General features: G+C 36.2%; 7 protein-coding genes across 9 annotated transcripts in view; all 7 read right to left on the reverse strand.

Annotated features, from left to right (window-relative positions):
* Positions 1 to 2860: 2860 nt before the first annotated feature.
* rab1ba (zRAB1B, member RAS oncogene family a) lies at positions 2861 to 15001 on the reverse strand. The gene is given in 7 exon segments (XM_073836373.1): positions 2861 to 5198; positions 5201 to 5282; positions 6208 to 6339; positions 7076 to 7171; positions 7391 to 7486; positions 7671 to 7743; positions 14686 to 15001. Coding segments are annotated over 7 exon segments (603 nt in total). The 5' UTR covers positions 14700 to 15001; the 3' UTR covers positions 2861 to 5088.
* Positions 15002 to 17062: 2061 nt separating this feature from the next.
* On the reverse strand, positions 17063 to 28898 carry LOC141331621 (tyrosine-protein kinase Mer). The gene is made up of 11 exons (XM_073836668.1): positions 28316 to 28898; positions 28064 to 28220; positions 27741 to 27835; positions 24528 to 24632; positions 23515 to 23595; positions 23285 to 23377; positions 21567 to 21688; positions 20082 to 20191; positions 19765 to 19927; positions 18673 to 18806; positions 17063 to 18007 (listed from the first exon to the last, which is right to left on the reverse strand). The coding sequence occupies exons 1-11, from the start codon at positions 28896 to 28898 to the stop codon at positions 17797 to 17799; spliced, it is 1854 nt and encodes a 617-aa protein (XP_073692769.1). The 3' UTR covers positions 17063 to 17796.
* A 3671-nt stretch (positions 28899 to 32569) lies between these two features.
* Positions 32570 to 80256, reverse strand: ehbp1l1a (EH domain binding protein 1-like 1a). 2 transcript variants are annotated; one of them, XM_073836375.1, is made up of 19 exons: positions 80025 to 80256; positions 72482 to 72539; positions 71813 to 71908; positions 69968 to 70021; positions 69444 to 69622; positions 67755 to 67894; positions 57014 to 57073; positions 56441 to 56600; positions 42651 to 42891; positions 42405 to 42559; positions 42239 to 42287; positions 41501 to 42031; positions 38304 to 38355; positions 38080 to 38123; positions 37773 to 37884; positions 34578 to 34677; positions 34383 to 34456; positions 34101 to 34215; positions 32570 to 33595 (listed from the first exon to the last, which is right to left on the reverse strand). In XM_073836375.1, the coding sequence occupies exons 1-19, from the start codon at positions 80126 to 80128 to the stop codon at positions 33505 to 33507; spliced, it is 2415 nt and encodes an 804-aa protein (XP_073692476.1). In that variant the 5' UTR covers positions 80129 to 80256; the 3' UTR covers positions 32570 to 33504. The 2 variants fall into 2 exon arrangements, with proteins under 2 accessions (XP_073692476.1, XP_073692475.1); XM_073836374.1 differs by lacking the exons at positions 56441 to 56600; positions 57014 to 57073; positions 67755 to 67894; ... (3 more) ...; positions 72482 to 72539; positions 80025 to 80256 and adding exons at positions 43250 to 46189; positions 46902 to 47381; positions 47608 to 47808; positions 48234 to 48282; positions 49309 to 51289.
* An 8826-nt stretch (positions 80257 to 89082) lies between these two features.
* On the reverse strand, positions 89083 to 93464 carry kcnk7 (potassium channel, subfamily K, member 7). The gene is made up of 3 exons (XM_073836669.1): positions 93128 to 93464; positions 89934 to 90329; positions 89083 to 89438 (listed from the first exon to the last, which is right to left on the reverse strand). Exons 1-3 carry the CDS (start codon positions 93462 to 93464, stop codon positions 89083 to 89085), a joined length of 1089 nt encoding a protein of 362 aa, XP_073692770.1.
* Positions 93465 to 94285: 821 nt separating this feature from the next.
* taf6l (TAF6-like RNA polymerase II, p300/CBP-associated factor (PCAF)-associated factor) lies at positions 94286 to 101970 on the reverse strand. Of its 2 annotated transcripts, XM_073837326.1 has the most exons (12): positions 101834 to 101966; positions 101524 to 101689; positions 100954 to 101040; positions 100688 to 100838; positions 100550 to 100600; positions 99571 to 99665; positions 98909 to 98983; positions 98523 to 98743; positions 97236 to 97368; positions 97018 to 97146; positions 96427 to 96923; positions 94286 to 95037 (listed from the first exon to the last, which is right to left on the reverse strand). In XM_073837326.1, exons 2-12 carry the CDS (start codon positions 101668 to 101670, stop codon positions 94698 to 94700), a joined length of 1926 nt encoding a protein of 641 aa, XP_073693427.1. In that variant the 5' UTR covers positions 101671 to 101689; positions 101834 to 101966; the 3' UTR covers positions 94286 to 94697. The 2 variants fall into 2 exon arrangements, with proteins under 2 accessions (XP_073693427.1, XP_073693426.1); XM_073837325.1 differs by having other exon boundaries at positions 101524 to 101970.
* Positions 101971 to 111709: 9739 nt separating this feature from the next.
* On the reverse strand, positions 111710 to 114207 carry cth1 (cysteine three histidine 1). Its single transcript, XM_073836670.1, is given in 2 exon segments — positions 111710 to 112684; positions 114199 to 114207. Coding segments are annotated over 2 exon segments (984 nt in total).
* A 2285-nt stretch (positions 114208 to 116492) lies between these two features.
* mta2 (metastasis associated 1 family, member 2) overlaps positions 116493 to 121894 on the reverse strand; it is a 26567-nt gene continuing 21165 nt past the window's right edge. Inside the window, exons 12-18 of the mRNA XM_073836379.1 lie at positions 120992 to 121118; positions 120762 to 120901; positions 120355 to 120583; positions 120162 to 120251; positions 118628 to 118746; positions 118405 to 118550; positions 116493 to 118328 (exon numbers count right to left, since the gene is read on the reverse strand). Coding sequence (XP_073692480.1) covers positions 118175 to 118328; positions 118405 to 118550; positions 118628 to 118746; positions 120162 to 120251; positions 120355 to 120583; positions 120762 to 120901; positions 120992 to 121118 — 1005 coding nt within the window. The 3' untranslated portion in view covers positions 116493 to 118174. The remainder of the gene's footprint in view (positions 118329 to 118404; positions 118551 to 118627; positions 118747 to 120161; positions 120252 to 120354; positions 120584 to 120761; positions 120902 to 120991; positions 121119 to 121894) is intronic.

Genomic DNA, 121894 nt, shown 5'->3' on the forward strand with positions numbered 1-121894 from the left:
CGCACTGCAGACGGAGTATGTGTGAAACAGGCGTAAACCACAGAAAAAAACGTGTGGAAGCTGCTAAATCATATAGAGAAGGACGTAGTAAGCAATAAAGGGCGCAATATTTTGACAAACTAAAGTTAATAGGTGGTAAAGATACATACGAGCAGTATTAATTAAGATATTAGCCATAATATTTCACCTACCTGACCAGTAATGATAAGAACAATCACTAATGTTGTCAAGATTTTTACCCTGAAAATCCTGGTTCAGTTTGGCCAACCACAAACGCCTTTTGTTCCTCAGACAGCTTTTTGCACTCTTCTCCTTTGTTTTGTTAAAACTTTTTGCAGTCTAGTACTCCAAATGTTTTTTTCCAGGTATGACCGATTAGTACAGCCTAAAACATGACAATAATTGACCATTTTCACCAGCAATAATCGGCAAAATATGCAAGTTTTGTTTGGTTCAGTGGCATTGTTTACATTGCTGCAAATTGACGACGCGTCCTGAAAATAAGGAGAATAACAACGTGCAGAAAACGGCAAATACTGTCTATCTGTGTATATAAAAATTATAATTATTTTTCTTATGAAATTGAGGTAATGTTCTTGCAAGTAATCTTAAAAATAACCGTATTGCTTTGCTTCGACTGTGTTGTGAAATCTGACCGAGACATATTTGACAGTAAGATTCACCTAATCAGCAATGCAAAATTCTGTGCTAGAGAGAAACTGCGAGAATAATGAAAAGGGAAAAAACGAAGGCAAAGCTACCAGCTCTCAGCCAGAAAAAACAACAACAGTTTAAATTTAGCATCCACGTGCGCGTGTGAGATGGTGCATGAAAGACACAGGAATGCTCAGATCTCTTTACATTCTCAGGGTCTCAGTTTAGTGATTGTGATGAGCTGGCACACTGAGAAATTAGAGAAAGAGAGATGCTGCATCCGCTCTTATCGCCCCTCCCTCTCTCTCTCTCTCTCTCTCTCTCTCTCTCTCTCTCTCTCTCAGGGGAGTCTGAGCAGAACGGTACAATCCTGCATACTGACTGCAGCTACTCTGACTGGCTATAAATAACTCAAGGTCATTGGCTCAGCCCTACTACACGTGCTGCACACGTTTCCGAATGTGTCGGTTCAGAGACAAAACAGGCACACAAGATGTAGTAGATCAACAGGTCAAATATGACACCAAACGGTTTCTATTTATAGTGTCTATATTCAGGCTGATAGGAGAAATTGAATAAAATAAGCAGATAAAAACAATATCTTGCAGTTTACTGCTGGACACAAATCACTGGTTTTTATACAAAATGGAGATTCGTTTATTACCTCACCTTACCCTAAATGTGAAATGTGTTATATAAATTTGCATTATCATTGGTTAGGACGCTAACAGGGCACTAGGTGGAGACGAATAGGCACACATGGAAAAGGAGGATTTGTCTGACCTTCACATTTCACTCTGCTATCACATGATACATGATGGCATACGGATGGTTTGTTTATATCTGAAGTTATATTAAGGATAAAATGGAGGTCATAATGTAGGTCTCTCTGAAACAGTGCTGCAATTGTTAATTAGAAATATAAAAAATATAATTTGCCAATTGAAGTAAATCTAAAATATATATATATATATATATATATATATATACACACACAAGTCAAAAGTTTACATACACCTTGCAGAATCTGCAAAATATGAATTATTTTACCAAAATAAGAGGAATCATACAAAATGCATGTTATTTTTATTTGTATGTTATTTAGTACTGACCTGAATAAGATATTTCACATAAAATAGCAAGAGAAATTGTTGAATTTATCATTTTTAATTAGAAGATCAGGGGAAATTTGAATTTATTTTATCTTCTGGGAAACATGCAAGTATCTTCTGTAGCATCTGGAGAGTAGTACTAAACGAAAAAATATATTTAGGCAAAATAAGAAAAATGTATATATCCTCATTCCGTTCAAAAGTTTTCACCCCTGGCTCTTAATGCATTGTTTTCTTCTGTAATAGTTGCATATGAGTCCCTCAGTGGGAAAATGCTGAAAAACCAAAGAATTTGTGGGACCTGAAGGATTTTTTTTTGAAGAACAGCAGGCAGTTTAACTGTTTAGGACAAAAAAAATGGATCATTCAGATAACAACACAGTATTACAAATCAAGTGTATGTAAACTTTTGAACAGGGTAATTTTTATAAATTCAACTATTATTTTTTCTTGTGGACTATATGTGAACATCTTTCATGTGAAATCTCTCTTATTCAGGTCAGTACTAAATAAAAAAATAACATACGTTTTTTTTTATGATCCCTCTTATTTTGGTAAAATAATTAACATTTTGCATATTCTGCAAGGTGTATGTAAACTTTGGACTTCAACTGTGTATTATAAAAAAATATTCAGTATAAAGAAGTATATAAACAACAAATAACACTAGTCTGGAAAGTCAGATTAGTTAGCTTGATGGGAAAATCTCAAAACTATGACACATGACTATATTTTGCAAAAAGAAAATGTTAATTGAATACTTATTTTGCATTACAACATTATTTTCATGACAACCAAGCAGATTTCCTCCACCAATTCTCATTACTATAATGCACCCAGATGTTTCACTGTTGAGAGTTTATCACTTTTCTACATTATACTGTTTTAGAGTACTTAGAATCATCAAGTCCAGACAAGAACATTATATTTTTACATATATTCTGTGGTTGCCACAGACATGTTCCTGACAGGTTTTATGCGTTTCAACTTTCAAAATGATCAGTCGTCAAATTTCCCTCTAACACAGGAAGTGATACTTACCTCCACCCACGCATTATTTCACTCGACGTGAGAAAAGCAAGCAGAAAAAGTCATTTTTAGGTCTCATGTTGATCATTTTATTATATATATTTATAATATGTACAGAGAAGAGAAAACAAGATCAAACCCAGCTATGAAACAGCACCGGGGTGAGCAAGCAAAGGGGGATAGAGAAAGAGCGTGTATATTAGACAGGGAAACTACTAAAGAGGTGCTTGCCATTTTACCATCGCCGTGTCTTAATTCAAAAAATGAGATGTGCAAATGACATGGGTAAAAAGTAAAAAGACGAAAAGCATAAGAACGCTCCATCACATTCATAAGTAACCACCCCCCTCCCCATACCCTTCATCTTTCCGATAACCCCACACACGACCGCAAAATTCATAGATCGAAAGAGAGCAGACGTTCTGAGAAAACAACAACCCTTCCGAACGCATCCCAAAAAAGCACTTGTTTAGTGTGTGAATGAGTGCAGGGTTTAAATGAGACTTTATTTTCACACAGACATAACGCGGGATCCACGACGGACCGGTTTTAAAATCAAAAGGAATGTTCCCAAACGCAGTTGCCCCTTGCCCGACCCTCCTTCCCAGCCATTGCACACGCACCCATATCCCTGCTACTGCTCCCTCCAACCCGACGCTCCCAGTTCACTTACGAAAGAGTACAAGCAAATCCAGCACACGATATTAGTGACGAAAATGTTAGCATTGGCAGATGTTAGTAGTGTAAAAACTAGATTACACTGGCTCAGTGAGCGAAGGTGATCTAATATCACAATGGTGAGACTAGTTAAGACGCACTAATACTAGTGAAGTTCACAAACTCTACATTTTCTAGATCCACGTTGTACATAATAAAACAGCCAGGTCAAAAACACTGTCATCAGACCAATCATTTGCAGTTTTTGTTTGAAAATGCGAATAAGATTGAGTTGAACCCGAGTGCAGGATTCATATAAACCTCTTTGATCAATGAAGGCAACATCTGAATGAGCTTCTAGAAGGTCCATCTGTAGGTAGATTTCGAAAGCTAGAATCTAAGTGTACGAATATTTTTTATTAAAGAACATGGGAGGTCATATCCGGTCTTCTATGCTGGACCAGTCAGTCCCAATATTCCTAGATGTAACACACAATATTCCCACACAAACACACGGCACACTAAACCGGATCCATGGAACTACCACGCTTTCATTGGTGGCGAAATTAAGGCCCTTCACAAAAATATTTACCGTATGTAAATAAATACAAAGCACACAATGCATGATAGACCGTTTTTTTGGCAGCAGCGTCGACTACGGATGAAAAGTCTGGCTCGATAAGATGGTAGAACGACACCAAATTATAGATCTGAGGTCTCAAACCAAAGCCACAAAACTGCTGGCCACAGAAAGAAACAACCTCAACATGTTAAGATGGTGTTCGTGCATTCATTTTAAACCTGCGATGGCCGAACACTCAAAAGTAGCAGAGGTCACTGAGGTAATAGAGGGAACAGTAGCTTTCATTGATCAGCCTAAAGACCCCCCAAATCCAGATTATGAGCAAAAAACCACCCTTTCCGTCCCTTCCCTTCCCTGACCAGACTACATCAATGACAGCAGTAAGCCTTTGTACAAGCCTTCATTAGAAAAACAAAAACTTACAGAAAAAAACTAAACAAATCAGTCTTAAAAATCACCATAATAACAATAACATACTAGTAGGATGAGAACAAGTATAGAATATTGCCGACTTTATGCAGTTGACTTCCTTTCAATTCAGCCTCAGAAGCCATGCTTTCGCCCACAAACCTCATTCAAGTGACGACGTGAGAGAATTAGAAATACTAGAGAGAGAGGTTAACATACTTAACCTCGCTAGTTGTTTAAAAGGAGGATTCGAGAATCGCTTCAAGATCTGCTCTCATTTTAGACATCTGTTTCTATACATGGACTTATGACTGTACCAAAGCTCCATTTTGGACTTTAAGTACAGAGAGTACAGGGTTATGGATGTGGGTGGGGTTATTAATGTGCACAGGGAGGAAAAAGGGGTGAGGTGTCTTACACAAAAGGAAAGGCTAAGGAGAATAAAAACAAGACTATGGTGTCATAAATGAAGCCGTAAGGCTGTTAGACGTTGGCTCTTAATGCAGTGGTTCCTCCCGTGAGAATGCTTTTCTTTTTGGTGTGTGAGAAAATGCAGTTTGAGAGGGAAAGGGATGGTTGTGTGTATATGTGTGTGTAAGTATAAGTATGTATGTGTGTGTGTGTGTGTGTGCACGCTCAGGCTCTTCAACAGCAGCCTCCGCCAGACTGCCGCACAGGAGTGCTCTCGATCTTCAGGTTGGGCTTGTCTCCTCCGGTTGTCGCTCCAGGGCCCATGCGCTTCTTGATCTCGGCAGCATAGTCATGAAGGCCTGCTCCACATTCGTGGCATTCTTAGCACTCGTCTCAAGGAAGGGGATTGCTAAAGAGTCAGCAAATTCCTTGAAGGTAAAAAGAAATCAGATTAAGATACTTCAAATGTTTTTTTTTTTTATTTTGCCCAAGCTTGTGTTTGGCACTTTCAGATGAGGTCAAAAGTTTACATCCCCCTTTCAGAATCTGCAAAATGATGATTATTTCACCAAAACAAGAGGCGTCATACAAAATGCATGTAATTGTTTATTTTGTACTGGCCTGAATAAGATATTTCACATAATATTCCACAAGATGTTTACATATAGTCCACAAGAGAAAATATGAGTTGAATTTATAAAAATTACCCTGTTCAAAAGTTTACATCCCCTTGATTCTTAATACTGTGTTGTTACCTGAATGATCCACAGCTGTTCATGAGTCCCTTGTTTGTCCTGAACAGTTAAACTGCCTGCTGTTCCTCAGAAAAACCTTCAGGTCGCACAAATTCTTTGGTTTTTCCAGCATTTAAAATTTTTTTCCATTTAACTATTAACAAACTATTGTTTGCTTAGGACTATTTGTATCACAAAAAAAACTTATTATAGTTATCCAATTACTCAATTAATGGGAAGAATAATCAACAGATTACTTGATTACCAAAATAATAGTAGTGACAGCTACAGTTGATTTGATCAATTACATACTGGCCAAAGTACAGTCTTAGAACCTTTATAATTTTCTGGTCACTTAGAACAAGCTGCACAATTTGATGTATCATGCATGCCCAGAAAACAAATGGTGCAAGACCGGTTCATAATTAGGTTGGGGTTTTATTCAAATCTCTAACCCTTAGCATGAGCAGCAGTAAACGTAAGGGTAAGTACATTATTATGCAACCAAAGTCACAAAAATGGGAAGCAATTGGGCCCACTAGTTTTGATAAAAAGGGAACAGAGATTTCAAATCAGAAACTAATACAGATTAGAAGTGCCTATTTTGCCACATCAATACCTTGGCTGTTGTGTAGTCCACTACTTTCTTGGTGGTGAGGTCACATTTGTTCCCCACCAGCAGCTTGTTGACGTTCTCGCTAGCGTAGCGGTCTATTTCCTGTAGCCACTGTTTCACATTGTTATATGATTCCTTGAGAGAGAGAAGGAAAGAGAAAATAATTTTTAATTTCAACTTTTAATGTGATAAATAAAGCTGTGTTATCCAGGATTGTCATTGCAAACTATAAAATAAAAAAAAAATAAAAAAATAAATAAATATATATATATATATATATATATATATATATATATATATATATATATATATATATATATATATTATATATATATATATATATATATATATATAAATATAACATAAAATATAAACAAATATTTATATTTTTTAATAATTAAATATAAATATTAGCTAGGAAAATGTAAAGGAAATTGAAAAAGTTTGCCATGGCAATTAATTTCAATTTCAATTTAATTTTAATACTAAAATTACTGAAACTAAAACTTAAAAATAAAGTTAAACACAAATACAAAAAAGACAAAATCAGATAAGAAGAAAAAATAAACTAAGAAAATGAAAACAGAAATACAAAAATAAATGTTAATATGCATTTCAATAACAATACTAAAATAACACTGGTGCATCAATACACTTGAAATAACGCAAATTTGACAAGCAGGTAATCAAGTAAGACAGGTTTTCTGAGGATGACATTAGCAAATTTTACACAGCATCAGAACTACAGAACAATGCTGTAAATGCCCTTCAGAATTTTTACTGACATGACATGAATGATTCATTATCAATTCAAGTGTGCCTTGTTAAATTTAGGCCAAACAAGGGAGGTGAATTTCTCCAGACATCTCACCTGATCTGTGACATCATAAACCACAATGATACCGTGAGCTCCTCGATAGTAACTGGAGGTGATGGTTCGAAATCTTTCTTGCCCCGCAGTGTCCCACTATGAGAAAGAAAGAAAGAAGAGAACTTTAAGTAATGTGACACTATGCATGTTTCTAATAAAGGTTTGGCCCCATTTTCACATGTACAATGTAATGAGTTACTGGATTCGTCTACTGACCCAAGAAAGCAGGTCATCGTCATGTCCTGCTGTTCATACTAGAAACTGTCATAGAGCTTGTGAAAAATCTGCGTTATGAGGGAGAATGTATAGACTTACAATCTGTAGCTTAATGGTTTTGCCATCAAGTTCAATGGTGCGGATCTTGAAGTCCACGCCTATGGTGCTGATGTAGCTCTCAGTGTATGTGTCATCCTGCAAGAGCAACAAAGAAGAATGAAAACTGACCTATGCAATTTACATTGTGGATCTTATAAGTAATGTACTATAAAATACATTCAGTCAATTCTATATTATTTGCAGACTGCATATTTTCAGATTTTTAATTCATGTTTGGCAGCGAAAGCTGACAAAACGACCCATCTGTGCCTGTACTCACAGCAAATCTCAACAGCAGACACGACTTCCCTACTCCGGAGTCACCGATGAGGAGCAGTTTGAACAGGTAATCACTAAAATAGAGAAACACAACAGTAATACATTGATATAAATATATTACATTTTTGAATATCAATTTAACCTTTTATATGACATTTACAAGCCAAAGGGGTAATTATAACTTTAGTAATACCTCAAGTCTTATCACTTCAAACTGTTGTTTTAGTATTATCTATACTATTATAGTATTTTAATATTTTAAATGACCTTTGTTATATTTTCAGTTTGTTTTCATAATTCTGTAATGCTTTTTTAATAAAATGGAGAAACATAGCCGTATATAGCAAAACATTAAAATTACAATAAACATGATCATATTTTAGTTTCAAATATAAATTCAACCTTTATATTTTAGGTAGGGCTGTCAAAATTAATGCATTAATAGCGCGTTAACGCAAATTCATTTTAACGGCACTAATTTTATTAACGTGCGATTAACGCAGCGCGCATTTTCTGTTAGACCCACTACCTAGCCCATAGTTAAAGAAATGGATGCACAATGTTGCCAACCTAGCGAAAAGTGTCTAGCAACAATACATAAACACATAATTGGACAAACCTAATATAGTTTCTGAGGCTCTTCGGTTTTGCTGAAAGTGCGTGAGGTCTCCCAATGCGCGCGCACCTCCCTCTCTTTATATCTGCGTCTGCTCTGTTCAGCGAGCGGCAGTGGAGCAGCGCTTTCAGTTAAACCAGATATTATGTTGCTTCCAGTGCTTGAAGTGGGCCGGTACGCAGGCACTTCTGTATTTTATCCTTTTGCGTACTTGGACTTTTTCGTGCGTACCGGCACTTCTGCCATATTTAATGAATGCAAGCGGAGTCGGTCTATGTTAGGATTGGTGCTGTGGGGTTGATGCGTAAAGCCACATACGAGTGTGCACGCAAAAACGGCGTATTATATGCACGCCAAAGTTAATTTCAGCTTATTAATAGCACGCCAAATAGAAACAGAAAGTCGTGCTAGTGCGCATTTTCATGAGACCGGGCTCTCCAATCAGTACATTAAAACCAAAACAATACATTAAAAAATAAAAGAAGCAGGTTTTTGGGATCACATAACTTTAAACGGGTAAACTCCTAAAAAGTCAAAGGATCCTGAAGGTATTCAAACAGGAAGTTAAAAACAACGATAATAATGCAGGGAATAGTGACTTATGTCTAGATGCCGGTAAATGATTCTTTTCAGTGATTGAATCATGATCATAATTCAGGATTTTTTTCAGTTATTATTTCATATTACTTTGGTTGTCTGATAACAGAAATATTAAATCAAAACAATGGAAACAGTTTTGTTGAGAACTTGGCTGCATTAAATGACAGTATGTGGGCACCGAGAAGCAAACAAATGTAATAATAAATGTAGATTTTGCATGTTCAGAAGAAGTGAGCTGTCCTGTCCTGCAAATAATGTAAACAGGCTTGTGTAAGTAAATTTCTCAGTGCAAAGAAAGAGAAGTAATGGGAACCTGGTGTTTCTATGTTCTTTTTTCATGTGTCTAATAGACATGAACAAGTTATTTGAAAAACATCTATGACATTTGAAACAAGTTAGTCTTCATGCTCTATGTCAAGTATGGTTTCACTGATAATAAACACATATGTGACCCTGGACCACAAAACCAGTCTTAAGTCGCTGGGGTATATTTGTAGCAACAGCCAAAAATACATTACATGGGTCAAAATGTTTGATTTTTCTTTTATGCCAAAAATCATTAGGAAATTAAGTAAAGATCACGTTCCATGAAGATTTTTTGTAAAATTCCTACTGTAAATATATCAAAATGTAATTTTTGATTTGTAATATGCATTGTTAAGAACCTAATTTGGACGACTTTAAAGGTGATTTTCTCAGTATTTTGATATTTTTGCACCCTCAGATTCCTGATTTTCAAATAGATGTGTCTCGGTCAAATATTGTCCTATCCTAACAAATCATACATCAATAGAAAGCTTATTTATTGAGCTTTCATATGATGTATACATCTCAGTTTTGTCAAATTTTACCTTATGACTGGTTTTGTGGTCCAGGGTCACATATTTGCTTAAAGCATCCATATTTGTCCATGCCAATGTTGATTAGAGTATTAAAAACTTTAAAAAGTATTAATTTAAGGTACATTTAGAACAGATAAAAATGTGCGATTAATCGCGAGTTAACTCATGACAACCATGCGATTAAAAAAAATTCATCGATTGACAGCCCTAATTTTAGGACATTTACAAGTCAAATGGGTTATTAAAACATTATGATACCTCAAGATTTATTTTACCATTCCAGTCTTAAGTTTTTATTATTTACAGTCCAACCCAATAATATTCAGACACCAGATATATTTTTTTGTTGTTATTTTTTTTACTAGTGGGTACAGCAGTGAGAATAGCAAATTAGAGTCAACTGTGACATATTATACAAAAAGTTTCTTCATACAGTGGACTGCCAGTAAAATAGATACAAATTTGGGACCAAAAATTTATTCAGCCACTTTGAACTGACCATGTTTTGCTTAAGTGTTTTTACTTTAAATTAGGGCTGGGCGATAAAACGATAACGATATATATCGCGATAGACAAGAGATCGATATCAATAAAAAATGTGTTCGATAAAACGTTCGATATTTTGTATTCTTCGTCGGCCGCCCAGCCCCCCTTTAACGTTCAGTTCATAGCGCCAGATCACAATAGAAGTTAAGGTTATCTTTCCTACAGAACGGGTCCATGTTGTTGTATTAAACAAACTAAATAGCCTTATGTTATTTATCTTATTTACACGACGGCATTTGATTTCTGTCTCTACATGATCGCGCGTTTACAATGTCTCCTCACAGACCGGATCGCGGACTCCATTCATAAAAACGGACTTTACTATAGGGCGGAATGCCGCGGAATTCGTCGATTTTTGGACCAATATATCAAAAGTTGGTCTGTTAATTAATTCAGATCGCGATATGGACTAGTGTCTGTGAAAACTGAAATGCTTCAATAAGAATCCTGCATGTTCCGTTTGCCTCTATATGAATGAATGGAGGAGACGCGTTTTATTTTCACTACACGCATACTGCACACGTGACGCTCCCGCTAATTTTTGGCCTTTGCATCTCACATGAACAGACAAACTCCAATAAATACATCTCCAAAGCTGCTGTGAGTGTCACTTTTTGTCAATTTTACCGTTTCATTAGTGAAACTAGCATCATTCATACTGTTTTACACACTGAAACTTCACGGCAACCTGTCAAAATAAAAGTACGGTTTAACATGTAACAGAACAATATTAGTCTTGTATTACTGTACAGTATAATGTAGGTGTTTATATGTTCACATTTAAATAATTTACATAAAACAATATATATATGATAAAAAATAAATACTATTATTATTAAACCTTTTTTTAACTGAATATAATTTTTCTTCTATGTATTAATTAATTTTAACAGTAAAGCTCCGTTTATTTTTATTTTTAAAAATAAATCTGTGATTTTGCTTTCATTTGATTATCAGAAAAAATAAAACAAGAATTTCTGAAAAAAAAAAAAAAAAAAAAAAAAGATTGTAAGGCCCTATTGTTCAAAATGTTGAAAGTTTTGGACTTATTTTTTCACTTAAATATTTTTGTTATTACACAAAGTATAGGCTAAAGTACCGGGAAAGAAGTAATGTTGGCTACTGGCAACCAGCAATCTGTGCAGAAAAAATATAATCAGCCAAGTACTTTGCAACAACCTCTGACCTGTGGTCAAGCCGTACTTCTGGGCCATACATTAGCTTGACCATTCACTTCATCGACAATGAATGGGGTTTGATTAAGAGATAATTAAGTGTATATTGTGACTTTAGACTTATGTTTACATTTTAATTATTTGAGTTTTCCATGGTTGTTGACATTTCTGTCTTAATAACTGAGGGGATTATGATCAGAGGCAGGTTAAGTTTAAAATAAAAATGCTTGTGTAATATATTTTTCTCCTGGTCCTTATTTTAAATGAGTCATAAAAATATCAATAATTATCGATATCGACCGATATGAAACACTGATATCGTGATATAGTTTTCAGCCATATCGCCCAGCCCTACTTTAAATGCTAATGCAACCTACACCACAGACTAAACAAAATTAAGCATTGCTTGGTAATTGGTCAACAGTACTGATTGTATTGATAGTTGTGTAAATATTGTTATACTAACAGAATTTTGGTTGATTGTAATCCATTACATACCTTTCTATCAAAGTTATCTGACATTATCAAGATGTATTTGTTCTGACACAGAGTTCTCGTCATATTTTCTAAATTATAGCAAATAATTTGTGACAATGTGAGAAATGTTGAAGGTGTCTGAATAAATTTTGGCTTGACTGTAAATACTATTACAATATTTATTAATATTTTGAGTTAGCATTTTTAGTTTTCATTTTAATTTTCATAATTTTGTTATGCTTGCTTTATTTATTAATTTTTTTAAACATTTCTATTTAGCTTTCATTTATTCTCATTACGTTTGTAGTTTCTATTTTAGTAATTCTGTTTCATTTCTAGTTTTTGTTTACTTTTTTAATTGCAAGTTTTCATGTTATAGTTATATTTATTTACGCTTTAATACTTTTAGGTTTTAATAACAATGAGAACACTGCTAGAGTAGTTACATTAATCATGATAATTACAGAATATGACTTATGAATATGATTAAGTTGTTTGTCTAAAGTGAACATTTCGAAAAATTCTCTTTTCATACACAGTAAGACCAAGAGCAAAGATGTTTGAACTGTAAAGAGCTTAGTGTGCGTATTGACCTTTAGGAATGGTGTTTGTCCCGTTATGCTAATGTATCAATGACATATAGTACTGAACGAATCACATAGCACATCACACCCATCAGAGGATGAACTGATCAAATAAAACGGTGCCATTAATATTGCTTAAATGATAATTGGTTTGGAAACAAGTTGCAAAACCAACTGCCACTTCCAACCAGCCGCCAGGAATCTGCTTTGCAGTGATGGTGAAGTAGGTTAAAAACAAAATCAGCATAAACAAAGTATCCTCTGCCACCAGCTCAAAATACAGCTGAGCCTTATCCCAGAAACGGCTGTCGCAATGAAGGACCTATTCTGGTTTCTGAATTCAAGCACTAACATTAGACAGGCTGAGAAATGTTGCATCACTCAACAGTTGTGAAGCAATCATGACTCTCAGCATGCTGGTGATGATACACAGCGTGCTCACATGTGTCAAGAGAAAAACAAGAGGTGGTAAACCCACAAACAATAAGAAAACTCAATCTCCACCAAGTAAAGCATTTAAGTATTCAGTTCTATATTTTAACAAATGAATGAGTCAAACACAAAAATGCAATAAAAACAACACTTTAAACTGGATATAAGTGGGTTTGTTAATAGCAAAGGCTAATCGATACATTTTAGTGATTTTATGAAGGATGTACACGTTAGAATTTCAGTTGTAAGTTTACATTTACAACAGAAATTAAGTGAAATTTGTTTGTTTAAAGGAGTAGTTCACTTTGTCCCTTGTCATCCAAGATGTTCATGTCTTTCTTTCTTCAGTCCTACAGAAATTTCTCTCCATATAACTTCTATGGTGCCCCTGAGTTTGAACTTCCAAAATGCAGTTTAAATGCAGCTTCAAAGGGCTCTAAATGACCCCAGCCGAGGAAGAAGGGCCGGTTATTTTCTAAAAACATTTACAATTTATATACTTTTTAATCTCTACACAGAGTACACACAGAGCTGGACAAGATGAGCATTTGAGGTTAAAAAGTATATAAATTGTAATTTTTTTTTAGAAAATAACCAATCGTTTTGGTAGATAAGACCTTTCTTTCCTCGGCTGTGATCGTTTAGAGCCCTTTGAAGCTGCATTTTGGAAGTTCAAACTCGGGGGCACCATAGAAGTCCATTATATGGAGAGAAATCCTGAAATGTTTTCCTCAAAAAAACTATTTTCTTACGACTGAAGAAAGAAAGACATGAACATCTTGGATGACAAGGGGGTGAGTACATTATCTGTAAATTTTTGTTCTGAAAGCGAACTACTCCTTTAAACTGGATATAAGTGGGTTTGTAAATAGCAAAGGCTAATAGATACATTTTAGTGACTTTATGAGGGGATGTACAGGTTATAATTTCAGTTGTAAGTTTACATTTACAACAGAAATGAAGTGAAATTTGTTTGTTTAAGCATCCTGACAAGATCCAACACTGGCTCAACCAATGGCACGAGTTCGGGGGTGGGACAACCTACTTAACTGACCAATAGCAAACAGGGGAGAGTTTGAAACATGTTTGTGCTCTTGTTGCCAGTGAAATAGGTGCATTTAAAATATCGCTGATGGATATGACATGAAATCAATTTTCCTACAGGATATTCATTAAGTAAGACGTCTGTATGTATACAGATTTGAAAGCTGCCAGCATGCTACTAGGAAAACACACAAAAAATACGAAACCTCTGCCCTTCGCGACCTCTTCTAGCTGTAACACTGACTTTCACTTCACAGGCCTAATAAAAACCACATGACACTTGAATGCCCCACAATGACAAGCTCGTATTCAGTTTCAAAACACCGTGTTTAAAGTGCATAATTATGCACTCATATGCAAGATGCATTTTGACAGCCCCGGTGTCAATAAACTAACAACGTCATTCCGTCGCAACGCAACACACAAAAATGAAGTCACGCAATACGGCAAACGTTAACATTCTGTGTTGAAAACACTAAATAACGACAGGTTTTCATTTTAAATGCTTAATGCTAAATAACGCTGTCAGTTAGAGTAAGAGCCCGTCTGAATAAAGGCCAACCGAGCAAATATCCTTTATATTCGCAGTTAGTTCCGGACGCTGTTAGCCGTTCAGGCTAGACAAAGCTACTCACACTGACGCTTCGTGACTATACTAACATTGACATCCGCAACGCAAGTCTGGCCGTCAAATACTCACTATTCTGGATTCATGATGTGTTTGGGTTTGTGTCGTTGTCGTTGGGTTCAGCAGGAGATCGGACTCTTTTTCTCTGCGAGCTGAGGCGATAATGATGAAGAGGATGACTTGTACGTCTTGAATCCCGAGGCACTGGGGCTGCTTGCTCTGATTTACCCCCTCCGATCACACCTCAGAACTTTCTTCTCGTTGGATTCGGTCACTTGACGGACATTACTGGTCATATAACGCAAAACACTGTTATTTTGTTCTGCTTTTCTTCCTTCCTTCCGATCTGTCCCTCGCTCGAAGTACAAGATGGCTGCGCAGGTGCGGCAGTGACATCAGATGACGTGGCATTACGGACTGATCTCACAGAAACAACCAGAGATTCAACTCATCAAATCAACTTATGAACTTACTTGATATAAACAATTATAAATCAAATAATGAGAAAAGTTTAAATTAAATGAGAAATAAAACTATAATTACATAAGATAGGCTGTATACATTGTGTTTTGTATAGCCTGTTCACATTTTTAATTACATATATTTCTTAATGTTTAAGAATAGTGATTCTTGAGACATGGGACAAAACATGTCCAGCAATTGTAACTGCTATTAATATAATGCATTTAACACAATTATCCTCTTAAATTTAATTTGATCATTTTCTCACTACATCTAGAACAGTGTGTCCACAGAGAAGAGTTCAATCACTCATATGCTATAAAATGGATACAAATCTTTTTTAATGATCAAAAAACTTGTTTTATCAAAGGCAACACTTAATATCTCATAAGAAAGCAAGGTTGTTTTTCAGTGACACATGCATGTTTCATAAGGTTTCAAAGTTGTGTTCCCACTTTTTGTCACAGTTCTCCTCTGCAGAGTACATCAGTGTCAGACAGGCTCTGTTCATTTGTATAGTTTTAGAATATTTTAAATCCTAATGTTAATAATTCCTGTGTCACAACCATATGTGACCCTGGACCACAAAACCAGTCATAAGGTTAAATTTTACAAAACTGAGATGTATACATCATATGTATACATCAAAGTTAAATAAATAAGCTTTCTATTGATATATGGTTTGTTAGGATAGGACAATATTTGGCCGAGATACATGTATTTGAAAATCTGGAATCTGAGGGTGCAAAAAAATCAAAATACTGAGAAAATCACCTTTAAAGTTCTCCAAATTAAGTTCTTAACAATGCATATTACTAATCAAAAATTACATTTTGATATATTTATAAAAGGAATTTTACAAAAAATCTTCATGTAACATGATCTTTACTTAATTTCCTAATGATTTTTGGCATAAAAGAAAAATCTATAATTTTGACCCATACTATGTATTTTTGGCTATTGCTACAAATATACCCCAGCGACTTAAGACTGGTTTTGTGGGCCAGGGTCACATATGTCAACACCATCTCCCAATTTCTGAGGAAATTATTAGAAATATTTAGATGACTTTATTCTCCTCAAGCAGGTTCCATTAGCATCTAGCATCAACAGATAAAAAAACTAAATGGCTACTACATGAAGTCCATTTGTTTTGTGAAAGAAATGCCAAATTTGTCACCACTATAAGATTTTGTGTTCCAATGATAAATCAAAATACTTAAATGTGACTCTTGAATAGAAGATTTATAAACAAACACCCTGTTTTGTCCCACTTCTCAAGAATGATAAGATTTGTGTGTATATACATATTTTATTTACTTATTTTTACATTTTACACACACATGATCCATATTTTATTGAAGGGCTTAGTTATTACAAAATCAAATAAAAGTATCAAAATGAAATATCTCACATTTCTAATTTCAAAATAATAAAAATGTTATTGGTCTTTTTTTTTTTTACCCTATTCACCTGTAGTATTTGAAAAATGTCTGAGCATTTTCCAAAGATGTATATCCATGATATACAAATTTACAGATGTACAAAGTAAAAAAAAAGTAAAAAAAAAAATATATATATATATATGAATAAAAAAAATCTTATGTACTTATGTACTAGCAATGGAAACACTGTATATGTGCCGTTTTACAGAATTGGTGCAAAATGTTGTCGCAAAAAAAAACATATACACATACAAAAAAGCATTCAAGTATTCAAGTCTTTAGCTGTTAACTAAGATAATTTTATTATCTATTGAAACACACAATAATATTCAAAATATTTGTAAGCTTAATAGATTTAAAAACATAATTTATTGGGTACTTTCAATTGGGCGGTGACTGTCCCCAAACCTAATCCCTAAATTTAAATTTACGAAAATTATATTAAATAAAAAAAAATTAAAAAAAATTCCATTGTTGTTTTTAAAATTATCTTTTTGATTCTTTCAAAAGGTTAAGTAATATATATATATATACATATATATATATAATTTTATATTTTCTTTGTAAATTAGGAAACTTTATGTAAAAAAAAAATGTCAGTATTTTAGTATGTTTTAGAAGTGTTTTAGTTTGCAAGTTAAAATTCTGTAATGTCATGTGGTTGCTACCGAAAATGTGCAGTCACTACTGAAACATGGGATGTTTTGTCAAAAATAAAGTATACAGAATTATCAACTAAGATGTTATGATATTTTTGGTTCAGTGTATGTTTAAACTAATAAATCCTTAACTTCAAAATCAGTATGATCAACTTTTTGCCTTTTACAAAGAAAATTTTAAATTTAAAATGCAACAAATCTCTTAAAATGCACTTAAATATTATCAAAAATGTAACTGTTACTGATTTAACTCTGAGAAAATGTTAATGAAATAGCAAAAATACATATTTACAATGTAGATGTAAGCTAAATCTTAATAGGTCAATATAACCCTTCTAATTAAATTATTAATACTGTGTTGCGGTAGTGATAACTTTGGGGAAAGGATGAATATTCCAAAACTTTCTGAATATTATACAATTTGCATACATATACATTATTTGAAAAAGACACTTTGTACTTTTATGTCATTGGTGGAACCGAAATCTCATCCTAATACTAAAACTATGAACTAATAAATGCCTAGTGTGGAGTATATTCTCACATTAAGTTTTAATGCACATCAGGTCTTCCTTCTCTTCCCTCACAGGTATAGAATAAGACAAGGAGTATGTAGTTTACAACATTCTCTCCACCTCAGGCTCCAGGGTCTCTGCGGTGTCCTGGTGATCACTGGATGCCTCCAGGCCCAGGTTGATGTAGAGGGCCTCCTTGCTGGCCTCCAGGGGTGGAAGCTCAGATAGAAGTGCTTTCAGGCTCTGGCCCAGCTCTCCAAAACCTGGCCTCTGAGAGGGATCTCTGTGCCAGCAGCTCAACATAAGCTCATATCTGACAGAGGAAATGCCAAAGGAAAATGAAGAAGGAGAGCAGCAAAACAAAAACACAAAATCGTCTTTCAGATCCATTTAAGCTTCTTGAGCATGCACAAAACAGTATTACATTCTATGATTTAATAATCAGCTGCACATTTACATCACTGCTGTGACTCATCATGAGGACTTTTAGAACAGACCTGAACTATTCTTGCTTCTAGACTTGATTTCATTAGTCTTGCAACAGACGGTTTTTTGTACAGGCTTAGTCACAGATTACTGATAAACAGAATTGTCTATTGATAATATGTTACGCTGGACCACAAAACCAGTCATAAGGGTCAATTTTCTGAAATTGAGATATAAACATCATCTGCAAGCTGATTAAATAAGCTTTCCATTTTATATGGATTGTTAGGATAGGTCAATATTTGGTCAATATTTAATATCCAAGTCACAACTATTTGAAACATGAATCTTGGATTCATTAATGATTCATGATTTTTTGGCATAAAAGAAAAATCGATCATTTTAAAGCACACAATGTATTGTTGGCTATTGCTATAAATATACCTGTGTGCCTTATGACTGGTTTTGTCGTCCAGAGTCACATGTTTTGAAATTTTACAAAACTTTTATAAAATGCTTTTTGTGATGATTTGATGAAAAATATATACTTACAATTTGCAATCATTGTCCCCTTGTTTGAGACGGTGTCCATTTTCCAGGAAGTCCAAGAGCTCATGAGCAGAGATACCTGGATAGGGTATTTTCCCTCTGGATGTGATCTCCCACATGGTTATTCCAAAAGACCACTGTGGGACAAGAAATAAATAAAACTGGTTTACGTTTCTTGGTGGGTAAATCTCAGAAAAGCATATTCGGGTCATATTTTTCCAACAGTCAAAAACAAAAAATACATTATGTTTTACTGGATGTTGCATGGCCGAAGCAGGCGGAGTAATTTGCCATATTACGGCAGCAAACATTCCTTGACTATTACACCGGAATGGGAGACAAATATCGAAACTTGTTGGTCATTTTTGATCATTGACCATTCAGTGATCTATGCTAAGCTATACTAAAAGTGATATCGCCAGAACAGGAGAACGACTGAATGGATTTCAAAACGGTAAAAATCAACTTATTAACTCGGGAAGAGTTGGAAAATGAGCCTATTTCCAAAAAAGTGGAATGTTCCTTTAAGACCCAATATTTAAAAGGGCATTAAGATGTCTTTACTATTTCTTGAGGCATGCACATTTTGGAGAAAAACTTGAAAAGCGCATTTTCCCCATTTTTGAATGGTCAAAATTGGCCCCTAATGCAAAATAGATTGCTAAAGTCAACCGATTTTACTAATAGACCTACCAATCTCTGTATAAAAATAACATTGCGATGCTGCCATCTTTCTAAAGTCATTTTAACCCCCCTGTAACTTGACTCAATCTCAGGTGAAAATTGCCATTTTGACCCACAAAACAGTGGATTACTCAGTAAATATTCATCCATGACATTTATTATTTTGGCTTTTATCACTATACATGTCTATAATCTTTCCTTAGAAAAAAATATTAGAAAATCAAAAATTTGAGCCAAGGAAGTTTTGGAAATTTGACTGATTTGAGACAGAATGACCCAGTAAGGGGTCAGTAACTGGGGCCAGAAATGTTCTATATGCAAAATTGTTTTTCTTTCAACAGAATTACTAAAAAATACTGTAAAAATAGAATACTGTAAAAATACTGTATTAGAAGCATACATAGGACTGACCACATCACTCTTGGTGGTGTATAAGAAGTCAGATAGACTCTCTATGGCCATCCACCGTACAGGCATGTTAACATCCATATTCTTCTGCCTATAGTAGGTACTGGAATAGATGTTCTTAGACAGGCCAAAGTCAGCCACACAGACACGCAGATCATCCCTCAACCTGTAAAAGTCAAACTATATGTGAGAGTCGAGTGGGCAAGTATGGAAAAAAAACATTTTGTTCATCATTAGGTGTGGCCTCTTCTCAAGACAATGCAAATATTAACAGGACATCATTGAGTAATGTGTTCTTTGTTGCCCTCCCGTGGACTCACATGCAATTGCGGGCAGCCAGGTCTCTGTGCAAGAAACCCTGAAAGCTGAGATACTCCATTCCTGCAGCAATGTCAATCATGAAGCGCAGAAGACTCTGATAAGGCACAAACTGGAGAGAAGAGACGACGCAATGTATATAATAAGATGTGTGTATGGCAAGCCGTTTTAGCATTAAATACTCTTTGCCATACTAGTCATAATTCTGTTTTGTCTAATCATAATTCCAATTCCAGATATCTATTCTGCATAATGATGAGTCAGAACATCTTTTACACCGTCCAGACTACTCTGGTAAACTTGGCATTGGCTGCTGAACTAAACAACAGTTTATGTTCTGCATATGTTGCATTATGTTCTGAAATGTGTACTTCATGAAATACGTGCTCTGTCTGAAGATAACGCACAAGACAAGGTTTAGCACATTATTGTTGGTAATTGTTCTTATTATTTTATTTTTGCTGTTCGATTATCATACAGGATACATCAATGAATAACGCATTTTTGGCTGTCGTGGGTGTGTGCATGAACGTAAATACCAGCTACATTAAATTTGTTTCTCATCACTTTATTGTGCACTTTTTGCACAGAAATTAGCATATTTTTACTGTGGACATTGAAAATGATGCATGTGTTTTTCCAAGGGTTAAAGTCATCGGTTCATTTCCACTTTGAAAAGATTTCTGGACATTGTAAGCATATTTTCGGACTGTTTTGATCCATATTCCTGTTAAATTGATTTATCTTTATTTTATTTTGTCATTATTCTTTTTTTAAGAGATAAAAATGGTCCTTATCAACCTTGACATGGCAATACAATTCTATCACATTATTTTGGTGAGCTTTTGGGCTGGAAATCGTCAACCCGATCTGGCAACACTGCTTAAAGATTAAGGCGGGGCTTAGCAAAGGGATGGTTTGAGTACACAATTAAGATATCTATAAAATAATTTTGACTAGTCAGAATGTTAATTCTAGATATCTACATTCAAATTCTTCCATGTCACAAAGCTGAATGCGGATATCTCCAAAGAAAGATCCTCCTAGTCGAAAATCTGATTGAGATATCCAGAATTAAATTCCAGATATCTTTAAATAAGTTTTGACTAGGAAGAATTCCAATTCAAGATATCTCTAATCAAGTTTTGCATAGTCAAAAATCCAATTCAAGATATCTACAACTGTAATTTGACTAGTAGTAAATTATTTACAGATATCTACAAATGTATTTGTGGATATCTTTAAAAATGACGAATTAAAGATATCTCCAATTGGATTATGACTAGTAAAAACCCAGTTAGAGATATCTTGAATTAGTATTAATTAGTATTAATCTAATTCTAGTATTGAATTAGATAGTCTGAACAAAGGTTTAAATGCGAAAAAGGCTTGCGACATGTGTGGTTATTTCAACCACTAAACCTTTATATAAAAACAAGATAAATATGATAAGTCCAAACAAGGTGTTGAAAATTTGTGAGACTGACCATGGGAACATCACCGTAGCGGGTCGCTTTAAGGAAACTGTGTAGGTCTCCATGTTTCATGAACGGAAGAATAACAAGCGGAACATGGATGGAGGACTCCGGATCCCGCTCTAGTGCGACCCCTGGTGGATATAAATAACCTTTAATGTGCGATTTATTAGGTAACTAGAAGAATACGTGTTTTTGTATGATTAATAATAGATTAAAATAATATGTTAACAAATACCATTGTGTAATATCAAGCAATATAGATAGACTGTTTTTGACCAGGTTAAATATTCAGCTTGAAAATGGCCGTGCCTGTTCTTATGTTACAAATGAGGTGAATATACAGTATGCACACTAAATCTACAGTAGATCAACCAAAAAAAAAAAATCTAAATTCATTTATTTACCATTTTCATTATGCTGGAAACCATTCCAACTATTTACAGATGAGGTCAAAAGTTTACATACACCTTGCAGAATCTGCTAAATGACTGAGATCCATATTTTCACACCGAGGGACTCATATGCAACTATTACAGAAGGTTCAAACGCTCACTGATGATTCAAAAGGAAACACAATGCATTAAGAGCAACTTTTGGAATTTGAAGATCAGGGTAAATTTAACTTTAATTTAACTTCTGGAAAACATGTAAGTATATTTTGTAGCTTTTGAAGGGCAGTACTAAATGAGAAAAATATCATATTTAGGCAAAATAAGAAAAATGTACACATTTATTCTGTTCATAAGTTTACACCCCTGGCTCTTAATGCATCGTTTCTCCTTCTGGAGCATCAGTGAGCGTTTGAACCTTCTGTAATAGTTGCATATGAGTCCCTCAGTTGTCCTCAGTGTGAAAAAGATGGATTTCAAAATCATACAGTCATTGTTGGAAAGGGTTCAAATACACAAAAATGCTGACAAACCAAAGAATTTGTGGGACCTGAAGGATTTTTTTTTTTGAAGAACAGTGGGCGGTTTAACTGTTCAGGACAAACAAGGGACAGATAAACAACTATCACTTAACAAAAAAGCATCAAGTGTATGTAACCTTTTAAACAGGGTAATTCTTTAAAAATGCAACTATTATTTTCTCTTGAAAAATATCTTATTCAGGTCAGTACTAAATAATAAATAGCATGCATTTTGTATAATCCCTCTCATTTTGATTAAATAATTAACATTGGTGTAAACTTTTGACCTAAACTGTATTTATTCTTTTGTTTGTTTGTTTTTCGTAGAACGCAAAAGAAGAATTTGAAGAAGAATTTTCTATGTAGTAGGCTATATAATGAATATATAATGAATAATTATATAAATACTGCTCCTTTACAGTGATCACTATGTACTGTGTGACCTTGACTGCTGAACATAATAGTATTGGACAGATGCCAATTACATTATTACACATTACAGTTGCTATGATCCATTTAATTCATACATTGGTACAATCTCCCCATAATTCTGCAGGTCAAAGGCAAGCAGGAGGTAAAAGTCAAGTGTATCCCACTGTTAATGTGAAGCTACAGGCATCACCAGGGGAACTTGTGGAAGTTCACAGTTTGCCCTTGGACGGGCCTAAAACAGGCCACGGGTGACCAGTTGCCATGGAAACGTCTGTGCCCTTTGAAATCAGGTTATTCAAAACATTCCACTCCAACTACATATGAATTATACATTTTAGCCTAGATTTCAAACATGAAATAGTAATTTAATTCAGTAGAGACATACCAAGTAATTTAACTACATTCGCATGATCAAAATGCTTCATAATTTCTGCCTCCTTGAGGAAGGACTCCAGATCTTCTTTACTGTGGACTGCACCTACAATTTGACAGAAAAGTTTAATGACATTACAGTGGAAAAGAGGTTGATTTAAATTACTAAATTGATCACATCTCTTAACTTATTAGAATGTCATATTTTACTGCCACTTGCTATCTGCATTACACACTAGTTACCTTTTAATGTTTTCACTGCCACTTTAATGTCTTGTCCTTTTTGAGGGGAAAACACACCCTCGTAGACAGCCCCAAATTCTCCTGCAGATGGAGAAATTCCAGTATAAGAATGCAGAATGCAAAATGACAATCAAATTATTCTTTATTAAATTATTCCTTTTAAAACAACAGTTATTAAATTATCATTTCATTTTATTTTCTATATGGGTAGCATATGCATAACATTTACAAATACCAATTAAGGTTAGGGTAAAATATTGAAATACTAAAATATAATAAAATAATCTAAAGATAAATATACATAATGCATATTTATATTTATTAGGGCTGTCAGTCGATTAAATATTTTAATCTAATTCATTACATAATGTGTCGATTAATTAATCTAATTAATCACAAATTAAATTTGGCCATGAAATTACTCACAAAAGATTATATAAAGCCATTATTGTGTTAAATGAGAAAGTATCAAGTAAACATTACTATGGCAAGCCGGTTTAGCCTAAAATATACTAAGCGTTGCTCGTCGTAATTGCATTTTTACTAGTAACAATTCAATTAGAGAGCTCTATAATTCAATTCCTGCTAATAACAATGCCAGTTAGAGAGCTCTCTAAATCAGTCTTTACTAGTTACAATTACAATTAGAAAGCTCTCTAATTCAATTCTTACTAGTAACTATTCCAATTAGAGAGCTCACTAAATCAATATTTACTAATAATAATTCCAATTAGAGAGCTCTCTAATTCAGTTTTTAAAAATTAAATTATAGAGCTCTGTAATTGCATTTTTACTATTTTTACTTCTTCAGAATTCGTTCTAATATGATAATTTACCGCTCAAAAAACATGTTATTATCTTATCAATGTTGATATTTTTGTGGAAACTGGATACATTTGTTTTCACAGCATTCTCCAATAAATAATCATTTGAATAATTTCAGTCTTTTTAAAAGTGTATTTTTATATCTGCGCAGACAAATTTGCAAGACGAATGTGAGAGTTTGTTTATACCTTTCCCAAGCTTTTGGCCCATTGTCAGCTTTGTACGTTCCACCATCACGTCTCTAAGATCACACAGCAGCCTATCACTCATCCCTTCCAATAACTCAGCTGAGCCTGACACAGAAAGACAAAGACAGAAACTAAAATATCATATTTCTGAAAAATGTCTTGCCAAGATACCCAAGTTTGCTATCAAAAATCAGAATAATTTTTACCAAATTATATGTTAATCTATTCCCATTCATTTTTAAAGATTTCTACTCTCACTGTATAAAATCGTGTAAAGATTCTGACATTTCAACCATTTAAATAAACAATAATTATCTGAAAGGAAGAAGATTTTCTAAATAAGCATAAGTATTTTGACACTGTTTTAATGCATGTACAGTATTTTTATTGTTGGTGACATACATGGTATGAGTCAGAATTGTCGGAAGTTTAAGTGTCTATATGGCAGGAATGAATTGCAATATTGACTTCTCACTTAAACATACTTGTGGATTCCAGCTGAGGTAGTTCAGTATGCAGCTGTTCATATCCACACACTTCCTGTCTGTGTGTTACACTTCTGGGAGGACAACGCCTACATTCACCACTATGATTACAGCTGCCATTCCTACAAGCTGAATGAAAACCATCATTATAGTTGTGTATACAGAACTGGACAGTGATCTCAAATTCTTTATGAGCTTTCATAGGGATTTACAAGACCTCAAATTATAAATTAATCTCCATTATTATATGGCTTTATCCACCTTATTTTCCCTGTAAGAGCCATTTGTAAATTTAACGTGTCTGACTTCTGGTTTCACCCACTTCCAGCTGTTTTTAGCTGTACACAACTCGCTGCTTGATATTGCAAATTGGCATGTCCTACTATATTACTTTAATGTATTACCTTAATAATGAACACACTGGTTTGTAGTGCAAACAGTTTTACTGTTTACTGCATTTTGTTATTCTTCTCGTTATTTCCCTATGGTGGCCTATAAACCAGAAGTCTCACACATTACCAGAAAGCATCTTCCACATTGAAAAATAAGGTGAATAGCTCTGTACTGTATGCCAAAATCTATTTTTGTAAATTGTTTCTATTCATATTTCTATAAGGACATTTAGGAGAAACTATAGAAGCCTGTTTCCGCCACAGGATAAAAAAGAAAAGAAAAAGGTAATATCACAATAAGTTTATATCTCATAATTCTGACTTTTTCCCGCAATTCTGAGATATATTCAAGATATAAACTTAAAAATTGTGAGAGTGTAACTCACAAGTGAGTTTATAACACATTTCAGAGAAGCCTGAACTATGAGATACAAACTCACAAATGCAAGAGAACTGTGGAGAAAAGGTTGCAATTACATTCTCTGAATTAACTTAAATAAACTCAGAATTCTAAGACAAAAGTCATAATTGTGAGATATAGACTTAGAATTATGAGGGGGAAAAAAATCATAATTGTGAGATAAATTTAGAATTATGAGGGAAAAAGTCATAATTGTGAGATATAAATTAAGAACTATGAAGAAAAAAGTCATAATTGTGAGATAGAAATTTAGAATTATGGGGAAAAAAGTGACAATTGTGAGATAGAAATTTAGAATTATGAGAAAAAAGTCATAATTGTGAGATATAAATTTAGAATTATAAAGAAAAAAGGCAGAATTGTTAGATAAATTTAAAATTATGAGGAAAATAGGCATAATTATGAGATATAAATTTAGAATTATGAGGGAAAAAGTCATTATTGTGAGATAAAAATTCAGAATTATGAAGAAAAAGTCAGAATTGTGAGGTATAAATGTAGAATTATGAAGAAAAATGGCATAATTGTGAGATAAAATTTGAATTATGAGGAAAAAAGTCATTATTGTGAGATAAACTTAGAATTATGAAGAAAAAAGGCAGAATTGTGAGATAAATTTAAAATTATGAGGAAAAAAGGCATAATTGTGAGATAGAAATTTAGAATTATGGGGGAAAAAGTGACAATTGTGAGATAGAAATTTAGAATTATGAGGAAAAAAGTCATAATTGTGAGATATAAATTTAGAATTATAAAGAAAAAATGCAGAATTGTGAGATAAATTTAGAATTATGAGGAAAAAGTCATAATTGTGAGGTATAATGTAGAATTATGAGGAAAAAAGTCAGAATTGTGAGATAAAAATTTAGAATTATGAAGAAAAAAGGCAGAAATGTGAGATAAATTTATAACTATGAAGAAAAAAGTCATAATTGTGAGATATAAATTTAGAATTATGAGGAAAAAAGTCATAATTGTGAGATAAACTTAGAATTATGAAGAAAAAAGGCAGAATTGTTAGATAAATTTAAAATTATGAGGAAAATAGGCATAATTATGAGATATAAATTTAGAATTATGAGGGAAAAAGTCATTATTGTGAGATAAAAATTCAGAATTATGAAGAAAAAGTCAGAATTGTGAGGTATAAATGTAGAATTATGAAGAAAAATGGCATAATTGTGAGATAAAATTTGAATTATGAGGAAAAAAGTCATTATTGTGAGATAAACTTAGAATTATGAAGAAAAAAGGCAGAATTGTGAGATAAATTTAAAATTATGAGGAAAAAAGGCATAATTGTGAGATATAAATTTAGAATTATGAGGAAAAAGTCATTATTGTGAGATAAACTTAGAATTATGAAGAAAAAAGTCAGAATTGTGAGATAAATTTATAACTATGAAGAAAAAAGTCAGAATTGTGAGATATAAATTTAGAATTATGAGGAAAAAAGTCATTATTGTGAGATAAACTTAGAATTATGAAGAAAAAAGGCAGAATTGTGAGATATAAATTTAGAATTATGAGGAAAAAAGTCATTATTGTGAGATAAAAATTCAGAATTATGAAGAAAAAAGTCAGAATTGTGAGATAAATGTATAACTATGAAGAAAAAAGTCAGAATTTTGAGATATAAATTGAGAATTATGAGGAAAAAAGTCATAATTGTGAGATAAATTTAGAATTATGAGGAAAAAAGTCATTGTGAGACAAACTTAGAATTATGAAGAAAAAAGGCAGAATTGTGAGATAAATTTAGAATTATGAAGAAAAATGTCAGAATTTTGAGATATAAATTTAGAATTATGAGGAAAAAAGTCATAATTGTGAGATATAAATGTAGAATTATAAAGAAAAATGCCAGAATTGTGAGATAAAAAGTTTCACATGGTAAAAACAGAATAAGACTTACTATTGACACTACTTAGCTCAGTGTATACGTGTTCTTGAGGACGTTGATATTGAGTCACAACAGATCTGGATATGAGCTCAGTTTCTTGACCTCCACTAAACACACAATACACACAAAGCAGTAAACAATATATTGTATGCAGTACAAATATATTCACTTGTCCTAAGCAGAAAAAAATATTGCCATGCTAAAATTTTATACAATTGAAATTTTGTTTACTGACCATTCCTCCAGAGATTTTGATGGATCAAGACTTGTTCATGTTGTATAAGCATGCAAATGCATAAACATCTGCATTTTCATATACAATATTATATGTTTACCTGAGCTTACGACGCCTTACAAAGATGATCACAACAGCAATGAGAATGAGGAGAACCAGAATGGAACACACTAGAGCAACAGTTAGTACAGGAGTGTGTTGTCGGCTGGGATCAGCTATGGAGGGAGGAGTGGACAACAGGTTGCCTGGAGGTCTTTCTGAAACACACACACAATGTACAATGTAAGATTTTATCACTGCGTACATCACTGTAAAAATAAAAAACACTACATTTCAATTAACGCTTCCTCACCTTCGGAATGGTTTCCATCTGTCTGGTTTCCTGTACCATAGACACATAACCCCTGCGGTGGACCCCACGTCCCATTTGACTGACACTGTATCTTTGGGGTACGAATCTCCTCAGAACCGTTCACACACACTCCTCTCCCCAACCCTCCAGCTGCTGTTTCCTCAAATTCCACTTGGTTCCATACAAATGTTGGACATTTCAGGAAGAACACCTGGATCGAAGCAATGAAAATGCACTTGCCGCTGTAGGAGAATCCCAGGTAAAAGCCCTTCTGAGAGATTTTTCCCAATTTAAGGCCCTTAGCATGGCTCAGGTCCTCATCCTCAGGAACATCACCTAAAGGAAACGGATGCTGGACTGTGATCTTGAGAACTGTTCTAACGTCCTGATTCAGCGTTTCATCCGATTCTCGCACATAGATATAAAGAGGCTGCTGGTCCACTTGGGCAAAACTCAGGTCCAGAAAAAGTTCACTGCCATCTTGTTTAGGGATCCAGTTGGTCCATAATGTTTTGGGATTCCTATTCAATTGTGGGTTACAAGCTTGGTAGACAGAGTGTGAATAGCCCTTTCCGAGCTGCATTCGTGTTTCCTTCCACTTACATTGATCAAAAGAGAAACAAATCATTATTTTGATTCACTATTCATTTTTTTTAATGTAAACATTTACCAGTTTTAAACAATACGATACATTCAAATCCATTTTATACAGTCAAACCAAAAATTATTGACACCACATATAATTTTTGATATTTTTTTTTTACTAGTGGGTGAAAGACACTATAGTTAATTTATGTAAGTGAGGATAGCAAAATAAAGTAAACTGTAAAAAACTTTAAAAATTTGGAACCAAAATTTATTTAGACACTTTGACCTGACCATGTTTGCTTAAGTGATTTTTTTTTTATTGCTATCTCAACCTTTTTACACCACAGATTGAACAAAATTAAGCATTGCTTGGTAATTGGTCAACAAAGTATTCAGTTGTGTAAATTTGGTTATACTAACAGATGTCTGAATTTTAAGTTGATTGTAATCCATTACATACCTTTCGATCAAAGTTAAAGTGGTGTGAAAGAGTGTTGGCCCCCTTAATGATTTTATTTTTTTTTTGCATATTTGTCACACAATGTTTCAGATCATCAAACAAATTTAAATATTAATCAAAGATAACACAAGTAAACACAACATGCAGTTTTTAAATGAAGGGTTTTTTTATTTGAAGGGGGAAAAATCCAAAGTTTTGCCACAGTCTGGAAAAGGTTATAAAGCCATTTCTTAAGCTTTGGGACTTCAGGGAACCACAGTAAGAGCCATTATCCACAAATGGCGAAAACATGAAAGTGGTGAACCTTCCCAGGAGTGGCCAGCCGACCAAAATTACCCCAAGAGCACAGCGACGACTCATCCAAGAGGTCACAAAAGACCCCACAACAACATTTAAAGAACTGCAGGCCTCTCTTTCCTCAGTTAAGGTCAGTGTTCATGACTCCACCATAAGAAAGAAACTGGGCAAAAATGGCCTGCATGGCAGAGTTCCAAGACGAAAACCGCTGCTGAGCAAAAAGAACATAAAGGCTTGTCTCAGTTTTCCCAGAACACATCTTGATGATCCCCAAGACTTTTGGGAAAATACTCTGTGGACTGACGAGACAAAAGTTGAACTTTTTGGAAGGTGTGTGTCCCATTACATCTGGCGTAAAAGTAAGCATTTCAGAAAAAGAAACATCATACCGACAGCAAAATATGGTGGTGGTAGTGTGATGGTCTGGGGCTGTTTTGCTGCTTCTGGACCTGGAAGACTTGCTGTGATAAATGGAACCATGAATTCTGCTGTCTACCAAAACAATTCTGAAGGACAATGTCCGGCCATCTGTTCGTGACCTCAAGCTGAAGCGAACTTGGGTTCTGCAGCAGGACAATGATCCAAAACACCAGCAAATCCACCTCTGAATGGCTGAAGAAAAACAAAATGAAGACTTTGAAGTGGCCTAGTCAAAGTCCTGACCTGAATCCTATTGAAATGCCGTGGCATGACCTTAAAAAGGTGGTTCATGTTTGAAAACCCTCCAATGTGGCTGAATTACAACAATTCTGCCAAGATGAGTGTGTCAAAATTCTTGCACAGTGCCGTAACAGATTCATTGCAAGTTATCGCAAACGCTTGATTACAGCTGTTGCTGCTAAGGGTGGCTCAACCAGTTATTAAGTTTAGGAGGCAAACACTTTTTCACACAGGGCCATGTGGGTTTGGATTTTGTTTCCCCTTCATAATAAAAAACTTAATTAAAAAACTGCATGTTGTGTTTACTTGTGTTATCTTTGATTAATATTTAAATTTGTTTGATGATCTAAACCATTAAAGTGTGACAAACATGCAAAAAAATGAAAAATCAGAAAGAGAGCCAACACTTTTTTACACCACTGTATATGACATTATCAAGATTAATTTGTTCTGACACAGTTTAACTCTGTATTCTTGTCATATTTTAGTGAATAAACTGTGATGTGAGAAATGTTGTAGGTGTCTGAATGAAATTTGGTTTGACTATGTTTATTATTTGTATGTATAATATTTTTTTAAGAATAGGCTATGCTTTTATTCAATAAGAAAGCATTACATTGATTAAAAGAATAACATTATTGGCATTTATAATGAAATAAAACATGTTACGTTATATATAAATGCTGTTAAAATCCTGAAAAATGTATCACGGTTTTCACAAATATATTAAGCAGCAGCACAACTGTTTACAACATTGATAATAATCAGAAATCAGCATAGTAGAATGATTTCTGAATGATCATGTGACACTGAAGACTGGAGTAAAGACCGCTAAAAATTCCGCTTTACCATCGCAGTACTAAAATACATTTTAAAATATTAATTTAAAAATGAATGAAAACAGAAACGAGATTTTTGTTTGTTTAGTTTTTCAAACAATATCACTATTTTACCGTATTTTGGAAGCATAGAGACTTCCTTCAAACCGTGTTAAGAAAACTAGCCTACTATAAAACATAAAAAACTTTAGGTAACGTTAACAGATTTGCTTCGTCAAAGTCATTGTTTATATATATTCATGAGGACAACCCAGACCTTTATGGAATTACCAAAATATGACGTAAAATAAAGAAACCACTTACAGCATTTGGTGGTGAGAATGTCCATTGTAGTCTGCGCTGTTTGCTTGAATCAAAGATTTCCTCTAAAATTGAACGCCTTTTTTTTTAGTTGTTTATTACATTTCAATAACATCCCATAATAGAATGTAAATCCTCAGTCTTACCTGTGATTGGTGGTAGCTGTGCGGACATATCAGCAGAGACAATCCATGAAATGAAAAATAAAAAATAAAACATGCTGAAAAACGGTTCCATTATACTGATAAAGATAAAGATTTGTATTTTTTTCACTATTACTTTCGAATAAAATTCAAACTAGTTAATGACTCCTTTTAAACGGGTTCTTTTTAACGATTCAAACGAACCGTTTCGCAAAGCGTTCGAGTCCTTACTTTAAACGCTCATAAAACTTACTATTACTAATAATGTTTAAAATTTCTATCTTTGATTGTAGTCCAGCTTCCAGAGGAATATCCAGCTCGAGGCCTTTTTCCGTGAGCACCAAATCCCTTTATAATATGAACTTTAAAATGTTTATTTCAGGTATTCAGTCAGCGACTGCCAAAAGAGACAAAAAAGAAAAAAATGCACACTTTAATGATTCAGTTCTTCCTTTACACTGTTGAGGTTGCTGATTAAGCAATGCTTCTTTTGTGGAAATATTGTGCAAGACTGTGATATATATGGAATTTTAGAGAATTATATTTGTGCTGATGATTCCTTTTAATAGGGAAGTGAACCATACAACCAATATACAAGCTAATATCTAATATCTAATCTTCAGCGTTTATCATGATCTGATTAAAACGTTTTACAACAGTTCACAAAAACTAAAAAAAACACTTCTATTAAAACCTATAGAGAGATGATAATGTTTAAATATGTCAGTGTATATCTGCATTTATGCTTGCTTAAGATACATGTCTTGGCGAACCGTTATATTTTGGTTGGAGAACAGGCCCTTAACCTTTTTTCTTAGAGCTCTTTCTTTCAGAGCACTTTCTATTACTGGAGTCCAGTGATGTTGGGACCCTTTGCACATACTGATGACCACCTATATCCTTTAAAACAAAACTGCAAAATACTTGTAAACACTACTGCATATGTTTCTGTTGAGCAACCACCACAGAATTTTAAAACAATTTTATTTCCCAAAGACGTGTCAGCTAAAAACAATCAATTCACTGTCAAGTAAAGACATTTCAAACTGTGTAAACAGGGCCAAAGATAATATCAAATCAAAGAGCCGAGTCTCTAAACAACCAGTCACTCAAAATAGCAATCACACACACTCTTTAAAGGAGAAATTCTTCTGAATTGCTGAGAGTACATTTGCTTCTGCATTCTGTACCATGGATGATAGACGATGTTATATAAATAAATTTTTTTCATTCAGATTTTTTAATACAAAATGCTAACACTCAAAAGTTCATGCACACACTCTCTTTCTTTCTAGGCATTTTCAATTTCCTGTGATATGTGAGAACAGACAACCATTGTAACAGTATTCGGAGAGGCATTATTGGGATCATATTGTGCAAATGATATCCATATCTAATAGGGTGTTTTAATGGAGAAATTTTGTGCAAAATGTTTATCTTCTCCCATGCTTTTGTGCTGTTTTTGCTTGTTAGGTTAGTTAAACATATGACTTGCACAACAGAATGTAATTTTCTTGTAACACAGCAATATCATTCAAAACTGAATGCTCCTTCTTTCATAATCTGAAAACTTGTACTCTTTTACATAGCTTTGAGAAACCTTAAAATCACTGCAGCATCCGACTTATACAAACAAGTTAAATAAGGTAATAACACTGCAAAGGCCACATGTATATTATTTTACTGAAGAAGTGCTGTCAGAAGACTATGGACCATTACAACTGTCTATTTCACTTATTCTGAGACTAAAAATGTCTCTAAAAGAAAACAACTTTTAATTCAACATGAGAACTGAGAATCTGTCTTGTGATATATTGTGATATGGTCCACACACACCTCACTAGTCCATCAGCACAGTGTTTAAAGGGACGGTCCTTTATAAAAGCAGGTGCGCAGGATCCCTCACTGTAACACACACTTCTCTTTCCGACTTCCGTATTTCCTGCGTCTCATTTCTAGTCCTCTTTCCAACCTCTCATCTTCTTCAAGAGCCCTTGAGAATGAGATGACAGAGAAAGAATAAGAATAAGTCACTGATGGCTTATCACACAAAAATAGCCACCACATTGCTACACTGCTGTTCAAACATTTGGGGATCCAAAATACAGTACGCTCTTAAAAATTAAGGTGCTTTAAAAGGTTCTTCAAGCGATGCCTTAGAAGAACCGTTTTTGGTTCTGCAAAGAACCATTAAGTCAAAGGTTTTTTAAAGAACCATCTCTTTCTTACCTTTTTATAATCTGAAGACCCTTTTTTCACCACAAAGAACCTTTTATGAAACAGAAAGGTTCTTAAGATGTTAAAGGTTCTTTATGGAACCATTTAGACAAAAAAGCTTCTTCTATGGCATCATGAAGCACCTTTATTTTTAAGAGTGTACAGTCATATTGTGTTCCCTCAGAAATCTTTCTCATATGCTGATTTGCTGCTCAGGAAACATTTAAATTTTGGTCTAAACAAAAGTATAGACCATATTTTGTTATGTGAATGAATCTCACCCTCTCTCTTTGGCGTCTATGTTGTGCACAAGCTCATCTCTCTGGTTGACTAAAGATACCAGCTCCTGCAACAACAGCTGCTCTCTGGTTTTATGGGCCTGGGTTTTCTTCCATTCTTCAGTTTTACAAAACAAGCAAGACAAAAATTGAGGATAATAAGAGATTGGCACATGCCACAGCTGATGATGCTACTTGATGAGTGTCAAAACACTCATACATGCACATTTCTTTCATTCTTAGTGATAAGTACTCCATTTCACATAGATTTATGTATAGTCGTACCTTCCACAGCCATTAAATCTTGAAGCTCTTTCTTCAGCAGCTCAAACCTTCTCTCCAAATCTTGCTCTTCTTGTCTGTCAAACAAAAGGAATGATAATTTGCAATGCATCAGCTTCTGTTTAAATGAAGCTTTAGAGAGTATAAATAAGTATAGTAAAGAGCACAAAGTAAGTGAGAAAGTGTGAAAAGACATACAGTGACTGTAGATGGTCTTGTCTCCTGATTAAAGCGTTCTTCTTGTTGACCAGGGTAAACCACTCCTGAATCAGTGTCTCTTCTTCTGCACGATCACTACCTGTAAGTGTACAATAAGAGCACAACGTCATCAAGACTAATCAACAGCAGTGGTGGGCCGTTATCGGCGTTAACGTGCTGCGTTAACGTGAGACTCTTATCGGGCGATAAAAAAAATATCGCCGTTAATCTATTCTCAAAGTTGGGTTGGGAGCTGGGTCTATACTACGCAAGCTATGATGACTTTCACCTTGATATTTTAGCGCGGATGTATACCTAGCCGAATTGCACTGTAGGGGGCGAGAACGAGTCTTTGAACCTGTGTGTATGCCTACTGTCAAATTACCACTTCAAACGAGACGTGCTAACATGGATGCAGCTATGAAGCCGCCGGGTTTGCTTCAGGGCAGGGGCGTTGCTAGACCCTTTTTACTGGGGCATGTGCGTGAGTTATAATTTACTTTGATAATCCCGAAATAAAGACATTAAACTATATGCAACAACTGAATTGACGCTTCTAAAAGCAACGCAGTTTAACCGAAGACTATGCACGCAGATATCCATGCCCGTGCGCTTCTGTGTATTTAACTGCAACGTGCACGTCGCACAGCCTTTTACGCAGAACTACATGCAGTGTAGGAATAGTTGGTTACACAATTGTGTTGTAAATGCAATTGTCAAGCAGTTTGTGATGCATTTTGGAAACAGGAGATGAGCCCCTGGTCTAATGCGCCACCTGGCTTGAGAAACCTGTTCTCAAAGACTTACTTTTTAGTCATTATTTGGGTAGCACACATCTTCTGAATGCCTTCGGCCGAATTCAAATTAGCCATTTTAATCTAGATTAAAAAAAAATAATCTATGCCCACCACTAATATATATATATATATATATATATATATATATATATATATACACAGTCAAGCCCAAAATTATTCATACCCCTGGCAATTCTGACTTAAAGTTACTTAAAGTAAATAAAATTACTTAAAGTTAGTTATTCAACCATCAAGTTCTTTTTTGATGACACAGGCTTCTCCCAAAAGATAATAAGACGATGTACAAGAGGCATCATTGTGGAAAAAAATATTTACATATGGCATGTCCAAAATTATTCATACCCTTTGCAAACTGTCTTAGTCTATGGGAAAATCCAAAGTTCTGTACCATTCCAAATAGTCCAAGCTGTTCTAAAGCATCATAATTACCCTGATTCATTGGGAACAGCTGTTTTAATCAACTCAACAGGTGAAAAAAGAAGCTCTCTGCTGTTGGTTTGTGGACAGTCATGGCTAAGACAAAGGAGCTCACTGAGGACCTGCGGCTGCGCATTGTTGCTGCTCACAAGTCAGGAAAGGGCTATAAGACCATATTTAAATGTTTTGAAGTTCCAGTGGCTACAGTGCAAAGTATTATTAAAAAATACAAGACGTTACGCACTGTGAAAAATCTCAGAGGACGTGGTCGGAAGCCAAAAGTGACACTGTGCTGGCCAGGAGGATAGTGAGAGAGGTAAAAAAGAGGAGGCCATCCTGATGAATCTGGGCTCTGCTGGTGGCAACATCTCAAGGCAGACAGTCCACAGACACTGCACACCGCTGGGTTCCACGGACGCAGACCAAGGAGGACACCACTTCTCCAGATAAGGCACACAAAAGCCCGCTTGGCCTTTGCAAATGCTCATCTGGACAAAGTAGAAGACTTCTGGTCTTCTGTTTTATGGTCAGATGAAACAAAAATTGAATTGATTGGCCACAATGATGTAGCCTTCATTTGGCGTAAAAAAGGAGAAGCCTTCAACCCCAAGAACACCCATCCCCACTGTCAAACATGGTGGTGGGAACCATTAACGTTTTGCAGTGGCCCAGCCAGAGTCCTGACTTAAATCCAATTGAGTATCTGTGGAGGGTGCTAAAGATCAGGGTGATGGCAAAGAGACCCTCCAACCTGAAAGAGTTGGAGCTCATCGCTAAAGATGAATGGGCAAAAATACCAGTGGAGACATGCAAAAAGCTGGTCAGCAATTATAGGAAGCGTTTGATTGCTGTAATAGCCAAAAAAAAACTTGCTGGTTGAATAAAGTAACTTTAAGTCAGAATTTGCCAGGGGTATGAATAATTTTGGGCTTGACTATATATATATATATATATATATATATATATATATATATATATATATATATATATATATATTAGGGGTGGGCATAGATTAATTTTTTTAAATCTAGATTAATATAGATTAAATCTTGAAATTAATCTAGATTAATCTAGATTAAAATGGCTAATTTAAATTCTGCTGAAGGCATTCAGAATATGTGTGCTACCCAAATAATGACTAAAAGTAAGTCTTTGAGAACGGGTTTCTCAAGCCAGGTGGCGCATTAGACGAGGCGCTCATCTCCTGTTTCCAAAATGCATTACAAACTGCTTGACAATTGCATTTACAACACAATTAACTATACAAACTTGTGTAACCAAGTATTTCTGCGCAAAAGGCTGTACGACGTGCGCGTTCCCGTAAAATACACAGGCGCGCGAGTATGGATAGCCTATCTGCGTGCATAGTCTTCCAATAAACTGCGTTGCTTTTAGAAGCGTCAATTCAGTTGTTGCATATAGTTTAATGTCTTTATTTCGGGATTATCAAAGTAAATTATAACTCAAACTTGAGATTTTACTGGGCCACAGCAGATTTTCACTGGGGCACGTGCCCCAGTAAAAAGGGTCTAGCAACGCACGCACCTGCCCTGAAGCGGCTTCATAGCTGCATCCATGTCTGCGCGTCTCATTTGATGTGGTAATTTCACAGAAGTTGAAGACTTGTTCTCGCCCCCTACAGTGCAATTCAACTAGATATATACGTCATCCGCGCTAAAATATCAAGGTGAAAGTCATCATATCTTGCGTAGTTTAGACCCAGCTCCCAACCCAACTTTGAGAATAGATTAACGGCGATATTTTTTTTATCGCGCGATATGAGTCTCACGTTAACGCAGCACGTTAACGCCGATAACGGCCCACCACTAATATATATATATATATAAAAAATTTTTTGATAGGATGAGATATCAAGAAAGGTAGTGTGTAACAGTTAAGCTGAAACTTTGATTTGTTGCTTGGTTAAAATAGGCCTTTAGGTCTTTAATCAGCGATTTACCAGATTCCATAAGTCTTCTCAGTTTCTTTTCCACAATGTCTGCTCTGCGATCTATCTGTTTCTGTTCAGCCTCCAGCGCCTGCATCTCACTGAGCACATATTGACTGACATCCTGCAAATACACAAACATACTATAAACACACATGCAAATACCCACACCCATGTATACTCATTTTACAACACTATGAGATATTGGTTTGGAGTTAGTTGACTAAAAATACTATTATGTATACGCCAAACTATAAATGACTTCTTAAATTTAGCCAATATTTCAAATGACTTTGCTGAATGAAAATAGTTGAATGACCTGATTCTCTCCTGCAGTGGCCTCTTCAACATTCTCTACATTTTCTACACATAAAAGACAGAAGGACAATACATCTTAACCAGTTCATTTAAATGCATGCAATAGTTAACATGTTACAACAGTATACAACTTCAAAAAACAGACAAATCATTTTCAGATTTTTTACATTCTGCAAAAAATATGTTCAGCATAAAGTCAAAGGTGTGTTTTGAGTAAAATCTTACGTGACTCTGAACTTCCTTTGGCTGCCTCGGTTTCTGCTTGGACTGATGCAGCCTGGATAAAAAACATTATAAAGTACAGCAGCTTAGTAATATACTACTGTTTATAAATAACTCGATTATAAGAAATGTAAAAATAATCACCCTCACAAAGGAGACAACAATACAGTGCAAAACATAATACAACCCAGCTTCAAAAACAGTATCTTTCATAACACAACATAAATCACACATTCAATAACATCCATTAAAAAGAGCGCACACTGTAAACAAGGGCCTTCACAACACACCTATATAGTGACACACACTGGGTCCCGAGGTTTATAGAATGATCTTGAATACTGTACATGTACAATTTTCTTTAAAAATGCGTGAAACTACAGAATACACAGACATTTCATATCACTTATCATATTCTTTTAAGGTTTGACAGCCCCGTGATCATATTAAAGGAGTAGTTCATTTTAAGTACAAAAATTTACAGATAATGTACTCACCCCCTTGTCATCCAAGATGTTCATGTCTTTCTTTCTTCAGTCGTAAAGAAATTATATTTTTTGATGAAAACATTTCAGGATTTCTCTCCATATAATGGACTTCTATGGTGCCCCCGAGTTTGAACTTCCAAAATGCAGCTTCAAAGGACTCTAAATGATCGCAGCCAAGGAAAGAAGGGTCTTATCTAGCAAACGATCGGTTATTTTCTAAAAATAAAAACAATTTATATACTTTTTAACCTCAAATGCTAGTCTTGTCTAGCTCTGTGTGTACTCTGTGTATTCCAGTTCAGACAGTTAGGGTATATCGAAAAACTCCCTTCTCATTTTCTCCTCCAACTGTAAAATTGTCCTACATCACTGTTTTACCTTTTTTTGTAAAGGGTGTTTGATCTTCTTTGCACGTTCACTTTGTAAACACTGGGTGCAGCAAGAGTTCACGCAGAGCTAGGCAACAGGCAGGGGGGGGGGGGGGGGGGTGATCACCTGCCCTTTTGGCCCCAGTGATCAAAGTGCCCTTTTGTAAAAATTATTATTTTTTTTTTTGGTAATAATATTTTTAAAAAATCGCTAGCCCGACGTCCCGATGCTACTGTGTTTTTCAGTCGGGCTACCAAAATAGTTAACTGGACTGCCCGACGGGCTGTCTTAATGTAGAGGGCTCCTACAGGTCCTTAAAAACTCCTCAATTAGGTTGTATCAAATTTAAGGCCATACAAAGTTTTATATATGTTAAATAGTACAAGAAAATACTTAATTATAATTTAGGAAGTCTTACATTTGGGGACGGAAAGGCGAGAATCGCGATAGGGCTGGATTAAACTTCAAAAGGCAATGATGTCACTGAATAAATATGCATGCTGCACATTTTAAAGTCAAAACGCGGCACGCATGTCTTTATATAAATGTATCTGAAGGGAACCGACTGTCCTCAGAATCGTGTCGTTGGCATTTTCATTTCAAGCCTGATAAAACAGCATTAATGCTGCTTTGTGTATAACCATTCCTATGGAAACCGTAGTTTTTCAGCGCTCCTAAAGCGCCCCCTCGTGACAGAGAATGAATTTATATTTCCACATTTTTTCTGCTCTTTATGGTCAAATTATTGCAATTATCAACCTACGTTTTTATGTAGCAAACACATAGAGCTGTAAATGTGAAAGAAGTTAATGTGCCTTCTAAAAATCAAAACAATTAAGACAGTTTATGTTTTAAATAAATATAATAAATGATAAACTCGATTTATCCCTTTTAATGGTATAAAGGCTGAAATTCAATTGTATAAGATATTTTGTTTTTGTGTGAACCTGAATTATAAATCATGCCATTTTATGCCTTAATATTCTACCGTCTACAATCTTACAATACAATACATCAGGGGCCACATATATTTTCAATAGTGACCACACAGAGTTTAATATAACAGCTGTTCTTTATTATTGTGTTTAACAGAAAGAAGAAAATCTTTAGGTTTGACAATTTAATACACAACAATTTCTAATCAAAATGAATAGGTCCAAAAAAATTTTTAATCTTTTAAACATTAAAATGGTCTTTTGTGTTCTGTTTCTTTCTCAAAACTGCTTCACAGCATAGAAGCCTCTGTAATAATACGTGGATCATCAAGGAATGTGTCACAATATACAGTACAGTATTGCTGTACTGATGTTTTGAGCACAGCCATATTTAGGGAGCCCCTTTTATAGTAATAAAAATATTACTAATTCTATTGTTTGAGTCCTGAACTAAACATAAATGCAATTAAAACTTCGAATAATACATTATTTGTCTTATTAATGACATTGTTACTTGTTACGTAAGTAACTGGATGCCTGCAATGAGGTGATGGACCCGAGGGGCTCTTTAATGCCTTATTCCAGGTGCCCTTTTTATACTTTGAGCACCTGCCCCTTTAAAGGTCTCTGCACGGCCCTGCTAGGCAAGAAGAGTGTTTGAGGTTAAAAAGTATATAAATTGCAAATGTTTTTAGAAAATAACCAATCGTTTCGCTAGATAAGACCCTTCTTCCTCGGCTGGGATCATTTAGAGTCCTTTGAAGCTGCATTTAAACTGCATTTTGGAAGTTCAAACTCAGGGGCACCATAGAAGACCATTATATGGAGAGAAATCCTGAAATATTTTCCTCAAAAAACATAATTTCTTTATGAGTAAAGAAAAAAAATGAACATTTTGGGATGACAAGGGGGTGAGTACATTATCTGTAAATTTTTGTTCTGAAAGTGAACTACTCCTTTAAAGGTACATTACAGACAGCTTTTATGCATTATATTAAAAATTTTGTGTATGTTTTTAAAACTAGTCTTCAAGCACTGACCATACAATTAAAATTTAAAACTAACAACATATCAATATAACATTACCGGTCAAAAGTTGGGAACAATTACAATTCTTAATGTTTTTAAAAGAAGTCTCTTGCTCACCAAGGCTACATTTATTCATTTATAAATACAGTAAAAATATTAATACTGTAAAATATTATTACAATACAAAAGAACAGTTTTCTATTTGAATATACAGTATTTTAAAATGTAGTTTATGAGTAAACATTTTGCCATCACAGGAATAAATTATCTATTAAAATATATTCAAATGTTCAATTAAATTCAGCCTTGGTAAGCAAAAGAGACTTCCAAAAAAAAAAAGGCTAAATAAATGTACTTGTACATGGTTGAAATATTTTACCTCTGTACCGCTCTGCTGTTCATGTGGTTCAGGCTCATCCAGTGACTCTCCCCGCAGCTTCGATCTGCGCTTTTTAACAAGATCTGCATCCTTGAGATGAGAAAATGCCTTTGTGGTGTGAGTTCTGGGTGGTGCCACCGGAGGCTGAACGGCCCCTGATCCTCCAGCCTGGCTTGGGCCCTGCGTTCGCTTCGTTCTTGGAGGTGGCACCAAAACACCAGCACCTCCCTTGACCTCTTTTTCAGGGAAGCTTCCATTGGTCTCTAAAGTAATGCCACTGCCCTGGAGCCTTTCTGCGCAGTAGCGAACAGCGGCTTCAGGGTCGGCTTCCTCCCTCTTCTCACCGACAGCATAACTGGACTCGCTGCTGTTCTTCTCGATCTGTATGACACTGAGCTCCTGGCCCGTGAAATAGGTGCGGATCTGGTTGAGATACGTCATCACGATGAGCCTGTCGGGCACTGCCAGCAGGACCATGTCTGAGGACTCTATCAACCTAGAGATGCCCAGTTCAGCAAAGCCATCAAAAGCCTGTGAATAAACAATCACAATCATCACAGTTATAATCATTAAGGAAAGTGCACAGCAAAAATGTTTTTTCATTTTTGTTTTACAGCAAAACTTGAACATACAGTTTAGACTTAAAATATAACAACCTTAAATAGGGTCAGTCAATTAGATCAGTTGAAGGAATTTAAAAAGAAAAAAATCTATATAATTTGAAAATGGGTGGATCACCTTCTTGTTGTTGCGTTTAATGTCATACGGATCAAGCATTTCATAATTCCTAAAGACAGAATAACACACAAAAATAAAATACTGAGTAAGACTAAGTTGATAAAATACAAAATACATAAACCATGAAATGACTTCAATGCCTTCTTCCACATAAAAAAACACCCACACTTTATCTGGATGGAAGTGATGTAGGATGGCACAGAAAGCAAGGCCATTTCTCCATGAGGTGCTGAAGTTTGTGATCCGGACGCCCTTGTAACCTTGTGTGACCTTTTGGCACCATTCCAACAGAGACTGACTTGAATTCACCAAGGTCGCAATCTAGAATTGAAGACAAAAACAAATTAACCACCTGCTCATTGATGTCACTATGGTATAATCAACATAATTAAAAAGCAGAAGATCCAACAACCTCTGTTTCGCTGGTTTGCGATGTATGAGCTGTGGAACTTCCCTGAAGGTCTATGGCATCTGCTCTTCGTTTATTACGAACAGGCACTGTTGGCTCTTTATTGGCCTTTTCCGAAACCTCACTTTGATTGGCTGATGAGGAACTGGAAACGCAGACGTCTTCTGGGAAAGAGGCACTTAAACGTTTCTTCACGCGAGGCATTGGCACAGGAAAATTGGAGGAATCTTCAGCTGCTTCTTGTCTAGATTAAAGAAAGAACAGAAATATTAAACAAAAGCCTAAAAAGAAATTCTGAATTAGTTTCACAGTGCATGGCAACAAAATTAAACACCAAAGTCTTCATGTTTATCATACAATCATTTATTTTTATTTACATTTTGCACATTTTTCATAAAGACAAACAGTGTAACCTAAACCTTAACCTTTAATGACCAAATTAACCATAAACTTCTGTTGTTTTTGAAAGCCCAAAATCAAAAGAGCAACATTATTGGTTGAAAGACAGTTAGAGCACCTCTAGTGACCAATTACTGAACTCATAAAAATAAAAATTGGCATGTGTCTACAAATATGACAACAGTTTATCCTACGAAACTTACCTAGACACATCTAAGATAACACCTGTGTCATCTACAGTGTCCGTGCTCAAATCAACCTCAGCATCTTCAGAATGTACAGCATCCTTTTCTTCCTCAACACTGTAATCTTTTTTAATTTGTTGGTCTGTCTCCTCTTTGTTCTCACAATGTCCACCAAGTGGAGTACCAGTCTTGGGTTTTTCACTAACTGTCACATCAACCACTATCTGCTCAACAGGTTCTAAACCAGACTCCTCCAGGCCTTTTCTGTTTAGCTCTACTTCATTGGCACTTGACGTTGAATCCTCAAGGCTCTCTACACCTGATTCTACCCTCACCTGCTTGTCCATTTCAACAGAGCATTGTTTGTTTTCTTCTGGGACTGCAGAGTTAGAATCTTGAGGTAAGCTTGGAAAGTTCTCAACTGAGAACTTGTCACTGAGTTTCTCTGAGTGGGGAATTGGGACAGGCATGCTTGTGTCACTTGGTCCTTCCTCAAGGACTCCAACATTAAGTAAATCTACAGGAGGTGGTGAACAACTCGAGGGAACAGTGAGATCATCTGGAAATGAGCCATTTAGACTTTTCTTCACAGGTGGCACTGGGACTGGCAGACTTGAATCTTGAAGGTCTTCTGTTTGGGAAGCAATGTTATCTGAACCTTCTTGAGATGGAAGGGGGGATGAAGGGTCTGGAAAATCATCTGTAAAAGAACCACTGAGACATTTTTTTGAACGTGGCACTGGGACAGGAAGACTTGAATCTTGATGGTCTTCTGTTTTGGGAGTAATGATATCTGAACCAGTTTGAGATGGAGGGGTTAGAAGATCATTTGGAAAAAAACCACTGAGGCGTTTCTTCACACGTGGGACTGGGACTGGTAGACTTGAATCCTGATGGTCTTCTGTTTGGGAAGCAATGTTATCCGAACCTGCTTGAGATAAAGGGACTGGAAGTTCATCTGGAAAAGAACCACTGAGACGTTTTTTTGAACGTGGCACTGGGACTGGTAGACTTGAATCTTGAGGGTCTTCTGTTTGGGATGAAATGTTATCCAAACCTGCTTGGGATGGAGGAATGGATGAAGGCATTGGAAGATCATCTGGAAATGAGCCACTTAGACGTTTCTTTACACGTGGCACTGGGACTGGCAGATTCGAATCTGGATGGTCTTCTGTTTGGGAAGCAATGTTATCTGAACCTGCTTGAGAAGGAAGAATGGATGAAGGGGTGGGAAGATCATCTGTAAAAGAACCACTGAGACGTTTCTTTATACGTGGGATTGGGACTGGTAGACTTGAATCTTGAGGGTCTTCTGTTTGGGAAGCAATGTTATCCAAACCTGCTTGGGATGGAGGGATGGATGAAGGCCTTGGAAGATCATCTGGAAATGAGCCACTTAGACGTTTCTTTACACGTGGCACTGGGAATGGCAGGTTTGAATCTGGATGGTCTTCTGTTTGGGAAGCAATGTTATCTGAACCTGCTTGAGATGGAAGAGTAGATGAAGGGGTGGGAAGATCATCTGTAAAAGTACCACTGAGACGTTTCTTTACACGTGGGATTGGGACTGGTAGACTTGAATCTTGATGCTCTTCTGTTTGGAGAACAATGTTGTATGAAGCTGCTGGAGATGGAAGGGTGGATGAAAGGGCTGGAAGATCATGATGGTCTTCAGTTTGGAGAACAATGTTGTTTGAATCTGGCTGAGATGCAACAGTGGATGATGGAGCTAAAAGATCATCTGGAAAGGAACCACTGAGACGTTTCTTTGCACGTGGCACTGGGACTGGCAGACTTGAATCTTGATGGTCTTCTGTTTGGAGATTAATGTTGTATGAATCTGCTTGAGATGGAAGGGAGGATGAAGGGGCTGGAAGATCATCCAGAAATGAGCCACTTAGACATTTCTTTACACGTGGCACTGGGACTGGCAGACTTGAATTTTGATGGTCTTCTGTTTGGGAAGCAATGTCATCCGAACCCACTTGGGATGGTGTAGATGGAGGAACTGGAAGCTCATCTGTATAAGAACCACTGAGATGTTTTTTTGAACGTGGCACTGGGATTGGCAGACTTGAATCTTGATGGTCTTCCGGTTGAAGAGCAATGCTATCTGGATCTGCTTCAGATAGAGGGGTGGATGAAGCTGAAGAAACATCATCTGTAAAAGAGCCACTGAGACGTTTCTTCACACGTGGCATTGGGACTGGAAAATCAGTGCATTTGATTCGCATTTTCACCACAGGAACATTCAAATCCAGCTGTACCTGATCTTTCACGTTTAATTCATCACCAGCTTGAGTCTTTCTTGTGTCGTCAGACTGAGACATATTGGTGATGATATCAGACAATGTGCTCTTTTCTTCAAACTCTCCACTGGTTTCATCAACATTGCCGGTTTGAGCTTTACTCTTCCGCCTCTGAGGAGCATGTAATTGCATGACTGTGTCTTTTGGAGGCACTAGGGAAACATTTTCTCCGCTGTTAATATGATATGATGCTGTAATTTCTTTGAATAAGGGCTTCTCTTTGGGTTCTGGTGAACAAATCTCAATTTGGGATAATTTTACCACATTTTCAGGAAAAGAAACACTTGTCAATGGAAGAGGGACATCCGTCAAGTGATCTTCCATATCTGAAGTGAGTGCTGTACCTGGCTGTACATTATGTGATGTACTCTGAGAATAATAATCAGTTTGTTTTATGACACAGATGTTGTCACTCTGAGCAGTCAGCTCAGCTGGATTGGAAACTGGTGTTGATAATAGAAATGTCTCTTGAAGAATGTCTTGCTTTTTAGTCCTTCTAGGTGGTACAGGTTCATTTGAACCTGAAACACTCTGTTCTGTGACAGTCTTTGGGTCATGAGATGGTAAGGACATAGATGGTTTCTCTTCATCCAACAACTCGTCCTTAGTCCGTTGGATGAAAAGAGAGACTTCTTGGACTAAATGATGCCTTAAGAACAAAAATACAGTATCACTACATTTATTTTCTGTTGAGATAATGAATGCACTGACTGTCCCACGACACACTTATAAACCACAGTCAAACAGTCTTTATTAGCAAGCAACTGTACCACTGCATAAAACGCTGTATTCCAAAAATTGCACATACCTTTGCAACATGCAAATTAAAGTCACAAAAACTGCGGATTTGGTAATAAAAGCACAGAAGATCTCAGTTAACAATCTTAACTAAACAAACAAATGTCTTTCAAGGTGAAGTGTGTAATTTTTTTGTTTTAAAACCATTTATTTTTCAAGTTTCAGTTGCAGATGCAACAGAAATAGCAGAACAATAAAAACAGTGTCATTTTCAAAATAGTCTTAGTCTACTTAAACGTTTCAACTCATGGCTTAACCAATGGCATGGTTTGGGGACAGGACAACCCCTCTGGCCAAACAATTTGTACACAATCAATATTTCTGCAATTCCATTTGGTGCCACTAGGGGCACTGAAATTACACACTGCACCTTATGGTAAAAGGCAAAATTAGACACAAGGACATAAATATTTAGAGAAAATTTTTTTTTAAAGCCATTTCAGTGCAAAATGTGTGCAATTGTGAGTTGGAAAACGCTAAAAGACAACAAAAAGAATTTAGCCGTGCTGCCATTTGCAGGACTTGCAGGTTGGGTTTGAATGCAACACTTGTGAAGAACTCACCCCTCCTCTGGAAACATTGTGGCTGACAACTCATCCTTCAACATTTTACTTTCTTTCACAATCTCATTAACAGCTTCTATCTGAACGGACGTTGTACATTCCTGTATCAATGAGCCAACATCTGTTTTGTCCTCCTCTTTGGTCATCTCATGAAGGTCAGCCTCGGTCAAAGGGGGCCATTTTCTCATTAGGCAAAATTCTTCATCTTCAACAAACCAGCTTTCAGTCTCTTTTGATGACAGTGATGTTTCTGAACAACCACCAACCAAACGCCACATGTAGGGTTCAGCAGCATCAAACACCTGAGACTCTGCTCCCTGTACGAGGGCCTCCAATGCATGATCACATCCAGTGGCCATGCCAGTGCCACTGTCCTCGGGATCCACGGAGGATGAAAGACTGTCTAGAGGGTCTAAAGTGTCCGTGTCTGTAACTGATCCAGAGCTAGACGGCTGCAATATAGCTGCAACTGTCTCATAACTAAAAGAAAGCAACACTTGGGATGTAAAAAGTAAAAAACTTCAGAGCAATAAACAGAAAATTAACTACTTTAACAAAAGAACACATTTTCTTGATATCTCAGGATATTTATATGAATCAAAACTATAAAACAAAACACTGACCTATACAGATTTCAAGTGTTTTTGAAATAAAATCCAAGCAAACACGCTCAATCATTTCACCCATTTATGCTATTTGATCTTACCCTCTGTGAAAGACATCAACTATAGTCCTAACAAGACCAGAAGATTCTTCTTTTTCATTGGAAGTATCATCTGCCTCCAAAACTTCCCATCCTAACGCTATAGCAGTCTCTCCAAGTTCTGCGGTCTCATGAGTTTTACTATCAGCCTGTTCCCCGACATGTTGCTCTTCCAGAAAAAACTTCTCCTCATGGTTTTCAATACTGATAAGGAATAGTTCGCTAGTTAAAAGGGAAGTCCATATGGTCTGTGATGCGATTCACATGCACCATGCGTATCTCTCATGTACATGCACCAAAAGTGTTTTAGGTAACATAGTGAGATGATGTAACAATGTTAGTGAAGAAAAAGTCAATTCATACAAATCATGTTGAGCCAAGTTTTATTAGATCATTTTGAATGACACACTGGGTGATGTCTTTACATGAACATGCTTGCATAAAGCTCCCATTAAGCTTCAACTATGTCTAAATAATATATATTATATGTAAAGTAACTAATGTAAACAAAAGTGGCCCCGATTAATGTACAAACAACTCAAACGAAGTCAAATCAATAAACTGGACATGCAACAAAAGAACGCCTATACAAAAAGCATGCTACCACATGCTACAAACAAGTAACTTACTCTTCAGCCAAGGACACCAACTGAAAACTTCCTATTTCTTTGGGATTATCTTTTTTTAAAAAGAAAGAAAAAAGAAAAAGTCTGTACATTTCTGAGAATACAAGCAGTTGAGGTCAAATGTTTACATACACTTTGCGGAATGCAAAATGTTAATTATTTTGACAAAATAAGAGGAAACATACAAGAGAAAATAATAGCTGAATTTATTAAAAATAATGCTGTTCAAAGGTTTACATACACTTAATTATTAATACTGTGTTGTGTCCTGAATGATCCACAGCTGTTTTTTCTGTTTTGTGATAGTTGTTCATGAGTCCCTCGTTCATCCTGAACAGATAAATTTCCTGCTGTTCTTCAGAAAAATCTTTCAGGTCCCAAATTTTTTTTGTTTTTTTAGCATTTTTGTGTATTTGAACCCTTTCCAACAATGACTGATTTTGAGATCCATCTTTTCACACTGAGAACAACTGAGGGACTCATGAGCAACTATTACAGAAGGTTCAAACGCTCACCTATTCTGTTCAAAAGTTTACACCACTGGCTCTTAATGCATAATTTTTCTTTCTGGAGCATCAGTGAGTGTTTAAACCTTCTGTAATAATTGCATATGAGTCCCTCAGTTGTTCTCAGTGTGAAAAGATGTATCTCAAAATCATACAGTCATTGTTGAAAAGGGCTCAAGTACACAAAAATGTAGAACAACCAAAGAATTTGTGGAACCTGAAGGATTTTTCTGAAGAACAGTGGCAAGTTTAAGCATTTGGGACAAACAAGGGACTATCACTAAACAAAAATAACAGCTGTGGATCATTCAGGTAACAACACAGTATTAAGAATCAAGTGTATGCAAACTTTTGAACAAAGTCATTTTCATCAATTAAACTATTATTTTCTCTTGTGGACTACATGTAAACATCTTTTATGTGAAATATCTTATTCAGGTTAGTACTAAATAAAAAAATAACAAGCATTTTGTATGATCCTTCTTATTTTGGTAAAATAATTAATTTTGCATATTTTGACCTCAACTGTATTGCTCAATGTTCAAGCCACACTCTAAAAATGGGTCTCTTACCAGGCCCTGTTGTATCCAGCATTTGATTTTGTTCTGATTCTATGTATTGGGTAAATCTGGCTTCAAGTTCAGTGTGTTCTTCAGTTGGACTTGATGGAGAAACTGCATATGTAGAAACATCTGGGAAATCAGGAAGCCTTGCTTCAGCTGGAGAGCATGGCACTTTAGTGACCCCTTCATCGGCTGCAGACAATGGAGCTTCTGGAGAAGCTGGAGGGACAGTCATCACTGTACACTCTTCTTTTTTAAGTCTTTCTGAGCATGGAAAACCATAATTTCTGGCCTTCTCAGGGCAGGTAGGGGCAAGCAAGTACATTGCTTTTGAATATTCTTCATTGTTCTTTGTATGACCTAAAGATAAATCCAGTCTCTCTTTAAGAGGTTTAACCCAAATGGGCTTCTGAGTGGACCATATGCTTTCTTGAGACTCTTCTATGGGCACAGATTTTACTGTAGGAACACCTACAGTTAAAGAAACCATCGGGCAAGAATGCAAAAGGCTGACTATGTCTGGTTCTTTACTGAGATAGAAACCTTCCACTTTAATCTGAGGTAGAGAGGGGAAACCAGGTATGCAAGCTTCTCTCGGGCAGGTGGGTACTAGTGCAAACATCCTGTGCAAAATATTTTTGTCTATTTCTTCATACGGAGTTGTGAAATTAAACTGGACAAACAGTTCTGATCTTGTTCTAAGCGGCCTCTCCAACAGGGATGTTTCATCTGCAAACCACGTCCCTGCGTTTATTCCCTCACTTGATGAGAATCCCATGATTCTTGATGTTTTTGGAACACACTGATAAAGAGCAACCATATTAGGAGGATGTTTAGCTTTGCGCTTAGGTGCATATGGGAATCCTGGTATTCTTGCCTCTGATGGACAGGTTGGAGCCAATGCAAACACTAATTCAGATAATTCGTCTTCTCTGTCAACAAGAACAACAGGTTGCTTTTCAAAAGATACTTTGCACAATGTTTTCTTATCAACAGACCAATCTAAATGCTCTCTTTTTGAAGAGAATCCAATAATATTAGACTTCTCCGGGCAAGTGGGAAGCATGCGTAGCATTATAGGTTCGGGCACAACTGAAAAACCTGGAACACAGACCACTGTTGGACACGTAGGTGCCAAAGCAAACATTCTATGAGTGTTTTCTTTGCTTATCTTGTCTGTTTCCAAAACAACAAGGGGTTTCTTTAATGGATTTGACCACAAAATGACTGTACTCAAAGGCCAACTGGACATCTTAGGGGTATGGATGCTGGGACAACCAGCTATATTTGAATTCTTTGGGCAAGAGGGACAAAAGTTTTGCATGTTCGGCTCCATCTGTGATTTACGATGTGGTTTAGATGGAAAGCCTGGAATACATGATGCTTTTGGGCATGTTGGTGCCAAAGCTATAATCTGTGAGTCTATTTCATCTTTAATGGGGTCAAAAATACTAGTCTGTCTATCTTTGAATAAACTGCAAAAGATTACTGTTTGATCACTAATGTGCTCCATGTCTTCATAGGCCCCTAAAGAAGGACATCCAGGGATTCTAGAAAGCACCGGACAGGATGGAAGGAGCTCCAACATATTTGGCTCTACTTGGGTGTCAGGTATAAAATCTGGCATTTGTGCAGCGTTCTCAGATACAAAGGTTAATATCTCGTTTGCAGGCTTGGAATCATCCCTCAGTTCTGACTCAGCAATTGCAGACTTTTGAAGAATTAATTCCTCACACGATTGAATAAGTATGTTTTCACTCTTTGGTGCAGATGTGAAATCAGGAAGAAGTTTTGAAGTTGGAACTATGGCCTCCATCATTACAGGGGTCTTTGAATATCCAACTTGGGTTTCAAGGATACAATCTGGCATTTGTGGAGCATTCTCAGATACAAAGGTTAATATCTCGTTTGCAGGCTTGGCATCATCTCTCAGTTCTGACTCATCAATTGTAGACTCTTGAAGACTTAATACTTCACATGATTGAATAAATATTTCTTCGCTCTTTGGTGCAGATGTGAAATCAGGAATAAGTTTTGAAGATGGAACTGTGGCCTCTCTCACTACAGGGGTCTTTGAATACTCAGCTGGACTTTCGATGACTAAAACTGGCTTTGCTTTAGGACGTTCTTCCAGTAATGATGTTTCCATGCTCAGCCAGTCCTCATGATATTTTTGCTCTGGAACGGAGGTCTGTAAACAAGTGTCAACAACAATGGATGTTTCTGGAAAAGACATACACCACGCTGTGGGTCTCTTAGCAGATGGAAGGCCAGGAATTCTTGATTCGTTTGGACATGTGCATGTCAGGGACACCATATTTGCCTCATAGGGGGATTTTTCCAAGTTTGGCATTATCAGTGGCAATCTTGTAGATTCACATGGCTCATTCCAAATGACACTTAAATCAGTAGGCCAGTTGATGATGTCTGTTTTGCATACGGTAGACAGCGCTGTTGATGGACATCCGAAAACTCTTGAGAATAGTGGGCATGATGGAAGAAGGTCTACCATGTTTGGGATACACTCTTGTTGCAGTCCTATAGGCTGATTTTCTGTTAAAGGGATCAGACCATTGAGATCTTCTGTAGTCTCTTCTTCTTTCCTAAAACCATCAGCAAACTCTTTTGGTTTGTCTTGTGATGCCCACAATACACCTTGATCCACTTCTTCGTTTTCAAACAGAGAAATATCTCTGTAATTCTCAGAAGGTGGAATCGAAGCACTTATGCTTTGACATCTGAGAAAAATAAGTATAAAATCAGATGTCAGATGACAATTCAAGATGATTTGACTGCATGCATCATGCCGTTTAATGGCAGCCATTTAACTGATTCTATATACTTGATGCAGGCCTAAGAGAAATGCACACAAGTTTGGAACAACATAAAGGTGAGTTTCATTTTGGGTTGAACTATGACTTTAAAAAAACAGAGGATTTAAATGTCATATGCAGGCGAAAAAAAATCTGATGCAGTTGCAGCAAGGCAAAGCAATGAACTAATATGTTTCCTTGCAAAACTCACCTTTCCTGAACAGTCAGTAATAGTGGCATGTCTGGTATGGAGTGCCACATTCTGCAATGCATTTTCCTAAAAACAATTGTTAAAGTACTTCATGCACTAGCCACTGACTGCAGGATGTGCAAATCAAATTTTCTTTTGAGTTAAAAAAAACACTTGGGCAATTCTGAACTTACCCCCTCTCCAGAATTCCCTTTTGTCCTTCCTCACATCTTGCCCTAAAGTTCACATTCTCCTTGGTCTTCTCTAATGCAAAACTATTGTCAGAATTGTTTGCACTGGATGTGTATATCTCAGTGTCTATCTCAAGCACAGTTGAAGTGTCTTGTTTATGGCCATCATCTTCTGGTGATACTTGGCTATTATTTGCATTATAAAGCATATGTGAAGTTTCTGAATGTGTGGATGGAAAGCCAGGGACACGGGATTGCTTTGCACAGGATGGCATCATCATAGCCATGTCTGCTATGTGAAAATTCAGATATGTTTGATTCAACTTCATTAAGGAAGAACACACCAAATCGGACTCATCATTTGAGGTCTTCTTATACAGTTGTTTAGCATCCAGAGGCCATGCACTTGAACCTATTACTTCATTTCCCAAGAAAATAGATGGCATACCCAATAGCTTTGTAAAAAGTGGACAAGATGGCACAAGGGAGACCATATCTGGTGCTTTCCCCTCAGTTTTCTTTCTCGGAGCAGATGGGAAGCCAGGTAATTTAGCATTAATTGCACAAGTTGGGCGCAAAGCTACCATATCCCTAATAAAGGCTTTATCCTTTATTTCTCTGTACTGAGGTGGAACAGCTTGTATAGACTGATACTTTCTGGTTAATTGTTTAACCCATAGTGGCATTTTATTTACAGGCCACTGTAAGTTCACTTCAGATATTGTGTTCGATAGCATCCCAGGTATATTTGATGCTGTTGGGCAGGAATGGAAAAGATAAACCACTGATGTGGGCTTCTGTGCAGATGGAAAACCAGGAACACCTGCTTTCACTGGACAACTTGGCAAAATAGCATACATGCCTTTAAAACGCTCTTCGTCCTGATACACAATGTCTAAATTGTCAGGTGTGTACATTGGCGGACACCTCATACAAAAAGCTTTCTCCTTAAAAAGCCAATTGTTTACCAAAGCCTTATCAGCTTCGCTTTGGACTAAAGAAGGAAAGCCTGGTGTTTTAGCTGTCTGTGGGCATGTTGATAGAGTACCAGACGTTATTTGTGTTTCAGGGATGAGCCACGGCGCAGAAGGAAATCCAGGTGTTCTTGCTTTTCTTGGGCATGAAGGTATCAATGACAACATATTGTTTTCTGTAACTTCATACAAAGCTGGACATGGACAGATTAAATGACATGGCTGAGATGCTAGCGTCTTCATCCATAATGGTTTAATGTCCTCTGGCCATTCCTTAAGTGAGTCTGATGTGCTTTGTATAGCTGATATTCCAATGACACAACAGGTTGTTGGACATAGAGGTAGGAGTTTTGTCATACAGAATTCAATGTCTTGTTTTCGTTTTGGTGCAGATGGGAAACCAGGAGTCCTTGCTTTTCTTGGGCAGGATGATACTAAGTTCACCATCTCTGTTATCTGGTCATCTTTCAGTGTGTTTACAACTTGAGGCAAACTGGACAGGTTCCTTTGTGCTATTATCAAAGATGATTGATTGTTGGATGGCCACTGTTGAAAGATATTGTGATCGTCAAATTCTTTTGCAGATGGAAATCCAGCAATGCAGGAAACTTTTGGACAACATGGTGAAATCTTCACCACACTTGGCTCAACTGGTTTTGGAGCAGAGGGAAATCCTGAAGTCTTGGGTGCTGCTGAGCAAGATGACCTCAATGCAACCATCTTTCTTGCAGATTCAAAATCTATCTTTGTTGAGGGCATTGGCAAAATCTGTGGCTTGTTTTTTCTAAAATAAAATACTAACTTTTCGTCAGGCCATATTTCATCTGTGCAAATGATTGGGCATCTTGAAGGTAAACCTGGAACTACAGAGACGTCTGGACATAATGGAAGGAGATTGACCATACAGAACGGCAAAGATGGGAATCCTGAGATGCTGGAAGTTTTTGGACAAGTTAACTTTAAGGATGCCATGTTTTCTACTCTGCTTTGGTTATACAATGAGCAATCCATATCTTCAATAAGTTTTGCTGGTTTCTCCTTTCGAATGTACATTTTCAGTATCTTCACAGATTCATCCCAAGGCCACTTAGTGTCTTGAAATCTTATAGATGGCATCCCAGGTGCAACAGCAGTTTTTGGACAGGTTGGAAGAAGATATACCATGCTAGGAACAGATGGAGAACTGTCAACATTGGGCTCTTCTCCTTCGCTGACTTCCTGGTTCAACCTAGGTAGTTGGTCTACAAACAAGTCTCCTATTTGATTCTCAGCTAATATGGATGGTGACCAAGGAGAATGGGACTCTTTTGGGCAAGAAGGCAGCAAAGCGGCCATGCTTTTGGTGCTGAGGGACAGGGACAGAGATCAGAGGGAGGATGTCAACTGGGATTTATGAATAATAATAAGCAAATGGACCGCGATACATACAGTATATGCATTTTATATTAATATAGCATTACAAGCTTCAAATATAACACCATAACTATATGCTACCAAATTTCACGTGCACCATTCCACACTTACCCTTCATCATTGTGATCTGACTGGGACATTTCTGTATTTGAGAACAGCTGTGGCACAGATTCTGGGCTGGCCTCTTGTGCTTGTATTTCTGCTGGTTGAACGCTACTTTGAAAGGGCTCTCTTTTGTCTTTATGAGGAATCGTCTCATCTTCTGTCTGCTCATGTGCAGCTGAGTGTAAAACGGCCAGCTCAGCGGAGCTCTGTAAATTCTCTGATTGATTGATCTGGACCTCAGTTAATGGGGTGACGAATGTAGGGGCCACAGCGGGTTCTGCGACAGTTTCGAGGGCTGCGTGGGTAGGTGCTTTATCTGTATCAGACAGCTCTGATTTTCGCAGCTCAAAATATGTGACATCAGTCACAGAAGGTGACTTTTGGTCACTGGGCAGCAGAGAGGTCATACTCTCTGGTCTAGGAAAAAAAGTTCTGGGATTAGACCAAGAACGAACAACTAAATTATCCACCCTTTTCTTCCCGTAAGAATGGGCGAGACCATTTATAAATTTTATCGGTCTGGCTTCCGGTCTCATTCGTGTCCATCTATTTTTACTTGTACAAAACAGCTCATTTAGCTTGTTCTGCTTGATATTGCAAATTGGTATGCCTTACCATATTATTTTAATGTATTATGTTAATTATGAACACACTGGTTTGTAGTGCAAACTGTTTTACCGTTTACTGCACGTTGTTATTCTTCATGTTATTTCCCTATAGCGGCTAATGAACAGCAAGTCTCACCCAAAGGCTTACTTCTGCGTTAAAGAATAAGGTGGATATGGCCTTGAAACAATGTAAATGACATTTCTTTGAAATGAATAAAGTGTTAATGAAACACCATGCTGAAATGCAAAATAATTTTAAACAAAGTCTAAACAATTGTTTTATGTTCCTGGCATTTGCATGAACATAAATGCTCATTTATTTTTTTATTCATTCATTACAATGTGCCAACGTGCGATTTAACATGCAAAGTAATACGAAAATGGCAATTACGTGACTTCAACTCTGAATTTAAACCAAAGAAACCCAATAGCCTCATAATGTCAGTAACCATTTCTAAATTCAAAACTCTTTTTGCCTGTTACCTTTTGATTTTTGAAGAGCAGGGTTTAAGTGTTCAGTTATCTTCAACATTTTATGATAAACACACCAAACAATATTCAGATTGATTCCACGTAATACAATACAATTCAATACAACACAATAAAAACCCATCAGGCTGTTAGTGTTTCATCCAAAACTCAAAAATAAATAAATAAATGAAAGAGCCAATAGTTTTGTGTTCACATCAAAGTCACCCATAGTAGTAAATACAACACTCATATGTTAAAACCAGACGTTGAAACCAAAGTGTCAGTGCTTTGCAACCAACTCTTTTTCACCCCAATCAATGCACAATTATTGACATTAACCAATCAGCAACACTCAGTTTTTCAACATATCACTCACCCTTTTGCAGGCCGCACAACCTCAAGTCCAAAAACAGGCCGTTGCTTGTCCATACTGCTGTTTGGTTTTTGGTTGGCTATACTGATGACTCCGGCTTTGCGAGGGTGAGGTTCATGGTTTTGATGAACGTCTGTGTGTTTAGCGTCTTCATCCTCATCAGCTGTAGAAATATACCCAGAGATCACATTAGAATTACTAATATGTCAAAGTAAGCATTCAGATGTATTTACAATGAATGGCTGGCTGTTAAAGGGTTAGTTCATTCAAAAATGAAAATTCTGTCAATAATTACTCACCATCATGTCGTTCCAAACGTCTTCAACAAAAAACACAAATTAAGATTTTTGAAATTGAGAAATCTTACTACCTTTCTGGGCCTTGAATGTGGAAGGACACTTGATGTCTATGGAGGGTCAGAAAGCTTTTGTATTTCATAAAAAAAATCTTAATTTGTGTTCTGAAGATGAACAAAGGTCTTACAAGTTTGGAACAGCATGAGGGTGAGTAATGTCAGAATTTTAACTTTTGGGTGAACCAATGCTCTAAAGTGTAAAGTGTATAGTGAATGCTCACCAGAAGACATGGTATTGGGACATTCCTCCTCTGCTAATACACTTAACTGTCTGTGTTTCTCTGAAATAAAAAATATATAATATGTCACATTATATAATGTGATAATGTGATATAGCATAATATATCTATAACAAAATATTAAGCACAAATGCAGCATTTCAGCATTCTATTGAGGCATTATTAAAAATCTTTTCAATCTGTTAGTTAACACATAACACAATATGAAATTGAGGAAGCTCAAGCCTCATACGTGTTTGTTAAGGTACAGATTTGCTTGTAAGATCAGTATTTCATAAAATTCATGCAATTCATACAAGCTACATGTACCTAACTAGTAAAATAAATCAATACAATCTTACCAACCTCAATCGTTTAAACAGTAGTATATATTATATTAACAGTTTGTTTTTACCAAGTAGTTTCATTCATGTGTCCTCCAGGGGGCATAACATCATATAGTAAAAGATTCACTCAACTTACTGTTGTTGATAATCTCCAATTCTGTTCTATTTTACAAAAGCTTGTCTTGTTGAAACTTAAATGTGTTTATGGAAAAAGTAACAATTCAAAACACTATAATAAAACTTAAATATTCTTTAAAGTCTTAGTTCACTCCAGAAATGAATGTTTTTTGAGGAAAACATTCCAGGATTTTTTTTCCACACAGTGGACTTCAATGGGGAATAAGTGGGTTTAAGGTCCAAACTGCAGTTTCAATGCAGCTTCAAAGGGCTCTACACGATCCCAGCTGAGGAATAAGGATCTTATCTAGCCAAACGATCGGCTGTTTTCTTAAAAAAAAAGAAAAAGAAAAAAAAGATATATTTTTTTAACCACAAACGCTTGTCTTGCACTAGCTTGATCATGTTGGAAAGGTCACACATGATGTAGGTGGACGTACCGACACAATGTTTAGAAACTAAACGTGCGAAAAAAGTCAAGCACCATTTACAAATAAAAAGTAAAACATTGATGCCGGACGATTTTGATGTTTGATGTTAATAGTTTTTTGCTCTACCCTACCCTTTTTGAACCAAAGTACACAGACTAAGAACTAAATATCCGTTACCTTTCCATCATGATTACGTAATGTGTGCATTACACACGTGCATTGCAGAGCTAGTGCTTTTTTAATTTTTTAGAAAATTACCAATTGTGCCACTAGATAAGACCCTTATTCCTCGGCTAGAATCGTTTAGAGCCTTTTGAAGCTGCACTGAAACTGCAACTTGGACCTTCAACCCATTGGCCAATATTGAAGTCCACTAAATGGAGAAAAATCCAGAAATGTTTTCCTCAAAAGGAAAATTATCAGGAAATTTTAATTCAGGAGTGAACTAAACCTTTAACGTAATGCTGTCCTAAGACAGTGTTTTAAAAAAAGTGAGTCAGTGTAACAGTTTTATAGTTATGATGGATAAATTCAATCCACTGGGAAGAATGGAATGTTTGGCCTTCCGACACTCTACTGTTATGCAAGAAATGTTGAAGTATAATCTAAAACAGATCTCGCTAGCTCAAGACATGCTTTAAATCCATTCTCTGTTATCCACTCAACATACAACACATATTTACAGCAATGACAGTACAAACACAGAGAATGAGAAGGAACCACAGATAAAGGTTCAGGCCAGCATATGTACCTGTGAGTGAGTCAGTGGAAAGGACTGAAACAGAGGCAATAACAGGGGCTACAGTGGACGTTTGAGCATAAATGTGGGTGGAAGGGGGAAAAGGAAGAATGAAAGGAGAGGAAGACAAAGGAGAGGTAGGTGCATTTACAGGAAGAGAGGCTATCGGCCTGCGCACATTAGGTCTAACCACTGTGGGGACAACCTGATGTCTCCATTCGGACGTCTGGACCTCTAGGAGAGGCTCTGAGGTTGACATTGACCAGATGAGAAAGAAAGATGACAGAAAAATGACAGATGATTACAAAAGAAGAATGAAGGATGAGATGAGTGCAGAGAGGAAACAGTTTAAGGGGTTTATGTTCAACCAAAAATAAAAATTATTTTATATTTCAGGCTTGTATGGAAGTAAAATAATGACGTTTCTTTAAAAGAAAAACTACTGGCATTTTTTTCAAATAAAATTTTGGAAACGAACTTTGGAATGTGAATACTGATTGCTGATTTTTCTGTTCAAAATATGTTCACAGCTTGACGGAATAGTTCACCTGAAAAAAATAAAATTGTAGGCAAGTTTGTTTCTTCATTGGAACAGATTTAGAGAAATTTAGCATTGCTTGCTCACCAGTGGATCCTCTGCAGTAAATGGGTGCCGTCAGAATGAGAGTCTAAATAGCTGATAAAAACATCACAATAATCCAAAAGTAAAGCCATATTATGGATAGATATATTTTAGCCAGAAATAACACTTTAAAAGTTAAAAAAAACTTCTTGATGATGGATTTGTTTCTCGCAAACACAGATTTTTGGTTAACAATACATTAATTGATGGACTGTAGTCATGTGGATTGTTTGTGGATTATTGTGATGTTTCTATCAGCTGTTTGGACTCTCATTCTGACGGCACCCATTCACTTCAGAGGATCAATATGAGCAATTCATGTAATGATACAATTCTCCAAATCTGTTCTGATGAAGAAACAAACTCATCTTCATCTTGGATGGCCTGAGGGTGAGTAAATATTCAACAAATGTTCATTTTTAGGTAAACTATTCCTTTAAAATGTATTTAAATATATGAAATTACATGTATTTATTTAGTGCTTTATACAATACATATTTTAAAGCAGGTCCGTGTTAATTAACAGGACAATAACAGTGTTTATGTTGTAAAGTTATGAAATTATTCAATTTTAGCTGGAAAGCAACTCTACCGGACACAACAGTCTCATCATTCAGCTCAGTTCAGTGTCGCTTTAATTCTGTTCAGTAAGTTGATGTTGCAAAGCTAGAACTTAAAGATATTCACAATTTTTTTTTTACTTCCAAAGGCTCTTTTCAAAAGCCATCATTAAACATCATGACAGTGAGTAAATGATGGCAATTTTCATTTTTGGATGAACTTTCCCTTTAAAAAAAAAAAACAAGAAATGGCTGATTCAGACAAGTATTAGAAATTTCACAATATCCAAAACCCTTCAAACCAGATGATTTTTTCATTTGAAACTCAACCGATGAAAACTAATCATTCCATTAGTTTAACACATGCAAACAGGTTTAAAATAGTTATCCTGAAGTGTCTGCTCTCTACCTGACTCGCCAACAACAGATGCAGTGACCACAGGACCAACATCAGGAGTGGAACTTAGAGGAGCATCAGAAACAGGAGGATGAGGAGATGACAGGACAGTAGAAACAAATGGATAAGGGGTGGATGAAGAACTAGATGAAGCAGCAGGAGCATTAGAGGGAGAAACCAGTGATGTTGGAGCAGGAGAGAGGACGGCAGCTGATGGGGTTTGAGAGCAAGAAGTAGAGACTATCGCAACACTGGGCTTCTCAGAGGAAGGAGCCATACTGGGAGATGTTACAGCAGGATTGGGAGTAACAGTAGAGGAGTTCATTGGTTGAGGAGGAACATTGGATGAAGACAGTGTTGAAAGGGGGATGTACATTTGATGAGGGTTTTGTGTAGGAGGAGAGGAGGTAATAGAGGCTGGTTGACACTGCTGGTTAATATGATCTGGAGAGGTGAGGGGTTTCAGCTTGGGGGACCTCCACTCTTTTTGCCAAGATGCTGGAGTTTAATAATGACAGAGTGCATGTATGATATGTAGAACAGATACAGAGGGAAGAAGAAGAAAAAAGAATATGATTAGCACAGATTTGCAAATGTTAACAATGTTTGGGAAAAAGTACAGTTGAAGTCAAAAGTTTACATACACCTTGCAGAATCTGCATAATGTTAATTATTTTACCAAAATAAGAAGGATAATACAAAATGCATGTTATTTTTTATTTAGTACCGACCTGAATAAGATATTTAAAAGACGTTTATATATAGTCCACGAGAGAAAATAATAGTTGAATTTATAAAAATGACCCCGTTCATTAGTTTACATACACTTGATTTTTAATACACTTGTTACATGACTGAAACACGATTTATTAAGTTCAAAAACTTTTTGAATTTAAAAATCAGGGTAAATTTAACTTATTTTGTCTTCTGGTAAACATGTAAGTATCTTCTGTAGCTTCTAAAAGGCAGTACTGAATGAAAAAAATATATGATATTTTGGCAAAATAAGAAAAATGTACACATCTCCATTCTGTTGAAAGGTTTACACCCCTGGCTCTTAATGCATTGTGTTTCCTTCTGTTCCTTCCTTCTTCATAACCGTTTGAACCTTCTGCAGTAGCTGCATATGAGTCCCTCAGTTGTCCTCAGTGTAAAAAGATGGATCTTAAAATCACACAGTCATTGTTGGAAAGGGTTCAAATACACAAAAATGCTGAAAAACCAAAGAATTTGTGGGACCTGAACGATTTTTTGAAGGACAAACAAGGGACTTATAAACAACTATCACTAAACAAAAAAAAAAAAACAGCTGTGGATCATTTAGGTAACAACATAGTATTAAGAATCAAGTGATCCATCTTAGTTTGGTAAAGTAATTAACATTTTGCAGATTCTGCAAGGTGTATGTAAACCTTTGACTTCAACTGTAAGAAGAGATTCTTCTAATTTTTAGAAAAAAATTAAGAAACAGTTATCTTAAAATTTTTATAAATATTAACATTGTTCTTAAATACCCAATAGCTTTAAATTTATGCCACAGCCATTTGCTACTTGCTACTGTTAATTAAAGGAAGGTGGCATCCATAATTTAGGGTAGGGGACACTGATTTTCTAGATAGTCTCCAGTATTTTAATAATCTTTCTATATTTTTAATTCATCTTTTTTTAAAAGAAATTAATACTTTTATTCAGCAAGGAAGCATGAAATTGATCAAAAGTGACAGTAAACTCTTTTATAATGTTACATATTTCAAGTAAATGCTGCTCTTTTAAACTTTCAATTCATTAAAGAGTCTTGGAGGGGAAATGTATCACAATTTCCACAAAAAATAAGCACCATAATAGTTTCAAAATTGATAATAATAATAAATGTTTCTTGAGCAATAAACCAGCATATTAGAATGATTTCTAAAGGATCGTGTGGCAATAAAGATTGGAGTAATGTTGCTAAAAATTCAGCTTTGTTATCACAGGAATAAATGACATTTTAAAATATATTAAAATTGAAAACTGCAATATTATTTCACAATATTACTGTTATTACTTTACCTTATTTTTAATTAAATAAATACAGCCTTGCGATAAAAATAGACTTCTTCAAAAAAAAAACGAAAAAATCTTATCAACCTTAAACTTTTAAACATTATTGTATCTAGTAAAATTTTATAAACTTTTAATAGTACACAAGTATGTGGGGTCATTCACAGTGACTTTGCATCTCTTAATGACCTCCAAATCATTTTCAGAAAGCTAGATACAGAATATGAAAAATGTGGTTCAAATTATTGTTTAAAATAAAATAGCATCAGATTTAAAAATGTGCTAAATATGAACATCTGCTCCATGTACCTGTCTCAGTAGCAGAGGGCATGCTTGTAGGCTTTGTAAGGGCGGAGCCTGGCTCAGCCAATGAGGCGCGATAGATTTTTGAGGGGCGTGGTGCAGGTACAGTCATTGGGGCCTGAGGGGAGGAGCCAAACTCAAAGGAGGAGGGGTCAAAGTCAGATAGGGAGGAGTGTGAAGAAGGAAAACTGTGAGGTCTCCAGGTCTTGCTACGAGTGGCAGAATGGGTGGCTAAGTCAGGGGAGAAAACCATGAAACAGAAAAGAAAAGAATGAAAAAGACAACAGAATGAAAGCAAGGTGAAGCAGCAACAGTACAGGTAAAAATGAAACATGCAAATATCAAATAAGCAAAAATACATTACAAAGTTAACGCAAGCTACAAGAAAACTATTTACGAGCTATATCTTTTCTGACTAACTCATTACCTTTCTGAGTTGTATCAGGTAGAGGAGTCTGCTGAGAGGACGTGGAGGATTGAGCAGAGGAAAGAGAAAAGGGTGTGCTAATCCCAGGAAGAAAAGAGAAAGGCCTCTGGGGAGGAACTGCACTGCTCTCAGCAGAGCGACTGCTCTCCGATAACTCAGCCCTAGCAAGACCTCCAGACTGCCTTTGAGTGACAGATACAGCGACTTAAAGGGAGAAGGAAAAATTATAGCATGATGAGAGGTGAAGAGGGAGAAAATAACAGAAGATAGAAAGTAAAGCAACAGCTTTTTTGTAAATCTATTGATGTGTGTGTTTTAAAAGAGGCAAAAACACTCATCAGACTGAGGTAAATAAGGTTCATTAGATCAAGTTGTGACAAGGCAAGAATGGTAAAAGTCAAGGGCTGGATATATAGCTATTTTGATGAACAAATTCACAGGGTGCTACGGCAGTTACTATGGGGATCAGGCTTCCCTTGTCTTTAATTGGCAGTTTTCCAAAAGTCAATTAAAATTCCTTTTAATGAATCTAGAAGTGTAGAATGTTCAAAGAAAAAAATATTCTACTAATGTTCCACAAAAATACATTACCAGTCAAAAGTTTTTAAACAGAAAGATTTTAAATGTTTTTAAAGAATTCCTTTTTGCTCACCAAGCCAGCATTTATTTGATCCAAAATACAGCAAAAGCGGTAATATTGTGAAATGTTTAATATTTAAAATAATTGCTTTCTATTTAATATGTAATTTACTCCTGTGATCAAAGCAAAATTTTCTGCATCATGACTCCAGTCTTTAGTGTCACATGATTCCTAGGAAATCATTCTAATATGCTGATTTACCGCTAAAGAAAAGTTTTTATTAGTATTATCAATATTTAAAAGAGTTGAGTACATTTTTTAGGACTCTTTGATGAATAGAAAGATAAAAAAATCAGCATTTATCAGAAATAAAAAGCTTTTGTAACATTATACACTATATTGGAGGGGGGGGGTTAATACTTTTATTTAGGAAGGATGCTTTAAAATGATCAAAAGTGATGATAAAGACATTTATAAAGTTACAAAAGATTTCTATTTTTTCAACTTTCTATTCATAAAAAAATTAAAAAATTCTACTTGGCTGTTTTCAACATAATAATAATAATAATAAATATTTTTTGAGCAGCAAATCAGAATATTAAAATGATTTTTGAAGTATTATGTGACCCGAGTAATGATGCTAAAAAAACAGCTGAAAACACAGGAATAAATTACATTTTAAAATATATTCAAACAGAAAACAGTTATTTTAAATAGTAAAAATATTTCAAAATTGTACTGTTTTGCTGTATTTTGAATCAAATAAATGCAGGCTTGGTGAGCTGAAGAGACTTCTTTAAAAAACATTAAAAATCTTACTGTTCAAAAACTTTTGACTGGTAGTGTACCTCTGCAGACCTTATTGCCAGAAACAACTTTTAATTTTCTCTTAAACTACTTTATTTTAAAACAGATGTCTCAAAATTGTATGCAGATATTCATGCGGTAATTTCATGCAGATATTCATGAATATAACAAATTAAGTTTAAAATAGTCAGACATTCAAACTGTGAGATAGCTGCAATCGCAAAATATATAATCAAAGGTTTGGGGTCAGCAAGTTGTTTTTGTTTTGTCAGGAAGAAATGTATCATTTTATTCAGCAAGGGCATTATATTGATCGAAAGTGACATGATATTTCAAAAATCATAATATGCGGATTTGGTGCTCATTAAAAAACATTTATTTTTATTATAATTATGCCAGAAATCTTTTGTAGTATTATAAATATATTTACTGAATGTGAATACATTTATAATGTTACAAAAGATTTCTGTTTTTAAAAAATGCTGTTATTTAAAACTTTCTATCATCAAAAAAGCTTGAATGCATAAATATACAATATTACGAAATGTTTCATGAGCAGCAAATTAGCATATTACAATGATTTCTGAAATATCATGCAATATTAAAGTCTGAAATCTATCTATATATATATCTATATCTAAATTGGAATTCCATAGTATTATTCATTTCTTTAGGTCTAGACCTTACTTACTTCACCTTAAAAACACACCTAAACTTCTAAAATATAAATGATGAAAATATGTACTGTAAGTAGTAACAGAAGAGTGAGTTTGTGGATGATGTATGAGGTATGGACATGTACACAGTGCAGTGGATGGAGACCAGCACAACTCTGTGGTGGTCTGCTGCATTGCACTGGGTGGATGAGTATTTGTACCTGAGCCGGTTGGGGGCTGGAAGATTTTGGGCAGGGCGGGTGGATGAGCACGCGCAAATGCAGGTACAGTGAAGGCGTACGGGGAGGGGCGTGTCTGCGGGACATTGGCGGCAGTACGGTAGGGTTGGATACAGGAAGTGGAGAAGGGTGGGGCAGAAGGGTCAAGAGCGGTGTATGACAGGGGGCGGTACTGGAGAGGAACATTAGGCGTAATGAAGGAACAGCTCATCTGCTCTGGTTCAGATTGAGCTGAGAGAAATGATGATGATCATGGAGAGGAACAGACAAAAACAGAGGAAGTTAGAGTAGATGCATATGTACTAAAGAAGAGTTGACATGAAATGCAGAGACAAAGAAGAACTCAATTGAGCAGGGAATAATTCAGAAGAGATGAAAATGAACGAAACCAGGAAGAGATGCAGATCTCAGATAAACTCTCACACACACACACACACATAAACTTATGACCACTGGTATGCTGAGGTCATGGGAATGCATTATGCAATTTCACCCACTTTCTGACAGATACAAAACATTCCAGAGAATCCAGTCTATCCAAATACAGTGTAGCAACACAAGTTAATAAGTGCATTACTTCACATAACATATTTCTGACCTTATTTTTAGTATATGATATGACATGAAGAAATGATTTTTGGGGTTTTAGATGTTTCCACAAGTTTAAGTTGTAACATTATATATACATTATATATAACATACAAGTAATTATACTTGAGTGCATAACAATAATAATATTCTGTACAGGGGTGAAATGGTTTCTACAAAATATAGTTCATGTATAAAATAATAGAAATATTAAATATAAACAATAATAAATATCTAAATAAATTTGTACACATTTAAGTTTGTACACTATCAGTCAAAAGTTTTTCAACAGCTTTTATTTGAACAGCTGCATGTATTTGATCCAAATTACAGCAAAAACAGTAAATTTTTAAATATGTTTACTATTTAAAATAACTGGTTTCTATTTGAATATATTTTAAAATGGAATTTATTCCTGTGATTTCAAAGCTGCATTTTAGCATCATTACTCCAGTCACATGATCCTTCAGAAATCATTCTAATATTCTGATTTGCTGCTCAAAAAACATGTATTATTATTATTATTATTATTATTATTATGTTGAAAACAGCTGAGTAGAATTTTGTGGTTCCTTGGATAAATAGAAATTTCAAAAGAACATCATTTATCTGAAATAGAAATATTTTGTAACATTATAAATGTCTTTAACATCATTTTTGATCAATTTAAAGCATCCTTGCTAAATAAAAGTATTAATTTCTATAATTTCTTTCCCCCAAAAAAAAAAAATTATACTGACTCCAAGCTTTTGAATGATATAGTGTATGATGTTATAAAATTTCAGATAAATTCTGAACTTTGGATCTTTCTATTCATCATAGAATTCTGAAAAAAATTACTCAGCTTTTAAATACTGATAATAATAAGAAGAAGAAGAAGAAGAAGAAGAAAATTCTGAAGGATCATGTGAGACTGAAGACTGGATGCTAAAAATTTAGTTTTGATCACAGGAATAAACTATATTTTAAAATATATTCAAATAGAAAGCAATTATTTTAAATAGTAAAAATATTTCACGATATTACTGCTTTTGCTGTATTTTGGATCAATTAAATGCAGGCTTAATGAGCAGAAGAGACTTCTTTAAAAAACAAAAAAAATCTTACTTTTTTAAGTATATCTATCTATACATACTTTTTATATTACATTATTATATTACATTTATATTATTTAAATTATACATTAATTTAATACAGATATTTGCATATCTATATACATAAAATAATATAATCATACATATTAAATCTTACTGAACTAAGTTGTACAAGCGCATTATTTCTACATTGGTGCGTTTTGCTATGGCATAAGACTTAATAAGAATTAAAAGCAGTATTAAAAATGTAACACCCCATAATACCTAATTTGAATATTATCATACAAAAAATAAAATGTTAATTCCAGTGTAAAGTAAAGAAAGAGAGTAGAAAAAGATGGCAGAGCAGTCCGTAGTCTACCTGTGTCAGAGGGACCTGTGTCTACAGCAGGTCTCCAGGCCTTGTCATGTATTCTCCTATCTGGAGGAAGAGGAGCTGACCACAGACAGGAAGAATAGAGCGACAGACAAATAATGAAAAGGAATGAAAAGAGATCATCTGAGAAAAGAATGACCGTGACCGAGAGACAATATTTTCACATGGCCAATTGCATGGAAGCATTTTTAAATCTGAAAACAGCATTAAACTGCGGCAAACAATAAAACAACTCAATACAACCAAACAACTAAAAACCGCAACTACATCTACACAAATTTTCATAAACCTGGAAACAACACCAACGCCAGGAAAAAAAACTGCAAATAACCTTTTCAGAACAGGAAATGCCTGTTTCTAAACTTGTTTCCAAACTTCAGGTTTGCAGTATGTGTACTTAAGACTGAGAGTATGTCAGTACCTATTACTGCTGTGGCCATTTTCACTGCTGCACTCATTCTTTTGTCCTCCTCTTCATCGCTGTCATTGAAGTCATCCAGGTTTCCAATATCAGACTGCTTCAAACTCATCAGACTCGCCAGACTTTGCATGTCTTCATCACTGAATACACAACACAGAATACAGCACTATTGAAGACAACTGAAGGCCTACTAAAACAGTCTACAGATCAGGAAAGTAAACAAAATGTAGGGATGCACTGAAATAAAAATTCTTGGCTGAAGCCAAACAAAATTAAACCGAACACGATTTTTCATGTTTTTCCCCCATGTATTTTGCCATTTTTTTCACCATTGCATAAATTAAATAGCCAAAATGTGTTTTTTACAGTTTTGTCTTGCTTTTCAAAAAAATAAATAAAATCAATTACAAAACAACAATTTTTTAAAAAAAGCACAATTTAACTTAAAATTAATAAGTTAGTAAAACAATATTCTTTGGTCATTTTAAGACCCCCTTCTTGAATCAGGCATGTGCTTTTTAATGTACATATAAATGTTATGATAAATGTATGAATAGAGCTGTTGTAATGATTGTTATCATTAGGGGCCGTTCACATGTAGCGTCTTTTGCGCGCTCAAGTTCGTTATTTCAAATGTAGACGCGCGGCTTGCGCGCGCATAATGGAAGCGACGCGCACGTGGTGCGACGCGCTCGTTTTTTGCAGGCGCGTCCGCGCCGCATCGAGATAAAAACATCTCAACTTTTCAGAATGCCGCAAGCGCACCGCAGGTCATGTGACATGAACCAACCAATCAACTTCCCCACGTTTTTCCGTTACATTGAAATCTCAGCAGAAACATGGAGGAGCAGCTCATCATTGTGGTCCAGGGATTTCCTGAACTTTATGATTTGTCAAGCCCCCATTATTTTGACGCTAATAGAAGAAACAATGCATGGAGACGCATAGCCTTGGAGCTAGAGCGCAGCTGATGGTTGCTTAGAAACGGCAGACGCTTCCGGAGCGCAAGCGCCCGAGCGCTTTGTTGATAAGGAAGAAAACGGCGCGCCTAGAGTTTTCCACACGTTTTTAGGCGCGACATGTGAACGGCCCCTTATTTTAGTCTTACTTTTTTATTTTATTTCACAGACCTTAGTGCTACTTTTTCTGACAGCAGCAGATTTGTGAATGATTCTCATCATTTCAGCGTAGATTTCTCTCGCGCTTTGGACTTTGAACCCTGGCTAACACACTCGTGCAGCACTGTCAGAATAAATATAATTTGTGCATGTGTTAGACATAATGTTCTGTAGTTTATTTACTAATGGTTAAAGGCCATATTGCGATTTCAGTCATCATAAAGTAACCAGCAACAACCACCCCTTTCTCTTCTCATAGAATACATGCGATGCAATACTAAACAGTCTCTCGCTGTCGGTGCTTGTAATGATTTTTGTCTTTCTCGGAGAGATATAAATGCGTCCACACTGCCGACATTTTTGCTGCATTATTGTGCACCTCTATTTGATCGTCACGTCATTGTTTGGTATAATTTATTTGGCCTTTTCACTTATTTTCGCATACTTTTGGTTGCCGAACATTCGGTGCATCCCTAATGAAATGAAGTTGATACTGTTGCTTCTACATCATTACATAGATCTAGGAACAGAAACACACCTTACTACTGGAACATTGAAAACATATACTCACGTAGCTTTGCCCTCCTTCAGGAAGACACAGGACAGGGTGAGTTTGAGCGTGGCATCCAACACTTTCACAGACAGAGGCTTTAATGTAAGCGCCAGGTCAAACTGAGCCGGGGTCGCGCTCGCATACTTCTTCATATTCACATCCACTGATGCTAAAACTTTTCGGTGACCCTTTGTTTCCTGTGGATATTGGAATGAGATTGTGTTAGAGCACAGTACTTTCAAACCAGTGTATTGCCAAATCAATGAAGCCATCACAACATAATCCAAGACATGCTTTTTCAAACATTCTGCTTTTTGATAACAAAATATTGCAAAAGAGCAATAAACACATAATATATTCCGACATCCTGACCTGTTTCTGTCAAAGGCCAAAGTTTATTAAACAGAGAAAAAGAGTCAGGGAGTGGCCCATACTTTCTAACCAAAACAGAAATGCTTTTGAGGCTGAGGTTAGCAAAATAGCTAAAATTGCTAGCAGCACCTTTAATAAACAGGGTGAGATTACAGAGTAGAAAGACTCACATTCTCTATGATGAAGGTCCAGTCTTTGTCCTCAAATTCATCTGCATTTGGATCCTAAAGAGAACGTGAAATTGCTGATGTGGATATCGATTACAGGTATTTAAATAACATTCATGTAACATAAGGACAAAATTCATGTTTACAACTTTTTGTTAGTTTATTATTTGCATATCTAAACACCGTCACATCACAAATGTGACCATGGACCACAAAACCAGTCATAAGGTTAAATTTTACAAAACTGAGATGTATATATAATATGAAAGCTCAGTAAATAAGCTTTCTATTGATGTATGGTTTGTTAGGATAGGACAATATTTGGCCGAGATACATCTATTTGAAGATCTGGAATCTGAGGGTGCAAAAAAATCGAAATCCTGAGAAAATCACCTTTAAAGTTGTCCAAATTAGGGTCTTAACAATGCATATTACTAATCAAAAATTACATTTTGATACATTTACAGTAGGAATTTTACAAAAAATCTTCATGGAACATGATCTTTACTTAATTTCCTAATGATTTTTGGCATAAAAGAAAAATCAATAATGTTGACCCATGCAATGTATTTTTGGCTATTGCTACAAATATACCCCAGCGACTTAAGACTGGTTTTGTGGTCCAGGGTCACAAATGATCTCAGTTTCCTATTGTTCAAAAGAGGGTTAAGATTTTGTAATCTTTTTGAAAGAAGTTATTTAAGCTTGTCGAGGCTGCATTTATTTGATCAAAAATACAGTAAATGCAGTAATACTGTAAATATTATTACAATTTAAAATAATAATTTTCTATTTGAATATTAGGTTTTTGAACAGTAAGATGTTTAATGTTTTTAAAGAAGTCTAAGAAAGTTTTAGAGAAAGTCTTCTCACCAAGCCTGCATTTATTTCATCCAAAGTACAGCAAAACAGTAAAATTTTGAAAAATTTTTACTATTTAAAATAACTGTTTTCTATTTGAATATATTTTTAAACTTAATGTATTCCTGTGATTTCCAAGCTGAATTTTTAGCATCATTACTCCAGTCACATCATGATCCTTCAGAAATCATTCTAATATTCTGATTTGCTGCTCAAAAACATTATTTATTATTATTGTTGAAAACAGCCGAGTTAAATCTTTTCAGGTTTCTTTGATGAATAGAAACTTCAGAACAGCATTTATCTAAAATAGAAATCTTTTGTAACATTATGCCATTATAATCACTTTTGATCAATTTAAAGCATCCTTGTTAAATAAAAGTATTAATTTCTATAATACCAATTGTTAATTAATATAATACTTTTGAATAGTAGCCTATAGTGTATATGTAACTAATGTTACATAAGTTTTTTATTACAGATAAATTCTGATCTTTGGATCTTTCTATTCATCAAAGGATCCTGAAAAAAATGTACTCAACTGTTTTAAATATTGATAATAATGATAATAAAAATGTTACTTAAAAATTTCTTAAAAAAAATAATAATTTTACTGTTTTTGCTGCACTTTAAATCAAATAAATGCAGGCTTGGTGAGCAGAAAAGAAAAATCTAAAATAAATTTCTGTAATGCAAAGCTGAATTTTCAGTATAACATGATCCTTCAGAAATCATTCTAAAATGTTGATTTTGGTGGTTAATGTTGAAAAAGTTGTGCTGTGTACATTTTTGTGAAAAAACATGATTTTTTCCAAGATTGTGTGATGAAAATAAAATGTAAAAGAACAGCATTTATTTTAAAAATGTTTTTTTGGAACATTATAAATAATTAATCATTCAAATCATGAATAAAATTATTCATTTCTTTCAAAAATAAAACTTTTAAATAGTAGTGTACATGGAATTCTTTCTGTTTCGTATTTTCACCTTAAAAAGAGTGACAGTGATGTCCACGCTCTCAGGAACCTGCCAAACCACAGTCCCCCTGTATGGGTTCTTGATTCCTGGTTGCCAGCCATGGAGCTGATAAAGACAATGAGAATACTGCTATAAACACAGCTTCTGATACCCAGTCAGTCAAACACATATGATGTCCACACATCGAAGTCTTAACATTAAAACGGCCTGGACAATGATTATGCATGTTCTTTCATAAAAAGATTAGGCTTTATCTATATTAATGCAATCATCCCACTGTATTTGTGTGTTGAAATTATTATTACATCACAATGCCACCAACTGATTTATGTGCTTGGAGGAAGTATTTGTTCTTTCTGTTTGGCTTTCTGTGCGGTTACTGATGACACTAATACGCTGAGATTTATTTTTCTCTTCTCTAAAATTTGTAAAGATCTAATTTAGATAACATGTCCTGGCTTTAACAGCAAAATGCTATCTAATGATAATCTTAAACAAGATGTATGAAAAATTTCATGTGCTGTTCTTTAACTTTACTATTCCAGTAGCTACTAAAGCATTAGCAATTCTAGATGAATAAACATCAAGGGTACTGTAACCACATCCGTATTTACATATAGTACTTGAAAGCTATAAATGTGGGAACAGTAACGATATAAACCCACATCCTCCTTTTACCTTGCTGCAGATGCGTCTGTTTCGTCTGGTCCAAACCACTCGCAGTTTGTCTGGCTGCCTGTAAATGACAAATAACACACAAGAACACATTACAATGCAGAAACATAATAAACACTGACGTACATATCACTCACTGTTATTTAGTTTGTTTAGTGTTTGCATAAAGCTGTATTGCTCTTAAAAAAGAATTTTGAAATTACTCATTAAACTCATGTGCAAATATAACTAGGATTTTCAATCACAGTCCTAAAATTCCTTAGGGAACTGCTTTAAGGAGGTTAGCCTCCATTAGCATGAAGAAGGGGACTACTATCATGTGCACTCAGTTTGGTTATTAGGTTACTCATCTGACCCACATACAGCAAAGCATTAGCTGGCTTCATTGGGTGGAATGCTGGAGCTTCTTTAAAATCAGGTGAAATTATTTGTTCCTGTTCTAACAAGCTAACACTGTGCATGGTGTGAGTAATCTAACACTGTGCATGGTGTGAGTAATCGCAGAACAAAATATGTTTCTGCTCTTTAAAAAAGTAACTGAGAGACTCATCATGTACTCACCCCTTTGACATCCAAGATGTTCATGTCTTTCTTTCTTCAGTCGTAAAGAAATTGTGTTTTTTGAGTAAAACATTTAAGGATTTTTCTCCATATAGTGGACTTCTATGGTGATCAGAGTTTGAACTACCAATATGTAGTTTAAATGCGGCTTCAAAAGATCCTAAATGCAGTTGTAAACGATCCCAGCCGAGGAAGAAGGGTCTTATCAAGCGAAACGATCGGTTATTTTTATTTTTTTTTCAGAATTTATATACTTTTTAACCTTAAATGCTCGTCTTGTCTTGCTCTGCCTGAACTGTTTTTTTCACGGTTCAAGACAGTTAGGGTATGTCGAAAAACTCCTATCTTATTTTCTCCCTCAACTCCCTTAACCTACATCGCTGCAGAAGTAACAACCCAGCAATTGCAAAGTGAACAGGCAAAAACGACCAAACACCCTTTACATATACATTTTATACATTTTACGGGTCAAAATGATAGATTTTTCTATTATGCCAAAAATCATTAGGATATTAAGTAAAGATCATGTTCCATGAAGATATAGTATTTGGTAAAATAAGGGGATTTTCTCAGTATTTAGGGTTCAGCGGATGCCCATTTTCCACAAGTTGATATGATTCTTTAGGGTCCTAATGAGAAGTCTATAACATACTTGGTTAAAATTTCTCAATGGTAGATATTCTGTTACATGTTCCTTTAAATGCTAATGAGCTCTGCTTGCCCCGCCCCTCTCTGTCGTGGGATGATGAGCCGTAATGTTTACTTTAGCCGCATTTAGCAGTGAAACTTGTTATTAAGAAAGGCCATTTGCAAAGATGCATAAAAAACCCTTATACTCACTTCTGCTGTGGGTGAAGCTGCATCACAAATGATTCACACGAACATAGACGCATTTGTAGATCGGGATTGGCGGTTTTATTTTAAAAAATTAAGTAACGTTAATCCTCTGCATCTTCAGCGGCTCAGATGTCAGGAGTAAATGAGATTGCTATGTTCATTATTACATCCAACAACAGAACACCTCTATCGCTCAATCTGAGACATTCATGTCTTTCCCTGCACCTGAGTCGACACAATGGCGATCGGAGTCAGACAGTTTGAGCTCGGGGAGGGCGGGTCATGTATTAAGTAAGGAACTCATATCAGTCAACTTTTATGGAAGCAGCTTCAGTCTGTGTGCCGTCACACAGACAAGAAGCTGAGAATGACCTGATTTTAAAAAGGGGATGTTACTTTTAAAGATTGAAAAAAAAAAATACCACTGGGTGGATTTTTATCATTGTAGGGTGGTTGTGTACACAAACTGCCAACACACATTAATGTGCAAACAACATGAAAAAGTGAGTTTTGCATCCTATGACCCCTTGTTGAGGGAGACAATAAGATTGGGAGTTTTTTTTTCGACATTGAACTGGAAAAAAATTTCAGGCAGAGCAAGACAAGACGAGTGTTTGAGGTTAGAAAGCATATAAATTGTAAAAAAAAAAATAATAATAATAATTGTTTCGCTAGATAAGAACCTTCTTCCTCGGCTGGGATTGTTTACATCCGCATTTGGAATCGTTTGAAGCCGCATTTAAACTGCATTTTGAAAGTTCAAACTCAGGGCACTATAGAAGTCCACTATATGGAGAAAAATCCTGAAATATTTTCCACAAAGACATAATTTCTTCACGACTGAATAAGGAAAGACGTAAACATCTTGGATGACAAAGGGGTGAGTAAATTATTTGTACATTTTTGTTCTGGAAGTGAACTTTAATTGTAAGTTAAAGTGACTGAGTATTAACAGAGATGGGTGTGACTAGGGTTTCCCTAAGTGTGCTTGTGGGAAATATAACCTGAGACTTGCTCTAGTTTTCCCCAGTGTGTTTACGTCAAACTGATCTCTCTTCTCTCAATGGAGGGTGTGGTCTCTCCTTACACTAGCATTATCAGATCAGCTGTTTAACTTACACACACTATGCCACTTCCTCATGGAAGTGTTTTTGGTTCAAATGTCTCATAACCACTCTTTCTGTTCTTTTGAATCATTTTCACATGCATGTAATATTGTGGTACTCTCATGAAATCACGTTAAAAAGACTGACATGAAAGAGAAGAAATTGTTGAATAAAGTTGTTATTTTTGTTTTCTTTGCACACAAAAAGTATTCTCGTAGCTTCATAAAATTACAGTTGAACCACTGATGTCACATGGACAATTTTAACAACGTCCTACTACCTTTCTGGAGCCTTGAATGTGGTGGTTGCATTGCTGTCTATGCAGGATCAGAAAGCTATAAATTTCATCAAAAAATATCTTAATTTGTGTTGCGAAGATGAACGAAGGTCTTATAGGTGTGGAACGACATGAGGGTGAGTAATTAATGGCAGAATTTCTATCCCTTTAAGTAAATCAGTAAAGCCTAAAATGTTACTTCTGTATTTGTGGTATTTCTGGCAACCACAGCTGCCATTTCTTACTGTAAATTTCACTAATTACTGTGTAATAACATAAAAATACAAGCTATGACCAACCACACACTATTTATGTTTGCAGAAGGCTATGCTATCACGCATGCGTTTCTATAATTTTAGGATATAAGCTACATGCCTTGCCTTTCCAAGCATCCCATGCAACCCACTTCACCTGTAACCTTTATCACTCAGTAGTACACCTGGAAAAGTGCTGATCATTCAAATAAATGGGACATGAAGTGCTTCTATAAAGTAATTTCCTCAAACTGATGAAAAGCCAAATGACGGCAGTTGATTACATCTACGCATGTTAATGTGGCATTTGAAGTCATAATAGAGGAAAGGAAAGGTGGAGAGAGAGAATCGTGGGCCTCTGGGTCTCGTATTGCAGGTCAGTGTCAGCAGCAGCTGCGTGAATGGATGCAAGAGGCCAAGCGACGTGGTGACAGAGTCATGGGACCCACAGAAATAGATTGGGAAATGGCACACGCATTGATGTAAAGCGGCTGAAGCACAGTGCTATATCTATTAAAGTGCATAAGACGAGAATCAAGTTTAATAGAAGCCAAACAACTATTTAGAATTGAGGTACTGGATGGTGCAATGTTCAAACTTAATTAAATATACGTATTCTTTTTAAATTAGTATGTAAAGTAATAACCTACTTGAAACACTAAGATTAGAGATGCTAAATGCTTCAATTGCAGACAGTCTTGTAACACTGACAACATTTCACATTCAAAAACTAGCCGAGTCATTCAACTGACAGAATCAAACAGCTGTTCTGAGGTCAGACATTGTTCAAGTCATGTGACTACACAAGAAACACTGTCAATGGATCACAGAGGGCTTCAGCGACCATAGTAGTCAGATGACCGAATTGTCATATTACCGAATGTTCCCTGAAATACACTACAGTTCAAAGGTTTGGGGTCAGTGATTTTTTTTTTAAGTAAACTAATACTTGCTTTCAGCATGGGTACATTTATAATGAATTAACAATTTCTATTCTAAAAAAATTGTGTCATGGTTTCTACAAACTTATTTAGCAGCACAACTGTTTCAAACATTAATAATAATAATAATAATAATAATAATAATAAATGTTTCCTAAAGGGATAGTTCACCCAAAAATGAAAATTTGATGTTTATCTGCTTACCCCCAGGGCATCCAAGATGTAGGTGACTTTGTTTCCTCAACAGAACACAAACGAAGATTTTTAACAAAAACCGGTGCAGTCTGCCAGTAAAATCATGGAAGTGGATGGGCACCAGACCTTTAAAAGTAAAAAGTATACGCAAACGCCAGAAGCGATCTGGCGCATGTATACAACACTCATTGTTTACACAGTGCACACAGACTGTGGGTATAGCGGCTATTCAAAATGGTATTTACTTGCGCTTATCCTGATTGTTCAAACCGTTTTAAAGCTAAAAGATTATGTTTGCTTGCGCAAACTCATCCAGAACTTTTCACCGATTTCCCTTTACGGTGTTTGCGTATACTACGCCAGAAAGTGTACACATGTAACGAGCCGGATGAAAAGCTTGTGCTCATGACAGATGGACGTGGCTGTGCATCAAAGGTAAAAAAATATAAATATTGTTCAGTTTCTTGCAAAAAATGATCGTTTCGTGTCTTAGGACATCAATGTATCGTCACAAGCCGCAGGGTGTAATTTGGATTTGTCTGTGCATGTTTTTTTTTTTACTTTTAAAGGTTTGGTGCCTATCCACTGCCATTATTTGGCTGGCAGACTGCACCGGTTTTTGTTAAAAATCTTCGTTTGTGTTCTGCTGAAAAAATAAAGTCGCCTACATCTTGGATGCCCTGGGGGTAAGCAGATGAACAACAAATTTTCATTTTTGGGCGAACTATCCCTTTAAGCAGTAAATCGACATATTAAAATGATTTCTGAAGAATTGTCTGAAACTGAAGACTGGAGTAATGATGCTAAAAGTTATAACAGGAATAAACAACAGGCATTTTAAATTGCAATACTATTTCACATTATTACTGTTTTATTGCATTTTGATTAAATAAATGCACCCCTGCTGAGCAAGAGAGTTCAAAAACTAAATCTTACCAACTCTAAACTTTTAAACAATAGTGTATAAAAGGCCAAACATGCAGTGTTGTCAAAGTGTCTCAAAGTAAACACATTTCAGCCTGTAATAAAGGCATGTCTACATCATATGATGTAATATCTCAGACGTGCTCTTTAATCTTTCTAGCCATTCCACATACTACAAATTCTTCTAAGTTAGCCATGTTTCTCTTTACACAAACTCCACAAAAAAAAGTCAAAACTATGGACTTGCACTTGTTTGTGTAGAAAGTAAAAAAATGGTTGCTTGGAAAATGATCAGTTACGGAAAACAGGAACATATATGTGACCCTGGACCACAAAACCAGTCTTAAGTCGCTGGGGTATATTTGTAGCAATAGCCCAAAATACATTGTTTGGGTCAAAATTATTGATTTTTCTTTTATGTCAAAAATCATTAGGAAATTAAGTAAAGATCATGTTCCATGAAGATTTTTTGTAAAATTCCTACTGTAAACCTATCAAAATGTAATTTTTGATTAGTAATATGCATTGCTAAGAACTTAATTTGGACAACTTTAAAGGTGATTTTCTCAGTATTTTGATTTTTTGCACCCTTAGATTCCAGATTTTCATATGATGTATATATCTCAGTTTTGTAAAATTTGACCTTATGACTGGTTTTGTGGTCCAGGGTCACATATTAATAAATAATTCATGTGACTTCTTTACTTATGGCCTTTAACTGAATAAAAGGCGATTTCCTGTCTTCGTTGGAGGATCGCTATCACAACAACATTTCATAAATATGATTATCCCTCTACAATCGTTGTTTTGATGGAATATTGATTACAGAAATAGTGTCACATGATGCTAATGCAGATTTAAATTATGTTAATTGTCAGAATAATATATTTTAAGTTTGGAGATAGGTTGCAACGCAGAAGTATTCATTTGTTTGAAAGGGCTTACTAAATTGTTTCAGATTTAGAATATTGAACATAATTAATAGCCAACACTGTATATATAACAAATTCTCAACATATTAAGACATAAGTGTCTAATCCAAGTTCCAACTGAACTTGCCACACTGTCAAATAAGTCTGGCACACCTGACTGAATTGTTTCTTGTGATATTAAAATGATTTTGATCTAAATGCTTCCATGCTGGAATTTTAATTGTGCTTTTAATCAGTGAGTTGGACAGTAAAGGAAAAGCAGCCAATAAGTGCTCAAAAAGTATAAAAGCATCCCAGGATGCACCTCATCCATTTTTGAAAATGAGTGTGCAGAGTTATAATGTAGATTGATTGAACTTAAATATGTGACCCTGGACCACAAAACCATTCATATAGGTAGCATGGGTATATTTTGTAGCAATAGCCAACAATACATTTTACGGGTCAAAATGATATATTTTTCTATTATGCCAAAAATCATTAGAATATTAAGTAAAGATCATGTTCCATGAAGATATATTTGGTAAAATAAGGGGATTTTCTCAATATTTAGATTTTTTGCACCCTCAGATTCCAGATTTTCAAATAGTTGTATCTCGACCAAATACTATCCTAACAAACCATACATCAATGGAAAGCCTATTTATTCAACTTTCAGATGATGTACAGTATAAATCTCAATTTCAGAAAACTGACCCTTATGACCGGGTATATTAGTAGCAATAGTCAAAAATACATTGTATGGGTCAAAATGATCAATTTTTCTTTTATGCCAAAAACCATTAGGATATTAAGTAATGTTCCATGTTCCATGAAGATATTTTGTAAATTTCCTACCATAAACAGATCAAAACTTAATTTTTAATTAGTAGTATGCATTGCTAAGAACTTCATTTGAACAACTTCTTGAACAATTTTCTCAATGTTTTGATTTTTTTTGCACCCTCATCTCCTAGCAAACCATACATCAATGGAAAGGTTATTTATTCAGCTTCCAGATTATGTAAATCTCAATTAAAAACAAACTGACCCTTATGGCTGGTTTTGTGGTCCAGGGTCAAATATATGATATTTTTATAACATAAAAAGTGCCTAATGAAGTTGCTCTGTAACTGCTAGTGAAAGTGTCCTTGAAGATGCGCCACAAGTGGAACCATTAAGATGACTGTGTTTGGGAGAACTGAAAGTAAAACGGAAGTATAAACGTACTAACAACAAAACTCACTAGTACTACTACACAAAGAAATGTGCTTGCCAGAGTAAACAAGCCTTCAGGTACTGTCCGTTCTTGAACTATAAAGAGCCACAATACACTCACAATAAACTACACTATCACTACCCTGCAACCACACGAGCTGCGTTGTTTATAATGGGAGCGTTGCGTTCTAATTTTATAGCGTCGTGTCGCACTCTACCCTAGTGTTATTGTAGCTAGGTCAAACTTAAAAGAAAGGTTAAACATATATTGTAGTGTATAACAAGAATATATGACAACGAAAAGAGAAATCGTATTTCTTACCACTTCTTAGTGCACTCTACGGTGAGCTCTTGAAAGGACGCGGCAAACTGAAACTTCGACGCTCTTTTGCCAGTGCGCTGAAGTCTCTTCCAAACCGATGTCATGATGACTGAAGTTACATTAGACAATTCCTCACAGAAGAGACTGACGAATTCAAATACATCAGGGGAATCGCTGTGTCACTTCGCCTACTCCCGATGTTTCAGGGAAGGCAGCTCCGCACGCCGCCGTCTCATTCACACATGCTCCAAATGTCAAAGTGAAGGCTGCAGAAGATAAGCGCAGACAGATCAGAGGAAACATACAACCAACCACTTTAGTTGAACTGACACATCCTGCACCCCCTTGGAATGGTCTGGAATGGTCGGGAAAAGAGAAATGCTGGGTCACCAATGTATTTAGCCAATGTAATAATCCAATAAAGTGTTATGTTAATAAATATAGCCTTATTTCCCACTTTTACATTATTATTGTAGCCATTTTGATTCACTATTATTCATATTCATGTAATAGTGACTAGGTTTCAATAAGCTTTCAAACACCACGCTTATGCGAAAACGAAAGTTTTTGTGTAAAAAATATGTGTGTACTGTGTATATTTATTATGTATATATAATTACACACATGCATTTATGAAAAATATGTTTATGTTCAATGTTTATGCAATGAAAATATTTATATATAATAATAATTATATGAATATAAATTAGTGCTGAGCAACGATTCATTGTGATTAATGTCTTCCAAAATAAAAGTGTTTTAAATGTGTGTGTACTTTTTTATGTGTGTGTTTTCTGTGTATATTTATTATGTATGTATAAATACACACACATGCATGTATATATTTAAGAAAAATGTTGTTTATATATTAAACATATTTATATATAATATAAATTATATAAATGACATGTTAATATTTTCAAAATATATACAGCATGTGTCTTTATATATAAACACATGTAAATATTTTGAAAATATATACTGAATGTCTATGTCTTTATATATACATAATAAACATAGATCGTACACACCCACCTATATATATATATATATATATATATATATATATACACATACATACATACAAACAAAAACTTTTATTTTGGATGTGATTAATCACAATTAATCATTGCCCAGCACTAATATAAATATACACATGTAAACACATGTAAATATTTTTTTATTTATTTACGTGTGTCTTTATATATACATAATAAATATACATAGCACACACACATACATAAACAAAAACTTTTATTTTGGATGCGATTAATAGCGATTAATCACAATTAATCGTTGGCCAGAACTAATATAAATATATACATGTAAATATTTTCTAAATATATACTGTATTGTGTGTCTATATATATATATACATAATAAATATAGATATTACACAAACATATATGAACAAAAACCTTTATTTTAGATGAAATTAATCATGATTAATTGCTGCCCAGCACTAATGTAAATATATACATGTAAATATTTTCAAAATATATACTGTTTATGTGTGTGTCTTTATATATACATAATAAATATAAATAGTACACATATATAAACAAATACTTTTATTTTGGATGCGATTAATCACGATTATTCATTGACCGGCACTAATATATATATATATATATATATATATATATATATATATATATATATATAATATATATTTATATGTAAATATTTTTTTTAAATACACTGTATGTGTGTGTATTTCTATATATGTGATAATTATACACAGTATACACATGTTAACAAAAACTTTTGGATGCGATTAATTGCGATTAATCGTTTGACAGCACTTTAATACATTTAATAATGCATACATTTCAGTATTTGTCTGCTAAATTGTTTAATATTTCTCCTGTTGATAAATTCATGTTCATTAATCATTTTGTGCTCAACGATTTTTTTTTACCGTTTAACAGTCTAAAAAGACAAAGGCTGTTTATTAACAGATTACAATGTGACAACATGCCCCTTCATTGTCAGCATATAAAATAAACTGTAAAAATGTACACATGAGCAAAGAAGATGTAATATATAGCACAATCTTCCCCACTGGGTAAGGTGAGGTAATATTTCACTGTGCTTTCTTACCTTTCCATGGGGAACGGTTTGTCTTGTTGAAGTGAATGGAGGTTGGCAGGGCTATTCAAAGCACTCTGTGAAAGGTTAAAGGTCACCATTACCTCATTTGCACACATTTGTTTTCACTGTGCTTTAAACAACAGAATGAATGATGTGTGTCAACAAGAGTGGGTTATTTGCATTACTTCTATAAATGATACAGTCGACTGTTAGCTCTCGCTCAGTACAGTCATACTGTTTGAACTAGGTTTAGGTGTGGCTAAAATAGCAGGTAGCTTGTGCAGCAGGTAGCCAGATGTTGTTATGACCTGAGACCAGTTTTGCAGACATCATAGCATCATTTTGCTCATGATATGGGCACCTGGAGCTGAATCTAGATCAGTATAAGTGGGGCAGGCTGAGACTTGCCCCAGGTGATCAGAGTTTAGATTAGCTTTTATAGGTGTGGCAAGTCCAAAACCAAAGAAGTTCTGCATGCAAAGCAAGATTAAAATCTCTGAAGCTCTGCTTTGTCGCAGGCTTTAAAAAGAAAGACCAGATCCAAAATAAATCCACTGAGATCCTCTAATAAAATACGCCTAATCGAACACATGCCAAAAAGGTCACGTTTTGGTGCGGTTGACTTGTTTTAAGCTGGTCCTGTGTCTTATAACAGCAGTTTCTCTCTGATTAGTTAGAATAATTTAACTATTTGAGTCATAGTAGCACGGGTATATTTGTAGTAACCAAAAATACACTGTATGGGTCAAAATTATTGATTTTTCTTATACTCCAAAAATCATTAGGATATCAAGTAAAGATCACGTTCCATGAAGATATTTTGTAAATTTTCTGCTGTAAATATTTTCAAACTTTATTTTTGATTTGTAATATGCATTGCTATTTCATTTGGACAACTTTAAAGGTGATTTTCTCAGAATTTTAGGAAAAAAAAATGTCCTATCCTAACAAACCAAACATCAATAGAAAGTTTATTTATTCAGCTTTCATGATGTATAAATCTCAATTTAAGGCTGGTTTTGTGGCCTAGGGTCACAATTTGTTTATGAAGGCAAGAATAAAAGAACATTAATAGAGGGACTGTGAAAGGGAAGAGAGAGAGAGACGTAATATACACTTACGGATCACGAATAAGGTTCCTGCTCACAGCCATACACTTCCTGTTAGTTGAGCTTGTCGTGTTCTCAGTACTTCCTGTTTTCCTGTGGCATTGACCTCCTCATGCCCAAGTACCAACTGCAGGAAATGTTCTAAAAGAAGACAAGCCTAAACAAATCGGAGTGCCTTGTGACTTGTGCACACTCGATGTTGTAGGCTCATTTATACATATGTATTGGGATTGCCCCAGTGTGTCTGCTTTTTGGAAACAAATCTCTACTACATTGAGTGACATACTTGAGGTCAGGATCCCATTATCACCTTCCCTTTTCCTGCTCAATGACAATTCCAATTTGGAACTTTCTCTTCAACAAAGGCGCATATTGTGGGCTGGACTCACTGCAGCTAAGAAAATGTTGGCATTGAGATGGCAGCCACCTCATAATTTGTCATGGCAACAATGGGCCAACTCCTTTTTAGACATTGTTATGATGGAGAGATCAGTAGCCCGGTTGCATGCAGCCAGTCAGAAAACAATTAATGCATGGGATGTAGCTTATAATTTGGTTAAAGAAAGAGTGCAGCATAATTATCCATAAGGTGCCAGACGATTTATGTTTGTGTTTTATTCTTTCACTTTTATACATTTATTTTCTTGATGTGTATTATATCTTGAGATCCGGGGTGGGATGGTTTAGGGGGTCGCCATAGGGTTGGGATGGGGGGGGGGGTTAACTGTGTGAGTTTTTATTTTTGTTTCTATTCTGTGTTTCATGTATATCTTGTGTTGTATGTCTCTGAAGATACACAATAAAAAACATTTGATCAAAAAAAAAAAAACAAATCGGAGTGCCACTGGTGCATTTCTTAAAATATACCACAGTTTCATCTCTAAACCATTTCAGAAAGTGACAGTTCCACTTTGTTTTAAAAACTTTATATTCATCGAAGAATCCTGAAAAAAAGTCATGGCTTCCACAAAAAGATTAAGCAGCACACAGCTGTTTTCAACATTGGTAATAAGAAATGAGCAGCAAATCAGCATTATTAGAATGATTTCTGAAAAAATCATGTGACACAGACTAGAGTAATGATGCTGAAAATTCAGCTTTGAATCACAGAAATAAATTACATTTTATAAAATATTCAAATAGAAAACAGCTATTTTAAATGGTAATACTTTTTCATAATATTACTGTTTTTACTGTATTTAATGCTACCTTGGTGAGCATAAGAGACTTCTTTAACATTTTTAAAATCGGTAGTGTATGTACAAATTACATTATCTGCAGAACAACTGAAGTAAACTAAATGGAAAAAAAAAATCTTAGTTTCTCAGCAGGTTTGTCCCCTTCTAAATAATGAAATTACCTTTAATGTAAGCACCAGCTGAACTGACATGGACTTGAACAAACATTTAATAAGACCTGATGATCATGTTCTCTAGTATGATTTGAGAAAGATCCAAAGAGCATCTAGTGCTTCAATGGAAGCAAGAACATCTGACCATCTGAACAACGAAATTCATGATCAGTGGTACAGTTACTTACATTTGACTAGTTACCCAGTACAGAATTGCAATTTTTTTTTTAAAGAATAAATAATTACATTTTGCTAAGATTTAAACTGATTTTCAGGGTGGGACCCTGGACCACAAAACCAGTCTTAAGTAGCATAGGTATATTTGTAGCAATAGCCAAAAATACATTGCATGGGTCAAAATTATTGATTTTCTTTTATGCCAAAAATCATTAGGATATTAAGTAAAGATCATGTTCCATGAATATATTTTGTAAATTTCCTACCATAAATATATCCAAACTTAATTTTTGATTAGTAATATGCATTGCTTAGAACTTTGGACAACTTTAAAGGCGACTTTCTCAATATTTCGATTTTTTTGCACCCTCAGATTTTTAAATAGTTGTATCTTGGTCAAATATTGTCCTATTCTACCGAACCATACATCAATGGAAAGCTATGTATTCAGCTTTCAAATGATAAATAAATCTTAATTTTAGATCAACCCTTATGACAATTTTTGTAAGTGGACAGATTAAACAAAGTATGTAATTAAGTAAGTATGACCAATAAGAAACATCAACAGACATTTGAGAGTTGCTTCAACCCCAGAATCCAGATGTCTAATCTATCATCTATCTATATAATGTTCTGTAAGAGTGAAGGTTCCATTTGTTAATGTTAGTTAATGTATTAATAATGTTCACTTCCAGAACAAAAATTTACAGATAATGTACTCACCCCCTTATCATCCAAGATGTTCATGTCTTTCTTTTATCAGTCGTAAAGAAATTATGTTTTTTGTGGAAAACATTTCAGGGTTTCTCTAAATATAATGGATATCTATGGTGCCCCTGAGTTTGAATTTGTAAAGTTTAGTTTAAATGCAGCTTCAAAGTGCTCTAAATGTTCCCAGCCAAGAAGGAAGGGTCTTATCTAGCAAAACGATCAGCTATTTTTAAACAATTACAATTTATATACTTTTTAACCACAAACACTCATCTTGGACTAGCTCTGTGTGAACTGTGTGTATTCCTGTTTATGACAGTTACGGTATGTCGAAAAACTCCCATTTCATTTTCTCCTCCAACTTAACCTCCAAAATAACCAATCGTTTTGCTAGATAAGAGTCTTCTTCCTCTTTGAAGCTGCATTTAAACTGCATTTTGGACGTTTAAACTCGGGGGCACCATAGAAGTCCATTATATGCATGGAGAGAAATCCTGAAATGTTTTCTTTGACTGAAGAAAGAAAGACATGAACATCTTGGATGACAAGAGGGTAAGTACATTATTTATACATTTTTGTTCTGGAAGTGAACTACTCCTTCAACTAAAGTAGTTAACTAATGAACTTTATTGTAAAATGTTTTCACAGGAAGATAACATTTCATGACCTTTGAACACGCATCTTTTAGCGTGGAAACTACATTGTGTTAATGTTACCCCATCTGTTCTCGATCAGAGATAGCATTTAAACCAGCGTGACAAATATAGACATGCATGTGACACCTGCTAACTGTCAATCTGAATGAAAGAGCAGTTGACAGTGTGAAAGCATTAAGCACTATGGTAACAAGGTCATATGAATATACCACATACATCTGTGTCAAACATGGTTTTAAAATGCTATTTAAAATGTTGAAGGCATTGAAATGTTAAAAGTTTGATCTAATGAGCGCTGTTTTGACCTGCTGAGGATTTAGAAAGTTTAAGGCCGGTAGGTTTTGGAAAAATGTTGTTTATGCTTCATGGTCCTCAGAGTAAACAAGCGGGGAACCCCCTATGATTTCCTCAACTCCTCTGGGAAGTTCACATCATGCCTCTTTCGGTCAAGGACTCATGTCCTGTGTTTGTTAACAGTTGTCAACAGTTCTGCCATTAGGATAATTTAAGGAGAAACAATGTTACTTATTTCCTATTTTTATCCTATGCGTTTGCTATTTTTAATCCTGGAGCTTTTTTGTGGCAGCTTATTAAACTACTGTTTAATTGAAGTGGCTAAAAATGGGTTGAGGTTTCGTTACCCAGCACTGCACCAGCTTTTGGGGTCTAACTTTACTTCAGTCCTGACCTACATACAGCGCCTGTAACCACATCAACAGATCTCAGAAGCAACTGTTTTAACATACACATAATTCGTTTTTAAGTGATGTGATGAAAAAAATTCCTTAGTGGAAATTTAGAAAGTTTATGTCAAACAGTATACATCTATACAATAATCATGATGATTTTCCTATCACGGTGTCTTAATTAAAGAGTAACATTTTATCATACAAAAGCATAAGAATGCATTCTCTAGCAGAACTCCCTAGGCTACTGCAGAATTGAACAGTACATGGCCGAAGAACATAATAGAAGAATATGACCTCATTGCAAAGTAAGAGGCGGAGCCTGTGAAGTGTGTTTATGTCAAACTGGCAGAGCCATCAGCGCTGGGCACAGATTCTGAGTCACCGTCCTACACACACACACACACACACACACACACACACACACACACACACACACACACCTGCTCCCTCATTGTTGTATCTGTGAAGAACAACATGTGAAACATGGGCATCTCATTTTGAACTGTTTAACTGTAATAGGTTGCATATGGAAAATTAAATGTGACAAATAATTACTTTTCGTACCAGTCCAAAAGTTTTGGACCTTAATATCCCGATCATTACATTAATTTCAAATCATTAAAATTACTTTTTAAAAGGCAATTATATAAATTGTGTCTGCATTAAACATTTTTACGATTTATTTACATATATTTAGTTTTTAAATAGACAAATCTTTTTTCTGAAGAAAAAAAGAAAAAAAAAAGTTGTTGAATTGTATTCTAAGGTGGCTACTTTGAAAAGGCAAAATATAAGACGGTTTTGGTCATTTTGTGGGTATTATACAATTTTTTTACACCACTATTCACATAGTATACATTATTATATTATACACTACTATTCAAAATATATTCAAATATTTTATTTATGCATTAAATTGATCAAAAGTGACAATAAAGACTTTTACATTATTACAAAAGATACGAGAAATGGCTGCTAAAAATTCAGCTTAGCCATCACAGGAATAAATTTATTACAAAAGATATGAGTAATGGCTGCTGAAAATTCAGTTTAGCCATCACAGGAATAAATTATATTCCAAAATATATTTTAAGTTATTTTAATTTAATAATATTTTAGAATTTTACTATAGTTTTGATCTTGGTGAGTTTAAACAAAAAAAAATCTTTTTTTTTGCATTATACTTTACTTTTTCAAAAATAGGTAAATAAATAAAAGAGAATGAGAGACAGAGAAAATTATATAACTAATATAATATAACATCATATAAAAACATTTTAATAAAGAATGAGTAAGTGTTTTTTATTTGACAATATTGTTTCTCAAATTTTTATTATAAATAATATATTAATTACTTTTATACATTAAAATACTTTTTATATATTATATAATCTGCATGACGAATGTAAATAATTTATAAACCAGATTATAAATTATACATTACATTTACTGCATGATATAATTGTAGACCAAATAAATTTAAAATATGTGAACCAGGACCACAAAACCAGTCATAAGTCTTCATTTTTGGAAAGTGAGGTGTATACATGAATATACTGATATAAATATGCTTTCCATTGATATATGGTTTGTTAGGATAGGACAATATTTGTTTGAGATACAGCTATTTGAAAATCTGGAATATGAGGGTGTGAAAAAAAGCAAATGATTGAGAAAATTGCCCTTAAAGTTGTCCAAATGAAGTTCTTAGCAACGAATATTACTAATCAAAAATGAAGTTCTGATATATTTATGGTAGGACATTTACAAAATATCTTCATGGAACATGATCTTTACTAAATATCCTAATGATTTTTAGCGTAAAAGAAAAATCTAGCATTTTCAACCATACAATGTATTTTTGGCTATTGCTACAAATATACCTGTGCTACTTAAGACTGGTTTTGTGGTCCAGGGTCACATATATCAAATCAATTATCAGAAATTTTATTAAAAAAATAGAAATTTAATATGATAAATAAATGAATTAAATATATGAATGATTAAATAAATATATTAGAAAAGCTATAGAAATATATCATGCGTTTAGTAAGTTGACTATGTACTTAAAAGAAAAATGATGTACTTAATCCAATTTAAGATTAAGATATGCATAATCCAAGTTCAAAAGTATAGATAAATAAATAAAGTTTTGACTCTGGAAGTTCCAGAGTATTGAAGAAAATGAACCAATATCGCCACCTAGTGGTTGCCAGCTTCGTTCTTCAATTTTCTTTATTCTTCTTACCCTGTCCACTTCTATTTCATCAGTTATGTAGCAGAAGTGGACTGACACAGATCTGGATTGGGGTTTGGTTTTAGTGAAGGTGGAATATTTTCTTTGGTGGTCGCTATGGGTGTCAGGCCAAAGATTGGTGGCAGCTCTATTGTTGGAGTGGCAGGTGAGTCTGAGAAAGCAGGAGAGATGGTGGATATAGGAAGGCTGTAATGAGGTTCCTCCTCCGCACCTGCCATGTCTCCACTGAGCACAAGCTCATCCAAACCCACCCCCTTCAGCTCACCCTGCCGCGGTCCAGCAAAAAAGTGCATAACGGCTTGAACCTGCTGCAGTTCCCAGAAGCTTTCCATAACGACAAGCAAGGCAATCAGTCCAAGCATCAAATAACCTGGAAAAAGAGGAGTCTTCTAAATAAGGGGTTCTGCAAGTTTTTCTGCACTTTTTGGTTTCGGTTTCCACTGCAAATGTTATGTAAAGATACATTTAATTGAGAAGGAAAATTACAAAAGATAAGAAGATGTGAGTTTATGATTAAAACAAGAACAAATATCTGCCAATTGGCTCAGAAAAAAATCTTAATTCAGAGGGAAAACAAGCTTACATTACATTCTTTTTTAGGCATAAATTTACTCAATTTTGATTCATTTTTCAGAAAACAAGACATAATTATTTTCATCTCAATGTATCTTGATTTAAAAATATTTGTATTGGAAAACAAGACAAAAGTACCAAGGAAGTTCATTTTCTAGCAATGCAGGGGCAAATTAAAGACTTTTCTTGACTTGATATTTTTAAGACCCAACGGAAAAAGGTCACTCCAACAAACCATATATATATAATTTGTTTTAATAAAATGCCATTACAAATGCTAAAAAGGACTTACAGGAGGTCGCTAACTCCAGCCCCTGACGTGCCGCTCGGCTTTGCGTCCTCCCGGGCAGGTAGTCAACAAGTCCTGTCGTGCTAAGTGAGATAAAACAGAAATACAGCGACTCTAGGTAATTCCAGTCGTTCTCCAGCAGGCAGAGGGCACCAGCAGGTAGAAGAAAGAACAATGTCGCTGTGCAAAAGGCCAGAACACTGCAGTGCAGTAGTGCTGCATGGTTTCGAGACAGTCCCCAGAAGACTTGAAGGTTGTGAATAGGGGTGTGTGTTACCCAGGGCAGGAGGGCATGAGTGAGGCTGGACAGCAGCAGCAGGGTGAGGGGGATGCCCACAAGGCAGTAAACAACACAGAACACACGGCCCTCATCCGAAAGGGGCACAGTGGTGCCATAACCTGCAAATAAAGAACAGACATCACAGACAGTGAGGCAAGGGTAAATACAACTCACTACAACCATAAAAAAAACAATGAACAATAAACATTAACTGAAAAAAGTAGGCCTATTTTGTTTCAGAAAATTGTCAAAGCAACATATCTTAATGTACGTTTACTTTAAGTACTAAAATAACTCATATTAAGCTAAAAGTAATAAATAAAATACATAACCAAATGGATGTACTAAAAAATAAAGACAACACACAACAAAAATACTAAACCTTGTACCTAATTTAAAATACAAAAACTGTAACAATATAAAATGATCCAAAAATAAAGCTGCTTTGAAGACATCTTTATTTTTTGACAAGTATTAATAAATGGGATAGAGGTAGACTAATGAATAAATCTAATAAATCAATTTTCAGTCTTTAAAGATAAGGAGATTTAAATTTAATAATATAGCTGCAAGCAGCGATTATCGGGGTTCAAGTGCATATGAAAAAAGACTTTATTTAGCAAGCCTGTAACCACCTAAATCAATGATTTAAAAAAGCATTTTTGGCAAATCCAGGTAATTTACCATAGAAATGTTATATTTTGTAATGTTTATGACTGTTACTGTGACGTTTCGATCTCCTTAAAACTTTCCATGCTTGTTTAGAATCACTTGTTGCATGTGCTCACCAGGTTTCATGAAGTTTTGAGTTTTCCTTTAGGCTTTATATGCTTTGGGGTATATTTGGACAGGTCCCTTTCCTAACAATTCGGTTATAGCCACTCAAAAAATTAATTCCAACATATTTTTGATAATTATTGACCTGGAAAGTCCAGAGAACTGTACTGCAGCGTTTTTTTTTTCCCAGACTGAGCGAAAAACCTAGGACTAGTTTGCAAAAGTAGGCTTTTTACATCTTCTCAATCACTTAACAAATGATTTGATTGACAGCAGTGGTACCAGAGGCCAAAGTTGTCCCGAATGAGGAGTTATATTATTTGATACAAATATCGCGTAAATGTCCGAAAAAATGTAAAATCGCTTATACCCTTGAGAAATGCGATTTCTTTCAAATTTCTCACAGAACTTTGGGGTCATGAGCCAAACAGGCCCACCGAGTTTCGCTTCGATCGGCCTTCGTTAACCTTGCCTAATAGATGCTCAAACTTCATTGGCCAATGGTGGTCATGTTTTTTTGAGATAGGCAAATATCCTTATAGACAATTGTTGCACTTTGGACCAAGAGAGTGCACAGCGATTTTCAAGTTGATAGGACAAATGGTTGTGTAGGTCTATCATAGCGGCACCAAGAAATCCAAAATACCCGAAAATTTAGGACACTTGAGCCTGTGATGAATGGTTTAGGAGTTATGAGCGATTTTGTAATTTTGATCACTGTAGCGCCCCTGTCAGACCGCCTTGGTGAAGTTGTCAGCGGTGTGAGTACTACCATCTCTCCAAGTTTCAAGTCTCCATGACTTATGGTTTGGTCTGCACATTAAATGTTACATGGAGATTGCTGATCCTTGGCCATTCTAACAATTACAATAGGGTTTCAATGCTACGCCCTTGAACCTTTATTGAAGAACTCTAGATAGATAAGTAGATAAGTACACTGTGTGCAATTATTAGGCACGTTGATATTGTGGTCGTATTTTTTTCCAAGCACATTTGACCAATTCCAAAGCACATCAATCTTAATAACTACTATTCATTTTGTATTTAATTATTTATAAGTTATATATAATTGTCCATGAAGGCTGGGTGTGGTGCTGGTCCTTCAAGAGCCACTCTCGACTCATCTGTCTATAAAGCCTATAAAAAACAGTCTCCATGTATTTCACAACACTTCAGAATGTTATTCTTATTAATTGAGGGTCATTTTTTAGGATTTTTTGCCCAAGCAAAGTCTCTGAGAACCTGACACATTGCACTTCTGGAGACTCAAGGTAGGTTGCAGGTCTGGAAAACGGTGGCGCTGGAGACTAAACGGTTCCTGGTGGTTTCATATCTAATTCTTAACATTAATTCATAGTTTTTTTGCAATTAAAATGCATCTTTTCTCTTCCACCTGTTTTTTTCTGACAATGCAGACGCAACAAGCGTTTTTCTGTCCGGTGGTCATGCCTTAACTTTGCAAATTCCAGTATTGCATTAGTATTGCATCCTTCTAGTGGACATTTAATAGTTTTTGACTTTTCAGTCTGAGGTAAATCTCTTTTTTGGCTCATTTTAGCTGTAAAAGAAAATGTGCCTAATAATTCTGCACACCTGAATATAAGGAGTTTTTTCACTTCCAGCCTTCATGGACAATTATATCACTTATAAATAATTAAATACAAAATGAATAGTAGTTATTAAGATTGATGTGGTTGGAATTGGTCAAATGTGCTTGGAAAAAAAAAAATATGACCACAATATCAACGTGCCTAATAATTATGCACACAGTGTAGACTTGATATTTAAAATGTATCATTTGTTTAATCTAAAGAAGCTCAAAGCTAAAACCAGCCTATGATGGCTGGTAGCCTGGTATAGCTGGTCAGCAGGCTAGTTTTAGAGGGGTTTGAGCCACTTCCTTAACTGGTCAGGCTGGAAAACCAGCTAAAACCAGCTAAGACCAGCCAACCAGCTTAGGCTGGTTTTAGCGTTTTTTTTTTTTGTTTTTTTTTTGTTCAGCATGGAGGAACAGTAGTAAACAAATAAACACACTACAAGTTAGATAATTAGTATAGGTAATATTATTGAAGCTATGTTTAATTAAGTGTAGTTTCCGAACTGAAACATCTTAATTAATTCCTGTTTGATTACGGCTCACCTGTGGTCGTGAGGAAGGTAATGGCGAAAAACAGCGACGACGTAAAGTCGAAGTTGCATTCATCACTGTGGGACTGCAGTGTGGCCACGCCGCGTTTACTCGCAGAAAGCACGTTCGTTAACAAACGATCCAAACTGCTCTCCTCAACACACGGGTTATCTGCTAAAAAGCGAGCTTTTAGTCCACGGACCTCTTTAACGAGCAAATTCTCCTCAGGTTGCTCCAGTATCATCAAAACAACAGCACCGACGACGATGAAGAGGCCATACGCTATCATCATAAATGTGAACGCGTGAACACGTAGAAAAGTCAGAGCTTTATCAGCAAAAATAGCCATTATTAAACTAGTTTTGTTTGTGTATTGCGTCAGTATGGTAGAACGTTAGAGTGCTGCATGTGTAACCAAACCTGGGCTCTGACATGGAGAGTTCAACACCATGCTGAAAGTTTAATGCAACAGGTCAGCAGACATCCACGACACCATCTGCCTTCACCTGTTTGGTAAAGCAGAATCTAGATCAAACTTTTTGAATTATGAGATTGTGCTTTGGACCAGCTGTCTTAAAAATAGAAATGTATATCTTGAAGGAATAGTTTAAAACTCTAACATCTACTCACCCTCTTGTTGCTCCAAAACCATGAGATTTTCTATGGAACAAAAATGAATGATTTTGAAGAATGTATGAAAAGATGCAAACAGTAACACAATCCAGCTCAAAAAACAAACAAAAAAAATTAAAATAAAAATTTATGTTAATTTCATTGTACAGGAAAAAGAAATCCATCCAGGACCCGGTTAACTTCTTTTGTGTTCAATTAAAGTATACAGAGGCTCCAAAGGGGACACAGTAATCGAAAAAAAAAAAAGAGATTGGAGGAAAATATATATTTTCATTACTCATATTATTTACATCACAAACGTTTTTCAGGGGAAGTCTTTTTTCCTACTTATCACCATTTCCCTCCACAAAAAACATGAACTGTCCCAGAGAATTATTTTCTGGAACTATGCTAATATATTTATATATATATAAAAAATTAACAGATTATTAAGAGTAATGCATTAAGCAGCTTTTTACCAGGCCTAAAAAAAGAAAATCACTGGCATTATACACAGACTGCACAGTTTAAATACAAAATAATAACATATAATGCAAGTACATTATATAATGTATTTATTTTTACAGGCCTACATCATTACAAACAAAGTTAGACATATAAAAAAGGACATTCACTCAAATATAAATACTCTAATAAACAAGGCAACTGTACAGCAGTATCTGTTCAGCTTCATCCTGCTAGGAGTACTGTAAATATAAACTCTATTTGGTGTCAGGTTCTATTATACTATCAACAGTACATACTAATTAATTATGAGAGAACGCGCTACTGATCAGAATCAGTAGTTATAGCATAAAATCCTGGATGCTCATTCAAAATATTTTTCCTCACAATACTTGCCTTGTTTGCATAGAGCATATAGAACTGTTCATCTGTAATTATTAAGATGCAACCATTTGACGAGTCACTGTCAGGTGTCTCTAAATGTCACATACATAGTGCTTGCATTTTAAAGCGGCAGGTGAAGCGAGTAATGGGAACACGTCCAGCGGCGCACAGGTTTGCTGACTCTCCCTATGACCGGTAGCTTGTGGGCGTAAGCACGAGGCGGGAGGGTATTAAGAGGTGGAGTTGGAGTAAAGCTCGTCTGGAAGCGTCGTCCCTGACAGCGTCGCCCCATCTGCCGCCCGCCAATGATGAAAGAGAAAGCAGGAGGTCCAGCCTGAGGCAGCGGGAAGCGGGCTTTGGGGAAAATGTCTCGGGATTGGCTGGTGGAACGTCCAGGACGTGATGAAGATGACCTGGAACGTGAGACTGAAGATGAGGAGGAGGAAGAGCGGGCAAGAGATCTGCAGACCAAGGACAAAAAGAGACAAAAAGTGAGAAATGCACACAACGAAATTAACATATGAAGACCTTTGGCTCTTTCACTAAACATTTTGTTGAGTTTTAAAGGACAAGACTTGCTAATGTAGGATTGGGTCAGTATCACTGACAATCCTTAGATAAAAAGGCCAATATAGTACATTAGTGCCTGCTCAGTTTTTCAGCAGCATTGGTACTAGAAGTATTTTTCCCATTCATTTTCCTCATAGGGAAGTCATGAACCTATGGAAGCCATTTCAGCCACTAAATTAAAAAAAAATATTGTGACTTATCTGACCATTTTGACTTGTTTTCTCAGAGTTGCGTGATACAAACTTGCAATACTGACATTTTTCTCAAAATTGCATGGTATAAACTCGTAATTATAAAGTCAGAATTTAAAAACTTAAATCTGAGAAAAAAGAAATATAAATGTATGTGTTTATATTTCACAATTCTGACTTTAAATAACTGGCAATTGCCTGTCATAAAGTCAGAATTGCAAGATATAAACTCAACATTTTGGAGAAAAATCACAATTGTGAGATATAAACTTAAAAATATAAAAAGTCAGAATTTCGAGTTTATCACGCAATTCTGACTTAATTTCTCAGAACTGCGAGTTTATATGTCACAATTCTGAGGAAAAAAAAAGTCAGAACTTCAAGAAAAAGTCACAATTACCCACAATTTGGTTCCATAAGAACCAAACCAACCAACTACGAGGTGAATCACAATATTACAAACTTTGATTTGATGCAAAACAGTATGTGAAAATTGGACAAAAAGACAAAGGTTCAAGACTAAATGGCCTGAATGACAGAAACGGCTACAAATCCAATCCAAAAAAAAAAAAAAAAAAAAAAAAAAATGAAGATTTGGAATTTATATAAAAACAAACAATGCATTTTACATTTATTGTAAAATATGCATATATAAACTATTATCAAAGCTGTCTGAGAGCATAAAAAGACAGACTTTTTAACAGTAATTTAACGCAATTTGCCCGTTACGATTCACTGGTTAAAATTTATTTGCATAATCATTGGTAATGTAGTTTTACACCAAGAATTCAACTGTTAAACAATTATTTTAAAATAAGTTGATGCTGGTTTCATCAAAAAGCGCATCTATTAACCTCGTAGCTCACTGTAGGTCTATCTTCAAAGGTTTATAAGATATCATTAACAATCGTTGGAAGCTTGACTTCACCGTGGGATAAAGAAATATAAAAAATAATTTAAACTTTTTTCCCCTCATAATTCGCATTTTGGACTTCTCAAAATTGTGAGATATAAATTTGCAATTCATCTTGAAATTCCACCTTTTTTTTCTTTCCCTCAATAACAAATTTTCAATCATTCGACTCCTACCTCCCCGGGACGGTGGCAGCCAGACTGGGTGGTTGTGGTTCCGTACGAGGACTTCCATCTTGTCGTGGGCTTATATTCATACTAGCAGTTAGCTGGGGCATTTTTCGTGTATTCTCAAGATTGGGGGCACCACTCGCTGGCTCTTTCCTGCCCTCTAGCGGTTGGCAGGAACTTGGAGGTTGGGCGCCACCTAGTGGTGGATCAGTGCTGAAACGTACAGCCAGACTGTCTCCAAAAAAGGAGTAGAGTTCACAATACATGGCAGGAAGAGATACAGGAGTCCATTCTTCCCATGGACAGCCGGCCCCACCTGCTTGGAGATGGCTCGCTATCCCAAGAGGGGGTTCAGACAGAGGTTCGGGAGGCGGGCTGAGGCCAGGCGAGTTTTCTCTAATGCCGACAGCCCCTGCGGCAGTGCCTGGTTGACCAGCACCACCTCCTTCTGCTGCCAAGGTCAAACTGAGTGCCTTCATCTTCAGCAAACGCTCTACTGCCACCTTCAGGGAGGAAAGTAAAGTGGTCACTTTGACTGTAGAGGTATCTCTCAGCATCCTGGAAAAAGAAACGTATGCACCATAGTCCATGTCTTACCAGAATGGCTCCATAGACTTTGTGGCCATCTGCTTTCACCTGAGCGTTGGACACAGAGTAATCATCTAACACAGCTTGTAGATTCGCCCAGTAGGCAGGGAGGTGAGGATACAACACACGTTCAACAGCCTGTGTCAAAACACATACACATGAACAGTGTGACATTCAGGAGTAAAAAGCATATTCGTGTTTGTGGGTGACATGCTGTCTGTGTTTACCTTCCAGCCGAGAGCATGCAGACCCACTACAGCTCCATAGTGGGAACAGAGAGGTCTAACCGGATCGGAAAGAACTTTCTGCAGAGACAGAAGGATCTGATGGTACAGCCCACTCACAAGATCCCCATGTGTCCTACAAGTCGACATGAGAAAAACAATCAGTTAGACTAGAGTTACAGAACATTTGCTATAAAGGTTTAATAATGGGGATGTAACGATATTATCAATGTCGTGGTATTGTGATAGCAAAACTGTCTCAATATTATAGTGGTCACATGCTGATATGAAACAATATAGGTCTTCTGGGCACAAAGTGTAGATTTTTTAAATATTCAAACATAAAAGGTCTTTAAAGTTGCGTTTTGGGCCATTATGCTTTGGCACAGTATCTGTCAAACGAACTAAAACCGAAAGCACAATATGGCTAAATCTCTTCATCAAAACGAAGTGCGCTTCCGGCAATTAGCTCATAATCTGAAGTTTTCCGCGCCTCTGAACAGCTTTGTTCACAAGTGAACTTGTTTATTGCATGTGCTGTGTGTATAGCACATGTTTGGGACTGCAATGGCCACCAGTTATGCTTTATTTTTGCGGCAGATGATTTCACTAGCATTTCACTAGATTTGTAAGCCTGTTTTCACTGAAGCTGGATTTTTCCTTCAAAATAAAAAGCTCTACTGTCGTTTCCATCAAAATAAAAGCTTAAAAGTGCAGTATGAATTGCTGACAGCTAGTGGACTAAATGGCTAACTTTACTGTAGTAAAAATATAAAATATCTCTTTCAAGTGTAGACAAGTGTTGTAATTTCCCTGCTGTAGTATAAAGCAAAAATAATATAACAATGAAATATTCATTTTATTCTATTTTACAGTGCAACTGTTGTACAATATATGGCTATTACTGTCATAGGAATAACAATAATATAAAATTGCTATTATTATTATTATTATTATCATCATCATAATATTCTAATTTGTTTGGCTTCTAAAACACCAGTGTGAATGTAATTTAGACTGAGACATTACATCAAAAGTTTAGTATTAAAGTTTAAGTACAAGTCAATTCACTGACTTTTTTTCTGACTTAAAGTTTTCTTGGTTAAGAACATAGGTTGGAGCTCTTAATTTTGAACTCTCAAAGTGAATCAGAAATAGAATAGAATAGTTTAACTTTAAAATATCCATGTTGTGGACTTCTTATTGGAATATTATCATATTGTTAGATTTAGATTTCATCACATCCCTATTAAATAAGTATTATTTTATTTTAGAATGCTAAAGAAATACCAGAAGATGTGGCTGAGCAGAAGAGCTGCATAGTCTCTCAGGGTCCAGTGGTCATTGAGGGGGTTGATGGAAGCAGCCAGAGGCTCCAGGATGCAGTACATGACACTAGACACCAGACTGCGCACATATGAGCCCAAGTACAGGTATGGGTTTTGCACCAAACTCTTCACCATGTGTAGGAGCCTGTTTAACTGGTCCAGATCATGACTTACTGACTTTACCTAAGAAAGAGGAAAACGAGAGAATCACAGATTATAATATGAATTAAAGAACCCAAGGTCATGGAACAAATTTCACTATTTTTACAGCAATTACAAAAATGTCATTATAATATAAGGTAATAATTAATGACAGCATTTTATACTACATGGACAAAGCAAACGTACCCCACTGATGACGTAAACAAAGTAAGGCAGGAGCACAGCAATCTTTGAATTGGACTGGAGGTCTAACAAAGCCACCTGATGGAAACAGGAAAACATTATTATACTAGCCAGAGAAAACTAAACGTCTCTGCTGCATATTTTAATGTTTTAAGATTTATATGAGTGCATTAGTAAAATAAATACACTACATTTAAAACGTTTGGGGCTGGTATGATTTTTAAAAATAAAAGTCTCTTATGTCCCGGGCTGCATTTATTTAATTAAAAATACAGTGAAACAGTAATATTGTGAAATATACTTACAATTTAAAAAGTACATTTTTATATATATTTATTCCTGTGATGGCAAAGCTGATTTTCAGCAGTCAGTGTCACATAATCTTTCAGGAATCATTTTAATATGCTGATTTGGTGCTCAAGAATTTTTTTTATCATCATCATCAGATTGGAAAATGGTTGTGGTGTGTAATGGTTTTTTCAAAACCTTGCTACATTTTTTATTTCAGGATTCTTTGATAAATAGAAAGAACACCATTTATTTCAAACAGAAATGTTGTGTAACAATGTAAACATTTTTATTGTCCCTACCGGTTAATTTGATGCATCCTTGCTGACTAAGAAATTAATTTCTATCGATAACTTTTGAAAAGTAATGTAATTTACCTTCATGAGATGTGGGTCCTCTCCTAAAATGGCTCGCGTTATTTGTTGGTAATACTTCAGCAGATCCTCTGATAGAGACTGAACAGCAGTGGGCACTAACCAGAGAAAACACAAGTAAACAACTACAGAATAAAGCTGAGCAGTATATTGAATATTTACAATGTATATATGTTATATAAATGGATTTAAAACAAAAACAAATATAGGATTTTTTTTTTTTTTTGAATTTTTAATACCAACTGACCTGACAAATCAATTAAAATAAAAACCAATTAAAGGAATGTTCTTCATACAGTGGACTTTGAGTTTAAACTTCCAAAATGCAGTTTAAATGCCGCTTTAAAGGGCTATAAACGATCCCAGCCGAGGAAGAAGGTTCTTATCTAGCAAAACGATCGGATATTTTTTAAATTTCTATCATTTTTAACCTCAAATGCTCGTCTTGTCTAGCTCTGCGATGTGCATGCGTACTCCAGTTCAACACAGTTAGGGTATGTCGTACGTCAATGGACAAACACCCTTTACAAAAAAAGGGAAACAGTGATGTCGAGTGATTTTGAAATTGGAGGAGAAAATGAGATGGGAGTTTCGACCTACTCTAGCTGGAGTACACAGAGTATGCGTGCAAATCACAGAGCTAGACAAGTCGAGCATTTGAGGTTAAAAAGTATAGAAATTGTCTTTTTTTTTTTAGAAAATAACCAATCGTTTCGCTAGATAAGACCCTTCTTTCTCGGCTGGGACCGTTTGGAGCCCTTTGAAGTGGCATATAAACTGCATTTTGGACATTCAAATTCATGGGCACCATAGAAGTCCACTATATGGAGAAAATTCCTGAAATGTTTTCCTCAAGAAACATAATTTCTTTACGACTGAAGAAAGACAGACATGAACATCTTGGATGACAAGGGGGTGAGTACATTATCTGTAAATTTTGGTTCTGGAAGTGAACTTATCCTTCAAGCTATTTGAGTTTTACCTGTGCCTTGAGGTTCCAAATTTCCTTTTCCATCAAGATATGATACGTGCACTGCCGAAGACACAAAACAGATAACACATGTTTAAAAAATGCAAGATAGTAAATTTGAATACATTGCACTAATGATACCCGCCTTACCTCGAACCATCGTCTCTGCGCAGCCTTTGGGAATGTTAGTAGCAAGTGCCAACTCCACCAGATTTATCTCCCGATCCTCTACAAAGAAAAGCTCTCCTTCTTTTAACGGACGGAATGGTAAGGCATCTTGCGCACCATAACCGCAAACAGTCTGAAAAACATAACAACATTACACCTGCTGTCTCCAGGTGTTAAAATGTAACAAACACCATGATGAAAATTCACATTACAATTTAATCATTTAAAACAGAAAGACAAATACATACCTCAGTATTGCTCCACCGTAGAGCTCTATTAAAGTCTTCCACGCTCAGCTTCCTTCTCTTTGCATGTCTCATGAACTGTGAGCTGTTCTGTAGTGGGACAAACAGGTGTGATTTTATAGCAAAATGTTTGACAGTCTTTCATTAAAACTGCTTTAGAGAAATAAAAACACATGCATGCAAAACAACATCTCTAAAAACTTTAGAGAGTTGAAACCGTTTATAGGCACAATTCAGCACAGCTTTTTAGCAAGATTTATGTGAGCATGCATCTCTTATGCTATTACATCCATCAGCACAACTTTAAACTAACAAGACATGCACATGTACAAGGGCATGAAATGCATGTCAGATAAGAGTCATAATCTGAATTCTGAAACAATAGCACACATCACAAATCAGTAGAAGCCTCTGAATGACAGATGTGAACATTTAAGTGACTTGAATGGCCTTGCTGAGACAGTAGGACCCATCAGAACATCTTGCAGGGAATATTAAGACACAGTCATATACTGTAGCATGCAGTGCACGTAAATATAATCTATAAGATGAAATCATGAAGTCATATGTGACCTGTGTTGCCTCTCTGAGGCGGTAGCACACATCCTCCGCCAGAAGAGCTGCCACCTCCTCGCTGAGCTCCACTCCGGTGCTCTCGGCCATTAGTTTGATGGATTCCCGGGGCACCTCGGCGAAGCGCCGTTCCTCCCTCTCCGTCATCTTCACGTTAGTAGGATCACTAAATAAAGACGCTTTAAATTACATTAAAGATTTAGAGCTAACGCTACGAGGCTGCGCGGCATCAGCCTCTCTTCAGTTCTCCTCTCTAGGCTGCCTTAGCACGTTTGTAATCAAAAATGAGGCTGAAAATCATGCACCGTACCTTCCTACTGGCGACAGATGACGTATCAGTTCATAAATACAGGTTACATTTATTTTATAAGATTTTATCAGCGTTATGTACCTACATTAGCACAAGCAGCTAAGCTCTCCAGACTGTTTATACAACACACGGGTGAACTTGTGGGAAGCACCTGATTGGCTTTGGCTGGAGAGCTCCGCGCATGCGCATGTATTCTGAGCTCATTTGATTCACTGTAGCGACTCGATTCTTCTGAATCGGTTCACTAAGCGATCTTTTACAGCAGTGGTTCCCAACCAAGTTCCTGGAGACCCCCCAACACTGCACATTTTGCATCTCTCCTTTGTCTGACACAGTAATTTCAGGTCTTTGAATCTATACTAATGAGCTGATCACCTGAATCAAGCCTTTTTCACAAAAATCGGAAATTACGTCCGCACAGGGTAAAGTCAGTTCCGCTACAGGTCTGCGCCTATTATATTAATATGCTCTTGTCTCAAATAATGCCTTTTACCTTTTCTGTTTTGTCTGTTTTCCAAGTTGTTGTTATATAATCAACAAAGAAACAACATTTTTACTTGTTTGTGATTTATATGGACACTCGGACCGCTGACTCGTCAATATAATATGCGCAACATAGCGCCAGCTATAGTTCTCTTACGAGAGGTCTCTCGTACTGCACTAAGAAGTATATTACGCTAGGGGAAAATCCTTTTCTGCGAGATATTGAAGCCAAAAATTATCCTTAATTTTGAAATAATGTAAAGCGCGTTGCAGCAGCATACAGACATAGGCGAAACAGCTTGCGCGCCTATTGGCTGCTCTGCGGCAACTGCAGCAGCCTATTAGAGCGAGGCCTGACGCGACGCCAGATCCAATGGGGGCATTTCGCGCCCTTTGCGTCGCTTCGCGCCCTTTTCGTAGCTTCCCGCCTAAAAGGGCGTGGTCTAGACCTATAAATATCGCTCATAGGCAGCTATTATCTGATTTTTCATCCTTCAAGCGAAGCACACGCATCGCTGGAGCCGGATAAGAAGCCGCCGTTTGACTGCAAGCATCTCAGCGGGACGAGCCACTGAAGCTGCTGGCCACGCCGCCTTCCGTGCCTTCTTGCTGCGCTTTCCGGCGCCTATATCCTTTATAATCTACAGTGTGTGTCGCCGCTGCGATACACACTGTTTCTCTAAAAAGAGCAAAGCGTCTTTTTAAAGATGCCTTCATACGGCTCGTGCAGATGCCAATGGTGACTCTGAGGACTTGCCTTGCCTTCTTCACTGAGACTGCTCCCCCGCCCGCCGCGGTGTAGCGCCGTAAAAAGCGCCGTGCCCAGCGGGCCCCGGACACTTCCCCCAGCCGACAAAGCTCGCCGGTTCGCCCGCCTGCTTCATCGACCTCGTCAGCCTCTGTTCCGGATGTAAAGCGGCCGCTGTATGCCACCGCTTCCATAGACGGCGCTGACGAGGGGGGCCATGAAGGAGGAAGAGGATTTCCGTTTCCCGCCAAAGCGGGAACGCGCATGCTGCTCAGAAGAGGCGATAGCAGCCCACTTATGTCTGCCCTCCGCTGGACGGCGTGCTAAGTCGGCCCTCCCCTCTAAAGCTTGCCGTCAGACGTCAAACCTGCTTCGCCGCGCTTTCGCCGCCGCCTAGCCGCGTCAGCGCTGCGTAACATGGTCTCTCACCGTCAAAGCGAAGGGGGGCTGTACAGCAGATATTTCCTGGTACCGAAAAAAGACGGGGGTCACAGACCCATATTAGATCTAAGGCAACTGAACAAAGCGCTGGTGAAGCGTCGGTTCAGGATGCTCACGACCAGAAAAATCCTCGCGCAAGTTCGCCAAGGAGACTGGTTCGTGTCAGTGGATCTGAAAGACGCGTATTTTCAAATACAGATAGCGTCACGTCACAGGCGATTTTTGAGATTCGCCTTCGAGGGCCAGGCATATCAGTACACAGTCCTGCCGTTCGGTTTGTCCCAGGCACCCCGTACATTTACGAAGTGCATGGACGCAGCGCTCGTTCCTCTCAGACTGAAAGGCGTGCGCATACTGAACTATTTGGACGATTGGCTGATTCTAGCGCAGTCTCGCTCAGTGCTTGTACAGCATACGACCATGTTACTCGATCACCTCGAGAATTTGGGTCTCAGAGTCAATTGGGCGAAGAGCTCACTGTCCCCCAGTCAGAAAACTTCCTTCCTGGGCACAGAATTGGACTCGCTGTCAATGATAGCGCGGCTGTCACCACAGCGCGCAGCAGACATTCAGCGCACAGCGGGCTCGTTCCGCTGCGGCGCGTCTGTCCCGCTCAAAAAATTTCAGAAAATGCTGGGTCTCATGGCCTCAGCGTCATCAGTTCTGCAGCTGGGTCTGCTATGTATGCGCCCACTGCAGTTCTGGCTGAAAGCGCGCGTCCCGCGTCAAGCGTGGGCGCCCGGTCGGCTTCGTATCACGGTCAATCAGAAATGTGTCACAGCCCTGAATCCGTGGAGAGCAATCGACTGGTACCAGTTAGGTGTAAGCCTGGGGACTTCCTCGAGAATAAAAGTGGTGTCTACGGACGCGTCCACCTCGGGATGGGGGGCTCTGCTCGAGGGCAGACCGTCTTTTGGCCAGTGGTCAGAACGGGAAAAGCTCCTGCATATCAACTGCCTCGAAATGCTGGCAGTACAGAACGCGCTGATGCGCTTCTGTCCCCAAATAAAAGGAAACCATGTATTAGTCCGCTCGGACAACATGTCAGTGGTTTCCTATATAAATCGCCAGGGCGGTCTCAGGTCCAAAAACCTATACAGACTTGCAGAACGCCTCCTGGTATGGGCTCAGCGCAACCTGCGCTCGCTGAAAGCAGCGCATGTGCCGGGGCTTCTAAACATAGGGCCAGACAGACTGTCCAGGAACAATGTTCCAGCAGGCGAATGGTCTCTACACCCACAGACAGTACAACTACTGTGGAAAAAATTCGGCAGAGCGGAAGTAGACCTGTTTGCGTCTCCGAACAACGCTCACTGTCTGGAATTTTACTCAAAAAGCAGAGACGCGCTGGCCCACGAATGGCCCCGCCGTCATCTCTATGCTTTTCCCCCCGTCTCTCTCCTACCTCAGGTGATAGAGAGGGTCAGGGAAAAAGGATGTTCAATACTGCTGATAGCGCCGTTTTGGGAAAACCAGCCCTGGTTCCCAGCGCTGATGCAGCTGACGAGCACTGTCCCGTGGCCGATACCAGTGAGGAGAGACCTTCTCTCTCAGGCCAGCGGCTCGATTTGGCATCCTCACCCAGAGCTGTGGTCCCTTCATGTCTGGGCCACCAGCGAATATATGATGAACTCCCTAAAGGAGTATTAAACACGATCACGCAGGCTAGAGCCCCGTCTACGAGACGGCTCTATTCCTCAAAATGGTCAGTGTTTTCGGGCTGGTGCGCAGCTCGCGGCTCGTCACCCACTAACTGTGGTGTGATGGAGGTGCTTTCCTTTCTACAAGAGCTGCTGGACAAGGGCAGAACCCCGTCCACGCTCAAAGTCTATGTGGCGGCCATAACAGCGTTCTCGAGCACAACGCTAGGTCAGTCAATAGGAAGGAACGATTTAGTTATTCGCTTCCTGAGGGGAGCTAGAAGACTAAATCCCCCCAGACCTCCCACAGTCCCCGTATGGGACCTTTCTGTGGTACTAGAGGCCATGAAAGGTGGACCATTCGAGCCTCTGCAGACGATTGATTTGAAATACCTGTCTCTTAAGACCGTGTTTCTGCTGGCTCTCGCTTCAGTGAAGCGCATAGGGGATTTGCACGCACTCTCTGTGAGCGCGACGTGCATGGAATTTGGACCTAATGACTCTAAAATCATACTCAAACCCAAACATGGTTACGTTCCAAAATCACTCAACACACCGTTTAGGGCACAGGTCATCGCGCTGTCAGCCCTACCGGTCAATGATGAGGAAACGGACGCGAGCCTCCTATGCCCAGTCAGGGCATTACGAGCTTACGTGTCTCGCTCGTCTGCTTTTAGACAGACAGAGCAGCTTTTTGTTTCGTTTTACGGGCGTCCCAAAGCTTATCCAGATGGATAGTTGATGCTATTGCGTTGGCATATGCTTCCAAGGGCATGCAGTGCCCGCTAGGTGTCAGAGCACATTCCACGAGGGGCGTGGCCTCATCGTGGGCGTGGTCGACTGGGATTGCCTTGCAAGATATTTGTACGGCGGCGGGCTGGGTCTCTCCGTCTACATTTATAAGGTTTTACAACCTGGAGGTTCCCGCCTTACAGGCCAGATTGCTGTCAGTCTAGATGTTCAGTGTTGTCTGACCTGATGTTATCAGCTCGGAATGCTGCGTCTACTGAGCACAGCTCTAGGGTCGACAGTGAAAGTGATAGCACAAGATGTGTCTGGGCAAACTGTGTGAAGACCCTTATTCTTACGTCAGCTCAGGCCGTAACCCCGCCCTGTATGTACGTTTACTTAGCGTCTGAGTGACGCTGCACTATGTGGAAGAGTGCGGCGTTGCCCCTCCCTCTTCCCCGGACTCCCTGTGAGTTCTATAGGTGATTATGAACTGTATGAACCCCGGGCTTTCGCCCTTGGGTCTTTGGTGTCAGATCTCAGCATGCACGGCGTTTTACACTGGGTCCCCTAGCGTAAGATACTTCTTACGCAGTACGAGAGACCTCTCGTAAGAGAACGTACTCGGTTACTGACGTAACCTCGGTTCTCTCTAGAGAGGGAACGAGTACTGCGTATCTTGCCGTGCATGCGCACGCTCTGGTTGCTTTGATGATGAAAAACCAGATAATAGCTGCCTATGAGCGATATTTATAGGTCTAGACCACGCCCTTTTAGGCGGGAAGCTACGAAAAGGGCGCGAAGCGACGCAAAGGGCGCGAAATGCCCCCATTGGATCTGGCGTCGCGTCAGGCCTCGCTCTAATAGGCTGCTGCAGTTGCCGCAGAGCAGCCAATAGGCGCGCAAGCTGTTTCGCCTATGTCTGTATGCTGCTGCAACACGCTTTACATTATTTCAAAATTAAGGATAATTTTTGGCTTCAATATCTCGCAGAAAAGGATTTTCCCCTAGCGTAAGATACTTCTTACGCAGTACTCGTTCCCTCTCTAGAGAGAACCGAGGTTACGTCAGTAACCGAGTACGTTTCTGTTCTCAATCTCTGGTATATTTAAGCTATTTTCTCAATTTACTCAGTCATTTCCCTCGAATCACTACATCATGGTAAATTATGACAGCTTTTGACAGCCTTTATATCCAAATGCACATTTTCCCAAGATTAAATTAAACGATTCTGTGTCCGGATGATGCCTAAACTCAATACAGCAACGTAATCCAGATCCAAATGGAATAAAGCCATTAATCGGAGTATTGTCTTGTTTAGTATTATATTATTTTATTATGTATATCCCTGGGCACATTATGCAACGTACATTTACACCGTACAATGAATAATGCAAAGGAGAGCAAGTAGAAAATACATTACTTTAATAATAATAACAACATTAATAATTGTGAAAAAAACTGACGTGAAGAGTCATAATGCACAGCCAGCACCAAATAGACAGAACGGCAAAACTCAAAACTGTACTGTATTATAAGTGCTCATAAACAGTGGTGTCAAAAGTATTCACATTCATTACTCAAGTAGAAGTATAGATACTAAGATTTAAAAAGACTTTTGTAGAAGTTGAAGTATCAACTCAAGCTTTTTACTCAAGTAAAAGTATAAAAGTACTGGTTTCAAAACTACTTAAAGTAAAAAAGTAAAAGTAATGTAAGGAAAAAAATCCCATTAAGGACAAAAGCTTAGGCCGCGCCACAGGGGCATATTGTGCACTACCCCACCTCCCCAAAAAACATTTCTAAAGGCCTTAGTGACTATGTTATATTAAAATGTTAATGTTGAAAAATTTGGAATGCACTAGGCTACCTGTTTTAGCTGCATATTTGCCCATTGAAAATAAACCCATTTTATTACAATGCAAATGCATTAAAGAACCATAAATGTGTACTACTGAGCATTAACATGTGTTTCTTGGAGCGGAAGATATGATGATTAGTTGCTGCCTATAAGTATTGTTATCGCAACATTGTCAATCGCGTTGTCAATCGCAAACGTTTATTTATTCAAACTACCTACTATAGCTTCATTTGCAGAGGATGAAGAGAAAGCACCCGTTTAATAAATAAGCAAGTAGTAGAGAAATAATAACTTGTAAGAAATAATCTTTTTTGAGTATTGACCCGAACACTGGCTATATCCTTGCTGGAGTGCAGGGCTGGACTGGGGTTAAAATTTGGCCATGGACAAATTCAGCCCATCCAGCCCACAAGTTCCCCCGTGAGTTTTAGGGCTTTGGATTATAGGGCCTTTAATTAAAGTAAATAAATTAATGAATAAAACAGGACAGAATCAAATAATATTAGATACTGAATTCAAATGCAACTTTTATTAATAATTTATAAAATTAATAATGCATTTTTGTCACATAGAAATGCATGCAGTAAAGCATTGATTTTGAGCTAGAATGCGGGACTTTTATTGCTAATAAATTCTGTAAAAATTATTTACTTTTGTAGAACACAAAAGATATTTTGTAGAATGTAAACAAACATATTTGTTTACCCTTGATTTCTACTCTATAGACACAATTTTTGAATTTCTCAAAGTATCTTCCTTTATGTTCCACAGAAGAAAGAAGTTCATACAGGATTGAAATTACATGATGTTGACTAAATAATGACAATTTTTATTTTTGGGTGAACTGTCCCTTTAAGAACTTTAATATGTGTAGTAAACACCTCAGGCACTGATATTTATCTTTAATCAGGCTCTTACTGAATTAACATTTTACTGAATTAACATTATACTGTAAATGAATTACAACAACTGTCGTCACAAGAATAAAATTACAATGGTTATGTTTTTTTAATAATTCATAATAATAAACTATGAAATTTTTAATAAAAAAATGACAGTAATTATGTATTGACGTTTATCACTTTACCTCCTCATGCAGCTGTTTTCAGCAGCCCAGCAGATACAGAACCTTTAATGTTCTCATATCACACAACTGCCTAACACAATTCTGTGTTAAATCTGAATGCGTCAAGCAACTTAAACTTGCGCCATTTATCACTTTGCATCGCGCTGTGCAGGTGACTGATTCCGCCACTTCACACTTTTGGGCTTTTTGCAGATTCAAATGTCATTTAAAATAGCGCATAATATGCGGGAGATCTGCCTCTCTTCGGCGATCGGCCCACTACTCCACCGGCCCTCCGGGTATGTCCCGGTTCTCCCAGATGGCCAGGAGTGTGACGTGATTTGTGTCATGTCACGTGCAGGTGTGATGGATCGCGTACAAAACCAATAGGGTGTCGGAATGGTATATGTTTATACTTCTCATCCAACCACAACCAAATTCACTCTGTGTGGATGGCGCGATTTATCTGGATAGGGTTTTTTTTGAACGATGACATGAATGAAAACTAGCCGAAAAGAAATAGGAGTAACGAGTCTATTTTTAAAATGTAAGGAGTAGAAAGTACAGATAATTGCGTGAAAATGTAAGGAGTAGAAGTAAAAAGTCGTCTGAAAAATAATTACTCCAGTAAAGTATAGATACCCAAAATTTCTACTTAAGTAAGGTAACGAAGTATTTGTACTTCGTTACTTGACACCTCTGCTCATAAACATAGTCTTTGTGATCACCAGAAACTGACACAAAGTTTTTGAAAAAAAATTGCTATTTTTAGAGTAAAACCCCGGTATATATCATAGTATCATAGTATCTATTTTGTAAAAATAGACTTAGATTCCCGAATTTACGCATGTTAAGTACGGCCAAGTACTGCTCACTACGGCCGCTGCTGTCACCGGAAAAACTTTTACCCTGCCAGCGCCAATCTGGAAGCCAGAAACACGGAAGTGTGAAAAAGGCTAATTAAGGTGACATGGAAAACATGTAGTGTTGGAAGGCCTCCAGGATCGTGGTTGGGAACCACTGTTTTACTGTTTACACATTAACAAAGAGAAATAATAATTCAAAAACTGACATCACGGTTTCTTAAGACTTATCAGAGATCTGAATCATTTTATTCTACAACCAACTTATGTTTTTCTTCAGGATTATAAATCTTAAAGTTATGGCAGCCCATTTCCGCCACTGAATACAAAATAAAAAGAGTAATTGCGAATTTTTCTCTCACTATTCTGACTTTTTTCTCGCAATTGCGAGTTTACATCTCGCAATTCTGACTTTTTTTCGCAATTCTTACTTTTTTCCTATGAGATATAAACTTACAATTGCGTGTTATAAAGTCAGAATTGCTAGATATACGTTAAATAAAGCATTGCAGGACATAAACTCACAATTGCGAGAAATAAAGTCAGAATTGCGAGATACAAACTGATTTTTGTCAGACTGAATTTCTCGCAATTGCGAGTATCTTGCAATTCTGAATTTGTCTTAGTAGTATTCTACGCTTATACCATTTTGTCTGTTAGCATTTTCGAGTTAGAATGGTTTTCTCTGTCTCCATATTCAAGCAGTCTTAAACAGTGTTGGGGCTAACACAAGTCACATGATCACATTACTTTTTTCAAGTAACTACTAAAGGAATGCGTTGTTTACAAGAAACTATCCAAGTTACTACAAGTAATGGCAGTTTTTTTAGGGAGTAATGCAAAATTGCAATGAATTACTTTTAAAAGTAACTTTTTCTAACATTGGTCTTAAATTAAGGTACCAAGTCCATAAAAACCCAATTTCTACAGGATTAAAGTTCACTTGCACAACAAAAATGTACAGACTCACCTCCTTGTCATCCAAGATGTTCATAACTTTTAGTCGTAAAGAAATGAAGTTTGAGGTTTTTTCTCTCCATAGTGGACTTATGGTGTCCCAAATTTGAACTTCCAAAATGCAGTTTGTGCACATTTGATGCAATGTGGCTTCAAATAATCCCAAATGCAGTTATATACAAACCCAGCCAAGGAAGAAGGGCCTTATCTCAAAAAAAAAAAAAAAAAAAATTTAAACTTCAAATGCTCATCTTGTTCTGGTTTAAGACAGTTAGGGTACATTGGAAAAACTCCCTCAACTTCAAAATCATCCTACATCGCCATTTTACCTTTAAGGTCGTTTGATTTTTGCATGTTCACTTTGCAAACTTTGGCACTTCTGCAGCGATGTAGGGCAATTTTGTAATGTTAGTTGGAAGAAAAAAAAAAAAAAAAAAAAAGTTGACCTACCCTAACTTTTGAACCAGAGATGCAGACTACTCATGCACTTGGCAGAGACAAGCATTTGAAAAGTAAAGTTATTAAAAAAAAAAAAAAAAAAAAAAAAAAAAACTCACTGGACAGAAAAGGTAGAAATTACTAAAACCCTACATTTATAAAAAAAAAAAAAAAAAAAAAAAAAAAAAGCCTAAACTTCTGTGTACTTATAAACATACCAAAAACTGAAATTCAGACAAAGCTTTCAAAATGTCCAGTCACCTTGTCAGAAGTTAGCATTAAAGACAAAACCACACAGTCAATCCTTTCAGGAGGTTTTATTAAGATCCAAGGATGCTGATGTTTCTAAAATATATTAAAGGTCAATAAGTTTAAAACAATAAATTAGAAACATTCATAGTCAAATCCTTCATATATACACACCAGGAAAATAAGTCTCAATTTACATGTAAGGGGCTTCATTCAGTCCGTCAAAAATAAGTGGCCTCAGAAGTACAAGACAGACTTGAATTAAGAAAATAAAAGCAAACATTTGAGAATTAGTCTCAAAAGGCAGTAAACCAGTTGCAAAGAGACACTGTACAAAACTAAATAAACAAGGTTAAATACAAATTCGGCACAGTACATTCACAGTTAAAAGCTCTTTGGAGTTAGCTTCTGGGATCATCCTGCCACAGACTTCACGACAACAGTGGCTTATCCAGATCATGTGGCCCAGCATTGGCAGCGTTCTCCAACTGCTGGAGCCGAAGGGCCAGAGGGAGCAGGAGGTCATTCAGATGTTGGCTGCTGAAGGTAAAAGCATTGTTGGCCACCGCTTCAACTGACGGTGGAGTGACCGGACCAGAACCGTCAGGGTACACCGGCGAAGCCAAAGCAGATGGAGGGGATGAGGACGGTGGAGACGGTGAAGCGCACATATCAGAGGCGGGTGAGAGAGATCCTCCATTGGTCATCTGATGAGGCCAGGATGTGTGGTTCGAGTTGAGACCTTTGATCGTGTTGGGAAGCCCATGTTGGAACCGACAACGGGTGCCATAGAGACAGAACCCGAAAGCGCTGAAGGTGCGACAGAGGGCACCACGAGGCTTCCACTCTTGGGACTGTGACGTAGGTTGCCAGGGTCGCTCTTCCTCTCCACCGTCTGACTCAGAGCCGCCCTCAACGTGCAGGAAGTGGCATCTGGTACCGAAGGGGCAGACCCCAAATGCGCGATAGGTACGGCATGGCACGTTCTTGCGCCACGGACGGACAGGCCTCTGTTCTTTAAGGTTGTGCACGAAGAGACAACGTGTGCCATAAACACAGTAGCCGGCGGTGTGGTAGGTACGACACAGCTCGGTTTTGTACTTGGGGTGACGGGAGGGTACGTGGAGATCGTGGAGGCCGTGGGCGAACTGGCAGCGTTCGGCATACTTGCAGGTACCCGTCTCAGCATAACGGCTGCACAGTTCCGTCTTGTAGCGGGTCGAGCAGAGCCATTGCGTCATTGGGGGAGACGGAGACTCAACTAGGGGAAGCAAGGCCTCGGCAAGAGACAATCTTCTACTGCCTAAACCCTCTTCAGGGAAGAAGGCCTCATTCTGGCCTTCGGTGGGGAACAGGAAGAGGTCATCTTGACTGGTCTGGAAAAAGAATAAATAGCCTTTTAGGATGAGGGAAAACCCTTTACCACCACAATCACTGCCTAAAAGCCATAGCAAATCTTTGAGAACTACAGTGACTCATTTACTATAACTAGTAAATAAAAAGCATATTGCAGCGCATATAAAACACAGCAATATTAAGGGAAGAAATTTAATTAAACTTTGCATTTTACCATTGACTAGAAGCCATATAGTTTATTTATTTTTTTTTTTAAATAAAAGCATTCCACCATTGACTAGTAAACTTTCAGACACTCAAAGCCAACAATATTCATAATATACATGCCATGTCCATTTACATTTTTGCACTTACTACTGGCTAAAAGCCATAAAATGTTTAGTGTCATTTATTACCATTTTTATTTAGTCAAAGAGATCCAAAGGGTGGTTATAGAAATAAACTTCAAGAAATTAACACTTATTTAGCAAGGTTGCTTTAAATTTATCAAAAAGTGATACGATGCTTTCAATTTCAGATAAACGCTATTCTTCCTACTCAAAGAAACCTTAATATTCTACTCGGTTGCTTTCAGCATAAATGTTTCGAGCAGAAAAATCAGAATATTAGAATGATTTCTGAAGGATCATGTGACTGGAGTAATGATGCTAGAAAAGCAGCTTTAAATGCACATTAACACATTTTAAAATATTAAAACAGAAGTTATAAGTGGTAAAAACATAGTAAATCAACATTTTGTGGATCAAAATGTTTCAAAGTTGTCCTACAACCAAATCAATACCCATTCTGGTCTTAGGACAACTCAAGTTCAAGTGTTGACTATAGTTGCCAAAGTTCAGAATCTTTAGAGATCATAAATTAAAAATGAAACCATTGACAAGTTAACTTTCAGACACTTAAAACCAACAATATTCATAATACACATGCCAGGTCCATATAAATTTTTGCACTTAAATGTTGGCTAGAAGCTATAAGTGTTACATATTTGAGCAGCAAATCAGAATATTAGAATGACTTCTAAAGGATCATGACTCTGGTGTAATGATGCTAAAAAATGAGCTTTGAATTCACAGGAATAATTTAGTTTTAAAATAGTCAAACAGAAGTCATTTTAAATAGTAAAAAGACAGAAATCAACATTTGAAGCAGATCAAAACCTTGTCCTAAAACCAAAACCCTTGTCTTTGAGCCACTTCAAATATTGACTACTGTAGTTCCTAGTTTAACACCTAGAGTTATTCATTAACTTAACCATTGACTAGTAAATGGACACTTAAAGCCAATACATGCAAAGTCTATTTATTTGCACTTACTACTGGCTACTTTGATACGAATAATATACTGATTATAAACCATAGGAAGCTCGTTTTAAAATCACTTTACTAGAAAACGCAGAACACTTTAGTATGCACTTTACTAGAAAGGGTAACTTAGTAAACACTTAAGTAACTAGTTTTGTCGCTCAGTACTGTGTTATCTTTGAGACGCGGATAACGCCAATAAAAGCTTAAGACAGACAAGACAAACAGCTTACCTCAAACATCACTGTGGTTGGTTTTAGATTGCTTTACAAAGCTCAACGGCAGCTCAACAAAACGAGTTTTTTGTTGTTTTAAAAAGTGACGCTGAAGCAACAAAAACACCTGAATGAACTCAGGATAAACACTTGGCTCCGTTGCCCTATCCCAGATGAAAGACGCGAACTACACCTTGTGCCTGGCAAGTTCCACGTACCGACAACTGCTCGCTCTGTTGTTTTAAAGCTGACCGGATTGTGTTCCCGCGTTCCCTTTAAAATAGGAATCAGCTGTGAAGCTTGAACGTTCGAATCAGCCAATCAGGTTTGCCGCTGGTGGCCGTCAATCTAATTTGGCAGCGGTCTGAAGTGATGATGCTTTTGTCTGCTGTGGGTGTTTTGAGTTTGATCAAATTGGGATATTGCCGCTGCCCTGTAGGCTCTACTGGAATAAACATTTGATAAGTAGCTTGTTAGCCGACTTCAAAGGGCGAACACCGAATATACACACAGACCCATCCTGTATCAATTACCGCATCACACCTCGAGTTGTTAATTGAGCGCTTGTCTGTGAAGTACAGATCTGAGGCTTTGTATTATGCTTATTGCGAGGCTTCAGATGAGGATATACATTTCCCGCAAACAATAAGCAATGGAGCATCTTAAATCGTGTCACTGAACTGACTTTAAAAGGAAACAAGCTAACCTTGATAGCAGATATTTCAAACGAGTTTATTAGCAATGTTACTATTTATATAGACTACCGGTCAAAAGTTTTTGAACAAAGATTTTAATGCTTTTTAAAATTAGTCTCTTCTGCTCACCAAGCCTGCATTTATTTAATACATATTTATTACTGTTTAAATGAACTGCTTTCTATTTGAATATATTTAAAATGTAATTTGTTTCTGTGGTCAAAGCTAAATTTTCAGCATCATCACTTCAGTCTTCAGTGTCACATGATCCTTCGGAAATTATTTTAATATGCTGATTTTCTGTTCAAGAATTATTATTATTAATATTATCAATATAACAGTTGAGTACATTTTTTTTTAGGATTCTTTGATGAATAGAAAGATCCAAAGATCAGCATCTGAAATAAAAAGCTTTTGTAACATTATACACTATACCATTAAAAAGCGTGGAGTCAGTAGATTATATAAAATAAAGAAAATTATAAGAAAATAATGAAATTTTTTTATTAAAATGTTTACTTTTACCAAGGATGCTTTAAAAGCGATGATAAAGACATTTATAAAGTTACAAAAGATTTCTATTTCAGAGAAAGTCCTGTTCTTAACTTTCTATTCATCAAAGAAACCTGAAAAACAATAATAAATGTTAATAAACATAAATGTTTTTTGAGAAGCAAATCCGAATATTAGTATGATTTTTAAAGGATTATCTGACACTGAAGACTGAAGTAATGATGCTAAAAATTCAGCTTTTAAATCACAGGAATAAATTACATTTTAAAATATATTCAAATAGAAAAGTTATTTTAAATAGTAAAAATATTTCAAGATTTTACTGTTTTTGCTGTACTTTGGATCAAATGAATGCAGGCTTGGTGAGAAGAGACTTCTTAAAAAAAACATTAAAAATCTTACCGTTCAAAAATGTTTTTTGGGTCTGTGGCCTTAAATCGGAAGAATTTTATTTTAATGTGCTACTAGTTTGGCAACCCATTAATAAACGTAACTATTGAAGATTTATCTCATTTTATTAAATCAGCAAAGCGGAGCAATATGGAGGATATGTGCTGTATTATTTTAGTGTTAATAGTTCACTATAAAATAAAATAAAAAAATCCTATCATTTACTCACCCTCAACTTGTTCTAAACATTCATCATTTGAACTAATTCCAACTAAAAGCTGCTAATTCCCATTAACTTACAAAATATGAGGAAAAAATACTGAACAGTTTGAAATGGCTTTAGAACAAATTGAGGGTTAATAACAGATTTCTTTAATTGGTATTCCATGGCACGACTCAAAGTTTCGGTCTTTAAAACTGACACCATATTTAATTTTTCACGAATGAAAACAAGGCAATGAGATGTATTGTCTCAAGGTTTTATATCATGTTTAATTCACAGCACATTTTCCACAGTTTTGTCACAGAAATGTTTTTGGAAATATGCATTTTCAATGTTACATCGGTTAAAAATCATCTAAAGTTACACAACTGTACAAACCGACTGGACGTTCACACTTGACTCGTTTTCATTCACGAAAAATAAATATGGTGTCTACCATGAAGTGCAAATAAATCAACTAAAGCTCTAAAGAAACATGAAACATTGCCTGATTAGGACCACAAACAAAAAATCTTTATTTTCTTATCACAAGATACATTAAAGGATACAGAGACACTGGAATATCAAAAAAAAGTTTGAGTTGTGAGTTGAAAGAAATTTCTCATTGATATACAAAACTGAAATCCTTCACATCCATGAATCAAACCCTATAATCAACCAGCCTTCCCTCCCCCAACTCTATCCCATAATGGAGATCCAATGTTAACATGTTGTTTTTTTTTTTTTCAAGCTTTGCCAAAACATTGTAGGGTCACAAACCCCCTTCATAAAAAACGGGTGACAATTAAAAGGGGACATGTTAACATTTATGTGTCTTTAGTGTGCAGTGCACGCTCCATTTTGTTTAAGAAACATTACAAAACCCCTAATCGGGGGACGATTTACAATGAAATTTTGTGTTGACTAATCTCAACAAGCCAGGAAAATCCGTCAAAAAAGCCCAACCGTTCAGCTCAAAAAAAAAAAAAAAAAGAAAAAGCTTAATCATAAGGCAAAAATATGCATCAATATCAATAGTTGAGCCATGTCTAGGAAAACTCCCAAACTATTTTCTGGATCCAGTAAAAAAAAAAAAAAAAAAAAAATTCAGGGGGAAATATGCATCAATATCAGCCTATAATCGAGTCGTTACTAGAAAAACTCCAAAACATCTTTTCCCTCTTTCATTATCTACAATTGCTAACGGCTTCCCAGTAGCCCACAAGACCTTTAGAACACAAATGCGAGTGCGTCAACATGTTTGGAAAAAGAGCAGACGTGGAAAACAAACTTTTATGGCTTTGTTCATGATGTTATATATGGAAAAGACTCAATTATTGAGGTACAAAACAGGCCAAACTGATTGCGACATCCAACCACCTCAAATCCAAGATTCGCCTTACATTCATGAACACTCTTCAACATTACTACAGCCGTCCTAAGTCATCAAAAATGCGTTTTCATACTAAGACCTACGAGACCTTCAAACATCACTGCCTGGAGTAGCTACACTGCAGGAGTTGGATCCGTGATTACTAAAAAAAACAAAAAAAAAAAACAATATTGAGTCTGAGAAACAGAGCAATACTTTTGCTGCAGTGCATTCCATGATACCTTCTTTCCACAATTCAGCTAGGCCTGAAAGGCTGGAACCAAAAGTACTGGCTGAAATAAAAGAAGCGGGGCAATCATTTGTCTATATTGCATGAAAATTTGTTTTTAATGAAAGCAACCTAAGAAATTAAGAAAATGATGGTAAAAAGACCATGTACTCCCTCACACATTTAAACCCCACTTTCCATACACACAAGAACAATCAAACTCTTGAAAAAATCCTGTTAATATTTATACAAATAACGACAGAGTTGGAGAAAAATAAAGTGTGCTTTTCCACCATCTTAGAATGAACATGATTTGCTTTAAATTACAGTTAAAAGTATTTGCGATTAAAAAAAGCAACGGGACAGCAGGGCACGAACCCTTAAACTATAACACTGGGGGTAAAACGCCATGAAGTGTGGTGTATGCTGGTGTAAGAGTACGCAGTATGTCATCTTCCCGAGCACGTGAGCGTGGTGTGCGTATGGGATCTGGGTGGGGGGGAACAACAGAAGACGAGGAATAAAGAAGAACAGTTGACGATGGCGGGTTTAACATGCTCTGGCAATGGATGGGTGGTCTACTGGAACATCGCTTAATCCTCCAACACGATTGGCTCGCTGGTGCTGGAGGGGATGATGGGTACTGGAAGGGGCCGGGCTGGCACGGGAAGTTTGATTCTGACTGGGAGGTGTGGTTTTCTGGCTGCCCGCCTCATCTCCCCCTGGGTGAGGTGTTTCCTCAGGGCTCTGTGAACCAAATGGAATTAGTCTCAGAAAAAAAAAAAAAATGTAAATATGTCAAGATGATGTTTTGGAAGCATACCTGGTGTCTTTTGTAGCCACAAACACCACTGGATTCGGAGCATCTCCTTGGCTGACCTTCTGCCTCTTAATGACTGACTGGTTGGCTGCTCTCATTCCCATTGCGAATGGTCTTCCATTGGTGGATAAAGAATGACCTCCAGCCTGCTGCCAATGAGAGCGCTTAGATCTGCGTACACTGTTCTCTAGGTGTGGGAAGGTTAATGTATCTTTGCGATACTCACGTTGTCAAAGGGCCTCTTGCCCAGTAAAGCGGATGCGCTCCGAGGCTGGTTAACCTGGTTGCGGTTGATAGGGGTTGGAGCACCTCGAGGGGCTTTGAGTTTCAAAGGAGCTTGAATAGCTGATGAATAAAATAAGCACAATCACAGTCAAATGATCGATTTTTAAATATAACATTAACTTATAGGTCTACATTTTTTCAGATACACTGCCGTTTAAAAGTTTGGGATCAGTAAGACGTTTTTAAAAAAAAAGTCTCTTATGCTCATCAAGGCTGCATTTTTTGTTTAGAATAAAAAGAAAAGACCCTGTTCCAAAATGTACACACACTTAATTCTTAATACTGTGTTGTTATCTGAATGATCCACAGCTGATCCACATTCAGATAACAAGTTCCTTGTTTGTCCTAAACAGTTAAACTGCCCGCTGTTCTTTCAAGGTCCCACAAATTATTTGGTTTTTCAAAAGTGGAGTGTTCCTTTAAGAGTTGGGGGTCAAAACTTTTAGAATTTAAGATAAGGGTAAAATCAACTTATTTTGTCAACTGGGAAACATGTAAGGATCTTCTGTAGCTTCTGAAGGGCAGTAAAGGTTCAAAAGTTTACACCCCTGGCTCTTAATGCATCGGGTTTCCTTCTAAAGCATCAGTAAGCATTTGAACCTCAGTGTGAAAAGATAGATCTCAAAATCAGTAATTGTTGGAAAGGGTTCAAATACATAGAAATGCTGAAAAACGTATATAGGTCAGTACTAAAAAAATATATATATATTTTGTATGATCCCTCTTATTTTGGTAAAATAATGAATATTTTGCAGATTTTGCAAGGTGTATGTAAACTTTTGACCTCAACTGTATCTATGTTGGCAACGGCTGTGCGGCCAATTATTATTTTTTAAACCTATGATACTTTTTCAGGATTCTTTGATGAATAAAAAGTTTAAAAGAACAGCATTTATTCAAAACATATATCTTTTCTAACAAAATGAGTCTTTGCTATCAATTCAACACATCCTTGCTGAATGAAAACGTTACATTCTTTCAAAAAAGAAAGAATAAAAATGTACTGACCCCAACTTTTGAACAGTAGTGTATATTGTCAGAAAATAGTTCTATTTTAAATAAATGCTGTTCTTTTTAACTTTTATTCATCAAAGAATCCTTAAATCACAGGTTCCAAAAAATATTAAGCAGCACAACCGTTTCTAGCACTGATAATAATAATTCATCAATCAGTGTATTAGAATGAGTTCTGTAGGATCAAGTGACACTGAAGCCTGGAGTAATGATGCTTTGCAGCTTTGGTCACAGGAATAACTGAGACTTTATTGTATATATAAAAAAAAAAAACAACAACACACACTATATATATATATATATATATGTGTGTGTGTGTGTGTGTGTGTGTTAATTTACATCATAATATTTTACAATTATTATTTTTTCCCCTGTTTTTTTGATCAAATAAACTCAGCCTTGAGGAGCATAAGAAACTTCTTTGTAAAGCATAAAAAAAAAACTGAATACTGAAGCCATACCCAATTCTTTAACTATATTGATGAGGGACGGTCGAGGAATAGTCCGGTTCTTCATAGCACTCTTTGCTGCCTTAGGAAGCCTTATCATACCTAAAAGAGAAAAAGCAATAGTCAGAAAAAAATTTGGACATGACAATCACAGGTTTATGCTACTGAATATATAAAGTCTGTATGGCTGTAACTGACTACTCACACTCTGCTTTGACAGCATTGGCGTTAATGGAAGCGTAGGGGCGGCGGGCTGCTCGACGGGACTGCAAAATGTCCTGACACACCCGACGGGCGATTCGAGTGAGTTTAGTGGTCTGCAGGATAAAAGTCTGCCGATTTTTAGCCAGAAGTTTAGCTCTCCCTGCGCTGCTGGTAAACGGGGACATGCCTTGTACCTCCTGGCGGGTCATGTGACCACGTGGAGGTGCATCCTGTTTGAAAGAAATATAATGTTAATTAATCATTCCAGCATAAAAACTATTTAATTTAGCTACCAAGATTAATGAAACCAACTAAATTTTCAATGTTGATATTTGTGTGCATTAAACCTCTATATTTTAAAATGGAGTGAAAAGGTACATCAAGAAACAAAAGACAGGGTTAACATACTGTGCCAGTTCTTGTGGCGCCTTCTAGTTGAGTCGGGGTCTTAAGACCACCATACTTCTTCCAGTAAATCCAACAGGATGAACATAGTCGGCACTGCATGTTGGGAGGGCCCCATGAGTACCACTGCTGAGATTGGGCAGCTGGAGGAGTAGTAAGTCAAACTGATCAATACATTTGTTATTATGCATAGGAATAATTTAGCTTATATCTGAATACTTGAGTTTACTTACTGTGGCAGCTTTCACAACTGAGGCCTTTCTGGTAGCCAGTGGCACCATTCATGCCAGGTTTACTTCCAGGTGCGCCGATCTGGTTGGGGTTAGGTTTGGTGCTGAAGGAGAAAACTAAATTTAGATTCTCAAACAGCAGACAAAATGTGTTACAGGAAAGAATTTGACAACTTTAAGAAAAAACAACAACATAGATAAATAGCTACTTTTCATTCTGTGCTAATTTTGTGTTTGTGAACAGTTTAACATACTGCTGTTTTTTTTAATAAAATATTGTTTTTATTCAGAAAGGATCCATTAATCAAAATTGACAAAACACATCGTTACAGAACATTTTCATTGTTCTTCTGAACTTTCTATTCATCAAAGAATCCTGAAAAAAAAAGATCAGTCTTGACAAAACACATCAAGCAGCTGTTTTCAAAATTGATTATAAGAAATGTTTCTTGAGCATCTAATCAGCATATGATAATGCTTTCTGAAGGCTGACACTGAAGACCCTAATTAGGGCTGTTGAAAATTCAGCTTTACCATTACCGGACTAATTACATTTTAAAATTTATTCAAATAAAAAAAAAAACAGTTATTTTAAATTATAATAATAGTAATAATTATAATTGTAAAAATATTTATTATGTATTTATTATCAAATAAATGTAGCTGTGGTGAGCCGAAGACACTTCTTTTAAAAACATTAAAATTTAAAACTGCAATCTATTAAAAAAAAAAAAAAAAAAAAAAAAAGGGATTTGGGTTTTTATTAATTACAAAAATGGTACACTAGAATTTTCACCAGCTAAAAATGGTTTTAAGTCAGTTATTTCTATCATTTGCTGTAGTGTGTCAGTAGGAAATATCAGTTTACATTTCCAAACATACTTTTTGTCATTAATTGTAATAATC

The sequence above is a fragment of the Garra rufa genome, chromosome 3, assembly GCF_049309525.1.
Source record: "Garra rufa chromosome 3, GarRuf1.0, whole genome shotgun sequence".
Classification (NCBI taxonomy): domain Eukaryota; kingdom Metazoa; phylum Chordata; class Actinopteri; order Cypriniformes; family Cyprinidae; genus Garra; species Garra rufa.

Excerpts from the sequence above, each read along its gene's own strand:
- LOC141331621 (XM_073836668.1), bottom strand. The coding sequence starts at position 28,898 with ATGCAGCTCGGAAAGGGCTATTCACACTCTGTCTACCAAGCTTGTAAC. Across the intron at positions 20,192-21,566 it reads GCTACGGTGATGTTCCCATG|TTTGTGCCTTATCAGAGTCT; the intron begins GTCAGTCTCACA and ends TCTTCTCTCCAG. Across the intron at positions 18,807-19,764 it reads ACACCACCAAGAGTGATGTG|TGGTCTTTTGGAATAACCAT; the intron begins GTCAGTCCTATG and ends CTTGTCCCACAG.
- ehbp1l1a (XM_073836374.1), bottom strand. The coding sequence starts at position 51,169 with ATGCCAGATTGTATCCTTGAAACCCAAGTTGGATATTCAAAGACCCCT. Across the intron at positions 48,283-49,308 it reads GCTGGATACAACAGGGCCTG|ATAATCCCAAAGAAATAGGA; the intron begins GTAAGAGACCCA and ends TTTTAAAAAAAG. Across the intron at positions 42,892-43,249 it reads GTTATCTTAGATGTGTCTAG|ACAAGAAGCAGCTGAAGATT; the intron begins GTAAGTTTCGTA and ends TCTTTAATCTAG.
- kcnk7 (XM_073836669.1), bottom strand. The coding sequence starts at position 93,464 with ATGGCTATTTTTGCTGATAAAGCTCTGACTTTTCTACGTGTTCACGCG. Across the intron at positions 90,330-93,127 it reads TACCTTCCTCACGACCACAG|GTTATGGCACCACTGTGCCC; the intron begins GTGAGCCGTAAT and ends CTTTATTTGCAG. Across the intron at positions 89,439-89,933 it reads GCTGGAGTTAGCGACCTCCT|GTTATTTGATGCTTGGACTG; the intron begins GTAAGTCCTTTT and ends CTCTTTTTCCAG.
- taf6l (XM_073837325.1), bottom strand. The coding sequence starts at position 101,670 with ATGACGGAGAGGGAGGAACGGCGCTTCGCCGAGGTGCCCCGGGAATCC. Across the intron at positions 98,984-99,570 it reads AGGACCCACATCTCATGAAG|GTGGCTTTGTTAGACCTCCA; the intron begins GTAAATTACATT and ends TGTTTCCATCAG. Across the intron at positions 95,038-96,426 it reads GCTGCCACCGTCCCGGGGAG|ATCTCTTGCCCGCTCTTCCT; the intron begins GTAGGAGTCGAA and ends CTTGGTCTGCAG.